The sequence below is a fragment of the Akebia trifoliata genome, chromosome 7, assembly GCF_017979445.1.
Source record: "Akebia trifoliata isolate Shusen 1 chromosome 7, ASM1797944v1, whole genome shotgun sequence".
Taxonomy (NCBI): domain Eukaryota; kingdom Viridiplantae; phylum Streptophyta; class Magnoliopsida; order Ranunculales; family Lardizabalaceae; genus Akebia; species Akebia trifoliata.
Genome location: NC_141381.1, coordinates 1,523,223 through 1,657,856, shown reverse-complemented (window position 1 = coordinate 1,657,856; position 134,634 = coordinate 1,523,223). Strand labels below are relative to the sequence as shown.

General features: G+C 33.8%; 8 protein-coding genes, 1 long non-coding RNA gene and 1 pseudogene across 13 annotated transcripts; 5 read left to right on the top strand and 5 right to left on the bottom strand.

Annotated features, from left to right (window-relative positions):
• Nucleotides 1-4,719: 4,719 nt before the first annotated feature.
• LOC147397910 (Pentatricopeptide repeat (PPR) superfamily protein) lies at nt 4,720-12,310 on the top strand. Of its 3 annotated transcripts, none has more exons than XM_086446984.1 (8): nt 4,720-5,019; nt 6,201-6,310; nt 7,623-7,756; nt 7,846-7,964; nt 9,212-9,391; nt 9,800-9,853; nt 11,978-12,042; nt 12,225-12,310. In XM_086446984.1, the coding sequence occupies exons 3-8, from the start codon at nt 7,625-7,627 to the stop codon at nt 12,266-12,268; spliced, it is 594 nt and encodes a 197-aa protein (XP_086303110.1). In that variant the 5' UTR covers nt 4,720-5,019; nt 6,201-6,310; nt 7,623-7,624; the 3' UTR covers nt 12,269-12,310. The 3 variants fall into 3 exon arrangements, with proteins under 3 accessions (XP_086303110.1, XP_086303109.1, XP_086303111.1); XM_086446983.1 differs by having other exon boundaries at nt 5,803-6,310; XM_086446985.1 differs by lacking the exon at nt 6,201-6,310.
• A 4,744-nt stretch (nt 12,311-17,054) lies between these two features.
• LOC147397909 (large ribosomal subunit protein eL13z) lies at nt 17,055-21,312 on the top strand. The gene is made up of 5 exons (XM_086446982.1): nt 17,055-17,207; nt 18,583-18,698; nt 19,130-19,263; nt 19,992-20,150; nt 20,859-21,312. Exons 2-5 carry the CDS (start codon nt 18,590-18,592, stop codon nt 21,078-21,080), a joined length of 624 nt encoding a protein of 207 aa, XP_086303108.1. The 5' UTR covers nt 17,055-17,207; nt 18,583-18,589; the 3' UTR covers nt 21,081-21,312.
• Nucleotides 21,313-25,507: 4,195 nt separating this feature from the next.
• LOC147397908 (cytokinin dehydrogenase 3-like) lies at nt 25,508-30,156 on the bottom strand. The gene is made up of 5 exons (XM_086446981.1): nt 28,887-30,156; nt 28,630-28,757; nt 28,232-28,498; nt 27,871-28,133; nt 25,508-26,052 (listed from the first exon to the last, which is right to left on the bottom strand). Exons 1-5 carry the CDS (start codon nt 29,470-29,472, stop codon nt 25,545-25,547), a joined length of 1,752 nt encoding a protein of 583 aa, XP_086303107.1. The 5' UTR covers nt 29,473-30,156; the 3' UTR covers nt 25,508-25,544.
• A 27,360-nt stretch (nt 30,157-57,516) lies between these two features.
• LOC147397907 (Pentatricopeptide repeat (PPR-like) superfamily protein) lies at nt 57,517-63,912 on the bottom strand. Of its 2 annotated transcripts, none has more exons than XM_086446979.1 (3): nt 61,330-63,912; nt 58,841-58,961; nt 57,517-57,872 (listed from the first exon to the last, which is right to left on the bottom strand). In XM_086446979.1, the coding sequence occupies exon 1, from the start codon at nt 63,243-63,245 to the stop codon at nt 61,413-61,415; it is 1,833 nt and encodes a 610-aa protein (XP_086303105.1). In that variant the 5' UTR covers nt 63,246-63,912; the 3' UTR covers nt 57,517-57,872; nt 58,841-58,961; nt 61,330-61,412. The 2 variants fall into 2 exon arrangements, with proteins under 2 accessions (XP_086303105.1, XP_086303104.1); XM_086446978.1 differs by having other exon boundaries at nt 58,841-58,981; nt 61,330-63,900.
• Nucleotides 63,913-68,157: 4,245 nt separating this feature from the next.
• On the top strand, nt 68,158-71,665 carry LOC147397906 (small ribosomal subunit protein eS24z-like). Its single transcript, XM_086446977.1, has 5 exons — nt 68,158-68,343; nt 68,450-68,491; nt 68,584-68,754; nt 71,216-71,302; nt 71,430-71,665. The coding sequence occupies exons 1-5, from the start codon at nt 68,269-68,271 to the stop codon at nt 71,469-71,471; spliced, it is 417 nt and encodes a 138-aa protein (XP_086303103.1). The 5' UTR covers nt 68,158-68,268; the 3' UTR covers nt 71,472-71,665.
• Nucleotides 71,666-73,221: 1,556 nt separating this feature from the next.
• LOC147397905 (pentatricopeptide repeat-containing protein At5g66520 pseudogene) lies at nt 73,222-75,307 on the bottom strand (annotated as a pseudogene).
• A 4,793-nt stretch (nt 75,308-80,100) lies between these two features.
• Nucleotides 80,101-81,029, top strand: LOC147397904 (uncharacterized). The gene is made up of 3 exons (XR_015180168.1): nt 80,101-80,202; nt 80,393-80,631; nt 80,767-81,029. It is a non-coding gene; the product is annotated as an uncharacterized LOC147397904 (long non-coding RNA).
• A 4,960-nt stretch (nt 81,030-85,989) lies between these two features.
• LOC147397903 (kinase-interacting family protein-like) lies at nt 85,990-91,002 on the top strand. The gene is made up of 3 exons (XM_086446976.1): nt 85,990-86,137; nt 88,293-88,455; nt 89,860-91,002. The coding sequence occupies exons 2-3, from the start codon at nt 88,344-88,346 to the stop codon at nt 90,828-90,830; spliced, it is 1,083 nt and encodes a 360-aa protein (XP_086303102.1). The 5' UTR covers nt 85,990-86,137; nt 88,293-88,343; the 3' UTR covers nt 90,831-91,002.
• Nucleotides 91,003-92,422: 1,420 nt separating this feature from the next.
• Nucleotides 92,423-106,307, bottom strand: LOC147397902 (uncharacterized). 2 transcript variants are annotated; one of them, XM_086446975.1, is made up of 12 exons: nt 105,671-106,265; nt 99,639-99,755; nt 99,318-99,510; nt 98,982-99,148; nt 98,654-98,828; nt 96,967-97,028; nt 95,358-95,439; nt 94,851-94,908; nt 94,650-94,774; nt 94,060-94,152; nt 93,897-93,967; nt 92,423-92,783 (listed from the first exon to the last, which is right to left on the bottom strand). In XM_086446975.1, the coding sequence occupies exons 1-12, from the start codon at nt 106,123-106,125 to the stop codon at nt 92,648-92,650; spliced, it is 1,734 nt and encodes a 577-aa protein (XP_086303101.1). In that variant the 5' UTR covers nt 106,126-106,265; the 3' UTR covers nt 92,423-92,647. The 2 variants fall into 2 exon arrangements, 1 of the variants encoding a protein (XP_086303101.1); XR_015179672.1 differs by lacking the exon at nt 92,423-92,783 and having other exon boundaries at nt 93,950-93,967; nt 94,618-94,774; nt 105,671-106,307.
• An 11,999-nt stretch (nt 106,308-118,306) lies between these two features.
• Nucleotides 118,307-119,353, bottom strand: LOC147397901 (protein BPS1, chloroplastic-like). The gene has a single exon (XM_086448886.1). The coding sequence runs from the start codon at nt 119,351-119,353 to the stop codon at nt 118,307-118,309; it is 1,047 nt and encodes a 348-aa protein (XP_086305012.1).
• Nucleotides 119,354-134,634: the final 15,281 nt, after the last annotated feature.

Genomic DNA, 134,634 nt, shown 5'->3' with positions numbered 1-134,634 from the left:
ATTATGTAAATAAATGAATTATGAAAAGATCACATAAAAAATTAGATTAATTTCGAGAAAAATAATGATTGGGTTTATAAAAATTATTGAAAAAATTAAATTTTCTCCAAAAGGACCAAAACTACAAAACCCAACATTTTCCAAAACAAAATGGGTTTCCAACTTTTCATGAGAGGTACCTGCAGCCGCACACCGAGAGAAAGAGAAAGAAGACCCGCTAACCACTAGAGTTGAGAACACGCCCGCAATCGCACGTCGAAAGAGAGAAGCTGGTGGTTGCAGGCCTCAGACGTAGAGACGAGAGAGAAAGAAGCCGATGGTTGCAGGCCTTAGTCGTAGAGACGAGAGAGAGAGAGAGAGAGTAGAAGAGGGTTAGTTTTAGAAAAAAATTACATTGTATTTTTAAATAAGATTTTGGTTCGGTTATTTATAAATCCTGAACCGAAAATCAAACCGAACCTATCGGTTCTTATTTTCTTTAATTCGAAATCGAACCGTACTTAATTAAAACTGTATCAACCCAATCCAAAATCCACGGATTGGTTCGGTTCTCGGTTTGAACTAAATTAACTTGCACCCCTAGTTTAAACCAATAGACCATATGAATGTTTGGTTGAGCCTTGTAGATAGGCAAACTAAATTCTTTACTAACGCGTGACATTAGGGTATGGTGCCGTGGAATTTTTTATTTTTGTTTTTGTGGGTAAGCTAGACTTGAACCCACGACCTCGAAAGTACTTAAAGAAGCTAAGAAAGTTGGAGTGCGGGAAGTTGGCATCAACTCCTGAAATGAGATCTATGTTTCAGTTGTCAATGGCAATCGACGTTGGAGTTTGAAACATCACAAGGTATCCAAAGTGGTACAAATGGACACTTCACACTGATTATCTCACCCTTTGTTTTCAAACATACCCTAATATATCTTAAAAAACTTGCTGCATGACACTTTTAGAACATCTCCATAAAAATTTGATAAAGATGTTCATTAACAAGACAAAAAAAAAAGAGGTAATGTAGACACAATTTGGTGAATATTTGAGATACCCCATGTGTTTCTAAATAGACGACATGCCCCTTTTCAGTCTACTTTGTAATACCAATAAAATGATCAAAATACCATTAACTTCAACTGATTGTCGAACTCCTTTTTTTATTGATAAAGGGAAAAAATTACAATGGAAAGGAAAGGTCGAAGTGACCCACCTAAAAAAAAGAAAAGAAAACAACAAACAAAAGAACCGTAATGTTATAATTACTATCCCACCAAATTAAAAAGTCCTTAAAAACATTTCTTTAAACTCTTTAAAGATCTTACATCAAAAAAATAAGAGCTCAAGAATATAAATGATCAACTTTTGAGTTAATTGCGTCTTTCTTCAAAAGTTCTAGCATATATTTTTTCTAAATGGCCCAAGTAATTGCAAACGGAGCTATGCTCCAAATCAACCTCTTAGAATGTCGAAAGCTCATCCTTAATTGAAGTCATTCCCTTAAGACTTCTCTAACTGAGCCCAGAATACAACGTACCACCCCAAACAAGGAACAAACTGAGCTCCTTTGCTGCCTCGCAATGCATATGCACATGATTAGTTGATTCCTCATTTAACATGCACGTGCAACAACCATTCGGGCCACAAAAGCCCCTTCTCCTCAACAGATCGAGTGTTTGAGTAATTTTTTCAGACTGCTGACCAAACAAAAAAAAACAACCTCAGAAGACATCTTTGGACCCCATACAACAACATGGGATACAATTTTTCACCTTAGGTCTTTAAACCTAGAATCTAAGATGGGGTTTTGGGAAGTAAAAGATAATGGATTTATAACCTTGATTTTTCTCCCTCCAAATCATGTATCAAGGGTGCAGTATTTTGCAATGGTTTTCAACCTTATGATCCTAGCTCCCAACTTCAATATTCAAACCTCAACAACAAGATAAGATTCGAGAAAAGTAAAAGTCTATGGATTTTTGGGTAGAAAATTAAATTTTTAAAAGGATTTAAGACAAAGTTAAAAGCCAACTTGATCGTGATTGAAGAGTTTAAAGAGCATTGGTATTTGGAGAAGATTATCAAGGTTTATGCCTTGAGGTTGAAAACAAGGGCATGTAGGTCATTGTACAAAAGTTTTAAAGAGGAGACCGAGACCAAGGGTAGCTTGTCATCATGTCTAATTCCCCACTCCCATTGGAAATATGATATTGCCACATCAACATTTACTAGTAACACCACCATGTGAAAGTGAAAAGTAAAAGAACATATTAGTCGAGGTAAGAATAGCAACTCTACAAAACTCCTATTTTTCCCTCGATGCATTATATCGGTACATTTTTATTTACTTATAACACACAAATTTAAATCTGTCTAAGTCTAACGGTTTATTCTCATGAGAAACACAATGCTGCAACCTCTAGATTTCATGAAAAAACTCATACATTAAAAATAAAAATAAAAATAAAAATAAAAAAAAATTTAAATTTTTTTTTTTTTAGGCTTAATCCAAGGCAATGAAATGGACCGTTACAAAATTTTCATGGAACTCCCAAACTTAAAATTATAAAGTAATTGGGAAAAATAATGTTTTAATTTTTAATTTTTTGAAGTTCATAGAATTTTGTCATCATTTCTTCGGATGCCAGTTTATGAGCTCAACAATCCTTAGTAAGTTAGTAAGGCTAACTTACCATATTTGTGTAGTGGTTGCCGACGTGTAATGTGCATAATACCATTAGTCTTTATAGAGAATGACTCTAAAAGATACTTTATTGAGAATGTGTACTGAATAGCCCCTTTCCATTTAAGTCTCATTTAATAAAATATTAATCTATTAAGAATCTTTGGAATCTTTTATTATTATTTAAAAGACTCGTGAAAAACCCTCCTAAGAATCTTATGAATTGTTTGATCTAAAAATATATAGAGTCAAATAAAGAATTTGACCAATTTATTTAGTTATTAATATTTATGTGAAAAATAAAAAAATAAAAATCTTATTTATTAAAAGTCATTCATGAATTCAATATAATTTTATTTGACTCATTTGTGTCGACTTGCTAATTTTTGAGTTGAATCCATTTGATGGCTATTGGCTGTTAGTTTTTTATTACAAAAACTCCCTTGGAATCGTCAATTCTGACAACTTCAAGGGAAGCTTGATTTATGAAGTTTGTCACTCACCAAACCTCACTTTTCCAATCACTTTACCCAACAATCCTTTTAGTCGGATCCACATCATCATACACTTTTAAATATCCATTTTCACTTTTCTATATCTAACATAAAGTGGCTATTGGCACTCCAACTTTTACTTATTACAATCACATTCTTTAAAAACTTTGTCATACCCCAATTAACTATTAAACAATACCATTCAAAATTACACATTGAAACAAATTTAACATTTGTTTATAATAAGGATCAAGCCCATATAAAATTCTAAATCTACGCTATAAAAGTCCTAAGAAAATATAAAAAAAATTTATTGGCACCCTAACTTTTACTTATTATCAATCATTAAAATTTTATTTTATTTTAATGAGGGTGCATTAAGTAGAATTTGAGTACTCCATTTCAACACACTCAAAATTACACATTGAAATAAATTTAACATTTATTTACAATTAGGATCAAGCCCATATAAATTATAAATCTAAGTTACAGAAGTCCTAAAAATTATAGAAAGCTTCTATTGGCACCCCAACTTTTACTTATTCTCAATCATTGAATTTTTATTTTATTTTAATTGGAGTGTAATAAGTAGAAGTTGGGTACTCTATTTCAACACTAAAACATGAAAGAGAGTCCAAAATCAGAAATTAGAAGTAAACATAAAATTACTTCAAGCCTTCATAAGCATTAATTGTTAAATGTAAACATAGATTTGAACAAAAAATATCATTTTGAAAAACTACATCTTACCTATTCAGTTTTCATTAAAAAAAAAATACATCTTCCCCTATGTGTTTGCACCTTAAAAATACACCTTTACCTTGTATGTCTTTACTCAAAAATATTAAAAAAAAAAAACTTTCTCCTTCTGTTTACCCTCAAAAAGTACAAAACAAAAGACGAATAAATATCCCTAATGAGATAGGAGTTACATCTAATGATTAATGCTTATGAAAGTTAGAAGTAATTTTATTTTACTTCTAATTTCTGATTTTAAACTTCTTTTCATGTCTTATCATTAGTGTTGAAATAGAGTAATAAACTTCTACTTATTGCACCCCAATTAAAATAAAACAAAAATTCATTGATTGAGAATAAGTAAAATTTGAGGTGTCCATATAAGCTCTCTATATTTTCTTAGGACTTCATCCATATTGTAAACAAATGTTAAATTTGTTTCAACGTGTACACATTGTTGGGGTGTTGTATAATAGTTACTTGCAGTGTGATAAAAAATTTAAGAAATGCGGGTGTAATAAGTAAAAGTTGAAGTGCCAATAGCCACTCTTCAGATTCCACGGGGGCGTCAGGAAGAAAGAGAGGTAGATGCTAGATATAGAAAAGTAAGGGTAGAATGTGGGGTGTCCATGGATAGCCGAAATCCGAATTCGAAAAATCGGATATCGGATAGTTTTAAATATCCGATAATCTTTCGGATACGGATTCGGATATCGATGAATTCGATTTAATAATATCCGATCCGAAATCAATAATAAATAAATATTATTTTATTTTAATTTTAAAATTAAAGAAATTTTGTTTTTCTTTAGTTTTTGAAGTTCTAACTTAGAACTTAGAGAAGCTCTGTCGAAGTCGAAAACTCTCGCTCCGTCGTTCTTCTTCAACGATCTCAGGCAGCGGCTCAACTCTTCCTCTTCGTCGCGGCACCGCCTCACGACCTCAACCCCTCGCTGTGAAGATCTCAACCCCTTTACAAAAAGGATTAGTCTGTTATAAATAAGATTTGGTGTGCAAACAAAGGGAGGTGGAAGTAAAAAAGGAGATCGAAAGAGAGGGAACGGGAGCTTAGGAGAGAGGGTGATCTAAGCATGATCAGGGTTTAATCAGAAAGGTAAGTAATCTTACATGACGAGTGGGTTTGGTTTTTGATTCAGGTTTTTAGTAACGCTTTTATTTAAACTTACATCAGGGTTTAATCAGAGAGGTAAGTAAGCCCATTGTTTTCCTAATTTTAGATTTTTAGTAAAATTATTTTTATATATATTTTGTGGTTTAATTGAATCTGGGTTCTTTTAACAGCATAGTAATCTTGAAGGAAATAAGGGTTTTGAAAGGTTTGAATGGTGATTTTGGTTTATTTTTTGAGTGTATCTAAACTTTGCTCTGCAAGTGTTTGTGAAAATACTTCAAAGAGATAAAAATAAATGAAAAGATCATAAATTTTCTTTCTAATGAAGTTTGAATCGGTGTTTTTAAATGTGGTAGAAATGCTAAGCCTAAATGTGATTGTTAAGTGGTTTAAGTTGCTAGTAAAAGTAGTCTCACTTCATATATATTCATGACCAACTGCATAATCCTTAAGAGATTAAAAATCTCCCAGAATTTATGACGGACTTTTGAAAATCTTATATGTGGTTCTTCCAGCACTCTCTCTTGAGTTTACTTTCTGTTGATAATTTTCGGATAGTAAATAATTTTCGAATAAGTTTCGAATAATTTTCGAATAGTAAAAAAGTTTCGGATAGTTTTCGAATCGGATAATATTGGATATCCGATAAGTTATTCGGATACGAATTCGAATTTTAGTTAGTGATATCCGATCGGATTCGGATATCACTAAAAAATTTTGGATTCGGATATACCACTATCCGATCGGATACGTATCCGTTGACAGCCCTAGTAGAATGGACATTTAAAAGTGTATGACGACGTGGATCCTATTAAAAGGTTTGTCGGGTAACGAAATTGAAAAAGTGAGGTTTGGTGAGTAACAAACTTCATAAAGCAAGGCTTCCTGGAGTTGTCGGAACTCCAAGGGAGTTTTTGTAATAAAAAGAAAACAGTGACGTCTGTCCAGTAAATCTCTATATTTTTTAAACCTAAATGAACTTCGTCGTCTTCGCAAGCCAAGAGAGTGAGAGAGGTGGTGTCCAACATCTCTTTCATCTGAAGGTTAGATATACATTCTATTAGGGTTTTTGTGGAAGCTGTTGTCTTGTTATTACAGATAGGTAAACAATAGCTTCCTCAGCATTATTTTTCCAGTTTAACAAACGGTCTCTTACTGTAAAGGTTTCTCAAACCCAAAAAAACTAAAGTGAGAAGCCTGTCATTGCTGCTCTCCAATGAACGTCACCATAGATCCGGCCATCTTCTTCCATTGATTGAAGTCAATCATTGAGGTAAGTTCATTTTTTAACCAAAAACTTGGGGAGAAATTCTCAAGTGGGTCTTATAGCTTGATTTTTGTGTTGCATCAAATGTGTTTGATGAATCGTTTAAGAGAATATTGGATGCAAGGAATCTCTATTTGATTGCACACAACATGAAGTCTAAAACATTTTTGTTTATCGTTTTTAAATGTTGACCACCTTTAGAGATAAAACAAACTTTGATGTTGGAATTTTTTAATTTTCAGGTTAGTGTCTTTTACAATATCTAATTTTAGAACAAAATATTATGTTCTACAGTCCAAAGATAAACCTTAAAAAGTTGTTAATTACTTAATTGTAATTATACTTATGAGTTATGATTGACATTAACTTGTTTGTCTTTCCAACTATTATAAATTATGTTCTTTCAGGTTGATCTCTAATCTATTGTGGTTATAGGATTTGTAACTTGTGGAGGCATCACGTTTACTTGTGTTGGACAATCGATTTGGACCTAATTACTCCTCATAATGAATGTAGATAGTGAATAAATAATTATATAATGCTAAGCTAATCTATTGAGTTATGTAAAAGCTTTATTTTATTCGATTTTAAAATATTTAAAAATCTTTTGCATCAAAGTTTATAAACTACACACTTTGCTGAGAAAATCCCCAATCTTAGTTATAAATCATGTTAGGCATAATTTTACCATTTTTGGTGGGTAAACTGGGAATGAATCCATGGCTGCATGTTTGCAATACAACATTGAAGCTTAACATATGAAAAATGAAAATGTTGGTGTGTAAGACATTGTTTAGTATCATGGTTTTACTTTTCCAATGATATGGTTATAAACATCACTGATAATTTTGTCATTAAAAGGTTGATATGGACTCCCCATTTTTTGCAAGCACATTTCCTTATTTGATGTGGCGTATATAATTGAATTGATTGGCATGGTACTAGTAAAACGTTGGTGTGCGAATACCAGCTCTAACAAACTCTTTCGGATTTTGAGATGCCCCGTGTTTTCAATTGGACGACCTTGTTCTTCTCTGAAAACAAAAAAAAAAAAAATGGCATAAATGCCCTCGTCTTCAACCTCAAGAGAAAATAAATCGTTGCTTTCTCCCTCAATTTTTCTATCATCTCAGATTGCCCTTTTCTATTTCTCTCTCCACTTATGCCTCTTTGGGTCATAATCATTAATCTACTCTTCTTCCGTGCTTTCTCTAAAATCCTAGAATGTGAACCCTAATTTTAGTTCAAAAAATCAGTTGTTAATCCATGAGATATTACAAAGCTAGGGTTTCATTTATTTGACAATTTGGTTTTGAAGGTATGGAGGTTTTGGTGAAGAAATACCAACAAAAATTTAGAAAAGTTAGAGATGAAATGGATCGATGGGACCAACTTCAATCTCGTTTTCTTACTCAGTTTCGAAATGCATCTTCGATCATTGAGAGGTTGCCGGTATTATTCTACCTTTGAATGATTTATTTATTTTATATATTTACTTCAATTCTTGTTATTCTTCTCTGTAATTTTTTTCCCATGATCAGATGCTCCAAGATCCTAAAAATTATGGTCCGTTAAATTGCATTAATGGTATCAAAGAGGCCATCCTTGGGAAGCAGATGATGTCTTTGGAAACAATCCTTCGTTCTATGAAAGAGACAATGTGAGTCATCCTCTTCTTTCTTAAGAAAATAAGTTAAAACTAGGTATCTCATCTCGCCTCCCATTGATACCGAGTTGATTCATTCGAGTCATCTCGTCTCAGACAAGTCAAACCATTTAAATTTATATTTAAATAATATAATAATTATTTTGTTGTATTATATGGTGGATAGTAGATGCTCATTCACAAAATCTATATTTTGCATATGTTACAAACATTTAAGTCAATAAAAAATTAATCAGTTAATATAAAATATAAAGCCCTAGTTGACTCGGCCAAGTTTTCATAAACTTAGTCAAGTCAAATTTGATGTCGGACAAGTCAATGTGATGGAAGATTCACATTGACCATCTTACCCAAGTTATCTAGATCTCAGAACCATGGAGCTTTATTCCTATAAGTAGGGTTGTCAATGTATGGGTTCAAGCAGGCTTGGTTGAGCCCTAACAAATCCCTAAAGAGGCATAGCTTGAACCAGCCCTACACCTCTATCGGGCCTACTAAGTCCAAACCCAGCCCTAACGAGCCCGAGTTAGGCCTCAGGTTGATTTCAGGTTTTATAAAAAAATAAATAAATATTCATTTACTTTTCGATATCATTTGGAGATGTTTGATATTACGGTCCATCAAAATAGGGTCCATCTCCATCATGATTGAAAGGTGGATAGAGATGTTAGTAAACTTGTTATTTTATAATGTGTTTTGGTTATTTTTTGTTGTAAAATCGTATATTTAATTATACATATACACATATAAGAGATACAAGTGGGCCGGGCTGGACTGGGCATTGTTGGGCCTTTCCTGGCCCATATTTAATGGGTTGGAATGAGCCAGTTTAGTTGGCCGATGGCCCAATTGACACCCATACCTACAAGTTGGACTTTTGAAACTAGACTTCATTTAATGTTGTGGAGATAGGGTACATGTCGAGGAAAATCCTATGAGTTTGCAAGTTCTCTTGTGAGAGATCCCCCTGGTGTTCACGAGAGAAATGGGTCACCACCAGTGTTGTTCTATGTGCGCATGGATTATTGAATCAACATTTTGGTAGGCAAAAGAAGTCACATCTTGCAAAGTGTCCCAAAGTTAGGGATGACCCTCTTGCAAGGCGTATGATGGAAGTATGATGCTTGTATTGGGTTTAAAAAATTCATTTCGGTCTGGACCCTTGAGGTTGGCATCATTGTTTGGTCATGGTAGTATGGATTAGTTTATTAATTTCAACTTTTGGTGTATGAAAAATTCAGGAAAGAGTTTTGTGGCATCGTTGCGACTCTTGAGAAGATTCTTCTAGATGGTAGACAACTCTTGAAAGGGGGACCCATGCCACTGACAGAGAATCAAATGCAGCTGCGAATTGGGATTCGACCAAGTATTGCATATTGTGTGGAGGGTATTAGACTTCTTCACGAGATGCATTCCTATGAGTAAGAACATTTTTGAAGGATAGTTCAAAATCTTCTCCTTGTGCAATGGTTTGAATTTTTTAGTGTATGCTTTGAACCACTTGACAAATATAAGATTGTTTTTTGTGTGTGAGAAGGGAGGGGGTGGCCTTTGAAGGTAAATTTGATGCTAGAACAAGGAAAAATACCAACTTAACCAAGAGTTGAAATTTAAAGCTTTTTAGGACTATAAGGATGATGTGCCAACCCATGACATCTTGATCTTTCCCACCTTACTTTCCTTTTCTGCTTATATTTTTGTATGGACTTTTCAAGGGACTGTTTTTATGCTAGAAAGCTGATAAAGAAGGCATTCATTTTCTTGTTTGTGTTAGTTTTTGTACGATGAGATTTAATTTTTAGGGGACTGAATCAAATTTTAATTTTCAGGTACCTTCTCAAAACATCGATAGTTTCATCACTTGTGACAAACAAACCACCCAGGTATGTATAGAGGTTGGCCTTACCCCTCCAACATCTTCCTAGAATATGTGTGGAATGTAATTCTTCAATTATAAATGGGTTGTAAAATTAAAAGTCAGTCTTCTTCATTGTGGAGCTTCAAAAAATCTAACAATTCTTTAAGAAACCATTGATTGATTGAGGGGCTTATTTCTGCCAGATAAAACTGTACAGGAAGTGAAAAGAGAGGATCATATACCTTCTTGGTCAATCTGGACTGATCATCACACTTATCCTTTGATACACTTCCTGAATATTGGTTGCACTTCTTGATACGTTTAATTCTGGAATTATATATCTAGAAATCTGATTCCTCCGTATCAGGCGTTTATGGAGGACAAATTAGCAAGGTGACATTGCTTTTTCAGTGTAAGAAGGGGTAGAGAAAATGCCTTGGGCCAATGTCCGAGTACCAGGCTGATTGTAGTCACATCTTTTCTTTCAAAATCCTTTTTCATTTTTTTCTTACAAAATCCTTTTTCTTTTTTTTCCTTGGGAATCTACCTGCATCAAAGTACACTGGTGTTTCTTCTCATTGTACATGTGCTCAAGATGTTTGGCCTCATGTTCTCTCTCTGTGGAATCTCCACTTGTTTTTGTAGCTTTGTTGTTGCAGTATTTGATGGGTGCCTCGGCTTGGTTTTCCCTTTTCTGCTTCCAAGAGGACTTTATAGATCATAACCCCTTTTCTCATTGGTTGGGGTTTATGAAAGAAAGAAATGATCGATTATTCGAGGGTTGCGAACACCTTATCCAAGATAACTATAATATCTATTCTTGACCCGTTCTTCTGGTTTGAAATTTTCAAGGAGTTCTCTTTGAAGATTTCTGATTTAGATGGGATAGTGTTTGTAACATCAGATATCCTTAGTTAGGATTTAGGTCTTGTTGCAGCCTTATGGGGTAGGGGTACACCTTGGTCCGGTTCAAACCGAGAACCGAACCAAACCGATAGCTTTGGGGTGGTTTGGAACAAGTTGCGGTTTGGTTCCGGGTTATGAAAATGGAGAACCGATCAATTTGGTTTGGTTCTTGGATCAAGCTTTTATAAAACCGAACCAAACCGAGAATCGAACCGTAGTTTATAAATAAATATATATGTATATAATACTTATTTTAGGAGTTATGACATAAATTAGCGATCTTTTATGAATAAACTCACGACTTTTTATGGATAGATTTGTGATTTATTGTATGAAATTTTATGTTTTCTTTTCCATTAAAAAATATTGCTAACAATTTATAGAATATTGGCAATCTGTAGAACTGAATTCGGTTTGGGTTGGTTTGGTTCCAGTGGAATTTGGTTCGGTTCTGATTCTTATTTAGTAGAACCGACTTGTGTCGGTTCGGTTCTAATTTGACCTCAAACTGAACCAAGTTGCAACCACCCCTACTATTATGGAGGTGTGCCTTGTTTTCTTAATTATGCGTACTCTCTCTCAACTAGTTCCCTATGTCATGGGCTGGGCTTGGGCCACATCTTCAATCTACACAATCTGAAGCCTGAAGTTTCCATATTCATGGTTGGGTGTGCTCCAATTGTCCTCCCGACTCCAATATGCTTTCGAAAAGTTGTCTAAGGCCCTTTTTTTTTCATAGGTATCCTGGAAACCATTGGACTTTGAGGTTCATGTTAAAATATTTAAAGTGTAATAGAATGGTCTGAGGAATATAAAATGTATAAAACATTTTTTTTAGGTTGGTGTCAATATATTTTATCCCTGGGGCTAATGCTGTCAATGGATTGGGTTCGGATCAATTGGTACCAAATTTGACCTAGATCTGATCCCGCCCGATCAGACATCATTTTTAAGTCTGAATCCAATCCGATATAATATTCATGGTTCCTGATCTGATCCAAAAAGCAATATTTTTAGATTGGTCCTAATCCAACCCAATTCGATAAAAAAAAATTAGTTATCAGATCGGATTCTTGTCAAATCAAGATCCTTATCGAAACCTAAATCCTTGATCTGTACCAGTAGTCATTGAAATGGAGTGGATTTCGGGTTTGATCCGATCCATTGATAGCACTACCGGTTAGTTTCTTGAGGTTCATAACATTTAAGGCTTCTAAAATCTATAGGATTGTTTATATTGCAGTGCCATTGATTTGGTTGCAATCCAACAACTCTTGGTTGATCAGCCTAATATACCCAGGGAGAAAGGTATGAGAATTTCAAGTTCAATTTCAATTCATGTTGGCTTTTAGTTTATAAATTTCTTGGTTAGTCTAAACAAAGTTGTGAGCAGTGACAGTGGTACTTTCTAACACGACGCTCAGCACTATTGCTATATTAGTAATTAGTCTCTACTTCTCGTATCTGATTGTATAACCTTCTTTGCGCAGTGCAATTAATTTTTGACATTATATTCCCGGAAGAAATCAGTTGACGCTCAAATGCAATCAAATCTCAGTTCTTTGGTCTTTTAAAACAAAGCTTTGAAAGGGGCTGCCGAAATTGCTGCTGGATTGCCTACACCATGGGTAACTTTTCCTTCTGAAAAAAATGGAAAATTGTTGAAAAGAGAGATGTTATTGGCACCACAACTTTTACTTATTACACCCCAATTTTCTTTAAGTATTTGTCACACCCCAATTAAAGATTAAAACACACTCTTCAAACATTACAAGGGTTTGGCTCCAACATTACAAAACACTCGGTCAAACAATTTAGTAGTTGTTTACAATTATGATTTGGCTCATATAAAATCCTAAAACCAAAAAATAGACCCCTCCCCCAACTTTTACTTTTATTCTCATCCATTCACTGATTTTCTTTATTTTTAATTGGGGTGTCAATAGCAGCTCTCAAAAATAAATCTTACTTAATTTACGAGGAAACAAAAATATAATGATGAAAATGACAAGTACGATATTGTCTTGGAGACAATGTTACTACTTGATTTTCACAAATGGTTAAGAGTTATTTTTTTTATTATTATAATCAATTGCAAAAATTACTTTTAAATCATATACCAATGCTTTAAAACACACAAAAAATTAGAATTTTTATGGTTCAAAATCCATCATTAGCAGATAATACTGTTTTGCTTTGCAGGGATTTTGCACCGAAGCATGAAAAAGAGATTCGTGATGCTGTTAATGAGATGGGTTTTTTTTCATCAGCACCAAAGGTCTAGAATGGCACAATGGATGCTGCAATGTTCTTTCTTTTGTTTAGGTGCATTTTCAATTTTACAAGACATAAAATCAAAATGAGGTCAAAGCAAATATGAAGCCTGTAAACCAAAATGAGCTGTGGGATACATAACATCTACAATATAGAATAATTGAGTTGGCCCAGTTGGTTCTAACTTCTTAGCATTGAATTAAGATTAATGCTGGAGTGACCACAGTGGGGGACACACGGGGGGACAGCGTGACGTGGCGCGTGTATACCCGTGTGTTTTCTTCGAGATATGAGTAAAATGCATCTACGGACATGTGCGTGCCACCAGTTCAAGGTGTCCACTGTGTGGCTCCCGCTGAGGTAACTCCAGCATGACTCTTGAATTAATCATGTAGGATGTTCATGAATATTAGATGGAAAATGCTGAACTGACTTCCTTGGACACTGTTGATGTGGCAGTGGGCAGAGAACTGTTGATTTTCTTCCTTGTATCCCGAGGAAAAAAATCTATGCTTCTCTGTATACTGTCACGTTAGCACAGTGTCATGGGAAGTCAGTTAAAAAACAGGGTTACCCAATTTGTTAGTAAAGTTCTGAACTGGTTTGAAGCGAACTAGTTTGTGGTACGATAGGTTGTGGATTCATTCCATGTAGAAAATTATACCAACTCAATTATACATCAATTTTTTTTTTTTTTAAATATCTTCTCACACAATTTGATAGTATTTGAGATATCCCCCAAAATTTTAAATTGATAACGTACACCTTGGACGTTGGGTATTTATTAATAGATTAAAGAAAAATGACAAAAACCCTCATCTTCAATATATTTCAAGGTCTCTTACTATATTTCATTCCTTCACATGCAAAAGAAAGCAACTAATGCATGGTTGGCATAGAGTGCTAATGCATGATTTCAATCCAAGCATTTTCTTGTGGAGTAAGTATTCTTGTGAAGTGGTTATAAAGTTCTTATCTCAAGATTTTCTCACCAATACAGTAGATGAACTTAAATTTTTTTAAAGAAAAAGTGAGATATTGGATTATACCATAAACTATAATGAAATTGGGAACACATGGTTAAATTTTTTTCTTAAATATATCGTGTTGTGCAATGAAGTTAATGCACTGGCAACTATATTTTGGGTAAAAGATAGTCAATGGGAATATAAAAAAAATTATTGTCAATGATACCCTTGGGAAAAGAATGTGCCCTGTCTGTTTGTTTTGTTTAATGGGTTATAATGCATTCATATATTGATGTTGTTAACCACATACCTTGGGAGGACATGTAGTTGTCCTCATCAAGGAATCAAGGAAGGCAGCTCTATACCTGTTATATTTTAGCTTCATGGAGACATTTGTATGCAATAATGTTATATAAACTTGAGAATTATATGAAATAATAACGATGGATTGATATTTAGAAAGAAAATCAAATTTATGTGATGAACAAGGTCATCCTCTTTAAGTTTTTAAAGTCAATATCTTCATCTACATCTATGCTTTGGATAACAATGAATCCAGGTGAAACTCTTTTCTCAAAAACAGATGAAAACAATCTCTTAAATATGGTTATCCCACCTGACAACATGTCACAAGCCTTAATACTGGAAGTGAAATGGGAGGAATAAATGTAGAAATAATTGTTGAATCGGAATTCAGTTACCATGCCAATGATGAGTGTATATGTATAAATTATTAGAGCAAAGTGCAAATAGGAAATATGATCTTGAATATTTTGAGTTTCCCTTCAAAGGTCCCATTCACCAAAAGCCAAGATAGATCATTAGCTCACTTTTAGTGTTAACGAAACCATGGAATCTTTTTGTATTTTTATTAACTTAGGAGTCATTTAACCTTGTTTCCAAGGATTTCATCACCTTAAAATAATTTGCAATTGTACCTTTAAAAAAAATATGCCTTCAACTCAACCAAATAACACAAACCAAAACAAGATGAATAGGGCACATTTAGAAAAACTTGGTTTGTGTTCTTTGGTTGAGTTGAAAGCATATAAAAAATATGCCTTCTATTCTTGCTAACGTGATCTAATGGTCAAGATGAATAAGGCACTCGTTGGTTGTCGAATTTGACCCTTTGTTATATATATATGTGGGGGCGGTTCAGCAGCCCTAAAGTTTGCCAAGTTTTGTGTCAAACATTTTTCAAAATATGGGTTAGAAGCTTTGGAATGAGCTGATTTTTTGTGAGGATGATCTCTATGATGAGATCATCCTCACCACATATCAGCCTATTCCAAAACTTCTAACCCCATCAAAAGTGATTTACAAAAATTAGATGGTCCACGATTCTTCAACTTGTAAACTAGGGTTAGAAGTTTCAAAATGAGTTGATTTTTGGTGAAGATGATCTCTTCATCGTAGAGATCATCCTTACAAAAAATCAGCCTATTTCAAAACTTCTAATTCCATCAAAAGTGATTTACAAAAAATGTTTGGCACAAAACTTGGCAAACTTTAGGGTTGCCGAACTGCTCCCTATATATATATGGGGGCAGATCAAGGGACATATGTAAAAACAATGGTTGTTCAAAATATGAGTTAGAGGTTTTGGATTGAGCTGAATTTTTGTGAGGATGTTCTCTTTGATGAGAAGATCATCCTCACTAAAAATCAGCTCAATCTGAAACTTTTAAGTCCATCAAAAGTGATTTACAAATTATTGGAAAAAAAATAATGGTCTACATTCTAAATCACTTTTGACGGGGTTAGAAGTTTCAGATTGGACTGATTGTTTTACGATGATCTTCTCGTCATAGAGATCATCATAAAAAAATCAGCTCAATCCAAAACCTCTAACCCATATTTTGAATCTGTGTTATAATTACATTGTTTTTAGATATGTCCCTTGATCCTAACCCTATATATATATATATATATATATATATATATATGGGAAATGTTCAGCAACAAACATTTTGGCAAAACATTTTTCAAAACCTCTCAAAAATCAGCCCATTCCAAAACTTCTAACCCCATCAAAAATGGTTTATAAAAAATGGACGGTCCACAATTTTTCAACTTGTAAACTGGGGCTAGAAATTTTGGAATGGGCTGATTTTTGGTGAGGATGATCTCCTCACCGTGGAGATCATCCTCACCAAAAATCAGCCTATTCCAAAACCTCTAACCCATGTTTTGAAAAATGTTTGTCAAAATGTTTGTTGCTGAACGGGACCCATATATATATATATATATAATAATACACAATTTTGTGGGAAATAAAGATGTCTCACTTAGCAAGAATAGAGTGTAGTCTGCACCAACCCATTTTATTATTTTTTTATCTTCACCCCATTCAATTTAATTATCTTTTCTCTTTCGTTTTAATAATATTCCTCTAATTTTATTATATTTCCTCTTACCCCATTTTAATAATACTCTTAATATTTTACTATATTTTTTCTTTTACCTTTTTAATTATAAAGGGGATGGGCAAAGTTTTCTTTATATAAGAGAGTACATTGATTCGCTTCCCCAATGTTTATCCCTAATAAGTAGGTGTTGAAATTTAATCTCCCATGCATCTGAGAGAATTTCAATTTTTTTTTCTTTCTATCCTTCATTTCCAAGAACACCTCTTTAACTTTATTGCATTTTCTATTTTATCACGTTTTTAATAATACCCCCTCTAATTTTATTCTCTTTTTTCTTAAATAATTTTTTTTCAATAATACCCTTATAATTTTATTATTTTTCTTTTTTTACCCCTTAACCTTAAGGGCAAACCTTAGTCTAATGAGATAAGAGTGCTACGTAAATTCAAATTTATCCTAATTAATATTTAAATTACAAAATATATTTGTATGATCTTAAATTACAAACATGATGTAAAAATTAGACTATCTATTTAAAAATTTAAAAATAATTATTCATATTAATTATAGTTTTTTTTTAAATCTTAGATAAATCCTAACATTTGTAACGCATAGGGGTGCAACTCGGTCCGTTTTGATTCGATTCGACGAGTTAGATGACGGAGGAGTCGTACGCCAAAATAGGATATATTCGTAATTACGCCAAAATAGGATATATTCGTAATTCTAAAAATTGAGCACGGTACAAGTGGAATACACCTTCTATAAGTACATTTTTTAACCTAAAAGAACTTCTTCGTCTTCGCAAGCCAGCCAAGAGACTGAGAGAGGCGGCGTCCAACACCTATTTCGTCCGAAGGTTTGATATATATTCTATTAGGGCTTTTTGGTTTGCAGTATTATTTTCCTGAATATATTTTGATGGTTTAGATCTGAATCATATTTGAAAGGGGATTGTTTCCGATTTATTTATTTTAGTGATTTATACTGTTGAAGAGGTGATTGTTTTATCTTGGATAGAATCGGTGTTTTTTATTATTAATTTGAGAATGTATATCTAATTTTTCATTTTTGTGGAAGATTTTTATGTTAGTTTGATTGTGAATATATCTTAAGAATTTCGTTACATTTGTATTTTTTTTTTTTTTTTTTTGGAAATATAAGATTTGAATCACAATTCGATTCGACTCTAGAAACATCGTTAGAATTTTAAAAATAGTAAAAATCTTTGTAGAATCAGGGTTTAGAATAATGTTAGCTCACTGGAAATAATGGAAAATTTTTAATCCCCATTTTATGATTTTTTCTCCTTTGGAAAATAAGATACTGAACCTTCAAATTCAGCAAAAAATTCCTAGGTTTAGGTTTTAGGGGTTTTAACAAACTAAAACGCTCTGCGGCCAACTCTGGCGATTATGGATTGGTACCAAATGATGGGAACCCAACAAATGCACCAAAAATACCTAGTTTGGTGGTGCGGTTGATAAGATTCATATCTCTTTGGGATTTTAACAAAGTAATGTTGTGCCATTATTGGGCTATTTTACTTTCTTAAAAAAAGCCATTACATATTATTTAGGTTCTCTGATAGAAAGAAGTTTTAGGAGTTAAATAGTGATCATTAGATGTTATACACTCTGGTCTGGTACCCTTCTTTTTTGGTCCCTAGGTAGCTTTTTCCTGAGGTCTTAACTTCCGAGGTTTGAATCTTAGTTGTATTGCTAGGTTTAATACTAAAAGATACGAACCCAACCAATACACCGAACATACCTAGGCGTTAATGGTGCGGAAAGTTGAACCCTATATCTTTTTGGGACTGTAACAAAATGACAATATGCTATTATAGGACCATTTTTATTTGATGAAGTATATCCATTATGGTTATTTTGGTGCTTTAATTCTTTTTTCCTTTCTTTTTACAGCTTAAACAGAGACCTTTATCAGGAAAATAATGGGCTTGCTGTTCAATTCTCAGATTTTAAATATAAAATCCAATTTTCATTTTGAAACACATTTTAAAAAAAAAAATTTATTTTTATTTTTTATTATAGCTTTGGGGTTCTTCTTTATGTAATGCAACTCCATTACCATTAATAGTGGAAATATGTGTAATTCCCTCTGGCCATTACAATACTCTATTCTCTAATGTTATTTAAGCCTTGGGTAGGACCTATTTGAATGATATACGGAACTTTGATTTTACTAATTTTGATTTGTTATTTGTCGGCGTTCAGTTGAAGTATGGTGAAGCACAATAATGTTGTTCCTAACGGCCACTTTAAGAAGCATTGGCAGAATTATGTGAAGACATGGTTCAATCAACCTGCACGGAAGACAAGGCGACGTGCTGGTATGGAATTTTCATTTCTATTTCCTTCTTTTGATTGAATTAATTATGTTCTCTGCATTGTGGTCAAAAGAGTTATGTATCAACTAGGCAATAAGCCAAAAAGTAATTTGGCTCGTAATTATAGATTATTAAAAAAGATTGTCGACTATGTAACATCATTGTTACTATCTTTTTGTTTAATCCTTTAAATAGATGTCCACATAAGAAAATTTCATTGTATTTTCTTTCCAATGCTTTAATGCTTAGCCCTTCAGTGCGTAGGTGGCTACTTCGTGTTAGTGGCCTTCTATGGGTTTACTGTTACCTAGGCACTAAGGGTCTTGGCTAGGTAAAGCTCTCTTAGGATAAGCTTTAAAAATTCTGATTCTATGTTACACTATTTGTTACTCATATTGGGTTTTTAATTGAAAACCATATGTTTAAAATTGCAGCTCGACAGAAGAAAGCTGTTAAAATTTTTCCAAGGCCAACAGCAGGACCGCTTCGTCCCGTAGTTCATTGTCAAACTTTGAAATACAACATGAAAGTCAGGGCTGGCAGGGGATTCTCCCTTGAAGAGCTCAAGGTTTGAATTTAAGACTCAAGGCTAAAAAACATTGCTTGTCTTCCTACCTTTCAATTTTATACTTTGAGTTATAGCAGATTGAATTTTTTGAATTCAGTTCTTCCTTGTTTGTTTTTGTATGTTTTTTCTTCTACAATTGCACATTTTTTTGGAGGAAAACCAACTCACGCTCTTTTGCATTGTCTTCCTACCTTTCAATTGCACATTTTTTCCGAGGAAAATCTGCATAAAAAGGATTTTCCGGTATGAACTGGAAAGTATTATCTGATCTAATCCACTGCGAAAGTAATTTTCTGGACAGGGTGGAAATATTGTAATGTTATTATCTCACTATTACCCCCACCCCCAAAGTTTATACCAACTCTCTTTTTGGCATTTTCCTAGACAAATGCAAACACTCGTAAACATTTTTCAAGGAAATCCACTTTCTCGGAACCATTTTCTTTGGAAATTGTTTTTCATGACAAGGTTTTCTCCACAAGGAAGAAAATACAAAGGCTATTATTCCCTTTCTTCTGTTTTTTAATGAGTTAAACAATTGAACTCCATATATGATGTGGTCATTAATTTTTGAAAGAGCTAATTTCCTTACTTCTGTTATGATTGTTAAATTATTAGCTGGCACTTTGTAGTTAATATTTTAAAATTAAACAAATTTATTTTCGAGATTTGGGTTCAATGATTGGTCTGAAAGATATTCATTTTGTTTGTATGTCCTTACGTTACAGGCAGCTGGGATTCCAAAGAAACTAGCTCCTACTATAGGCATTTCAGTGGATCACAGGCGTAGGAACAGATCACTTGAGGGCCTCCAAACCAATGTACAAAGGCTGAAGACATACAAAGCCAAGCTTGTCGTCTTCCCACGACGATCAGGCAAATTCAAGGTAAAAGGTTTTTGAACCTATTTGAAAATTTTCCTCTTTTCTTCCCCTATTCTAAAACCACTATTGGCAAACAATCAGAGAAAATAGATAGGGAAATGGTTTTCCTGAGAAACTGCAATTCACTGGAAAAAAATTTCCCTCTTTTTTTTCTACTTGCAAAGCTGGACTTGAATCCATGCCCGCAATGTTGTTTTGCAATGTGTCAGACCAACTGAGTTATAGGTCTATTAGCCCTTTCCCCTATTTTCTTGTCTTGGTGAGAATACATTCTTTGAGCTGCTCTACATGAAAATGATTCTCTCATCAAAGCGGAAACAATCTAATGTTACTGTCTTAACAATTACTTCCAATTCAAAAACCAAAAACCACCTTTTTTTTATAAAAAGTTTCCTAGATGCAATCAGACACTTGGCAATTAGTTTCCAAGGAAATCCATTTTCAGCTTTATTTCCCTGAAATTCCATAGTTCATAAGGTCTTTAAGGGTATCTTTTTTGAGGACTTTCTTGTAAGGTGGGATAGTCTATAATCTTTGTGAGAATTTAGCTTTTAGTTGGGGTGGTTGTCTGTTTTCCCCTTGTAAGCTCGGTCATCTCAACCACCATTTTTCTTTCTTAATAAAATTATCTCTACTGATAAATAAAAAAAAATTATTTCCCTGAAATAGGAAATTCATCTTTTTTTTTTATTTTTGTTTTTTTAAATACAGAACGGCGATTCTAGTGCTGAGGAGCTGGCATCAGCTACTCAAGTCCAAGGTGAATACATGCCCATCACCCATGAGAAGCCAGTGGTTGAACTTGTTAAGATCACCGATGAGATGAAGTCTTTCAAAGCCTACCAAAAGCTTCGTGTGGAGCGCACGAACAAGCGTCACCTAGGAGTAAGGATGAAGAGAGCAGCTGAGGCAGAAAAGGAAGAGAAGAAATAGAGTAATAGAAGGTAAGAAAAATTTCTAGGGGAAATAGGGAGAGTTGACTTTCATGGACCCTATGAGGAATTCTTGATTTTGCATCTCTTTTTTTGCTTTGATTTGCTATTTCAGTTGACTTTGGTTTCAAGTGATTTTTATCAGTTTATATGGGTAGTAAATAGGCTTGCTTGTGTTTTTTTGAAAACTGATGATATTGTGAGGTTAACATCCATTCTTGTGTTTTGTTTTATTCTTTGGTCCATTTGTTAGAACTTAGAATATGTGCTTGTGATTAACCCTGTTTGTAAACCAAGTCATGTTTGTAAAAGGAGGTAAGGCTGCAACTAGGACAGGTTGGGTTGGATTTCAAGCCTACCCATTCCCGGCCCCCATCATTCCAACCTGTGCCCGGGCTTCCACTACACGTAGTAGTAGGATTGGTTTGATTAAAAAGAGATGGAGATGAATGTTTCTATCCTTAACTGGGTTTTTGGAGAAATTAGAGACACCTAGAAAGAGCTTTCTGCAACACGGACGGGTTGGGTCAGATTAGGAACCTACCCATTTCCTGCCCATGTCACCGAAAACTCGACTAGTGGCAAATCTTGATCAAAGTTGGACATATTGGTTTTGATTAAAGAGAAGTTTCACCTTTTTCACTAGGTTTGGAGTAGCTGACTGCATTTAGAATCTAGGACTACAACTCGGATGGGTTGGGTAAGTTGTTAGACTACCTTTGTTTTCCTGAACTGAACCCAATTCCTCTTTATGTGGAAATCTGTATCAAAGCTTGTCCATTAGATTAAAATGATACGAAGTCGTTAGGTCGGGAAAACTTGGGGAACAATTATTAGAATTAGTAAGAGCTTGAAAAGATTGAGAAGGCTAGGGTTTCTTCTTAATCAAAAATTTTAAAATAGAAGCCTTTTTATTTTTTTATTTATTGAGGAGGCACAAAGTAGTATATACATGGTAATAAGAGTGTTTTAGACATGTGGTAATAAGAGTGTTTTAGACATGTAGTGGAGGGTAGATAGTACTACTATACATGGTGCATGGAGATGTATGGATGGTCTGGATTTTTCCACGTCAGCGTCCACGCCATAAGATAACCCAGCATATTAATTCTGTGTCTCGTTAGAGCCTGCATGGAAAAATGTGTATAGTCTCAGTTAATGATTATGATATAAGGAAAATAAAGAAGCTATTGAATCTAGAATTTAAAAGTAAGGAATTAGTTAAATACTTGTGCTTTCAATGGATCGGTTGGATCCAAAATTCCATCTAATACGATCCGATAATAACTTTGGAAATGGATCGAGGATCTGATCCGACAAAGTTCCAAATTACCTAATTTAACCGTGTTCTGATCAAATAAAATGTGACTCAAAGCATATAAATGGAGGACTTGATCTGATTGTTATTTGGATCAGGCTTGGATCCCAATGTCATTATATTGGGTTGACCAGTATCCAAAACCCAGTTCTAGTTGAACCAATATTTGATCTGGAGTGACTTCATTAGGCAAACCAAACCAGTACGACCACCCGATTTTGAAACAGCCATCTATAAAGTCTTTAAACTATTGTTTTAAACTCAAAACAACTTGGCTCGAATCATTTGAGTCTAGTTGGTGACTTCACTTGCGAGTTGATTTAGAAGAGTGAAAGTAAATTAATTAAAATTATAAATATTTTTAAAATAAATAATAATATCTATTTCTGTTATCCATGAAAATATTTAATATAGCTGCATGACTCTTCAAAATTTCTGGAGTAACTCTATTATTTTATTTTATCTTTTTAAATCTTAGTTGATAGAGTTTGATGAGTTGGGTTGGCAAATTGAGTCCGAGATGGGTCTACTCGATTACATTTAACAATCTCTAAGTTTTATTTTTCTCGTCAAAAACTTCAAAAATGAGTTGTCCTGCATAATCTTGGTAGATGTGAGATTAAAATTGTTTCACAGGAAAATTATCTCCATGATTTTTACTAATATATCTATTATTAAGAAATATTTTTAATCCCTCAACAATATTAAATATACCTTTTTTATAATAAATTCGAGTTTTTTTTCATCTAAATTAGGACTATAACTTGGACAGCTTGAGAGGTAGACCCAAGTTCAACTCCAGGGGCAGAGCCTTCAACCCAAAGCTTTGATTGATTTTCTAAAGGTGGATGGTGCTTGGGTTAGGTTGTTTTGTTTCGGTAAACAAGAAATGATTAAAGATAATTATATCAAATAATGGTTTGAGTTGGGTTATTGGGAATTGGTGTTGATGTCACCAAAATCTGCGTTCATTTACTACTTATAAAAAAAAAAAAATTTATAAAAAAAATATTTTTCAAAAAAGTATTTTTTTTTTTAGAATTTATTAAAAGGAATTAAAATCCACTTTTAAGGGTGATTTTTTTTTTAAAATTAAAAAATTAAAATTTCGGCCACTGAATTTTTCTTTTTTAATTTTAAATTACTGATCTGATTGCACAGGATTATAGATGATAAAATGTTAAAAAATTTGAAAAAAAAAATTACTTTTCACTATTTGAATTTTAGTTTTAAATTTTGAAGTTCGCTGGCCATCGTTTTTCGATAAGAATGATAAAGCTCAAAAAAAATTGTTTTTCCAATGTTTTCTTCTGCATGTGAGTTTTTCCATAAAATATGAAAGGCTGTTGTGTTGGATTTCTAATTTAATAATCCATGTGGGCCCAACATTCATTAGTAAGATTTTAAATCTTACTAAGTTAGTCACGCTAGACTAATTCATAAAGTAACCTCAAATTTTCGGCGTTTTTTATGACACTTTATATTAGGCTAGCGTGACTATCTTAGTCAGATTTAAAATCTTACTAAGGGATATTGGGCCGATATGGATTATCAAATTAGAAATCCAACGCCCCAGCCTTGCACATTTCATGGAAAAACTCATATGCAGAAGAAAACATTGAAAAAAAAAAATTGTTTTGAGCTTGATCATACTTATTGAAAGTCGATGGCTACCGAACTTCAAAATTTAAAACTAAAATTCAATGGTGAAAAATATTTTTTTTTTTCAAAGTTTTTAACATTTTGTCATCTATAATCCTGTGCAATCAGATCATGTTTTTGGATGCCCAAAATTGATGTATTAGAATCCATTCCAACATATGTTCGATAACAAATTCAAAACTCTATGGGCATTTTTGCAATGCAAATACAACATGTGTCTATAAAAAATATAAAAGTTCAATCCTTAAAGGGTCAAAATTTTAATTTTTTAGTTAGGAAAGAAAATCAGCCCTTAAAATATCGTTTTTGATTTATTTTGATAAATTCTAAAAAATTATTACTTTTTAAAAAATATTTTTTTAATAGATTTTTTAAAATATAATTTTCTCTTTATTTATTTTTTATGATACGTATCCGAACATACCTGACTGGTGGGACCAGAAGAGTTCGAGCCCCGCACATCACACGCATCAAAGGATGCACCCTCATGGGTGGCCCTGAGGAATTATTGTTGATATTGGGTATCAAACTCACAACGTACGGACTTTCACCTTTTGAAATTGCCATTGAGCCAATCCCTCAGGATTATTGTTGTGCCCATCTAATCTTTCGATGAAAATAAACAAATAAATTCGAGAGAAAGAATAATTGTATATAGCTCGAAATTGTCGAACAATTTGGGTTTTCCAAAAGTTCACTTATGGTATAGAGGAATGGGATTTCTAAATGTCAACCAAAATATTACATCGAAAACATTGGATCTAGGAGTTTATGTTTTAAAATAATATTTTGTCCAGAACCACCCTTTGAAAGATGGTTCGAGTTATTTTTTACCCCAAATTGAGGGGATAAGGCTTTGACGACAATAATGTGAAAAAATTCAGTAATAAGTTTTAATTCAAGCAATCTATGGTTATAATTTGATAATTGGACCAATTGCAACATGGTTTTGAAACTCATTTCAGACTGAGACGACTCATGTCGGATCAGTTCTGGATCAAGTATATATTGATTCAAGAGGGATCAAATGTGATAAAGTATATAAATTCTATTATATATTTTATTTTTTATATATAAATAAATTTCTTTAGATTTTGTATATAGAATCAGAATTGATCCGATCTAGAGCTTGGTTGAATTATTATTGGATTAGATATGGATCTTACTTTTGAGATTCTATTAAAATCGGATCCAATTAGAGTCTGATCTGATCCTTACTGGATGGGTTCCAGTCTGATTCTTATAAGATTGGTACCAAACCGAACACCATTCCATTCCAGACTCAGTCCATTGGTAGCTCTAGTTAATGGATCAAGAAGGCCCAATGGTCTTTTAGGACCATATTGTAAAGGCTAGTGGGTCCGGCCCATTAATACTCATCCAAAACATATAAACATGAAGAAAAAAAAATTTTAAAACAATATTTTTTTTTTTCTATAAAAGGGTAAAACTAGAAATCTAGTGCAGGGAAGTTTGATTTTACATTTAATTGCTAATAATCTGTCCAAAGTAATAAAATATTATGTGAAGATGATCTAAGAGACCCTTCAAGTAGAGAAACAAAGACAAGAAAATCTTCTCTCTTTGAGTTTGAGAAGAAATCACAGTAGTGAGAGTAGTCATACCCAGTGTAGATTGCTGATTCGTACTGCCACTCCTGAAATATTTCCTTTTAAATATTTTCTGACCTGGAGCCAATATGTTTAGAGGATCAAATTCCATTTTTCGCGCCAAAAACCTCTTCCATTTCCCACCAAAATGTTCCTCCCATTGTTCTTCTTGTGTGTAATGTGGTAAGTATAGTTTCCCGCCAATTCCTTTGATTGGGTCAGTCGCTGTTGCCGTGATCTGACGGTTTTGCCGGAGAAAATGTTGGAGACATTCGGATGAACAGCTTGTTGGGTTTGCCGATCGGAGCATCCCCACTAGGTATATTACGTTTTCGTCGGATCCGTCAGATCCCGGCAGTACGGTCGATGAGTTTGGATTCCACCTGTCGAGATCGAGTGAGAGATTAATTAAAATTACCAAACAGACCTTATTTATGAGAGCAGCTATTAAAAGAGCTACTATTGCCACACTAACTTTTGCTAATGCCACACCAACTTGTTTACAATTCTTTGATAATTTACATAGGAATTGGTGTGGCAATAACATCCACCATACTTAAACATCAAAGATATTTGAGGTTTTTAATTTATTTATTTTTACCATTTTGTGGCTTTATAACAGTAGAGAACATGAACTCAATTGGGCCATCTAATCCACTTATTCAATAAATAAGGGTTAGGGTCTTGAGCTAACAAAGGAAGGGTCGGCTTCAAAAAATTTCAACCCGATTAAATCTAGGTCTGACTAAAATCTTTATATGTGTATTTTGCATGATCTCGTAATTAAAAATAAAATTTAAATAATAAATTTACTCTCATATCAACTCATTTTTCCAATTAAGATAAAGATTGGATCCCTATTTTAGTATAAATCAAATATTACATGGATTTGAATTATTTTGAAAAGAGTCATGATTTTTTGACTCCACCCTCTGTTATACTCTCTTAAGGTAGCATGTAGTAGAATTGTAGATCTCGAGGAAGAAAATCTATGATTCTATCACATACAACGTTGGGAGAGTATGTCAAAGGAGGGAGTTGGAAAATTATTATTTTTTGAAAAATATATGAATTAATTATTTATACAAAATTCAAAAATCAAGATTAGGTTGATTAGAGCATGTTAACATCTTATTTGGCGTTTGTGGACGTAAATCCAAAACCCTAACTTGAACCCGGCCATTAACAACCCTAATTTGTAGGTTTGTTGTTTTATTAAAATTGAAAATTACCAAAACTAAATACCTAGGAAGTCCAAAACATTTGACCCATCAAATAAAATATGAGAATTCAAAAGACAAAATTACCCTTGTTGCAAATAAGGGAACATTGAGTGAATATTGTATTTGATAGGTTAAATTTGTATTTTCACAAAGAGAGGACCTCACACGTCACATTCTAACATAAACGACAAAACGGTCAGGAAAACAGGGAAAGAGAATCCTACGTATGTTGCGATCCTGGGAACAGCCAAAAGCCTGAGTTTTTTTTTTTTTTTTTTTTTGAGAGGTGGGGGTGAAATAATAATGATCAGAGATTTCATCTATCAGAAATCGACCTCGAGATACTAAATTTATACGCTATATGGCAGAAGTTTACTGCCAGGTAACTCGTTCATATTAACAGACTCCAGACACCTCGACATTTATGCATTCTAAGGTACATATTACGACCCAAAATGACTGATTTCGACCGGGCAATTTTGGCTCATGTGCTTGAAAGTGGCCTCAAATAAAAACAATAATAAAAACTGGCCTGGAAATATCAATAAATTGGACATCATGTATAAAATAACTATTGCCACCCCTAACTTTTTAAATTATTTATCACACCCTAATTAATTATTAAAACACATCATTCATGCAAAACATGACAAAAGTTTAGTTGAAGTTATTACTCAACATTCAAACTACTTCAAAAATTGTTTTTATAATTAGGATTAGACTTGTATAAAATCCTAAATCTAACGTATAGAAATCTAAATAAAACAAAAAAAGAGAGTTATTAATGGCACTCCAACTTTTACTTATTCTCTCAATTATTGATTTATTCTTTTATTTTAATTGGAGTGTAAAAAGTAAAAGTTGGAGTGCCAATAACAGCTCTTTTAAGAGATTTAATGGTCCTGGACAAAAAAAAAAAAAAACCTGAAAATATCACTGCATGTATAGAGGAGAGAGAGAGAGAGAGTTGTGTCTTACTTGTCTCTTAGAATGGGATATATGAGAATAGGGCCTTGAAATGTTCTTGGAGAGATGGTATCAAACATCAAATCCCTGAATTTAGCAATCCCAGACTCTGGCACAAACATGTTTAGCCATGGATGTGTAACATCCCACAAACCTCTCTCTCTTAAATTCATTTCCTCCATTCTCACCCTATTGAGAAAATCAAAGTAAGAAACCTCCACACTAAACACAAGTGAGGGCATGAAACTCATTTTCTTTGTTATCTCCTCCACAACCTGAAAAATACCAAACAAATCCCATCCATCATTCTTATATTACCACACCAACCTTTTGATTATCACAACCCAATTTTATAAAACTACATGTAACTTACTTGGTTTATATTGATGTTCTTGTCAGAATGATCATTGATTGCAAACTCGACACAGTAGTAGAAATGAGAAGTGTTTGCTGGGAAGAGTTTGGGGATGATCGAGGTGAAATTTGCTGGATAAGCAATGGATGAACTAAGGAGTGAACCCTCATTTAGAATAGTAAACCCTTCAACATAATCAACCAAATCTCCCATTTCAAGAACTAATAGCTCTTGATCCTTTGTGAATTTTTCAAAATCATCATAAAAGGCTCTAACCCATTTCACCTATATCACACATTTTATTAAAAAAAAAAAAAATTATTAAATTAGATTTGGAAAAAAGAAACCCAACATATAAAAAGATAAAAGAATCAATGAAAGAAGAACAGAAATGGAAAAAAAAAATGACTCCATACTTTGTGTGGAGCTTCTTGAAGCAAGATTCTAGCACTTGTTATGATACCAAACTGGCCTAGACCACCTAAAACTGCATGAAATAGATCAGAATTTTTTGAGGGCGAACATGTCACAAGCTCTCCTGTCCCTGCAAAAATAGAAAAAAATTAAAACCCATTAAAAATCTATCTCATTTTTTGATATATATATATATATATATATATATATATAGAGAGAGAGAGAGAGAGAGAGAGAGAGAGAGAGAGAGAGGGTTCACCTGTTACAACATCAAGTTGGAGGACATTATTGATTTGAGGGCCATATTTAAAAGTCTGACCACTAATTCCACCATTAGAGAGAGTCCCACCAATAGTAAGATAGAGATAATCAGTCCATGATCTTGGTGCAAGCCCTTGTTTTAATGTTTCTTTCAAGAGGTCTACCCAAAGAGTACCACCACTTACATCAACATAAGGATGAGGAGTACCCTCCTCCCCATTTTCTCTTTTGTGTATTTTGATTGAATGAGGGAGTGTATCCATCTCAATAACAATGCCATTGAGGGCTTGTGCTTGACCATTAATGGAGTGACCAGCACCTCTTGCTGCCACTGTAATTTTGCTTGATGAAGAAGTAGAGAGGATGTTGAGAAGTAGAGAGATTTCTTTTGGAGATTTAGGCCTTAGTACTGCTGAGGGTGTGTTGAAATAAATCCTTCCAAAGTCTAGAGATGCTGATTTGGTGGTTTGGAGGAGATTTAAAGGACCAAAATCCATTGGACTTTGAATGAATTTACAAGGAGATGAGATTGCTAAAAGAAAAACAAGAAAATTGATTCTTGTGCAGAACATAGCAAACCCCATGATGAAAAGAGAGATTAAAAACTTCAATAAAAGATCAAACCAAGATGGGATTTTTTTTTTTTAATGAGATTGTATTGTTTGTAAAAGGGATGGAAGAAAAATTAGATCTTTTAACTCTTTTTAATGTAATAAAGTTGCAAAAACAAACAAATCACTAAAGAAGAAGAAGAAAAACAAGAAGAAGCTTTCACCAAGAAAGTTCTTAGATGAGTTATTGGATAATCCCAAACCAAGAATCAAGACAAACCCAAGATGGGTTCTTGAGAGAGAAAGAGAGAGAGAGAGAGAACAAATAAAGGAGCTTAAGAAGAGATACAGGAGAAATAAAGAAGCCAAATCCAAAATACAGTACTTGAAATCTAAGGGGATGAAAACAAAGTATTGCAGATGCAAATGTAAGAAACTAGAGAGATAAGAGAACAAGTTGGAGAGAGAGAGAGAGAGAGAGAGAGAGAGAGAGAGAGAGAGAGAGAGAGTATAAACTCAGAGCTGGTGTCAACAAATTAATGAGTTAAAAGTGGAAAAAAAGGGAGAAATTAATAGTCCAAAAAGAGAAGCTGTCACATAGAAAAAGCACCCATGTGAGCCCCTTCTGGCCTCTGCTTCACTATCTCTGTTAGATATGCTCTGTTTGTACCAAACAACAAACCCAATACTCTCTCTACCACACACTATTTCTCTCTCTAGATCTCATTCTCTGGTGTTTCTCTTGTACTGTGTGGTATTTATAAGAGGATTTCACCAAGATAGAATAAGTTCTCCTCACCTTCTCCTCTATCACCATTTACTCAAAGCAATTGTTCAAATGTCGACAAGGACTCTTATTCTAATTCTAACAAAGTACTACCAATATCCCATTTTTATTTATTTGCTTATTTTCTTTAAGATAATGAATAATTTAAAAAAAAAAAGAGCTATTATATTAGCACACCAGTTTTTTACTTATAAGGGTAAACAACCATTCAATTTCAAAAGGATTGGTGTGTAGTAAGCAAAATTTAGTGTTCCAATAGAATCTTTCTTAAAATATACGATAGTTCTGGACCACATGAAGATCACGTTGGACAATGATGTGTTGAATTATCTTATAAAAATGATAAAAAAGTTAAAAATTATTTTTAAATTTTCATGTGTTGTCTATAGATATGTTTATTAACTTTTACATTAGATTCGAGATAAAAGTTGGCTATCATGATGGACCACCTAAGTACATTGCAATTAGTAGGGGACCAAGAGGTAAGGACCTATCCATATTTTTCGTCGAACCTCATAATAGAAATTGCATAGTCCCATGTTTTAAGCTCGACACTAGAATCCAAATAAGAATTGCTAATGTTGTATGATGCAAGAAACACATATCTATGAAAATTTATAACTAAGGGTGAAATAGGATTTGTAACATATTTAATCTATCGATTTTGAGTTTGAATTCTTATTTGGATTGTCTTTATATGTAATCCCCAACACTCCATTCGAGAAAAGTGCAAAGTTATCCCACCCAAATTTGAAGTTGGCCAGGGAATTGAAGAGTTGTCGATGCAATTTTTTTATTTATTTTTGGCTTCAACATTAACAAAATATACAAATTTGTCTTTGCAATATTAATTAATTGGATAATCCAGATTTTTCAACTTGAAATCAACTTTTCATGAGGATAGGAGTATTAGAATCAGAGTTTCATTGCGATGCTGGTCTACATTGTATGAATAAATCGTTGTGGTATGATTGTCCAACATAATATACATGAGTCCCAATATCGAGTGTAAGACATTAATGAAGGAAAATTTGAAAATCCAATTTATCTCGAAAAGAAATATTTAAATCTTAACTTATTTTTTAGGAAAATTACTTAAAGTAAAGGGATTTATTTCTAAATAGTCCCTAAGTTTTTCATGGTAGCTTGATAGGACATTTAGTAAACTTTTTATTTCTTAATGGTCCTTCATTATTGGCAAACTCACCTCTTTTTTTTTTACTTACTATTGAGTTCATCACTTTTTATTTATTGTTGAGTTTACTGGTAAAACACACCCATTTTCAAATTTCGAGTTTTTTCGGATAAAATACAAGGAAAGATCAACTAAAAACTTGAGATAAAGACTTATTTAGATGATTTCAACCCAAAAGAACAATTCTTTACCGATTTTCATCGAAAAACTATGAAAAAAAGTAAAAAAAAATCATAATTTTTTTACATGCATTTTCAGAATATTTGAAAATGACTTCTTTTTTCCTTCTTCAATCATTTCCAACGGAATGGAGTCTTTGAGACTCGATTGAGATGTCAACGATGAGTTCAAACATTTAGAACATTCAATTGTGAGAGATGAGGTCCAAAGGCCGTTAACAAAAAGAAAAGTTTACTAAATGGACTATTAACAGACCATCCAAAACTTAGGGACTATTTAGAAATAATTCCTTCGTCAGGGTCCTTTAAATAATTTTCCAATTTTTTGTATAAGATATTATTTTTGTTCTTTATTACAAGGAAGAAAGGAAACAAAATTGCTCTCGATATTTGGTATTACCACACATACATCTCACTGAGGTACTGTTAGAGAATAAGATTCATTGTATTAAGGTGCATGAGATACACTGTAACATTGTTAGTGTATCTCATCACAAATGGAAGGTTGATATGGAGGATATTCTAGAATATCCTAATTGATATATTATAAAAATTATAAAATATTCTTTACCACAACCTTTCATTTGTGATGAGATACACTAACAATGTTACAATATATCTCATGCACTTAATAAAGGAAAATGTGGAAGTAACATTAAAATTGACATTGATTCTCACATTATTAATATGGATGGACGTATGTACAGAACCATAGATTCTTTTCATTGAGATGAGAGTGAAAAGCATCTATGGCTATGTGTGCACCTCCACATCAGCAATACGAGAATCGATGTCAATTTTAATGTTACTCCAGCACGACTCCTTAACAAATGAAATAAAAAAAATGATTTAGACTTCACTCATGCATATTACCTTGTTAATACAAGTTTTCTTGCATGTGAAATGTTGAGAACCCTTTTGTTGTCTAAAGGAACCGTAACAAAACTTTGATTATTTTAGAGTCATAATAATCTGATGCCCCCGTCTGACATATGCCCCGATCACAAAATCATAGATCATTTGCCTTGGGATACACGAGAAAAAGATTTAGGTGATGGGGGTGCATGTTAGAGGAGGCGTCACAAAATCATTATTCATTATTTTATAGGGACAATATTCCCAAAGAGTTTACTTATAGAATGTGAGGTTGATATAAAAACCATAAACACATTCTTCACTCTCATGTGCACCGTCTCCGAACTAATTCTACATGTAATTAAATTGCAACAAAAAAAATTATTTTGCCGACCTCAAATTATTTAAATTAAAAATTAAAAAGTAATAATAATTATCAAATCATTGTCAATTCCAAATTCTTGGAAAATCAAAAACTATAACAAGGTCAACTTAGATATCACACTTTCACCATTTTTTAATAACAAGTCAATGGATATTGTAAAGTCAACACCCAAGTACATTGTACTCAGATGTTCAACTATCAATTTTGTGTTGGAGACCGCACAAATTTTTATTTAGTAAGGTTCTATGAAAGTCGATATGAACACACTTTCAATAACAGAAGATGTGATTGACGACATATTAGAGATAAGTTTTGCCGATCCTAAGTCTTCCGTAATAAGACTTCAATGATGATCATGAATACTTTACAAACCAATGATTCGTATGTACATTAATTAAATTGGTGGAATCAATTTACATTTATTACAAAATGTTAAAATATGTGTAATTTTATCTAAATTATTTTCTTTTATTTTCATATAAAAAAAAACATGAATTATGAAGTTTTTATAATAAAAGTATTTTCTCGTTAAATTAAAATATATGATCTTTCCCAAATCTTATTTTTTAGAAGATTTTTATAAAAAAAAAAAATTTGTATTTTAAAATGGTTCATAGAAATTGATCGTTTTTCAGAAAACGATGATTCTATTTGAATTGGATAGACTTTATTCACAAACGGGATCAAACCACTAGTTTGACCTGAACTTTTTAAATGAAAGATCAAAATTCATTTATTCTACCTCAAATCTTTGGGATAAGGTTTCCATGATTTTGTTATTAGAGACCCCAATAAGAATGGCTTAAGATGGTTGAGACTTAGTTCTTATAATTTTGGTCAACGGTAGAGAATCTTCTAAGAACACGTTATATATAATTAAGTCAGCTTTCTTAATCAACAACATTGTCAGGTTTATCGATATTGTCCCAAGGTTGCAAAGCTAACAACCATGCCTCCCTGGGTTCATGCATGACTTGTTAGAAATAAAAATAAAAAATGAGAAGAATCGAGGGTGTACAGAGGGGGTCGTGTTGACTTTGATACTTTCGATTTCTCCATCAAAATTCTAAAAATCTAGCAATGCAGTCATAAGAAATTAACTATGGTTACTCCTCGAAATTTGTGTTTAATATCCTTATAGGTAGGCAAATAACTCTTAGGCCTTCCTAATTATTGGATTCTTGCGCTTGCAACCTTGGCACTTCTTTTCTTGGCTTGCTTGCTTAGCCAAATAATAATAATAATAATAATAATAATAATAATTTCCTTAGTCAATCTTTTGGAATCAAAATATTGGGTATTCGAGCTTTGTTTTGGCTCAAGCTTTTTAAATCTTGATTGATAATCTTGCCGAACCCATATTTTGATTTACATTTTCTTTTGTAAAAATGATTTAATTATATTTTCCTAAATCATATTTTTGATGTAGAACTTACAAAAGATCCTATAAAATAAGAAGACCAGAAAAGATATAAGTCGGGCAACTAAAGAATGTGGTATTATAATTGTGTATTCGAATGACTAGTATAACATCTATTGAACTCTTATATCTAGGGCTGGCAATGGGTTGGGTCGGGTTGGATTGAGATAAGGGCATTTATCCAACTCAAACTTGAACCGTTTAATAATTGTGTAAAAAACTTAAATTCAAATCACACATTTATTAAATAGATAACCTAACTCAAACTATGTAATTCATTTAATAAAATTCTAATCTTAAGTGAAAAAAATAAGTTTCATTTTCACAAAAAAAAAATAATAATAAATAAATAAAATCGAACATTCTTAGAAGAGTTGTGTTGGGGTGACACAAGGGAGGATAAAGGGTGACACAATGATGTGGTGGCACAATCATAGCTGTAGATGCTTTTCCGCGAGATACGAGTAAAAAGCATTTACGGCTATGTGTGTGCCACCACATCATATGTGTCACCCTTGTGTCTCCGCTTGTGTCATTCCAACATTAGTCTTCTTAGAATTTCATTTTTTACACCCTTGTTTCCAAACAAAAAACTTAAGCCTTAATCATTTAAAAGTGTTTTAGAACACTTTTTATATTTTATAGAATTAGGAAAAGAAAAAAAAAATGTATTATGAAAAAATTCTAAAAAGTCCTAGTAAAAAAATGAATAATTTTGAAAATCCTTAATTAATTATTGATATTTGAGATGCCTCCTATGTTTCATGATTTAAAATGACAAATTAATGACACAATAATTAAACATGTCCAAATGACCTAATGTTCTTAATTTAGACACGACTCATTTAATAATCGTATTAGATGAGTTAACACTATTATCACCAAATCCAATTAGGGTTGACTTAAACCCACAAATTTCATGTCGTGTTGGTGGGTCATATTAAGATTACCACCCCTACTTACGTCAAAATCTATTCAACTGGTTTATGATCACAAAAAAAAAATAAAAAATAAAAATTGTTGTTTCAAGACTAAGAGCACCTTCTTTTTTTATTTTTTATTTTTTATTTTTTATTTTTTTTATTTATTTATATTTTTTGTAAGTCCCATTTTAGCATATTTTGGGTCCAAATTTATTTTAGAAGATTGTTATTTATTATTTAAGATTAGTAGAGGGGTTAAGTCAATTCGAATTTTATAATTTTTACCAGTATAGAAAATTTAGGATTTATAATCTATAAATAAGCATTGTAACAACATTTAAAAGTCAAAATTGGATACAATTAAGTCTTTTTAAATCTATTTTTCCCCCTTTTGAATGCTCTATCGGCTATGTCAATTTTAAAACACAACTGATTCAAACAAGAGTACAAAAACGAGGAAAGCCTTTTGTTTACTCAACCAATGAGGGCACGGAACTAGTTCCAATGTTTAATATCAAAAAAAGTTTGGTTAATCTTGAATTTGACTAAGATGTTTAATATCAAAAAAAGTTTGGCTAATCTTGAATTTGACTAAGTCTGGGTCTTGACCCTAAAAATTTGAAGTTTTCAATCAGATTTGTGTAACTTTGGCTTCTTTCATTTTTAATGAATTTTAAACCTTGATTTTACGTTCTGTCTTGTCCGAGATGAACAAGAAGAAGAAATTAAATCCCGATCAAAAATAGTTTGACTCACTATCAAAATAACTTTTCGTGCACGAACGAATTTTAAAATTATGGTGACAAGTGACATAATACATATTCACTAAAACAAAAATGGATAAAAAATAGTTTTGCTGGATTAAGGTTTTGTCTATTTTCCTTGAGGACAAGCTGAAAGATAATTGAATCAAAACTAAATCTACCTTTTTTTTAAGATCTAACATTAAAAATATGGATTAAAATGATGAAATGGGCCATATCATTTCTCTTTTTTGGATGTATATTATATTTATTTAAAGCTCTAGTTGGTCTATCTCATCCATTATTAATATTATTTATAAATATCCACTTTTTAGAAAAAGTTACTTTATTATCCCCAACAAGCAACAACAACCATACTTTTAGTGGCAATTGTTTCTGCCATTCAAGGGGCGTTCTTGTATTTTAAGAATCCAAATTTTTTTACTAGTGGATTCCATCTAAAAGATCTAATAGATCAAATTTAATATGAATTTATTTGACTCATATATCTTGAGTCAACTTTTGAGTTTTCCAAGTTTACTCGACTCAACTTTTGATTATGAACGCGAAGGTAATCGTGAAAATCTTAGGTGGACGAGACAAATAACTTTGTTTTTGTCTAAGCTAAGTTAATTTTCTTTTGATTATCGTTGGAATATGGGTGAAGAGGGAGGATTTAGAGCTAGGACAAGGAGTTGTGTAGAAATAAATAAATAAAACATGAGAATATGTATTTTGATCTTTTCTCATGGAATAATGATTTTTTGACGCCCTTATCTGACATACACCCCCATTACGGAAGTGTAGATCATTTGTCTTGGGATACATAGAACTATAAAACTTTTTCTTGTGTATCCCAAGGCAAATGATATATGATTCTGTGATGTGGGTGTTAGATTATCACGACTATTTCTTATGATATAAGCTCTCATATTTGTGGGGAAAAATGGGTGAAATGACTAGAATACCCAATGATAAGAACAGTCATAATACATCCAAGATGAATACTCATCATCTTGATATTTTATTAATAAAATTGAATATAGGTAAGAAACTACAAATATGTTGAATCTCAAGGACAGGTGGGAAAAACAAGTCCCACCACCATAAAGGGATTTAATTATTGGCCTTCTCATAAAAATATTCCAACTTCAAGGACATGGTAAATAAAATTAGATTAGGGTGTCATGTTAGCACATAAATGATTGTGCAATTTGTGAAAGATGATGACTACATACGACCACCAAAGATCAATGGAAGTATTATCAGTATCATTTGTTCACCAGAAGATAAATAAAATGAGATTAGGGTGTCATGTTAGCACGTAAATGATTGTGTAATTTGTGAAAGATGATGACTACATACGACCACCAAAGATCAATGGAAGTGTTATGAGTATCATTTGTTCACCGGAAGATTGAAAAAGGTGGATTAGGTTTTATGCACATGGAGAGATTCAGAGTTGACTGAAATCCAATGTTTGCTAGAATAGATGCGTGATTGTATGAACATTATTTTGTTGAGGGAAAGACAAGGCCAGATTGATGAAGCTTGAACCAGAAGAATGAGGTCAAGTAGTAAAGAAGGGGAATGAGATGGCTACAAGAAATGAGGGGATCAAAGAATATTTGAAGAAAGTTGGGACTCTTAAGTTTTTGTGAACTAATGTCCCATTTGAGGGACCACTGGACTTATATAGAGAGTTTTCCCTCGTTTTCTCCCATTGTTTGAAACAATGGGTGCCAATTAAGGTGACAAATAGTCGGTAAGAGGTGTTATTGTCCCAGTCTGACTTCCTTCTTGTCTTTGTCAGCAAGGAGGTCAACCTAGGATAACTACGTCAACTTATAAGCCCACTAAGGGTTAGCGAAGCTAGCACTTCCAATTCGTGAAGCAATAGCCCACCATGCATTTCATGCCTATCTTCCTACTAACTTCAGATCTGTCACTTAAGAAAAAAAAATACTTAATGGTCCTTGACAGAAGGTTTTCTTTCTAATTAGTCCCTGGCTTTTAGGGATTAGCTAAATAGTCTATTTAGTAAATCCCTTTTTTTTCTAATTAGTCCCTGAACCCCACTCTAGACTTCTCATGATTAAAATATCGAAATTACCGTAATCATTCAAACTCACCATTTTCGTCCAAAAAGATTGGATTTTCGACATCCTGATCGAGTTTTGGAGACTTCATTGCGATGAAAAGGATTTGAGAAGGAAGAAGAAGCCATTTTCAAGGTTTTTCAAACATTTTGAAAATGCATGTAATAAACTAGGATTTTTAGCGTCAAGGTTGATATATATTTTTTTAATTCAATATTTTTATTGTCAAGTTTTACATTTTTTTTAAAAATTGTCAAGCTCATCAATAATTATTTTTGACCTCACAAATTTTATTTATTATCGAGCTCGACAATATTTATTGTTGAATCCGACAATTTTAAAAAAAATATCAAACTCAACAATAAAATATTGAACTCAAAAATAAAAAATGCTTGAATAAATATTGAACTCAAAAAATTGTCGACCTCGGTGCTGTAAAACTCGTTCTTTTTCATTTTTTTTTTCAATTTTTTCAACTAAAATATATGGAAAGATCGACTTAAAACTTGACATAACGACTTGTGTAGATAATTTTAAACTAAAAACACCATCATTGATCAATTTTCATTAAAAAAAAAAACGAAGCAAAAGAATTGAAAAACCCTAATTTTTTTACACGTATATTCAAAATGCTTGAAAAAATTTTGAAATTGGTTTCTTCTTCCTTCTCAAATCCATTTTTTTTTTATCAGATTGGAGTATCCAAAACACAACATGGATGCCGAAAATCCAATTTTTTTTGAATGAAAATATTGAATTTGAATGGTTAGGGCGATTTTGACATTTCAATCGTGAGAAATGTCTAGAGTGGAATTCAAGGACTAATTAGAAAGAAAATCTTTCGCCAGGGACCATTAAGTATTTTTTCCTTCACTTAAAGCCTATCAAACCCTAACTTTGTACTGGTTCCCATGGTTGGATCAATCTTGTGGCACCACCACACATACCATTCACTCAGTAATTGGAGTTCATCGGCGTTGGTGCTTTTCCATCGCACCATTCACAACTAAAACATTAAGTTGCCATGATGATCAGTTAGGTGCCATTGACATAATATAATTGGCAACGCAGCCTCATGGTTTGACGTATGCCCTGCTTGCATCCACATGTTCAGGTTGACGCTCTCGTGACACATGCTAGTTTAGATTCAAAAAACCCCCATCAATATCATTTTAATGGAAAGAAAAGGGAAATGAAACTTTTTACAAATTATGTGTTGAATCTATAAAATTGGTCAAATTTAATTTATTAGATCATGAACTTTATCATTAGACCTTCTTTGCTAGGTATTGAATTAATACTTGAAGATAGATCTCAAATTGTGTCGAAATGAAGGATTTAAATCATTCCCTGAGGTATGGTTGAATGTGAACTCTTTTCTAAATTACCATAAGCTAAAAAAAAACAATTACAATTAGGAAATATAGTTATTTAAGTCCTCTTGGATATATTCATTTTTTTCAAGATTATATATATATGGGTGGTGTTCAAAGGTCCTAAAGAGCGTCAAACATTTTTCAATGTATGGGTTAGGAGTTTCGGAATGGGCTGATTTTTGGTGAGGATGATTTTTTTATCATAGAGATCATCCTCACAAAAAATCAGCTAATTTTGAAACTTGTAATCTATACATTAAAAAAATATTTGGCACAATATTCAACTCTTTTTAGGGTGGATGATCTTTTTATCATAGAGATCATCCTTACAAAAAATCAGCTAATTCTGAAACTTGTAATCTATACATTAAAAAAATATTTGGCACAATATTCAATTCTTTTTAGGGTGGATGATCTTTTTATCATAGAGATCATCCTCACAAAAAATCAGCTAATTCTGAAACTTGTAATCTATACATTAAAAAAATATTTGACACAATATTAGACTCTTTTTAGGGTTTTCTAACGCTTCCTAACATCTGAATGCCACCCACATATGTATTAAATCCAAAGGAAATTAAGTTTGGTAGACCAAAATAGAAAGTCATATGTCAAGTATAAAGTGAGACGTGATGAGGATACACGTGGACAGTGCAGGGGGATGGGATGGGATTGGTAGTGTGGGGTTGCCTCTGTCATGAGAAGCAGTCGAACTGTGAAGATTCGAATCTATGGAGTGAAAGATTTCTGTGTGTGTGGTGTGTGTGTGTGTGTGTGTGTGTGGGTGTGGTGAGAGGGTGCACCGTGCGCCAGACCAGACCAGACCAGATATGAAACCCTGCCACTGCCACTGCCACTGCCATGGCCACCATCATGACGGCATCATTTCAGAAAAGAATAAACATAACTACATAAGCACCACGTCATAATCGTCAGCTTTTTTTATTTTATTGGATCCAACCGAAACTGATAGGATCGGAGTCTTATCAGATCGGATTTGTCGCTAATCTCAATGTTACAAGTCAATCCGATCCAATAACAAATGGATCAACTCCGAATTAGGTCAAACCTGATTTAATATACAAAATTAAAATAAACTTTATACATTTATAACCGTCTATTAATGCCACCTATGTCTCAATCACTCATCCTAATTGTATCTCTAAACTAATATTTGAAAAGTGTAAAGCAGATATTTTAATTTGAAATTTTTTGGCACTAAGACTATGTTTGGATTGAGAGAAATAGAGATAAGAGAAACTCATTAAGAGAAGAAAAAAAAATTATATTTGTCTCCACTGTATTTGGATTGACAAGAGAGAATTTGAGATAATTTTAAAATTTTAAAATACCTTAAAGAGAGATCTAAGTGCAGAATTAGAATTATAAAATATTTTTAAATGATTTTTTTTCATTTCTCCATTTTTTGAGAGAAAGAAAACTCACATTTTTTTCTCTCCCCACTTAACAATCCAAACAAGAGATATGGAGAGAAAAATAGCTTGATGGTGTGTTTCAAATTATTTTCGCTTTCTCTTGAAACCCACGTAAAACGCATCCAAAAAAATGGGCCAAACATCATTTATAACAATAATGTAATTTAAGACAATATATTTTCTATTAACACTTTTTCTTATGATAACAACTTTAAGAAAGAACATTGTTTAAAATAATGGTTGCTAAAAATGTTAATCATGTAGAGTTTGTATGATTGTAAGAAAAATGAAAATGAAGGGAATTCTATGTTTGATTGCACTTATGAAAATGAAAAAAAAGAAATAGATGTTTTGTGTGTGTGTGTGTTATTTTATTTTTTAATCTATTTTTTTCAAACCTCCATTATTCAAATCGGTATTGGTGTTTTGTATATTTAGATATTTGAAGTTATCAATACTATTATTCTGAGAGAAGGTTGAATATTGTTGGCTACAATTCACATTAAATATATATTTTTTAATTATGAATATACCCTTGTATAGATAAATTAATTATTTAAAATAATTAATCTTTTACAATATAAAATAATATTTTTTATCTTTTAAAATTTTCTTAACAAGCAACAACATATACAACAAAAAGATCCACAATCATCATTTTTATGAAGGCACTTTTAAAATTTAAAAAATCATTTTGGACAACCCTGAACTCATAATATGTTTTGCGTTTTAACCAGTCTCCAACACTCTCCCTCCAATGATTCAAGTCACTTTTGGCAAATTCATTAAATCCGTGAACTTAGATTAATCCGACAATTGAAGCAATTACGATAACTTTATTGACTCCATGCATGTGAATCAAGGTATTTTATTTCTCCGTTCATTTTATCTTTATTTAGATTTATCGATTTTAACCTTCTTAGAAACTAGTTCTCCAAACAATTGAATTTTCTTACATTTGATTGAAACATTAATAGATTTTATTGTTCATAGTTGGAATCATTGTACTATATTAGAAATCATTTGGTCTCCCAATTTGAAATGTTTATATAAAAATTTTCCTTAAACACATTTAGTGTTTGTTAAAATATCTCAACGATCGAATGTGCGACTACATGTTAATTTTTGTTTTTTTTTTGTGTAACCAACTTAAATATTAATTGATTTTAAATCGTTCTTAGTTGGAAACCTTGTATTGTTATTGGAAATCATTTTTTTTTTCTTTTTCAACATTTGAAGTATTTATATAAAAAATTTCCTAAATCATATCAAGTATTCACTAAATCCCACTTGCCACTACATGTTGATTTTAGTTATTTTTTGGATGCAACAAACTTAAATCCCAAATGTTAATTGTATATTTTTATTTTTGAAGAAATATGTCAATTTTCTCAACAAATTTAAAAAATGTAGTCTCTGGTGCTTTGTTGTCATCTAGAGTGGATCAACACCATCATATGATGTCTAAATCCCGAAGTAACTTTGATGATAAATATTTATTTATTTTCAATGTAGTAAGTAATGATTTAACTTTTGTTTAATTTTTTACTTGATATAATCTGTGTGTAGAGATAAAGCTTTATAGTTGCTCAAAGAATTGTTTCATATGGCCCGAAACAAAATCATTAGACGTTGATGAAGGAAGAATGAGAAATGTCTAATCTCCTACACCCAAAGCATAGGTCACCTACTCTATCAGAAATTTATCTCAACGAGAACGATGTAAATCGAGAAAATATAAGAATACCATGGATGGAGATAATAACGATGATGACAATAGTGATGATGAAATTTAGTTTAAACTTACATTGCTTCATGAATGCTTTTTGAAAATCATTTCATATGAGTCTGAAACAAAATTATTTGTCATTGATGAAAAGAGAACGAGAAACGTACAAGCTCTTACACTCAGAGCATAGGTCACCTACTTTGTCAGAAATTGATCCCAACAAGAACAATGTAGACCGAGAAGATATAAGAATGCTATAAATGAAGACCATAGTGATGATAATGTACATTATTTCATAGATGATTTTTGAGATAATATAAGAATGCTTGTATAACTTTAATGGTTGATTTATTTTGCCATTGTAATTTGATTTACTGATAAATATATACATTACTATTTTTTACATTCAATTTGTGGTGATTAATTAATGTTAATTTAATTAATTTTGACTAATTGATTGAATTTTCATTTCTATAGGTGTTAGAGATTTAGAATATGAGAAAAAGACTAAAAACAATTTTTGGTTAAGAAAATATGCAAAATGGTGGAGAGGTAATTATGAGACAAATTAAAAGAATGGTTAAAAAAAGGTTTTCAAAAAGTGAAAATCTCTACACACTTCTCACGTACCACAAAAAATCTCTCATTCTGTATTGTCTTATTCTAAAAGATCACATACATCTCTCATATATCTTCTTCTCTTTATTTCACTCCCACTTTCCTCCACATGTAAATTATCTCTCATTTCATATCTCTCACTTTCTATTCTAATTCGTTTCTGTTTTATTTATTCTCTCACCATTATTTATTTTATCTAGACCTTATTGTTTATTCTTTTTCTTGCTCCCAAATCTTTCCCCCTCTTTGGTTTTCACTTTAATTTTTTTTTTACTTTATTATTTTAGATTTTTTATACAATAATTTTGATGGACACGTCTATGGATGTTGTTGGCTAGCTAAAATCCTAGTTAGGACTAAGGGTGAAACTTGAAATTTCTAATTTATTTTCGATCAACAATAGTTGATTAACTTATATTGTTTTTTGGATTGACCTAAGGTGAGTTAATTATTTTTTTAATTTCATATCGATAAATTATTTTTGAGTTTTTATTTATGATCATCACCTTGAATGCTTAAAAAATTTTCTTAATTAATTACAAATAAATGTTACACTAACTACTTAGAGAATCTCGATGGTGCGTGAATGTGCTACGTGACAACCTTTGATGTTCTATTATTATTATTTTTTAATTATTTTATAATCCGATTAGGAAGAATCATTATTCAAAACTAACTACGAAAATAAGTTAAATGGAATAAAATTATGATCTTTGAGTGGATCACCGATGCTTTAGCATTTTTTATATTTTTGTTTTAAATCTTTTAATTTTTACTCCATACAAAAGTGTGAAAAATCATTCATTTTCATAGTTTAGGTTAATTTTCTTTCACTCATATATACATATTTTGATTCACTTACACAATCTTCGTGGATCGATCTGAGACTCCTAATATTTTATTATTTCGCTATAACCATGCACTTGAGGTATTTAATCTACATCATTTTAGTTGTAGCATTTACTTGTGATTTAATGACTTTGTGGATTATGTTACAATGGATATCTTTTGTATATATGTATGTAATTTTTTTATTCTCACTTAAAAATGCTAATGATTTGTATGTATCCCTCAAAGAATAACTCATCTTGTTGAGAGGGTGCAGCCGAGTCATGTCAAAAGGATCCATATGATATGCACAAGTCCATATCGAGAGTTTCCATCTGACATGAATTATGCCTAAAATATAACACTATGTGTTGAGAGGGCCTATCTGACACAAATTATAGCTAAAATATAACCCTTTGTGTCAACATGGCCCATCCGACGTGCATAAGGCTATGTCGAGAGGGTCCATACGACATGCACAAAATCTTGTTGAAAAGGTCCATCCGACACCAATTATGCCTAAAATATGTTCGGAGATACCATCCGACATGTATAAGGTCATCTCATTTGAATGCATTGAGTTTCTAAGTATCAAACACTCTAGCATTGCATCATATTTAATAAATGAACAAATGTATAACATTTGATTGCATCCATGTAGTGTTTGCATATATTTTTTTTCAAAAAAATTAAAGTAAAAAATGTGTTGCATCCAACTCGTTTCAATGCATTGCATTTTTAATCATCAAACACTAGCATTGCATTTTTAATCATCAAACAACATTGCATCTATTAAGGATAAGAAGTATGGCTTAAACAAAATTTAAAAAAAATTATTTAAAAATTATTACTGGATTTTAAGGATTTACCTTTGAGATTTCATCGATATTTTTCTATCTCTAAAAAAATATAGAATTTTTCCGTGAGATTCCAGTTACTGGTGGTATTCCGATTATCGATGTTGTAGCTTGGACTTTCCAATATATTGATTCACCAAAGAAGACAACAAAGGTATAGATGAAGGAGAAGGACTGTAAAGAAGGTGTTAAGGTTGTGGTGGTACCCTTAGAAATAAGATTTTATTTTTATTTTTTACACTTTGACCTGCCTGTAAAAATTAATGGCGTGTCAATATAGCTAACTTTTCCTAAATTCTTAAATTGGTGTGTTATAAATAAAAAGATTGGTGTCAATAAAAAATAAAAGGTGCACTTTTTTTTTTCTCTCCTCATCATTACACTTTTTTAACAATTGAAAAGGAAGGAGACAAACACCTGTGTAATTGGGCCCAAAAAGATTTGGAAATTCAAAGCTAAGGACCCATCATATCTATCAACTAGTAAGTACCATGGTGGTCCATGGAGACCAAGAGACTTCAAATTGCAGGAGGACTGTTGCTGTACCCATCATTAACCATCCCTACCAACCATCACACAATTGGATCATTATTTCCATGATTTTGTTAGATTTTCCTAACATATTCTCTGTTTGTATTCTATTATTAAGGAATGAGAGTGTTTGGAAAGTGTTTCTCGAGCTTTTCGTGAGCAAAAGCATTTTTGGGTTCCCATTAACGATCATAGAAAATTGATTCTTGCCAAACATAGAAGCTAAAAATAGGTAGAATGGAAAAGCTGTCTAAATGATTTTTTTTGCTTCCAACATTTACAAGAATCTAGTGGAACATAAATTTACAACTTTTCAAATAACGCGTCTATATATATATATATATATTTTTATTGAAAAAGGTGTGTCTATAGATAGGGTTGGCAATCGGTCAAATAATATCCGCTTACTTGACTCATCCGACCTGTGTTATTCGAATATATGTTACTTGTTTTCTTCTGATTAAGAGTTCGGATAAAATTATCCATAATTATTTCATTTGACTTTTTTTTTAGGGTCGAATATGGATATGCGTCATATCTGATCCAAGTATCTATTTATCTGAGTTTAATATGATAAATTCACAATAATATATACGTACATAACCCAAAATTAAGATTCTTCCATCATCTTCACAATGAAATATATATACATTTGGGTTGGACATTCGTTTGAAATTTAAGTACAAGTTGGATACAGATATCCTTTTAAAAAATTGGATAAATAGTTAGATATGAACATCTTTAGAAAAATGGATAAAAAATCGGATATGGATATCTAGATAAGGATAAATACATGTCAAGCCACACATGACTCATTGCCAGCCCAATCTATAGATTGTGAATTGCATTGTGATCACAAACAAGACCTATATATTTGTAGGTAGAATGTTAAAATTTTATAAAAAAATTCCCAAATTTCCACTTGATACACTTTGGGTCCACTAAACTAACCCTAAGATTCTTTGGCCCTGTTCTTATGGTAGAACACACCCAAAAGGACAAAAACAAAATAAAATGTCTCATATATTATTTTTATTCATTTGATTTGAAAAAATTTCAAGTGGTCAAGGAAAGATCTAGAAATCACCGAACAATCTTATACTATATTGATGGGTCCATGAGAAGCTAAACAAAACATTCATAATGTCAGTTGGATGGCAAGATTGTGACACATATCATTTCGTGATGTCTTTATCAAAATCTTAATAAATATAGTAATGAGATGTGAAGACAATGTGTCCTATGAGTTGGCTTGCAATGATAGATACCCTTACAGCCCATGGACAAGAACACCTTTGGAACAATCCTTGTTTGATTTGTTCATCATAGCTAAGATCTTGGGTTGATTGGTTGGCCTCCACCACCTCATCGCTTTCCTTCCTTCCTTCCTTCTATTATTTCAAGACATGAAAGGTTTTTTTTTTTCTTTTAGATGCTTTTGAATGATAAAGGGATGACTACTGGACCCACACAAAAAAAACATCAATAGTATGTGTGTGTGTGTGTGTGCGCGCTTTTTCTAGAGAAACATGTACTATGTTTCGCTCCCATCAATGGTGTAAGCAAAAGTTTATTTATTTTTTGAAAATTATCTCAACCCCAAAGGTTTGTTAGATCATGCACCCTCATTATGCTTTATTAAGATAAGAATGATTTTCTTTTTTTATTATATATTAGCTGCCTTCCTCTACTCCCAATCCCCCAAAAATAAGCTTACTTTATCAACAAGTTGCCTTGTATTAATCCTAGTGGCCCCATGTATTTCATATACATATAAACATACATATACTTTGTGAGAGAGATTGTGTTTCATGAACCTAGACCGCGGAAAAAAAAAGAAAAAAAAGATAATTTTTTTTATCTTAGTCTTGTATATTGAATTTAGGGTTTAATGACAGTTCATTTTCAAAGCCTTTGATCATGCAAAAAAATGCCAATTTCTTTAAATCAAATATAAACCATGAACTCTAGACAACAAAGGTCTTAAAAAAGCTTTTGATCCTTCAAAAAAAAAATTGTTTGTCCCTAAAACCTCTTCTTTTTTTTTTTTTTTTAATTTTGTCGCGTATTATTAACAACTCATACAATTATTATGGCATGATAATTTTTCAAGAAAACGCTGCATAATTAATATGGAACCCACTATAGAAGCCTTCTCTAGTCCTTGCTATGATGCTCACTTCACTCCATCCACCCATGCCTTCAGTTATTCATGTTTGGATTGATTCCCCCGTGTTGGGGATACTTTGATCATCTCCTACCTCCTAATAGGATTTGGGGATTTGATACGATGGAGTAAATGATGGAAGAATCAATCTTCATTAATTAGGAAAAAAAATTCACATCTAGGTTGATTCCCATTAGGAATATTTTGGTTGACTTTTCTTCACCCGCTCCTTCCCTACTTTTGAACTAGAGGATAAAATGAAAAATATTTTTAAGAGTAAATATGACAAGTACATATTTGTGGGGGTTGCTAACATCATATTGAAATCTTGGTAATAAACATTTTCCATATTCAAATAATCAACATAAAAAATCAAAAAAAAAAAAAAATCACATATGATCCCAATTGTGGATCTTCTGATTTTTCTTTGTTTTCCATTTGATAATTATTGCTTTTTCTGTAAAGCTATCAACGCAATTCCACAAGATCGTTCACATCTCTTATGAGCATTGCTTGGGTTATTTCAAAATCCATGTTGCCTCTTTTCTGAAGTTGGAGTTTAATTATCTTTTTCACGCAATAAATTTCGTAGGACCTCTTTCCTTTCAAAAATTGCTAGAGAACTTGAAATGAGGGGATGGATGGATCTTCGAAGAGTAGTTGAGGATTTTCTTTTGATACTATCATTAATATTTCATAACTCTTACGTTTTTGGTGCAAGATGTTCAAGGAGTTCTGGAATTTCTTTTTGAGGATTTTATGTTTAGGTAGTATTCTGCTATTAGTTAAGAAGTTTTGTCCTTTCTTTAAGGTTCCATTTTCAAGTTTTGTTATCTTATTTGTCTTTAGTTTCAGTTTCATTAGGGTGGTCACCTTGACCTTTCACGTCTCTTTTTCTTTATTTCTTTAAGAAAATATCTTTACCTATCAAAAATAAATAAATAAATAAATAAACAAAAAACCCTCACATGTTGTTGTGTAAATGTCTAGTATTCTATTGCGCAACGCAGAGCTGCAAGAGTGCAGGGGGTAGCACCCCCTTCAACGGAACCCCCGGCCAGAAGTTTTTAAGGGGTACGAAAATGGCAATCGTGTAATATTTTCTTAAGGATTTTTTATTTTGAGGGTTTTTGTTTTGGAAAATTTTACATGTTTCTGTCACTCTCAATTATATAAATAAAGATCTCTAAGATTGGTGAGAAAATAGTGATTGTTCTTGTTCTATTATGTGAACATATATACACAACCATACCATGTAAATCCTTGTGTTTTGTGCGATTGTGTAATCTTGCTAATTTTTTTTTTTTTTCACTCATGTAATTCGACCGAGCTTAAATTAAATGTGAATTTTCAAATCGACTAGACACCATGTAATTTTGAAGCCTATCAAGGGTGGATTATGGATCACTTATAAAATTGAGATTTAAAAGGCAATTATGTTTTAGGATGGAACACTTTAGGCTTTTAAACTTTTTCCCCATATATTGAGGACTATGTTGGCTTTTCTTGTATTATTCCATCATTCTAAATCTAACCTTTTTTTGGCTTACTAAATCTTACCAACAATTAAAAAGGTCTACCTAGAATTTCTTTTAAGGTTATTAATGTTTCTTTAGATTAGTTTAATCCACAGTTTATCAGCTTATCACTATGATGATCATCTACATTGAATCATCAAAATGATATTGATATGGGCCCACAAAGCGAGTTTACAAATAGGGCGTGCATATAGGGGTAAGGTAGCATTTTGGAATGCTTTTGGACACTATTCCATGCACTTTGTCTGCCTAAAAGTGCTTTAGGGTTTGAAATTGTGGTTTGGTATCAATTTCACACTTCCAATTAAATGTAGAAGTTGAAAATCTGGATCAACTTTTCACTTTCAACATTTGTGAGAATCTGACGGAACTTAAGCTTATAAATTTTTTGGTTGATAATGTTCTTTTTGTCTATGATTAAAATACCCTTTAGAATATTTTTTAGATACTTAAATTAATAATGAAAATTGAAGCTTTTACATGATTCAAAGGTAAGTATATCTATAGAAGCACTTTCGCTGTTCAGTTCCCAAACGAGACTTAAATCTCTATATAATTGGTACGAAGAGCTACCCCATATAATTATAATGTTGACGTGGTCCCCAACCATATTTCCAAATGTTTTCTACACAATAAAATATTTATTTTAGGTGGCAAAAACTATTTGATCTCCACGTGGCAAAACCTAAGACACCTTTTGGTGTCCATGGAAAAGCAGAATACAGCTAAATATCTTATATTTGATACTCTACTCCTGGGAGTTACATTGCAAAAATAATTCTCTCTTATTTCAGTGCCGCGTGGCATTTTTTTTGAGATGTCAATGGATCAGATAAAACTCGAAAACCAATCTGACAACTTCGGATCTAGATGGAGGATTTGGGTTCTGATAAGGATCTGATTTGATAACCTATTGGATCGGTTCTACATAACCGCGTCTTTATGCTAAAGGGTCCCAATCCAATTGGCCCCAAATTCGTAAACTGTGAGAACATGTAATGTAAATCATATTACATATTTCTTTTAAATATATAAAAATCACAGATATATTATATATCAAATCGGATTTGGATCCAAAATATTGAGATCTAAAAAACCCTGATCCGACATGGATTCTGATTCTAATTCAAATCTTATCAGATCGGGTCTTGGCCCGATCCATCCCTTGTCGGATTGGCTAACATTTGCTTACCCACATGGGAAAATATTTTCTTTAAAAAATAAATTTTCCACAAAAATGGCAATCAAAGATGTGGTACATTTTTAAATTCTAAGTTCAGTTTGTCTGATCCCTTATACGTATTTGCTGGCTTAGTCATGCTTTCCGGCCACTAGAACTAATAAATATTTGATTTCTTATTAGAAAATAAATTGCCTACGTTTTCTACTTGGATCTATGAATCTCTTATCTCACTTAAAAAATTATCCCAGAACCTTTGATTTCAAATGTGGGTTCTAGTCCTAGTTTATTTTTAATTTAGGATCTTACCAACCTAGGATAAAACACGATTAAGGATTAAATTATTCCACAAAAGTCAATTTGAACAAAATATGTAAATCTACATATGTATGCATGTATGTATGTAATGGGAACATCGCATCGAAATGTACACGCAACAAATATTTTTGCATGTTTTGAACGAAATGGGTGAGTATTTTTCTGAAATTATCATTTTTAAAGTACTTATCAAAAAGGGTATATATATATATATATATATCCTTTCTGGTATTTATTCATTTTTCCCAAATTAAGTACTTGATGTATGATCTTAATTCTCAACTGAATTTATCTTTGTACCCATATTATGAACCTCAAATAAAATATCATTTACATGAAATTTAAAATTAGGTATAAAGTAAATTTAGTAAAGAGTCGTGATACTCTGATGCCCCCCTCTAACATATGCCCCCATCACAGAATCATAGATCAATTGCCTCGAGATACACAAGAAATGATTTATAGTATTACGTATCCAAAGCCAAATGATCTACGATTCTGTGATGGGGGCGTATGTTCAGAAGGGGGTGTCAAAAAATCATTATTCTTTAGTAAACTTTGTTCCTCCATTCGGGGTGTTCGTATTAGGAGTCCATGGACAAAGTCATAATCCTCAAAGTGTTATCCCAAAGATTTGGAATTAGCTAAGCAAATTTTGTTCCTCCAGTCCACAAATACAAGTCAATAATATATTTTAAATCAAAAATATCTAAAAATACATTAAATATAACATACTAAAATTAAAGAAGATCACTTTAGATATAACTATATCAAGCTACCAAGTCTTTTTTATTTTATTGGTAAGCAAGATTTTTAATGAGATCAATTATTCGTTGACGACGGGAATTGAACCCAACATTTTTAGTTTTATTTTAACAAATGTTTGCATTGAAAATTTGATGATTTTGCCTTTACAACTTGTTGAATGTTGGTTCATAAGAAGGGTAAATAAGTAAATGACAAATGTGGGGTTTGATAAAAATAAATAATTATGAAATTGGGTATATGGCTGTTTTGGTAAAACAACCCTAAAATAAATGGTCCTTCATTCAAGGCTGATTAAGTCTTCATAGACCAACGTATATCTTACTTCAAACTAGATTCTGATACAAAACAGATCCAATTGGATTTGCTTCATAAAAATCAAAAGTATGTGTCATTATTCAAATCTATTTCATTCTTGACTCATCATCTTTAGAAGATTTGGGTCCAAAATTGGACTAATAATTGTAAACCTCATGACAATAATTAGATTTGATATCAGATTAGGTATTAGTCGTCATCGCGACTCTATCTTTTTCGTTCTATTGTAGAAAAAACAACTTTAATATTGGTTAATTAAGAGCTCTCTTTCTCATGACAATGTTTAATCAAGTTGGCTTATGTTGTTTGGTCTTACGTAGACAAAGATTAATAATAAAAGTAATCACTGTCCTTATTCATGAGGTTGCATAGATCTTGTTGTGGTTTGAAGATTTCTTAACATCACTCTATCTCTAGTAAAACATAAAAAATAATTTTTTTGAGAATTCTATTTTTTTAATTTATTTTAAAAATAATAATACTATTGGAATTATTTTTAAATTCTACTCCGAATCATGAACAGTGAAGAGTTAGAACTTCAAGGCTCGATCAAGATTGATCTCTTTTAGATAATTATTCTTTCCTTCTGGATTGAATCGCAAATACACAAAGAAAAATCACCTTCAATAATCCATATTAAACACATGTCCTACTTTACTCACTCTTATTAGTTCTCTCACATTCTCACTTGTGAGCAATCTGAGATTAAATCATTTTTATTAAAATTCTCAAATTTTCAACTTAAGAGAACCAATACCAAAATCAAAAACTCTCTATATATTTTGAAAAAGAATCGTGATTTTCTAACACCCCCTCTAACTTACACTCCCAAGATACACAACTGCACATCCGCATAAATATGTGTAGTTGTGTTTCTCGAGGAAAAACATCTATGAGTCTAGCATGTTCCACGTCATGAGGTGTATGGGATCATATATCAGAGGAGGGTATCAGAAAATCATTATTTTTTGAAAAATTCTAACATAAAGGACTTCGATCCTCGGTCCTCAGTCATTTATGTCAATGTGGTAATCTACTATCCACATGACTTAAATGAGGACCTCAATTCAGACTCTTCATGATCTTTCGATCCATATAATTTTTTTTCTTTCTATAATATAATATGGATTAAGATCTATCTAATTTATTGGTGGAAATGATGAAATGGTCTATTAAGCATAGTTATTACAATCACATCAAACTAGTTGTAGTTGATAACAGTTACTTAGAGAAGGAAAATAAGAGAAATATTTTAAATTATTATAGAGCTTGACTGACTTCTCATTTTAATACAATGGCCCTACATTTCGATTTAGAAATTTGGTTTCATGAATCTCCACTACATCAACAAGATTCGAACTTGACTCGTCATAATCAATTGATTGAGAAAATCTCCCCTAAATCCTTGAGCATATATCATCCTTGGGAATGGTTGTTAATTACTGTTTGCCAACCATAAACGCCACCCAATTTCAATATGAGAGACAGCGACTCATCACTAATTTAGAGGTTTTCTATTGTTACACCAACTTTTGCTAAGAGCATCCCCATTCATATGAAATCATCAATGAATTAGCATAGATCTTGGGGTGCTCTTAGTAAAAGTGAGTGTGGCAATAGAAGCACTCTAAGTTTGTTTTACTTCATTAATATTGTCACAACAACTCTCTCTTTTTTTTTTTTTTTTGAGTCATGATTTTCTCACGCCCCCTACGACACGCCCTTGACGTGGCATGGGTTAAAGTCATAGATTTTTTCCCCTTAGGATACAACACTGTACACACCCATAAATATGTACAGTTGGGTATCACATGCTACGTCAGAAGACGTATGGGGGCATGTGTCAGACGGGGTGTTAGAAAATCATTATTCTTTTTTTTTTTTTTTTGAATAATGATTTTCTAATTAGAAAGTCTTCACTTGGTCAATACTCGGCTCACATGGCATGGATATAGAACCATAGATCTATTTTCTCGAGATACAGAATTGTAGTTGTGTATCCAGAGAAAATAGATCTATGGCTCTGTGTCCGTGACACATCAGAGCGAAGACTTTCTAATTAGAAAATCAGCACTCTTTTTTTTATATTTTATATAGCACATTGAACCATGAAATTATAATATTGGGTATAGATAGTTATTTTATTTTTTTAATTATTGCACCCCATTTTCATTTCTTCTTCCATATCAAGCTGAGATAATGAGAAAAATACTTCAATTATTGAGGTTGAAACCAAAGTTTGGCTCCTATTGGATTAGTGTCTCAATTGTTCCCTTTGTTTTCTTTTTCTTTTCTGACTTTTGTTTGAGAATCTCTCTTTTCTCTTTTCTCTTTTCTCTTTTCTCTTTTTTTTTGTTCTTTTTTTTTTTTTTGGCTGCTTTTATCCTTATTTAGTATGTTATCATATAAGTTCTGGGATTAATGGATTCATGAAAAATGGCTCAAATAAAAACAACTAACCTCAACCATTAAAATACAAAATCCAATTATTATTGCGGCGCATCTGACTTCACATTTTAATACAATGTCAATACATATCGATTCGAGAATTTGGTTTCATGGATCTCCATTACATCAATAAGATTTGAACTTAATGCGGCCCAATCGATTGATTGAGAAAATCTTCACATAATCTTTGACCATCTATTATCCTTAGGAGTGGTTGTTATTAAGGGTTGGCCAATCATAAATACCCCACTTCAACAAACAAGAGACCGATGGAGTACTAGTTAGTAGTCTTTTTTTTTTTACAAGTTCTACTGGCAAACCAACTTTTACTAATAACACATCAATCATTATAAATACCCCACTTCAACAAGAGACCGATGGAGTACTAGTTAGTAGTCTTTTTTTTTTTACAAGTTCTACTGGCAAACCAACTTTTACTAACAACACATCAATCATTATCTATTTTTTTGGTGTGTTGTAAGTAAAAATTGATGTATTAATAGAATCTCTCTTTTTATTTGGTACATAATTTATATTATCACACCAACTCTTTTATAAGATAGCAAACAATGAAATTAAGGTGTAAATAATCATTTTCTTACTTTTTAATAAAATGATCATCTATCTATCTTTTTGGTGTGTTGTAAGTAAAAATTGGTATATTAATAGAATCTCTCTTTTTATTTGGTACATAATTTATATTATCACACCAACTCTTTTATAAGATAGCAAACAATGAAATTAAGGTGTAAATAATCATTTTCTTACTTTTTAATAAAATGATCATCTATCTATCTTTTTGGTGTGTTGTAAGTAAAAATTGGTATATTAATAGAATCTCTCTTTTTATTTGGTACATGGTTTATATTGTGACACCAACTCTTTTATAAGATATCAAACAATGAAATTAAGGTGTAAATAATCATTTTTACTCTTTACTAACTGCACCCCAGTTTCTCCTACAGTTCAAGTTCTAAAAGGGACTGCTTGTGAGGGTGAGAGAGTTTATTTGAGGTAGAAACAAAAGGTTGGTTGTTGTAGGATTACTATTCTTTTTTTTATTTTTGTTTCAAAAAATTTCATTTTTTTGTCCTTATCTTTACTTGGTGTGTTACATATAAAGTTTGAGATCACAATCCCAACTGTTAAAATTCAAAATCGAACTATTATTATAGAGCTCTACTGACTCCCCATTTTAAAATAAAGTCAATCGATATGTTTTAGGAATTTGGTTTCATGGATCTCCGTTACATCGATAAGATTTGAATTTGACCATGTCACAATCCATTGAATCAGAAAATCTATGCATAATTCTCAACTATAGATTATCTTTGAGAATGGGTTTTTTCTTTTTTATTTATGTTCTTATCCTCATTGTGTATTATACACATCTATATAAATTGGTGTGGTATAAAAAAATTGGTGGGTTTTCTAATAAAAACTCATTAATCAGTAAATTATTTAAGATATTTTTTTATTTTTGTATCAGCAACCCTTATTGACCCAGTAAGATCTTCCATTGTCTTATTATATTACTCCAAATAACAAGTGGATACTATCAAGATAATGAAGGAAAATTTTGTTTATAAAGATTTAATCATAAATCAAATGATATTTACTTATTTTTCGAGATGAATTGTCGGATGATGTATTTTTGTGACATATTTCAACCCAATTATATGCAAAAATCTATTTTTTTTTCAAAGTAGATTCCTGAAAACTTGGAGCCAATTGAACAAATCCCATTTCCCCATTCAATTCTGACTAAAATCTTTTCTTCTATGAAAAATTATCAAAAAAAAAACGTTAAAGTCTTAGTTAATTACCAAAACAACTTAAATCGCTGGACTGTCCAGTGTTTTAGTTATTCGTTGGACAGTTCAACGTGTTAGGTCATTTTATGAAATTGAATGATGAAAATGCCCATTAAAGGCCTTAATAAGTTAGGGACATTTTCGATGATCTAGTACAAAATACAATATAAAATGTTGAACTGTCTAACGAGTTACTCTAATGCTTTAAGTCATTTATTATTTATTACTTCAAGGTGGGCTCGAATCTCTTCGAGCCTATATTTAAAAAAAGTAGTGATGAATGTTGTCGACAATAAATTTCAACAGATCTACCTCAAGATTCGTAAAATATGATCGCAAATGATTATTATTGATTTTTTATGAAAATAAGATATAGATCTCAGTGTTTCCTCTTATTAGTGACGTATACAGCTTTTCTTCTCTCCAAGCTTCACACTTTATAGACTAAAAAAGTTGCTTGGACGGTGGCTTTGTTTGTACTTGATATTCTATAGAGGTTTCTATAGATTTTCTTCTTTTCAAACTTCACACTTTATCGGTTAAGAATGTTTTCTTAAATTTCGGAGAAGGGTTTTATACTTAATATTTTCTTTAGTCGGAGTCTGGATTTCTAAGAAACTTTTATTTGTTTATGGAGGAGTGCTTGAGAGCTTCTTCTTTTCTAGAGTGAGAGCTTCTGTCTTCTAAGAAAAAGTGATCCCGATCCCCCCTAACTGAGGGAGGCTCTTGTATTTATAGACTAAAAGATAATTTAGCTTTCTTATTATACCCTAACTTAAAGAGATTTGATTGGTTTATTTAAATGTTAAACTTGTCTAAATCCAATTTTAATGATTATATGGATTATTATTGGGCTAAACTCATTTATTTGGGTATAAGGCCCAATATTTAATATGAATCACTTGGATTTGTTGGGTTATGGGTTTTATCTGCAAAACCCAAACCTCAACCATACGAGATCTGTCACAATTAATGGACCTCCAATTTGGATGCGAAGCCCATTTATATCTTTAAGGACTTTATTTTTTATTTATAAAATTTGTAAAAACCTCCTCAAAATTTAGGTGCCTACAAATGCATGTGGTAAATTATACGTAGTTGATGTGGCAAGGTCACAAAACCATAGATCTTTCTCTTCAAGATGCACAAAGAAAAAGATCTGTGGCTCTGTGCACTTGACACATCAGCCACATACAGACATCTTATTGTTTAGCACGTGCATTCACCATTGTTTGTTAGAAATCACCCCGAAGAAACATTGGCAATTTTCAAGTTGTTATTATGGTTCAAAATCCCATTATGTTTAAGGTTGTTTTGGCAGAACATTCCAATTCCGACCGAGACCTAAATGAAACTTTGATTCCGAACATTCAATGTTTCTAGAATGTTTCTTACAGTCTCAAAATGCTTTAGGTCGAAATGTCTCAATTTTTAGTCATGACCCGAACATTCCCTGGGGATAATATTTTAAACCTTGATTATTATAATCAAAACGAGTCCTGCTCCTCAGTTTAATTCTATCTAAAGCCATTCTTTTGTTGGTTCAAGATTGGCCAGAGTTACGATCATGATTCAAAATTCCATTCCACTTAGGAATGTTTCTACAAAACTTTGATTCCAAGCATTCAATGTTTCAGGAATATTTCAAAGTATCTTAAAATATTTCGATTAAGACAATCTCAATTTTTCTCCTGATCAAAACATTTACTTCTTTGACAACGAGATTTTAGAAGTTAGTTATGAAAAATATGGTATAGAAGGAACATAAATCATCAACTAGTTGCTTAAACAACAATCATAACAGGGCTCAATCACTGTGGCACGGGCGCATGGGACCAGCGATGTTCCTCCAACCAGTAGTCTTAATTACAATGCACTCTATGGTGGTCCATCATTTTCAACAAATTATAAAGACGAGTGTATCCTGCATAGAAATTAACACAAATTAATGAAGTCAAATAAACTAAAGGATTATAACAATATCAGTAAATTTACAACTTTTTACAAAAAAACACACTATGGGCTGGGCTTAGAGTGTGGCTTTCTCTGTGGTGACCCCAGGTGTGAATCTCATCCCATTTTACTTAAATGGGCCACACCAAAGCTTTGTATGTAGTTTTTTCAGCTTCAAAAAAAATTTAAAATTAAAAATCTCAAGATGGATCATGTAGATTTGACGTTCAGTTATTTAACCCCAAATCTTTGGGATAAGACTTTGTTGTTGTTGTCCTCGTCTTTTTTCAAGCAATTTTGGGTTAAGAGCTTGAGATCCCAGATGCCACAAGTAACACTTCTGATGATGTATCAGATCCAGTCGACTCCTTGGTTCAGTCTGCTTCGGGGTTCTCATGTTCTCATCAAAGCCGAGACTGTCAAACAACTCACACTCAACTTAGGTGGGTCACAATGTGGCACTCGATACCCTAAAACCTTATTTTTCTAGCTTGCTAAGTATGTTAAAGGTGGGTCTATGTGGACTCTAGAAAGTTGTTTTACGGATCAAGTTGTTTCATGATGTCATGAAATAAATGCATCAATACAAAATTGGAAAAAAACCGACATGGATGCGCATTCGATGCATTATGAAAGACAAACATATAGGTTGTATAGACAGAAATTTCAATCACAAATGATATCAAATTGTACCAAGGTTAATATATAATAGCACTAAACATGACATAAAAACTGGTCTACAAAATTAATTCCGAAAATTTACAAACTCAAAGTTAAAATGATTTTAAAAGAAATTCACAATAGTAGAAGAATGATGCACTGAAAAGTTCAATATCATATACATTATTCGTAGATGGAATGCATGATCAAAATAATAAACTCGAACAACTTTGTTGAATTAGAAAAGGATGCAGTACACAAAGTCCAAATTCTGTTTACCTCGATTGGTCTTTCATCAACCACCAGTTCTGAAAGTCCTGTATTATCCAAACCAAGATAGCTCTTCCCCAAAATCTCTTCACTTGTTTTGGAAAAGTTTTAAGCAGCTTTCAGTCTGGATCTTCTTCGTCGGAAAAGATTCTAAATGTCATGATACAATTCAGAGAAAAAATAAGATGACAATTTTTTCTTTAATGGTAAGAGAATTGTACTAATGAATGAGAGTGCAAAAATAATAATATATTCTGATGTGCAAGGACATGCCAAACACATATTAGCTAACAACTCTGCTTCTTCATTAGCACCTCCATAAGAATGATGTTTATACAAAATTTAGGTCTACAAACAAGTACCAAATCTGAACAACAATGTTAAAGTGTTTTCATTCAAAATAGAATATGAAAAAGAAGAAAAAAAAAATCTGAGGTTTTATTGTTGGATTAAACATTCCAATTCAAGGAGATTAAATTCAAGGGGAATACAGTTTAAAACATTACGATCAACCACGGACTTTTCTTATGATCACATAGCAGTCAAATAGACAACCAAGAATTATGCTTGGGTTGAGCAACTTGACATAAAAAATGACATTGACCACCAACCCCTCTTTCATCATTAAGAATTTTTCCTATGGATAGAGATCACAAGATTTATCAATTTGCAATATCAATTCATAGTTGCATGCTGCTGTAAGAAGATAACAGGACAGATCATTTTGGATCCAACTGGGTTTCCAAAAGAATGACGAAAAAAAGTATTCATTTACCAGCCTGAAGCTCTTCAGAACAACTCTCCTCAAGAAGCTGACATGTCATTTGCATATAAAATAAGTGAAGTTCACCATGACAATGTGATACCACATTTCATTACTTGTTCTGTTAAGTATAACTATCCTCTTACCACTTGTTTTATGTCCTCTGTGTTGCTATCTTAGTACATTCAATTTCTGTTTCATGACCACCCTTTATACATTGTCGTTCTTCTGAATATGTGCTACTGCTAGCTCTTTTTGAATTCATGGCATGCCATGTGCATAGCTGCTGATAGATAAGTCCCCATTGTAGGCTTGACATCCTTCACTCTCACCTCAAGGGTAAGATCATTTTGCACCTTCCTTCACCCTCACTTTGAGAGTAAGGCCATTTTCTCCCTCCTTAATACAACTTTAACAGAAAGACCATTTTGTTCTCCCTCCCTCAAAGAAATGAATGTTCCTAAGCTATTTTGTGCGTCAGCTCTCTTATTGAACCCAAATTTATGGGATAAGGCCTTGTGATGATAACAACTATCAATAAATAAATAAATTGATAATGCTTATGATGATGATGAACTTCATTGAAAAAACTGGCAAAGCCCAAGAAGAATGCAAGATGAAAGAAGCAAGAAAAGAGGATGTGTGAGAGAGCCATTTGGTACATGCAAAATTACACATAATACAGCTCATGCTCAAAAGGATGGATGTCCATTGGGTTGAGGCTTTAATGATGATGATTCAACAATAATGAAAGACCAATAGAAGATCAAGGCCCTTAAAACCCTAGTGTGAAGAGAATTGAAATTTTGAAATATGGTTCAAATTTTTATAGAGCCTTACAAAGCATGGCTGAGGCATCTTGATTTTGGCCAACTCTGGGAAAAAAAAACATTGATTCCCAATCGAGACAATGCCTCGAGAAAAGACTATAAACCTTGCATAGAAATGCTTTGTTTTATTACATTTTCTTGAATAGTTGATGGATAACATAAAGGTGTTTGTTAGGGACGGGGGCGGTTATAATCCATAACCACTGTTGCAAAGCACACCATTATGAAGAATAGAGCCAATTTCATAAGATATAATACTATTTTAGTGTCTCATTGTTCTCCGCATGCCCCCTTAACAAAGGAATGCCAACTGCATGGTGTGAGGAACAAGAAGATCCTAAAGGTTCCTCCACTCATCTTTGTCTATTCACCTATAGTCCTATTGTGGTTTATGGTTGCTCCATCGTATAATCTCAATGACCAGCCTAAGCACATTCAGCATCGTTTGTTGATTCCTGATAATTGTATAATTGTGGATCCCACTCCCTATGCCCTAAAAGTGGCTTATGTCTGACTTGGCTTTTCCACAAGGACCCAAGAAGATTCTAAAGGTTCTACCACTCATCTTTGTAAATTCACCTATAGTCCTATTGTGGTTTATGGTTGTTCCATCATATAATCTCAATGACCAGCCTAAGTATATTTTGTATTGTTTGTTGATTCCTGATGATTGTATAATTGTGGATCCCACTCCCTATGCCCTAAAAAGCGGCTTATGTCTGACTTGGCTTTTCCACAAGGACCTAGCACTAGTGACCATGCTTGTGTTATGCATTCAAATATCTCTTACTCCCTAAAATTTAGTGAAGGCACTGCAAGACCAGCTAGAATCTAGTAGTTATAAGCATGAATCTTGCTAATTTGCAATCTATTATCACATTATAAAAAATGGGCTAGGAAACTACCTGAATTAGACAAGTATGCAAACTCCGGGCAAGACCAGAGAATGAAGGAAAAGGCGCTTCTGAAGGGATTTCTATAAATTTTATTATAATCCACTGTGAAGATGCCCATCTATGTCAGGAACAAAACCCCTTTCCACCATTTCCTCCCTGATTGTCTCATAAGTTATCCGATTTGGGATCAAGCCCTTCTCCAACATCTCATTAAGAAGCCCATTTGATTCTTCTAACTTACCCTTTTGACAAAGGCCCTTGATCAACACATTATACGTGACAACATTTGCCCGTCTGCCTTCCTTCTCCATTCGCCTCCTCACAGTTAAAGCAGCCCGGAGGTTTCCTTCCCGACAAAACCCATCTATCAAAGTATTATATGTCACATGGCTTGGGTTCAGACCCATATCAAACATCTCATTCAAGAGCCTAAATCCCTTTTTCGACATCCCTTCCCTGCACAATGCACCTATCAGAATGTTATAAGTCACGATATCAGCTCTCACACCCTTGTCTCCCATCTCATCCAAAAGCTTACTGGCCCTCTCCATGTTTCCGCCTCTGCAAAAACCCAAAATCAAGCAATTATAAGTTGAGACATCAACGGAGCAGACACGTCTCTCTGCCATCAAACAATGCAACTCAATCGCTTCCTCCATTTTTCCGGCCTTACAATATGCATCAATCAAAGTATTATACGTTATAGTGTTCGAAACCAGACCTCGTTCTTCAATATCATCAAATAACATCTGTGCTTCCTTCAACATCCCCTTCTTGCAAAACCCATTAACAAGTGCATTATACGTAATGACATTAGGCTTCAAATCTTTAGCAAACATCTCGTCTCGCAAACTAAGTGCATCATCAAGCTTGCCATGGTTACAAAGCCCATTTATCAGACAATTATATGTGATCACACTAGGCTTCAAGTCTTTTCGACTCTTAAGCTCCTCAAACAACTTCATAGCTGCGGGAATATTTTCATCCTTGCAATACCCATCAATGAGAATGTTGAAAGTAACCTCATTTGGATTGATTTTCTTTGACACCATTTCCTTAAGAAAGGCATCAGCTTTGTACATCTTCCCAACCCTACCCATCTTGCAATATCCATCAATTAGGGTATTGTAAGTGATTACCGATGGCAAAATTCCCCAAGCTTTCATGTCCTCGATCAGATCCCCAGCTTTGTGCAACCTCCCAAACTTACACAAACCATTAATTACAGTATTAAAAGTAATCAAATTAGGGCTAATTCTCCTCCTAATCGTCTCCTTATACACAGTCTCCACATTTGCAATCTCACTTCTCTTAACCAAAGCATTCAACAACGGATTAATCGATAGAAGAGATAACTTAAATCCATAATCTCTGGCCCTTTCGAAACATTCCACAGCGGAATCAATCTTTGAATTCTTCACATAAGCTAGAACTAACATATCTACGATAATCGAATTAACAACCCTTGACGAAGGAGAAATCGACGTAATTGTGTGGATAACAGAAGAATTTGAATGGATTCCACACTTAACAAGGATATCAAGTTGTGCCCTAATTTCTCCATATTTCCTAGAATTTGCCAACAAATACAAGAGTCTGCAAGTGAACTCAAGATCATAAGAGATCTTAAATTCCTTCTCTGACCATCTGAAATACCTAAGAATGGTCTCTGAATCGATTTCTTCCGATTCAAATAAAAGTTGCAGAAATCTATTAGGGTTTGTTTCTTTAACTATGTTTCTCAAATCACGCCAATGTTGTTTGCTTACCAGCTCAGAAACCCTAGACTTATCAAACAGATCTGTATCCGAATCAAGAGTTGAAACCCTAATCGAAGAAGATGAATCTAGAGTTGAAAATCGAGCTTTTCTGCAAAAAACACTCGCTCTACGTTTCAGAGATCCGAGACGAGACTGTCCGTACATCTTCTTCTTCTACTGCCCTTTCATGGCTTGGTTAATACTTCTACACTTCTGTACACATGCCCCCTTGACTTGGCTTTTGTCCAAAAGACTAAGCTAAACTGACCTAAACGCCCTTGTCTTCAACCTCTAGACAAAGACCCGTGTCGTATGCACCCCATTTATTAATTAAGGAACCCCCAACAAATTGTTTTGAGGATCAGGGCAGCCCAGTTGATCTAAGCAAACTTTTTTTTAATTTTTTTCAGTCGACATGTTCATGTCATCATTGACCAAGTAATGTCAACATGAACATGTCGACATGGCCAAAAAATCTTTTGGAGGCATGCCGACGTGCCTCCTTTAATGTCAATATAGATGGGATGCTTTAATCATGGTAAAACTTAAGTAAAAAACTTACGTTTTCAATAGTTTGTGGGCTTCTTTATTAATACGGTGGGCGCCCTAACCACAGCCCTAGGCAAATACCCCTTGGTTTCTTTCCCCAAATTTTTTTGATCATCAAGTTGTTATTTCTTGAATTATCCAAAGAGTCCAATTCGCCTTACTAAGAAAGGATTTCACCCTCACTAAGGGGCCTTAGGCTCAACTTGTGGCATCCATAATCATGATCCGATGCTTCATGGTTGCTAGAGGACAAAGTTCTATGAACTTTGAAGAAAAAAAATTCAAAAAAAAAAATAATTTTCACTGTTGAATTTTAATCTTAATCTTGGGAGTTATGTGGAAGTTTTCAAAACCTAGATCAAGTCCAAAGGAAACTATTTATTTATTTTTTCTAAGTTTTTCCACGAAAATTTGAGGGTTGTGGTGTTGGACTACACGTGTCAGAGCAAACACAATCATTAGTAAGACTTAAAATCTTTACTAAGTTACTAAGGAAATCTTTACTCACGCACACACGCACACAAATTTTTTATTTTTATTTTTGAGTTTTTTTATCTCGATTTTTCGATGAAATATAGAGACATGTGGTCTTGGATTGCTAATGTTGTAATCCATTTGAGTAAAACGATCATCAATAAGGCTTAAAATCTTTACTAAGTTACTAAGGAAAATGTGTTCTCATAGTATGTCAGGTATTTTAAGTATAATTAAAAAAAAGTTTGTATTAGATATTTATTCTACAATGCTTCAATTTTATTAATTCAGATAAATTTGTGAAATTTTATATATATATATATATATATATATATAGGGGCCGGTTCGTGGGACGTCTCATAAACCAGCTGAGAAACAAATGTGTGGGAGTCGTTGGATATGGGAAAAATAATGGTCTAGATCGCAAGAGACGTCAAGTCATTTAGTTTATAATAAATGTAATGAATTCCGAATACCTCCCTCTAATTTGTTTTAATTGTTTTTTTTTTAATAAAAGAAATAAACTCTCTTCTCTCTCACAGTCACTGTCTCACACAAATGAAAGAAACTCTCATTCCTTATTCTCTTCTCTACTGATCTCATAAGACTCTCGATCCCTCTCTCTCTCGATCTCACAAGACTCCATCATGATACTCTCTCTCTTTATCCAGATCGGTTCAAAGAACGGCCCTTTATAAAATTCCCATCTTCTTCGATTTCTATTGAAACCCATCAAAGTTATATTGTCTCTAACTATCCACTGCGAATGTCATGTCCCTCACCAATTTCTTACATTCTCATTTGATATATTGTTCAACTCATATGGATGTATGGACATAGGTTCTTGAACTTGTAAACCTTCATCTTGATCTCTTGCAACAGACTCGACATTGACCTGTCCATGGGATGATTGGGGAATATATGAATCACTTTCTACCATTTGATTATCCTGATGTTGTGCGGATTTGGTACCAAGTTATTTATTCTGGGCTTCATGTTGTTGACTTTCAATGTTATCACCTGTCATCAGTGGTTAATTATTAACATTTGACTCAGGACCATCTAATTGTGGGTTCTAATTGTGGGTTCTCCTGTGGTATTGAGTTCTCTAACGACCTCTGAATGGGAGAACTGTTGGCAGCATACACATTAGGCAGTTGAGATATGAACTGTTCCTCTATTGCCTGTGCAATGGCAAAAGCTTGATCACTTGCCTGAGGTAAACCATCATTAGTCCACCGACAATCACCTGGCCCTCTCTGCCCCACCAAATTCAAGGGATCCATGCCTGATGAAAAATCAATCAAAGGTGGTGGCGCTGCAGCAACCAAACGGTCACCAAAGAGAGAAGCCAATGCATGTCCAAATGGAAAAATAGGATCATCAAACATATGTAAGTGACTTGCATCAAAATTTCCAACGAGTAGAGCTTCCAAATCTCTGGATGAGTTTCCAGTTGAGGACCACATTGAAACAACTAGATCCCCATATTGGGAGGGTCTTTGGAAGAGTGGATGCTGAAAACCACTTCCATCTAGACTAGATCGCTTAAAAAAAGTCCTATTAGCAGTTTGACGGCGTTGTTCAACTGAAGGCCTTCGAAAATGAAATATTTCATCCCCATTTATCCCCTGAAAGAGATCTGCTGCAACATCAACGAGACCACCTGCAGTTCCCGGTCGTCCAAGAGTCTTGTGAGATCAGTAGAGAAGAGAATGAGGAATGAGAGAGTTGCGTTGATTTGTGTGAGACAGTGACAGTGAGAGAGAGAAGAGAGTTTATTTCTTTTATTAAAAAAAAAAAACAATTAAAACAAATTAGTGGGGGGTATTTGGAATTAATTACCTTTGTTATAAACGAAATGACTTGACGTCTCTTGCGATCTAGACCATTCTTTTTCCCGTATCCAACAACTCCCACGCTTCTGTTTCTTAGCTGGTTTATGAGACGTCTTACGAACTGCCCCCCATATATATATATATATATATATATATATATATAGAACAGCGTTCCTAAGACTCATATTGGGACTCACATTGCGACACACCGTTTTGTCTTATATGGGCAAAAATATTTGGACTGGGCTGATTTTTTGTGAGGATGATCTCTATGGTGAGGAGATCATCCTTGCCAAAAATCAGCTCATTATGAAACTTCTAGACCGTCCAATTTTTGTTGAAAAATTATAGACCGTCCAATATTTGTAAATCAATTTTGATGGGGTTAGAAGTTTTGGAATGGGATGATTTTTTGCCAGGATGATCCCCTCATCATAGAGATCATCCTCACAAAAAATCAGCTCATTCCAAACATTTTTGCCCATATAAGACAAAACGGTGTGTCGCAATGTGAGTCTCAATATGAGTCTTAGGAACGTGACCCATATATATATATATATATATTTAAGAACACACTAATAACCCTATTTTGTTCTTGAGATTTGAATGTTGAAAAATAAATAAATTAAGGAGGTACAAAGTAAAAATGCTATCATTGTCCACAATTAATGATAAATCCTCCATTAATTCATCAAATCTTCAATATGATAAGATCCCTTATTAATTTTATGATTTTTTGAGAAATTTGGAGAACTTTGTCACATGTTTTTTAAGGGACAAGGGTAAGGGATGACATTTTCAAAAATTATTTTGTCAAAGTGATCTCCTCAACCTTAGGGGTAATTTAGAAAGAAGTCCTCCATAGGGATCATTAAATAATTTTTCCTTTTTATAATTTTACAATTCACGTGGCAACAAAATTAGTTTAAAAAGGGATATCAATGGGTCAGTGCCGGTTCGATTCCTAAGGAAGAACCATAACCATTATATCTAATTTGATTCCGATTCTTGTCTATTTCAATTTTGATTCCAAAATAAATGAAATCGAAATCAAAACCATTAAAAAACATGGGTACCTATCTGTTCTGATTCTCAAGTATCAAATGAGAAAAAATATATTTCAAATCATTATAAAAAAAATTATTTCAAAAAATTAACATATTATCTACAAAATTATTAATTTGGTTATAATTTGTTATACAAAAAATATAAGTTAATGATTTTTTTTTTCAAAAATAAAAATTCATCTTATTTAAAAGTAATAAATTTTTAGAAGAGATAGGTCATTTTAAATTCCAATCGATAATTTATATGAAAAATTGAAGAACTTTATACAACATGTATTGATTTTGAAATAAAATAATACCTTAAACCGTCTATTGTATAAAAAATGATAAAATAAGTTGGTTCTAGGTACTCGCTAGATAGAACCTAATAATTGTTTTAGTTCCTATCGGTTTGGTTCCATTTTAGATCCGACTCTAATTGGTTCCAATAAAAAGGCAACTGGATCTGAGGTTTTTTATTCAGATTTCGAATTTCGACTAAATGGGTGCCCATTGACACCACTAAATTGGAGTCCGTACTAGGTAGGATTGTCAACGGATGCTTATCAGTTCGGATACAGTAATATCTGAATCCAAATCCGATTTTTTTTTTTTTTCTGATATCCAAATTCGAATTCGAATCCGACGGATTTTCTAAAACTCTATCCGAATTCAAATCCGATTATCTTATCGGATATCGGATAATATCCCATAAGAATTCGAATAATTTGTATATTAAAAAAAAACATTATTTTTCCTTCTCCAAATGATTTTTAATTATTACAAAAAACTTATTATATAATTTATTATTTATATAATAAATAAATAAAATAAATAATATATATTATATTATTTATATAAAAATTAATAAAATAAAATAATATATATTATATATTATTTTGAATCGGATTTGAAATGTTAATATCTGAATCTGTATCCGAGAAGGATTCGAATTTATAAAACTATTCAAATTCGAGGATATCCAAAATTTTCGGATAATATCCGATTTTTTGAATTCGAATTCGAATCGGGTTCGAATTTTCGGCTATCCGTTGAACTAGGGTGACAATCCTGGCAAACTCACAATACCTCACACGGATTTGGGCCCACAACCTTGTTGGCCCTAAGACCATACAGCCCATTAGGGTTTTTATTTGTAGGTTTTGATTCCGCTACGTTTACTCTTCATTCTCTGCTATTTTTTCTGTTCTTGCGAGAGAGCTTTATTTCGTCTTCGAAGCAACAACTGTTTCCGCGGACTTAGGGCTTGAGAATCAAACAATGGCGGAGAGCAAAGCCGTAACAATCCGAACCAGAAAGTTCATGACTAATAGGCTTCTCTCCAGGAAGCAATTCGTGAGTACTTCTTCGATGTTCGATCTTCTTAAGTGATCAGATCAAAACAAAACCTATTTTTTGTTTCTAATTGAATAATAAAAAACTCTAATTTTTTTCTCTTTAGGTCATCGATGTTCTTCATCCCGGAAGACCAAATGTTTCCAAGGTATATTATGTCCCAGATCTGTTCTGCACTTTATTTTTATCTTATTTTTTGGATTTATATCTTATTATTTGCAATTTTAACTTGTTTTCAAGGCGGAGTTGAAGGAGAAACTCTCGAAGATGTATGAGGTGAAAGATTCTAATTCGATCTTTGTGTTTAAGTTTCGGACGCACTTCGGTGGTGGAAAATCTACAGGTTTCGGTTTGATTTACGACTCTGTTGACAACGCCAAGAAGTATGAGCCCAAGTATAGGCTCATTAGGGTAACAAATCTTATCTCCCATCTACATTGTTTTACAGTACTTTAATCTGTGTTTCCTGGTGTTTATTATTATTATTATTTTGCTTCTTATGATAAATTATAATAATTTACAAGAATTATTAATGTGTTGGAGGAAAATATGGATTTAGTTATAAAAAAAATTATGTTGTTTTTGCACTTAATTGGATTTGCTTGTTGCTGGAATTTTTTTTTCAATTCTCACTGAAGGGGGATTTGAATATTATGGTTTGAACATTTTATCTTACACTTTGAGTTCTAGTTTGAAGCTTTAGCTGGATTATGACATGGAACCTTACAAGTTACAGAAAGATCGTTACTAAATAGCATAGACAACAAAGTTTTACATCATCAGTAGGGTAACTATGGTTATAAATATGTTAGCTGGTTTGTTAGTTCGCTCAGTTCGAATTTGGGTTTGTATCTCGGCGTTCACAAATCTAGAAGGAACCTGGTTCGTAGAGGTAGTTTCATAAAGGGTATTTAGGTCATTTGCATTACTTAGAGAAGATGACCTAGGTCAAGGGTTTCTCTAAATTTGATAAAGGTTGGAGGGAGTTATTATTTTCCAAATAGGTATCTCTAATAGTGACGAAAAAAATAGGTTCTAATAGTGACCAAATGAGAGGGGAGGGGTTATCTCTAATATTAACCAAAATATAGGGGTACATTTGTTCCCTGCTTTCACGAACTACGAGCGAGTTAAACTGCAAACCAGTTCAGAGTTCAGCATGTTTAGGGGAACCAAATTCAGCATTTTTTTCCTCCAATTTTTTTGGAACAATTTGTTGGACAAGGGACCAGGCAATTAAATTGGTGAATCGACACTCTATATATAAGGGTTTGTGTGTTTAATAGTTTTCTGAATTCTTCTATGTTTATTATTATTATATTTTCTGAAAACCTCCCAACTCTGAACGCCATGTCTCACCTACCTACCCTAATATTTTTTTACATCGTTTATTGGTCTTTTTTTTTGCAACTTTGATTCTTTCCCGAGATTCCTTTGTCTTTTTTTCTTTTTCTTCTTCTTCTTCTGCAACTTTGAAATAAACGGTCTTTCATTTTACATTTACAAAATAAGAACCAGGTTTTTTCCCCCTAAAAACCCATTGTCTTGAACCTCCAAAGCAAAACTTTTTGACCTCAAGAGTCTATCTTCCTCAACTTTCAAGTCTCAAGAACAAGATTAGAGTTTTAGGAGGTTGAATATGACGCGTTTTTGGTATCATGATTCAAATTTGGTTTCGTGCCAAGGGGATTAACATCACGATGCATGGCTGTCTTAATTTGGGTATGTGATTTGGAGATGAGTATGCTTCAAGGGCATGAGAGTTGGTATAGGTAATCCTACGTTAGGGGGGTGTCAATGGGCACCCAATCAACTGATAAGTGATGAACTTGGACCTATTATTCCAGTCTGGAGCCTACTTATTTCAGTACTGACACCACTTATATGTGATATGGATTAAAATATTGTAGCATTTTGGAATATAATGCTTGATACATAATTTTTTTTTTTAATATTGCGATATAAAACATACCTGAAATCAAAATTTCAATGAATGTTTTCATTTTGTCTCCAAATGTTTCAGTTATTGGATTGTTTCAGACTATGTTAGAACATGATAAAATCAAATCAGAAATAAAGAACACGTTAGAAATGGCAATTATTTCTAAGGGAACCATAGCCATATAATGGATCCCTATCTTTTCAAACTGATGATATGCCCCTTGAACTTTGACTTATTTAAGAGATTAATCAAAATGACATAAATTTCCCATCTTCAACCTCTAGCTAAAAACCCTTGACTTATTTAGTAAAATTTTCTACTCTCATCTTTAACCTTGAGATTCCATCTCTTTCAACCTCCTTTTTTTTTTATTTTTTTTGGATAAGCTATCCCTTTTGGCCTTCAATCCCTAACAACAAGATAGGATCTGGGGACAAAAATTACAGATTTGTAGATTCCGAGTGATATGTTTGACAAGACAGTTTGATGGGGATATTTCATCTTCTTACCTTACCGTCCTGCATCACAGTTGTGTCATTTTATAACCTAAAATATATTTTGTTTGCAATATTTATCCCTAAAATGTTGATTTTTAAGAATGTTTGGGCATGTTTTGAAAAATTCTCGGGATCTTTCAGATTGTTTCTTCCTTTTTCAGTGAATGTTTTTTCCGTTACATAATTCCAAACCTTGGATATAAGTACAAGATTGAACTATGTATCTGCATTTAAGAAGTCTTTTCAAAAGTTCAATTTTGTTAGTGTCAATTGCTTCATGTGCTTTGGGTGTACTGAGAAAGAGTGAAGACCTTTTGTGTCATATGTATTACTATGTTACAAAACATGGGCTTCTTTTCTGGTTGATCAAGTTGTTCCCTTTTCATCCATGTGATTTGGGTACTGAAATAATCAAATATTGTGGTTTTGGCAGAATGGACTTGATACCAAGGTGGAGAAGTCAAGAAAGCAAATGAAGGAAAGGAAGAATAGGGCTAAGAAGATCCGTGGAGTAAAGAAGGTGGGCTGAGGACCAGTTTATTTTCCTTTGTTTTTGTTCTCTCACCCTCTTATGTAATGCTTTTATTTCAAATGAAAAAAAAAATTGAAAATTTAGGATATTCCCTGACCCATTTCTTTTTGTGCAGACAAAGGCTGGAGATGCTGCCAAGGCTGGGAAGAAGAAATGAGAGATAAGTGGTGCTCTCGTTCCTGTGTTTTCTTGTCTTTGTTTTTATGTTTGTTCGTTTTTGTTTTTGTTTTTTCTTTTGGTTTTCTAGCTTTGTTTTGTTCTTAGTAGGGTGAGAGGGAGGAATGCTATAATTTTTGAGTTATGAACATATTTTGAGCTTATTTATAGTCACTAGTTTATAACTTGTTCCAATCTTTGAGTTACAAGCTTGACATATGAGTGTTTCACGACCTAATCGAAGAAGACTTGAAGCAAATTTAAGAAAGGGAAATTTTATTGACACGCCAATAAAGTCTTAGGGTCCCTCGTATTTTCAGGTGCACCTCTAAAAATTAAGAAACTGTTTTGGGTACTACCATGTTTTTATCGGCACACCTCCCATCCTTTACAATTCCAACAACTTAGGTGAGGAGGGAAGGATGAGAGAGAGTGGATGGTGTTGTGCGTGTGATTCACCAGAGGAGAACGAAGGAAGCGGTGCCCTTAAAAACGAAGTTTTATTTTTCAATAAAATTTGGTCCACTCTTATGTTATGCTCATCTGCAATGCTTGTCGGATTGAGTCTGGATTTAAAAATGGCAGATTCGGTCAGATCCAGATTACGTTTGGATCTAATAAATTGCTTGCCAGATTGGTACAAATTCAGTCTGAACCCGATCCATCACAGCCCTACATAGGGGCAGTACCAAAACGTTATGCCCATCAAACAATAAATGAGAGAGCATCTCCGACAAGTCTCTGAGATTGGAGAAATCCCACCTCTCTTAAGTCACTATTTATGTTTTTTTACATCCTTTCTTTTTTCTCTCTTTTTCTGTGAATATCATTTTTGACCTCTTTTCATAGAACATGTTTTAAAGAACGAATAATATTTTCCAAAAGGGATCTTCCCATACTAATAGAAACTATTGTGTGATGGTTAAACGGAGTAAGATGAATACATCAACAGTAACTATGAAAATCACCACTAATTTTTTTTTTCTTGATTTGTAGAAGATTTTCATCGTAACGTCAGATGTAACAGATGGAATGGCTTTTGTAACTCTTATTTGCTACTGCAAATAAACAAATGCGAATGTGACACCAACTTTTGCTAATGCCACCCCAATTCATATGTAAATCACCAAAGAGGGAGCACGCATCTTTGGGTGGCGATAGAAGCTCTCATAATTTACCACCTTATGAATACAAAATCATTAATATGAGGCCTTTAAATCCAATCAGACTGAAAGACCAACAATAGATCAAAAGCCGAGATCTTTGTAAAGAACACGACAAATAGTGGATCCGAAAAATCTCTAAAGAACGTGACCACGAGTTTTAAATGCTTCAGAGAGTAACTCAAGAAAAGTTCAATGCCACTCATGGGGATGATCCAGTCACTCCCATCATGTGAAATGGGTTCTACATCCAATTGTGAAATCCTTGAACGATGCCGATGAATTTTCAAAAACTAGATGCGACTGTATTACCTAAGTTTTCATTATATAATTATCATTGATTTGAAAGAATCAGAAACTATCTCCAGCCCCGCCATCCCATCTCTTCTCCTATACATTCAAAAAACAAATTAGATGGTACGGCATATTCTTCCTATTCCCACTTTGATGCATGAGTGTTCTTTCTTTCTATCTTTTTTCTTTAATTTAACACCCGTATCTTAGATTTCTTTATAACAATTTTTAAAAAAACAACATAAATAACTCTAAGTTGTATAACTAGGCTACTTCTCTCTAAATTAGTGTTAATTTTGTAGGTCAAGCATCCCACGGGCTTCGTGTTGTGCGGAAGTGTAGCAAGAGCAAAAATAAAGAAGAAAACAAACACACAAAGAACACAAGTTTTATGTGGTTCGGCAAATTGCCTACATCCACAGAAGAGAGGGAGAAAAATCTACTATCAACAATAAAAATTACTCTCTCTGACTTCTCTCAGTCGCAACGAACCTCACAAAACAAAAAAACATCAAAACCCTACCGCAAATATACATATATATGCCCAAAAAAATTCACCTCAGAGGCACTGCCCCAAACCCACTCTACTTTGGAAAAGGTCCTCTTTGTTACTATTTTGCCTCTTGAGGCCCATGCCCAATAAGAATACTGGACATCTCACAGGCACTCCAACCACAACATAATTGGCTTCAAGAGAAACTCCTTCCCCATGAGAATTAACAATGGAGCACCACCCCTCTGTTACGAGGAGATTTGCTCAGTAACTATATCATCATCAAAGCCAAACGACTTTGATTGCTTGTCAATCACAAGCAATACCAACATAATGTCTTCCATAAGATAATGTGATCTATCTCCAGCAACAAATTCACAAACCATACCATCGACTTCGATCAAGCTACAACCAGGTACTTTCCTTACCTTCTTGTTTTCCATCTCCTTCCTCACCTTCGCCACATCATCCCATCTGTTATCTGTGGCAAACAAGTTCGAAAGAAGAACATGAACCCCACCATGATCAAGACTCCGCTCCACAAAGCTCTCAACCGTTTCTTTACCCAATTCAACATCCCCATGCATTCTACATGCATTGAGCAATGCGCCCAAAACATACGAGTCGGGTTCCATTGGCATCTCTCTCACCACTCTCTTCGCCTCTTCGAGCATCCCCGCTCGCCCCAATAGATCCACCAAGCAACCATAGTGCTCGACCCCCGGATCAATCCCGTAAACTCCACTCATACTTTTGAAGAATCTCAACCCTTCTTCTACCAACCCCATTCGACTACACGCACTTAGGACACATATAAATGTGACCTCATTCGGTTTAACACCTTCTTCTTGCATCTTAACGAACAACTCGATCGCACTTCCACTCCGACCATGATTCGCTAGTCCTGAAATCATAGAAGTAAAAGCAAATAAATCTCTCTCGGGCATCTCATGAAATACTTGAAGAGCCGTTTCTATGCTTCCACATTTCGAATACATGTCTATAAGCGCGGTACCCAATATTCTATCCAATTCGATTCCATTCTTATCGACATAAGCATGAATCCATCTTCCTTGATCAAGAGCCCCAAGAAACCCACACGCAGAGAGTGCCCCAACAATGCCGGCATGATTAGGTTGGATTCCGGAAATTTGCATCTCATTAAAAAGCTCTAGAGTGACTTTGAACATACCCACTTGGGCATAACCAGTGATCATGGCACTCCAAGAAACTGCATTTTTTTCAGGCATTTGATCAAATAGTTGCCGGGCAACTTCAATTTCACCAAATTTTACATACCCATTAACCATCGCAGTCCACGAAATCACGTCAAGGTTTGAACTTACGTCGAACAGTTTACGAGCTAAAGCAACACAATTGCAATTTGCATACATATGTATCAAACCATTTTGAACAAAATCGTACGATTCCCACCCAAGTTTGATGATTTGTGAATGTAATTCTCCGCCACACGAACCATCATTGAGATTGGTACAAGCTTTGAGGACAAATGAGAAGGTGTAATTGTTGGGGGAAAGACCATTTTCGAGCATTTTTTGGTAGAGAGAGATGGCTTTAATGGGTTGTTTTTTCTCAGCGAAAGCTCGCATCATTGTGTTCCAAATGAAGGTAGAGGGATTGGGCAGATGGAGAAAGAGTTGATGAGCATAATTGAGATCGCCGCGATTGGAAATCGCGCAGAAAGCTATGATCTTTGCGGCGGCGAAAGGGTCTGAAATTGTTCCAGAGACGATGAGATGGTTTTGAATTTGTTTGATTTCTCTCATGGTGATGCATTGTTGATCTAAGAGGGAAAGTGTTCTCTTGTTTGATTTCAAATGTTTGGCCAACAAGGGAAGCAACATTAGCCGTTGAGGGGTTCTAGGGTTTAAGTTGCTGGGGTTTATAAGCGCGGCAGCTGACGTGGCTAAACAAGTGGGATCTACTTTGGGCTGTCTTGTCAGTTGGGCCTCTAAAGCGAGTCTGGCCCATTTCAAATAACAAGGTTTAGGGTCTTGATCTTGATCCAGCAAAGGCAGATTAAAGTTCAAAAAAATTGGTCGCATCAAACCTGAATCAGTTATATATGGGGAATGCTAACGTCCAAGACCTTGTGGGAACATTAACAATCTCTATCACTTTTTTTTCCCCCAATAATAATTTTCTCTATTTTGTTTTTTAGTGAAAAAAAACAAGGATATGTTAGTCTTTTACATAATACATTCGTTTTTATATTCGCATTGGTTGCAAAAATATTTACTATAAAAAATAAGATATTTAAATCAAAAGACTAAAATGCCTTTCATATTTATTATCTAAACAAACATTTATTTTATAAAAAATCAACAGACCTTTTGTCTTTTTTATTAAAAGATAAAATGAGAAGAGGTATTATTGAAAAGTAAATTTGATGGATAATGCAACGTCCAACATCCCCATGAAGTCTTCGATGTTAGTATATCCTTTGTATAAAATTGAATATATAATTTTATAATTAAAAAAAAAAAGATATTATAAAATAACAAATTTACTTTTATCTCTGATAGCTCTTCAATTAAGATAGAGATTGTTCTCCTATTCTGATATAAATTTACATCAAGTGAATCTAAATGAGTTTGGAAGGTTCTTTTTATAAAATCGAAATCTTATTTAACCAAATCAATGTACTATAATCAAAACAAGATTACAAAAGTTAGTAAGCTCAAGACTGATTAACTAAACCCGATTCAACGATCTAACAATGCCTCGATTCCGCACATCTTTTGTATTTTCACAATCCCAATCTACGAATTGTAATTATAGTCAACAAACAATTTGATACCCATGAACCAACAACAAACACTCGATTCCATAAGGAAAATCGAATAGACTTTTCATTTGTGGTTGATTGAATTGGTTTCTCAAACATTCATAGATTTGAAATATAATTTGGAGGTTCGAGAGATTGCTTGGGTTTCCAGAACTCAAAAGTTAATGACTTTAGTATTTTTCGTGTTCTTGAAAATCTAATAGGTTTGATGTCCTTTTATAAGAAATAAAAATCCAGAGTTAAAAAAAAAAAAATTGAAATTCTGAGTTCTAATAGACCGAATAATCTAGTTTAACCGATAGAATTTTAGGCTAACTTGATCCATTCGAGTTGCTCGTCTATCAATTGGATCAGGGCAGATTTCAATCTATTTGAAATGATACATATAGTGGGTAAAAAAGTTGTAATGCATCTGAACCCTATACACCCTATACGTATTTAGATATGGGCAGAGAAACAATACTAAGTAGAGCAGTCTTACTTTGCTTAGTGGTACTTAAGTAAGTTCAACCCAGATGGGCAGGGATAAAGTACCTACCATGCTCTGTATATAGATAGTAGAGCAAAGTAGGGTTACATATAAGCACCAAATCTCTTAGACCTTTTGATTTTGGGGGATATCCCAAGGATCTTGGAGGAGGATGACGTGATTAGTATGGAGTCCTCCTAGATTGGATAACTCCCTCAAAAAGTAAGGGATTCCTAAATGAAGACCAGGGATCATGTAAAGACTTTTATTCTAGGAAGATCTCAGGAGAACATAATAAATAGAGGAGGAGACCTAAGGGAAAGGTGTCGGCCATTTTTTGAGAGATTGAGAGTTCATTACTATTTTCTAAGAGCTAATTTGATTTTCAGAGGATTTTGGCCAGTACCACATTGGTGCCACCATTCGTCCGGAGGAACAAATAGCATTTAATGGAATGACGAAGTTAATCACCCCTATAATACAAAATATAGTAAATGTAACCCCCGAGGGGTCCCTATTGGCACTAGAATCCAGAGATCAAACATCTCTACCGAATCCACAAGTAGTTCCAGTGGAGTTCCAACCCAAAGTGGAACCTTCACAACAGCTCCCCATAACAGGATCCGATATTACTTTTTGAATATTCATCTTTTAAAAAAAAAATTAAAAAAAAAAATTCTTTTATTAAACAAGGATGGGTACATCAAATTCTCGATTAATATTCCCAACAAGCATAACAACTTAAGCCCGGTTGGGGATGACGATGGGTGGAAAATAGAATTTTAAGGAAATTCTGCAATCATACATCCGAAAATTGAATTTTTTTATTTAAAAAAAAAATATTCATTTTATCATGTTGAATAGTTATGAAATCTCGAGGAATCTATGGCATTCGAAATCAATATGATAAGATCAAATAGAGCCTAACCACTTATATGTCATGATTGATTTTCAACCATTCGATTTCCACGTAATTTTGGTGAATAGGTTGGAAGGTGAGAGTTAGGTCAGATCACACATACATAGATATATATATAGGGGGCGGTTCGCGGGACGTCTTGCAAAACGGTTAGAAAACTGATGTAACTCAACCGTTAGATCTAGAGTAGTTGACGGTTGAGATTTAATTTTTAACTCAGAAAATTACTTTACAGCTGTAAAGGTTTTAACATAAATTCTCTGATTTTTACAAACACCTCCTCAATAAAAAAAAATTATTTATTTAAAAAGACATCATTCTCCATTTAAAAAAAAAACTGACTTCACAGATGAAAAGTTTTTTTATTGAGTCCGGCTAGCCCACGCTTGTTCGTGGGAGAGAAGTGTGCGAACGAGCATGTCAGCCGTTGGATGAAAATGAATCTCGATGATGCATTGTAGGGAAAAAATAGATTTTTTTTCTCAAAACCCATCCCCAAACCCATCGTCTTAGGCGTATGAGGGCATGAAATGTGGAGGATTTTATTGCAGGGTTGCAAATGTAGATCAAACCAAAGGGTTTCATCTTGCATCCTGAACATGAAGCCAAGTTTAGATGTATGGATTGTAGTTCAACTCCCCTCTTTCTCATTTGAAGTTCATTCCCTAGAAAGCACAATGGATTTTTTTTGCCTTGTAACTCTCCCCCTATTTCGTCATCTACGGCATGACTAGTTTCAACCTAAGATTCTCTCCTAAGATGAGATTAGGGTGAACAACTTGATACACTGGTTTTTGTAGATGATTGTTTTGTGGGTAGAAGTTGTAGTCTTGTAGATGAGTTCTTTAGGTAATTGTAGAAAAGTATTTCAGAGGAGATTGTGGTCAAGGGAGGTGTGCCCACAGTTTTTCTCTAATGTTTATCCATGATCTTAATGTATGTAGAAGTCGATAGAGAGATGTGGTCTGGTTCGTTGTAGAAGCCGATGGAGAGAGAGAGAGAGAGCTGGTCTGGTTCTCTGTAGAAGCTGATAGAGAGAGAGATGGCCGGATTCAATAAAAAAAAATTTCACCTGTCAAATCAGTTTTTTTTTTTTAATATGAAGAATGACGTCTTTTTAAATAAATAATTTTTTTTTATTGAGGAGGTGTTTGTAAAAACTAGAGAATTTATGTTGAAATCCTTACAGCTGTAAAGTAATTTTCGAGTTAAAAATTTAAATCTCAGCCATCAATCACTCTAAATCTAACGGTTGAGCTGCATCGGTTTTCTAACCGTTTTGCAAGACGTCCCGCGAACCGCCCCCATATATATATATATGGGTCCCGTTCGGCACCCTAAGTTTTACCACACACTTTAACAAACGCGTTTTGTCCTATATGGGTTAGAAGTTTCGGAATGGGCTGATTTTTGGTGAGGATGATCTCTATGGTGAGGAGATCATCCTCACCAAAAATCAGCTCATTCCAAAACTTCTAACCCCATCAAAAATGATTTACAAAAAATGGACGGTCCACAATTTTTCAACTTGTAAACATGGGGCTAAACATTTCGGAATGGGCTGATTTTTGGGGAGGATGATCTTCTAATCATAGAGATCATCCTCACCAAAAATCAACCCATTCCAAAACTTCTAACCCATGTAAGACAAAAAACGTTTGTTAAAGTGTGTGGTAAAACTTAGGGTGCTGAACATTTCCCTATATATATATATATATATATATATATATATATATGGGTCAGGTTCAAGGGCCATATGAGAAAACATATAAGAAAACTTTCGTTTTTCAAAATAAGGGTTAGAAGTTTTGGATTGAGCTGATTTTTTGCAAGGATGGTCACTATGATGAGAAGATCATCCTCACAAAAAATCAGCTCAATCAGAAACTTCTAAATCCATCAAAAGTGATTTACAAATTAGTGATAAAAATTGGTAAAAAATCAACGGTCCACATTCTAAATCACTTTTAATGGGGTTAGAAGTTTTAGATTGGGCTGATTTTTTTTTTTTTTTGGATGATCTTCCCATCATAGAGATCATCCTCACAAAAAATCAGCTCAATCCAAAATTTCTAACCCATATTTTAAAATTTTATTTACCGTCGAAAGTTTTCTTATATGTTTTCTCGTATGGCCCTTGAACTTGGCCATATATATATATATATATATATATATATATATATATAGGGTCCCGTTCGGCACAAAACATTTTGACAAACATTTTGGCAAACATTTAGGGACCTTTGGATAAAAACCAAATCGGCTGTTGAGATTCAAAACATCAGTCGATCGGTTTAAGTGAGGGATTATGCGATTATTTACAACGCCATCCCTCAAAAATCTATAATTAGTGTGTCCTCCTTGTCTCTTTAAAACTGAAGCAAAAAAACAGTCACTCTCACAGAACCCTCCTCTCTCTCTCACTCGAGCTCTCTAGACTCTCTCTCTCTCGTTCGAGCTCTCGCTCTCCCCTGAAACCCTCTCTCTCGCTCTCGCTCTCGCACGAAACACGAACTGCTGACCTCTCTGCTGCAACTTCATCGACGAAACACGACCGACGAAGACTCCATCTCCCTCGCAGACAGGTACTCTCTCTCTCTCACTGTATTAATTTGAGTTTCGATTTGACAAAGACAAAAAATCCGAAATTATTTAGGGTTTTTTTATTCTGATTTGAGAATATTTCATTTGTGAAATATTTCACATAAAAAATTCCGATTAGTTGTTGTGTTTTTTGATTTTAAAAGTTCCTTCCATCTTTTTCTTTATTAATAGATTTTGCATCAATGAATGAATTTTTTTGGGAGCAACGAGATTTGTTCAGCATTTACCCCCAAATTTTTGGAACAAAGGCTTTGATGATGGAATGACATTTCAAGTTATGGAATTATTTGTGCAACATCGCTCTTAAGATGGGTTAGAGAGCCGTTTAGCTGTTGTGCTACCAGATGATACTGTAGAGAAGCTTACAGTGAATGGCAAGGGACATTTGGATATTGAACACGATATTTGAGGTACAATCTTCAGGTGACTTTAGCATTATTCTTTTTTACTTCCTTTCTACTTATCTTTGTGTATATGTTTTGCTTAAATGTGCTGGGGAAAATCATGTATATGTTTGCTTACTTGATCTGCTTGGTTCATTTCAGGTGGTTGTGGGTAGTTTTATTGCTGATGGGCGCAAAGAGTCAGAGTTAAACCAATCAGAACCTTCTTATGCAATGCCAAAGCATGGATCGGGTGGTGGTGGAATGGTGGGGTCTGGTAGTACACCATCATGAGGGACCATGAGTGAGTCATCTGGTGGTCCTGGCAGCCCCCTCAACTAAAGCATGGGAGCCTTCAATAACAACAACCAACAAGGCATGGCTAACATGCCGTGGAAATAAATTGTTCCCTCGTAATTTGTGTATTAGGCATGGATTTAGTCCATCAATTTTGAAGTTGTAGTGTCAGCTTTTCATTTTGGGTTTTTGTATAAGCTTATATTATTAGGTGCACCCAGGTAGGATTGTTAGTTAGTTATTTTCAACCCGGCTTTCTGGGAAGTAAATTTCAAACTAGTAACCACTCTCAACCAGGTGTTTTGGAATTTCAGATTTCTTGATGTCGTGTGGTATCTCTATCACTCTATGATGTGAAATAATTGTCCTCAATTTCATTGAGATGTTATGTTATAAAGGATCATTGTTTGGCATCAACGCTTATTGCATTTGTATGTATTTGAAAGGTTGTTTCACCAAGTGTGACAGTTTGAGTTATGATGTAAATGTTGTTGTGATTGCATTTATCTAATCTTACAGTTCAAGACTTGACCTCCTTGTGTTTATTTTTTAGATAATTAAAACTGCATTGGCTTTAATCTCCATTAGTAGTCAAGTTGGTGATACTTTGTTGTCAGCTTGCCTTCTTTAGCAGATTTGCTTCTCAATAAAATAACGTTCTTCTAATGGGCTCCACTTCATCCTGGTTAAACTTTCAGTTCTGTGTCCACAGTGGCTCGCCTCTAGCAATCTCTTTGGTCCTATGTTACATAGATACTTCACAGTGGGTGCAATATCCGATACCCATATACGTTCATCGAATTGATATGATGTGGATATGGTATTTGCACCTAAATAGATCTATCTGATACGGTAAAGCGCCCATCTTGAATTATCCAGATAAATTCTATTAGCATGGATTTCATTTGCATAATAGAAGTAATCATAGTATTGGTGCAACCCTTAAGTTCCTGCACAAGTTATCTCCCCTAAATCATTAAGTTCCTGCAACCCTTTCATTCCACAATTTTATGACACAAGAAAAACATGGATCATCCAACAAACAAATCTTCAATCCAATGCCAAGTTCATCAAGCAGTCCAACAGAGAACCACAACATATTACCAAAACATCAAAACCGCATTATCACACTAGGCCTCTATAGTTCGTCGTTGTGATGACAAGGGGACATGTGAATCCTATCTCCATTGTCTCAAACTCTTGACATGTAGTGTGCCATAGAAATAGTATGGCAGGTCCCTTCATGGTAAGGGTAATGAACCCACATGACTCAACGTGTTGAAATGCAAATTAGCTGGTCTCAAACAAACAAGGGTGGTGTTGAGGTTGGGCTAAAGGCAATGAATAATTATATGCAAGGTAGTGTTTGCTGAAAGCCTTCCGAAGAGCATTTTGGAATTTAGAGAAGCTGAATATTTTGATCATTAAAGTAACACTTTAGAAACAAACACTAAGGCTGTTTTAGTCCTTGAATAAAAGATGTGAGGACATTATCTTCCAAAAGAATATCCACATAATCTAGAAACTAAAATCGGATCTGTACTTTTGTAGGAACTAATTTTAATATTTATCAAACAAAGCACTTTTGTTCATGTCCTTCACAACAAAATCATCATCATCATCAAATTGAAAAAGAAAAAAAAAAAACAAACAAACACAGACCTGGTACAGGATGTACAATAAAGAAACCAAAAAAAAAAGAATAAAAGGATACAATTAGCGTCCTCTCCAATCAGAGAGGTTCCTCAACTACCTAATGCCAAATGAGATACTACAAAGAATACAATATCAAATCTTACATAAGAAAAGCATAAAATTAATGAACTTTTGTTCCTCTCTCTTTGCACAGCATATGCCACTCCTGCAGCACTACAGCCTGAAGTGCAAGGTGCTCAGCTTCCTCTGCAGTCAGCTTCGATAGGGTTGAAGGCCCCTTGGGCTTTCCATCATCTTCACCATTTTCCTTCTTTTTCTTCTTTCCATCACCACCTTCCTCTTCTTCCATTTTATCTTCATCTACGTCTTCTTCTGATTCTTCATCAAGTTTAGGAGATTGGGGTGGAGGTTGGGCCGCTTTAAGCAATGCAACACGTTCCATTAAGGTCCTTAGCCTCTCAGCTGCTGCCAACTTTACTTCATTTTCTGGCATGTATTTCACACCCCCATCTGTAATGTCGTCACACCACCCTTGTAAAACTGATTCTATCTCCTCTATGATTGATGCATCTGAAGCTCGAACCTCAAATTTGCACATAATAGTATGGATTCATTCAACCGATCCCCCACTCTTCCCTACAAACCATAGTATCTAATTATTTCCAAAAAGAACAGCATACCTTAGAGCTCCATTGCACTGAATTTACATCCATGTCATGGGCCTTTTCCTTTTTCAGAAGCAACTTATAGGATGGTCCATCAACCTGCAGAATTGAGAATAATTTTTTTTTGTAACTTGATAAAAATTTCGTGAAGACATCAACTAAAAAATGAGAGGGGAGGAAATGGAGCTGCCACTGTATCTGCTACTCCATAACATGTTAAGGGAGGTCAAACCACCAACAAGAGTCCATAATTTCCAAGAGTTGCTGAATAGAAACACCATCTCTTTTTGCAGTTCAAGACTTCACAAGTTTGTGTTGTAGATCAAAAGCTTAAGATCTTCAGACCATACAAAACTTATAAATTTATGAAAAAAGTGGATTATGTGCAAGGTGTGTGGTAGAGTCCATGAAGCATGCTAGACTTCAGGTTCATCATCTACATTCCATATTGAATTCCCGATATTTGGTTAGGTTCTCCTTTTTGTGTAGATCATAACACTAGTTCTTTAGTTCTAATAATACCTCAAAGGGATATAACAGCATCCCAAAGATGAACAGGTAGCTCAATTCTCAACATTTTTATTGGGTGTCTTTCCCGAATTTATTAGTTGGGGGAGCATAATGTACCATCCTAAGGTAGCATTTCAATTGTCGATACAACTATTGTACTGCTTGATGAGAAACTAAGGCATAGTGAAAATAAGAGTTACTATTTCCACACCAACTGTGTGCAATTATTTGGTGATTTACAAATTGGAATTGGTGTGGCAATATCAGCTCTCAAAAATAATCTAGTTGAGCAGGTGACCATTGGGTTCTCTGTCTCTTGTCAAGCTTATGTGATTGAGTCAAGCAATTCACTGTTGATTTGCAAAAATAAAGAGTAATTACAGACTAACAGTCAGCAGACAGAAAGAAGGATATGAGGATTACCAAATCGTCTTCGTTCTTAACGAAAAGACGTATAGTATCATCAACTGCTCCACTAGCAATAATGCCCTCCCTGTTATATTCACAAATGAATCACAATAAAGTCCTCATAAAATATGCGCTTAAATCATCTATAGATTAGATAAGAATGGGTTTTGTGCCAAATGGCAAAGATGGATAAAGGCATGTTTCTAGCTACATCAAGGTGATCTCCTCTCTGCTTTCCTCTTCAGAGAAAAAAAGAAAAAACCCATTGCAAGAAATCAAATCTGTATTTTCATTTGGGTAAGATTACATTAGAACCACATCAAGAAATCGAAACCCATCGCAAGAAATCGAAACCCACCGCGAGAGAGAAAAGAGTGCTTACCTGCCGTTGAGCTTTCCTTAGGGTTCATGGCTGGAAAATCACGAAGAGGTCGAGTTGAAAACCATTCGTGCGAGGTAGTTGCAGTGAGGAAATCCGAACAGCAAGAGCGTGAGATAGATGGAGTTGCAGCAAGGTCGAAGTTGAAGGCGTTTGTGTTTCTTCGATGAAGTTGCAGCAGCGAGGTCAACAGTTCTTGTTTCGTGCGAGAGAGAATGCGAGAGCAAGAGCGAGAGAGAGGGTTTCAGGCGACAGAGAGAGAGAGAGGGAGAGCGAGACAGAGAGGAGGGTTCTGTCGACTCTGTTTTTTTGCTTCGGTTTTAAAGAGACAGGGATGACGTACTAATTTACAGATTTTTGAGGGATGGCGCTGTAAAATCCCTTACTTAAATCCGATCACCCGTTTTTTGAATCTTGACCGCCCATTTTGTTGTTATCCAACGCACGAAAAATGTTTGCCAAAATGTTTGTCAAAATGTTTGTTGCTGAACATTTCCCATATATATATATATATATTCCGAAATGTTTAGCCCCATGTTTACAAGTTGAAAAATCGTGGACCGTCCATTTTTTGTAAATCATTTTTGATGGGGTTAGAAGTTTTGGAATGAGCTGATTTTTGGTGAGGATGATCTCCTCACCATAGAGATCATCCTCACCAAAAATCAGCCCATTCCAAAACTTCTAACCCATGTAGGACAAAACGCGTTTGTTAAAGTGTGTGGTAAAACTTAGGGTGCTGAACATTTCCCTATATATATATAGGGAAATGTTCAGCACCCTAAGTTTTACCACACACTTTAACAAACGTTTTTTGTCCTACATGGGTTAGAAGTTTTGGAATGAGCTGATTTTTGGTGAGGATGATCTCTATGATTGGAAGATCATCCTCCCCAAAAATCAGCCCATTCCGAAATGTTTAGCCCCATGTTTACAAGTTGAAAAATCGTGGACCGTCCATTTTTTGTAAATCAATTTTGATGGGGTTAGAAGATTTGGAATGAGCTGATTTTTGGTGAGGATGATCTCCTCACCATAGAGATCATCCTCACCAAAAATCAGCTCATTCCGAAACTTCTAACCCATGTAAGACAAAACGCGTTTGTTAAAGTGTGTGGTAAAACTAAGGGTGGCGAACGGGACCCATATATATATATATATATGATGGCAATGAAGTAAATAAAGTTAAATAAATGGCTATTAACACATCGCTATCGCCGTTTCTCGAAGAAAGCGCCCGTGCAAATTTGAATGGAAGGTGATACTATCAACCAGGACAAACTGTCCTCTCTTCCTCCAATCTATTGGATTTCCTCGAGATTGAAAAATATATATTACAAACAGTCGGTGATGAGAGACGACTGTACTCCCGAGCTGACCAAAGTACCGTAATTTCAAATTCAGAAGAGTAGACAGCTAACGTGTCAATTTATGATTTGCCAATCAGAAACATGTACGGTTCAAGCACGTACAATATTAAAGGACGAACTGTGAAGGCTCGCTCTCGTTACGTTCGCATTTTGAACGCTAAGTTCCGGCGATTCAGATGTTCTCCGGCGACATTACGACAAGTTTCACTATCGTGTAGACGAGAACGTCAGATCTTGTTGCCTCTTTGGTATGCCTTTTTCTCACTTTATTGATCATTTTTGCATAAATTCCGGTTAGTGTAAGAATTTTTCCGGTTCTGCTGTCATTTCCGGCGATACTTCCATCGTTTGTTTTATAAACGAAAGTCGCCGAAATCTGACACTATTTTCGAACTAAGTTTGATTTTTTCCAATTCTGACGAAATATCGTCGGAAATTCTTTCTAGATTTTCTCTCTTAACTTAACTCTGCAAAGAAATAGATCGATTCGCAGGGTTTTTACGAATTTTTTTAATTTTTTTAAAAACTTTGCTAAGGTGTAACGGCTGAGATGAAAAAAAAATCATCGGGATCCGTTTTGTAGAGCTGTTCGTCTAGATACTGAAAATTTTCTTCTATTTAACTTGCTAATTTGTCAAAAGTTTGGGGAGGTTTCTGTGAAATTGGTCCAAAATAGCTCACATAAGGTCTGAGAAGAAGATCTGAGGTATCTGTATTTTTTATGACTAAAATACCCTCCTTTCAGTTTCCCATGTGTTGGACAGTTTTGCTGTAGCTACAGTCCAGCATTCTTCTTCAGTGCAGCAGAATCATCTTTATAGGTGTCAGTGATTTTCGGATCCCTACGGATTCGATCTGCATCACATGCCACGTGTCATATTAAGCCAAAACGAAAACTTTATCACTCATGCAAATTTGATTCCATAAAGTTTGACCAGAAACTATCCACGTGGCAAAACGTGTGGTCCCTATTTCAGTGATTAGACACGTCAGATCCACGTACATCTAATTCCACATTACAATGAATAGCTCTGTGAGATGTGGGGTTTAGTTCTGAACCGTTGGATCGTTCTATGGTACGAATACCGAGGACCATCTGTGACCTAGATTAGAGTGAAGACGTGTCCTCTTGATGTGGACAATAAGAATTGGTTTATTATTTTTTATTAATGTAGCGGTGAAATGTAAATCTCGGGATTCGTTATCGCTGTTTAGTCGCCCAATATTCAGAAAATACAAAAGACTGATTTGATTTCAAAGAATTTTATGCGTGTTCCTCGATATCTGCATTTAATAGTCTGTTTCAGGTATTTTGAAAAATTTTAGTGGCAAATGACTTTGGATACCCCTGTGCCTCGTTTAATCTATGGATTTTGTTTACATGTGCCAGTGCACACGTTTAGCTGCAATAAATACACTTTGAAATTTTGATTTTGTACCCAAAATGCCCTCAGATTCAAATTTTCAAAGTGTATTTATTGCACTTAAACATGTGCCCTAATTATAAAAAACGTTTTTTTTTTTTTAAAACCATTTTTTTCCTTTTTTTCGAATTATTACATAACCACACTCCAAAAAGAGAGAGCTGCCATTGGCACCCCAACTTTTACTAATTAGTTCCAATTAAAAATAAAAGAGCGAATAGTAAGTAAAAGTTCGGGTGCCAATAGTAACTCCCTAATCCTAATTGTAAGAACCTACTACTGAATTTTTTTGAATAATTAATGTTTTGTATAGTTGTTAATAATTTCGGCCAAATGTTTGAGTTGGTGTATTTTGATATTTAATTGGGGTGTGATAGTTACAGTTGGGGTGCCAATAACAGTTCTAAAAAAGTATGTATAAATCACTAAACCCTATAAGATCCCAAAGCAATTTTATGCGATTTTGTGTGCGGAGCATCCATTGGTTCTTGGGTGTGCTTTTAAAACTATTGTTTTATGGGTCTTTTTAACGAGTGCCGTAAGGGCACACGTTAAATCGCAATAAATACACTTTTGGAAATTGGTTTTTGTACCGAAAATACCCTAAAAAAATTAAGTTTTTACCAAAATATCCTCAGATTCCAATTTGTCAAAAGTGTATTTATTGCTCTTTTATTCATATTTGTATGGTTTGGTAATATTCACATTTTTTAAATGGAGCGGCTATTTTTGCCCAGTTTTGTACCGAAATACCCTCAGATTCCAATTGTCAAAAGTGTATTTATTGCACTATAACAGAACCCTTTTTTTAATTCAAATTTTTATGGTTTTGGTAATATTCACATTTTTAAAACGGTACAGCTATTTTTGGCAGGATGACCTTTTTGGTAATTTCACATATAAAAAGGTTGAACTGGTTCCGTATAACTTTAGGTTTGATTTCTAGTATATATTTTTACTTGATGTACGTAACTGACAGACAGAGAAGAGAAGGGTGAGAGCAGAGGAAGAAAAGGAGAAGAAAGAAGCGATGAGGACGACTGTGTTTGAAGGTGTTAGTGGGTCTGGTTCTGCTCAATCTTGTCGAACCTCCTACAGTTGTAATACTAGTAGGCCTTCCTGGCTTCAGGCTACCCTTGCAGGTTCTCTCTCTCTCTCTCTCAGCTCTCTCTTGTTTAAAATATATTAAATTGCAGAACCCTCCCCTTCCCCAAAGAGAAACATTTTCCTTACTTAGTAAAGATTTGAAGTCTTACTAAGGTTCGTTTTGCTCAAAATTACCACCACATCAGCAAAATCCAACACCACAACCATGAACCATCCTAAGTTTCTATGAAAAACTTAGATCCAACAAACAAAATTTCAAAAAACAATTTCTTTTGAGCTTTATCCATGGTTTTGAAAATGGATGTCTACCAAACTTCCACATAACTCATAAACTTAAAATTTAAATTCAATGCTGAAAAATAATTTTCTTTTTGGGAAATTTTTTTCTTTCGAAGTACATAGAATGATGCCCTCTACAACCATGAAGCATCGGATCCCTTGGTAAGGGTGAAATCCTTACGAACTTAGTAAGGCTAATCGGACTTTTTGTTTTTTTGTGGGTAATTAAGGGTTGTTGAGATGTGGTGTTTGATTTTTACCAATTTCGTAATCCATCTGAGCTCAAGTAAGATATGAAATCTTAACAAGTTAGGAAAGAAAGTCTTTTTCTTTTTGGTATGGTTACATGTTATATTCAGGATTAAACCTATGACATACATTAGTTGACCTTGGTCTACGAGTAGATACTAAATGCAATGGCCAAAATACCCTTACCTCTATCACCAACCCAAAAAAGAAAAGGGTTCAATACTTTAACCTGATTTATTTGACCGGGAAGAAGGGCATTTTGGTCATTTTATAGTCTCTCACAGATTATTCTTTTCCAAAGTGTATTTATTGCAATTTAACAAGACCCAATTTTATTTTACCATTTTAGTCCTTCCACATATCTGTAAAATTGTGTGGTAGTTCGACACTTTTGATGGATAAATCCGTCTCTTTCCCCATTTTGTACAATAAAAATATGCTTGGGGATATGAGATCTGGTCACGGTTAAGTTGTCTTTGTCATAACCTCCACTTAAATGCGAGTTTATTACCTCGGGATTTACAATGTTTGAATCTCGACAATCCATCTGCATCTGGTTGTGGTATACGTTGTGCCACATCATTCTTTTGGGCCTACTTATAATGGATCCACACATCAAAATCATCATTGGTTCATTTTGATCGGGCCCACCAGGTAAATATGATTACAACTACTTCTGACTGTTTGCATAATTGAGACAATGACACGTGTAGGGCCACAAACGACAGTTTAGTGTTTTATGGTCTAGATCGTTTTTATTAGTGGGTCAGATGTGTTGGACTGCACATGGGTCCATTTGATAATAATTAATGGGCCTGGGATCCATGAGATCGCAAATAATTCAAAATCTCCCGCTTTTTTCAAATTTATCTAATTATTCAGGGCTATTTTTGTCATTTTACCACTCGCAGATCTCGATGAGAAGATGAAAACTCTGGCACTTAACCTGCAAGAAGAAGACGATTCTGACTCTTTCGCTGAACGAGCTGAAAATTACTACCGAAAACGCCCTCTACTTCTCAATCTCCTCCAAGACCTCTATAACGGCTATCTTTGTTTAGCCGACCGTTACTGCCAAACCCTAATCAAACATTCCCACAACTCATCTTCAATCTCCGCCGTCCATTTCGAAATTGATGATGATGAAGTGTTTCAAGATCCTCACCACAATCGTCACCATAGCGAATCCGATGCAGACAGTTGTCTCTCCTACCAACAACTCCTCCCAGCACAACCAGATCAAACCCTACTACTGGACTCCGATACCCTTGTTGCACAACTAGTGATCAAGACCGTCGATTACGAAATCCTTGTTAACGAATTGGGTATTGTAGGCCGTAGTACCACCGAATCATCGAGAAAAATGGAGTTACAGAAGAGCTTATTAGATGTTTTGGAATCAGAGAGATTGATACTTTTGAATGAGAACGCGAGATTAGGGTATCGAGTGACGACATTGGCGGAGGAGAACAAAGGGTTGGTTTCTGAATCGGTGATGATGAAGAGAAAAGCAAGTGAGTTGGCTCGGTGCGTGTTGAAGATGAGAGAGGATCATAGGGTTTGTTTACTGAGTCGTAAAATTGAGGATCTTCAAGGACAGATATACGGATTGGAGAAGAGGAACAAAGAGTATTACAAGCAGTTGGTGGAAAGGAGAGATGAGGACGAGAAGGAGAAGAGAGAAGTTGTTGGTTTGGATGTTTGTTTAGAGGTTGAGATGCTGAAGCTGGAGAATCAGAAGCTGAAGGAAGAAGCTGTTGTGGTGAAGAAGGCAAGAGAGAGTTGGAGGGTTTCGAGTTCTAGGTTTTGGGACCGAGTTAAGAATTTTGATTTGTTTTCTACTTGTGTGCCCAATTATAATCCGAGATCTGTTTCTTGCTAGATCAGATAGACAAGAATTGTTGATCTTTAAGCTTAGTAGATTTTTTCCTTTTTGTTTTTTTTTTTGGTGATCTATGTAATTTTGTGTCTACTAATCGAACGGCTCTAAGGGTAAGATGTAATTCTGGTTGCATTCTACAGTTGAAATTATATATCAAATGAGCTTCGTTTCATGACTTGGAAGTATAATCTCTACATTATCAAATATAGCTCTTCTATTGACACCCCAACTCTTATCCTCAACTATTCACTTATTCTCTTTAGGGGGTTTCCCGAAACATGTTTTCCTGCTGAATTTGTCGGTTTTATAATGAACGAATTCACGAATAAATTATTGGTGATCTTGACATGGACATGGAAAAATTGCTGCATAAATTATTGGTGATCTTGACATGGACATGGAAAAATTGCTGCAAAGTGACGAATTCACTGGAAAAACATGTTTGGGGAATTAAAATGAACAGTGTACTAAATTCAAAATTATCATGTTCCCTCATCTTTATTTGTAATAAGTAAAGGTTGGGTGCTAATAGCAACCCTCATAAAAAAAACAGATAGGTGCAATTGGTAGAAATAAAGATTTAATGATTGTGACATGGTTGTAAAACTCGGTTTTGTGTTTCGTCTTATCCAGGACCGATGTCTCACATGAGGAGTTTTTCAATATGTTGGAAACGACTAGTTCAAAAAATCAAAAAATTGAGTACGAGTCTTAAATCTCAGTAAAAAAATGACGTTGTTCAATTCTGATACCTAGTTAACTAGGGCGATATGTCTCGGCCTTGGACGAGTTTTAAAACCATGGATCGTGGAGCAACCAGCAACTTTTGATCAGCAACTAGTTGCTCCTGTATAATATTTTGAAGATTAAAATGAAGTTTTGTTTTAGATTCTGGAAATCTGAATTGTTTATCCCTGTGATTATAAAGTCTATTATCGCAGAATAAGAATGAAAATCGACTAAAATCAGAAAAATAAAATATAGAATCTCTTTCTTGCACGTTTAGAATCTCTTTCTGCATTCTTTTTTGTCAGAATGCAACATGAGAATCCTAATTCTAAATTCTGAATTTCAAAATCAAAATCTGGGAATCAAACCAATGATAGATACATAAACTCAAAAACCTGAACCTATGGTATGTAACCAATTTCAGTTCCAAATGGTTCTAGTTGCAATAATTTACCCAAAACTAGGATAATGTTGTTCCAGTTCTGGAAAGACTCATGTCCTTATCATATAGAATGTAAGAGAGAATATAAATTATATTATATATATTTTTTAAAAACATATGAAGGTTATTTAGATTTTGTAATCAAATCTCATTTGATCCAATTATCATTGGTTCGGACATGGAGCCTAATTTATTGAGATCAAATAAAAGAAAAACCCCAAACGACAAAAATCAGATCCAATGCTTATTGGATCAATTCTGGGTCAGATCCAATCCCTTATCGAATTGATCCCTGATCAACCCGGTCCATTGACAGCCCTTGTCAGAATCACAAAGATCTGAGAAAACACACACGCGCACACACACACACACACACACACACGCGCACACACACACACACACACACAAGAAGTAATGAGCATGATAGAAAAGATGTTCTTTATTCAACCTTCTCACCTGCTCTGGGTTTCAAAATTGCAATGTTTCTGCTTAAACTAACTACAACTGTACAACCTTTTGATATAGATACTCGCCTGAAGCCCAAACTGCTTTTCTGCAAGAGCTTGCCATCAGTCTCAGAATCTCTATGGATCGGCAGATCCTGTAAACTGTAGGCCTTAGATGATGGGATGTCAGTGGAAATTGATCAACTGTTGCCCTGATTCTGAACCGTTGGTTGCGATGGGGCTCCATCCTCGGTGGCTTGAGGGGTCGAGATCTTCTGAAGGGAGCGGTATTGTAAGCGAACACTCTCTCCACTTCCAAGAATCTTGAGGAGGTACCTAGAAAAGACCATAGTAAATTGGTTAGCTTACGAGTGACCGTCAGTATTGGAGGTTCAACTAAACTAATTATTGTTACAACCCATACATTCAAGTTAATGTCCTAGCTTTATCTTAAAATAAGACGCTAATTAATGAAATATGTTAACACAAAAAAAAAAGTTATCAGCAAAAAGGAGGAAGAATGGAGGAGCTGACAATCCGACAGAAGCCAACCTTATATTTCTTCCTCAGTCACTCTCACAAACAGTGACTTTGGAATTTGAATGGTTTTCTTACCTGAGTAGAAACCTAACCATGGGATGATAAGAAAGAGAAAGTTTGTGGTCTTTGAAAAAATGGAATGGTTATTGTATCTCTTATCTGAAGTTCTCCACCCCAAACAGAATAGGTAATTTCATTGTTTTGTTTTGTGTGTGACGAAAACGATGGTGTGGCATGATATGCTCTCTAAAATAAAATGAAGTGAAATAAGAATTTAAAAAAAAAAAAGGGAGAGAGAGAGAGAGAATCACCATGTAACTTAATGAGAATAAGTACAAGTTGCTTAAACAAGAATGAGACCATCCTAACCATTGGAGCAAATCCATATAATTCGTCTCACGGTCATTTAGGGGCAAAACCAACTCAACCAATCCCATAGGAAACAAAGCCAAATAAATTTAAAAAAAAAAATTTGGGAGCTATTTCCATTATCATGTAAACTTATTACACCCCAATTTCTTAAATTATTTATCACACCCTAATTAAAGATTCAAACATTATAAAAGCTTGTTCAAGTTATTACGAAGGATTGTACGACATTCAAACAACTTCAACAGTAGTGTACAACTAAAATTAGGCACATCTAGAGTCCTAAATTTAACAAATAGAAATCTAAACAAAGAGAGAGAGAGAGAGAGAGAGAGAGAGAGAGAGAGAGAGAGAGAGAGAGAGTTTCTATAAGCACCCCAACTTTTACTTGTTCTCAGCCATTGACTTATTTATTTTATTTTAATTGGGGTGTAAGAAGTAAAAGTTTGGGTGCCAATAGCTTTTTTAAAAACATCTACAAAAGGAACAAGGAAAATCTGAAAGTTTAGGTCATTAGGAGCAGGAAGATGATAAACTCACCAACCATTGAGGCACTGGGATGTGATGATTGCTTCCCTTCCGACAAATTTATCTGCAGTCCTTCTGTTTCCCTGCACAATTCAATCCTCCTTCAACTTCTATATTGATTTTAAGTAGGTTCAGCGCAATAGTTTATTGTGAAAATGCTAGTGACATAACTCACCTTAATCACCACTTTTTCATTAACCGAAAAAGGATATTGCACCAACCTCTGTTGCAGTTGGCCATCACCATTAACAGCCATCTCTCCATGGTCCTGAAAATAATTCAATGTCTTAACTACATCAAATTTAATTAATGATCTCTTACTACTTGTAAGCAAGTTTAGTTCAAGTCCAAGAGGAATATGAGAAAAAATTCCAAAGTAATAGGGGTTGATTACAGCTATAGCTCACTTGCCATTTTAGTTTTTCAACATCTTGAAATGGCCTTTAAATAAGTAGATATACGATGTAAGTTAAACATTTTATTAAAGTGTAACTTGTGAAATACTATGGTAACCGTTTCAAAATTGAAAGAAAACATTGTTATCGGCCCAAGCCAAAATCACTTAAAAAGCAGCGGGCCTATAGCTCAAATTGTGCCAACTGCATTTTGGGAGACAATGCATTAGGACAGCGCCCATTTTGTTCGATACAAGTGTTTGTGTGTGTGTGTGTGTGTGTGCGCACACGTGCGTGCCTGTGTGTGAATTAGATCTCTCATACATAGTGAAACAAACCAGTGACTCTTTCAGGCACTTTGAAGTAATACCCTGTTCAGCCTCTTCACAGTATCCATGTTTTCACACACTTCTTTCCGGCGCTTCCGAAGAGATGCACTATGGAAGAGTCTTCGGTTATCCTCGTGCCTTACGGCTGCAGCCGCAGCTCTCAAAGCTGAGGAGACTACCAGTTTCAGGGGCCATAGAAAAACTCAAGGAATTAAAGAACAAAAGACAGAATTGGTGTGTACCATAATTAGGGATCAAAGATCTGCTATCGATTTCTGCATTGCAGAGGGAACATCTAGACTGCACCGCAAACAAAAAAACATTAACTTCGATTTCTCATTCCTATTCTTTTTCATCTCAAGCATTAATTTCTCCAATTGAAATAAGTAGACGGGGTACAATGGATAGATTACATAGCAATGATTTTCACAAAGCAAAGTTAAGTGGGCATATGCTGTCTTGTGGTTTTAATTAATTATTGTCATCAAGCTTGTTTTATAACTTGCTATAATATTAGATTGCGACCTGATTTGGCAATAATACTATGAACTCTAAATTGTGAATATTTACAAAACCACTTCATGTTGAAATAAATTTCCTCGAAATAACTTTGATTTTTTTAATTGAATAGAAAAAGTCGAAGTTTTAACACGTTATTGCCAAATGAAATTAAATTGAAATTTTCTAAAGCAGAAAAAATTGGACATTGGCTCACTTGCAGGAAAAAGATGGGAAGTAATTCTGCTCACCGTTTCAATGACCTTCCTCAACATGAGGCCACCAAATGAATGTCCACATGAAAAAGCCATAGCATCTTCGAGAAATGCACCACTATAGCATCAATAAAATAGTAACACATAAAATTGACGTAAGCTTATAGTATCATTTTTATCTACCATGATAAAATAGAAAATTAGCAGTAATGTCGATATAAACTGCAAGTCAAAAGCAAATGGTATTCATATCCTAGAATCATTGATTGATAAATAAAACTTAATAAGCAAAATACATAAATAAAATGAATGAGATTTCCCATGGAACATAAACAAGAGGCACACAAGAAATACAAATGGATATCAACACACCACTGATTAAGAGCCTCCTAATCCTTCATTAATCGAAGACCCTAATTAGGAACGAAATCTCCCAGTTTAACCACTTCAAATTCAGCTAAAATAGAAAACCACCACATAAACAGATTACCACTCTATGAGGATTAGGAAACCATTTGTTACTAGCTTCATCAAAATCAATTACGAAGAGTATTAGGAAACCATTTCCTTTTATTAAGGAGATAGCTTGCCTTAATAAATATGTTAATCACGAAATTCTAGCTCGACCAATTTCCACTTGAAGGACATTCTATTTAAGTCACCCGTTGCAGCAACCCATTGGAAACCGTCGGAAATTGTATACAATATACTTAACCAAAAGATGACCACCATATAAACTACACTACTTACAACTAACTCACATTAGACCATATTTCTTTTAGAACCCATACTAGACTACAGTTGGGAGGTCTCCAACAGAGAATTTAAATAGATGTTAAGAGCAACCGGAAAAAAACAATGATGCCTATCATCCAATATGACATTTTTATTATCATTTAAGCATTGGACTATATTTTCCCATATGTGCATGTCAACGAGTTTGGTGAATGGCCTTTTTTCTTTGGTGAGATTATCTTCCATACATGAACATACATAGATTTTAATAATATTTTGTTCAAGAGAAGGTTCAAAAGGACCATCCCATTCCATCTGTCAAATTAAAAACACCTGGGCATAGATCAGAGTACAAGATGACACAGGTCACCTGTGTGTCAACTTATGGCCTTTTATTTCATATTGTTCTTATAAGCTCTTTTCAACTTGTATAGATGTGGTGAAAGAGTAAGTTTTAGTTGTCACCTTGTGGCTCAATTTTCCCTGATTATTTCCCCTTCTTAACATTTTCAACTGATACATGTGCTTTTATTCACACAAATGGGTCACAATATTGTGGGCTGACACCATGCAAATGAAAAACTAAATGCTAATTCATCTGACAAGTTATGACTTGGTATAAAAAGATGTTTTTACAAGTCTAAAATGGATCTTAATAATTAGAAGTTTCCTAATTTTGTCACTATAACTTCCACTAAAAATCAAATATCTCCCAGACTATTCCTACGTAGTCACCATCTTTATATCAGGATATAGAGCGCACAAAATTCATTTGCATAATCTAACCGTAGAAACTCACAAAAGGACTAGAATAAACCAACCAGAAAGTAAGAGACACATGAAGCAAGTAAATTTCAACTTACGATAAGGGATCTGAGAGTACACATGAAGCAAGTAAATTTCAACTTACGATAAGGGATCTGAGAGAACAATTCTCAATGATGGTTCCTCATTCAAATTATTTCGAGCTTCCTGTGGAACAAATTCATATGCATTGTTACCAAATTGATATGAGATAACTACATACCAAATAAATAAAAAATTAACTGCCAAAATGCGCAAAAAAGAATTGTTTAAAACATAGCCAAGGAAACAAAAAGATATAAGAGAAGGAACAGACTCCACAGGCACATTGACATCAGAGACGGCTTTGGAAGGAAAAGCATCAAACAATTGCAATGGGAATTCGAATTTCTAAACCATGTGTAGTATGATGGGACTCGAAGAATCCTGCCACATTCTCCTCACAAAATGTGTATCTTTAGGAGATCATCAGTTAGTATCAGATAATTGAAGTGCAAACATTACAGAATCATAATCCAAATAGTCTTGGAGCCAGAAATGGCTTTTATCACCATCTCTTGTTTAATATTAAATTTGTACAAAGCCCAACATGTTCTCCAATGGCTTTCTTAAAATCCCACGCTCAATATCCTAACCTGCTTTGGCATATTATTTAAAATTCCTCAAAATGGAGTTGGGGGTGTGGGGGAGAGGACTTCTAAACTTTTAATGTCTAAAAACACATAGTTTGATGAACCAAAAGGTGGTGTTTACGAACTAATGTGGCTATAGGTAAAATTTGAGTGCTACTTGGAGCAATGTTCTTTTGTAGTTCCCCTAGTATATGGGTGTTTTTGTATGGAGGCCTGCCCACAATAAAGTTTTAACATTTGAACTGTTCGATAGGGAGGGAGATCATCACCAGCATCTGTTTCATGCTAAAGTACATTGGTCTTCTCTACTTCGGTTTACTAGCAAATGTAATCTAATAACTGTTTCATTAATGCTCTTAGTATGTGGTTTTCTTTTTTGGGTTCATCGTGAAGAGAATTTTCAGCTTTCCAAAGGCTGGTTCTCAGAGGCCTTTAGCTCTTTTCGTCGCAATCTTTGAAGATTGCTTCCTTTTTCGACTAGTTGGGTCATGTGGATAAAAGAGGGGAAAACAAACCATTTCCATGACAATATCAGGGAGTTTAATTCAGCTGTTCAGAAGATAAAAACAGCGATCTACTATTGGACCTAAACACTGTTCAAAGGCCCGCATTCATTTACTAAGACCCATATAGATTAGGTATGGATGAATTTCAAGCTTAAAAAAGTTAGGGTTCAGAATTTGCAAGCTGTGTTGAAAAGGGCATGGGAAAGAGTTCAATGAAAGGCTTTCCCATCATTTTCTAAGGAGATTAAGAATCAACTATGTTCAAGCTTTGTAATCCATTCTGTCTCAATAAGGCACTGACTATCATCATATGTTGATCTAGCATATAAGGCCTTGCACAGACCACTGGGTCAACTTAAGCGCCATATTCTGACAAAAATTCCAGATACTTAAGAATCTTGGATGGAACTTTGCAATTGGATACATGTGAATACAACATGATTAAAGTAGGACATTCATTTAAGCATGCAACATTTTTCAAAGTGGTCTACACAAAAAATTTAAGAGAAATTCAAGTTCACCCTTAAAAAGGAATTGACATCCCAATCATGAAAAAAAAAAAAAAAAAGGATGCAAGTTCAGCTACCTTTGAAGGAGAGAAATCTAAGCAGATAAGACACGTAAATATACATAGAGTGTGTGTGGAGAAACTTACATAAGAATTATTAGAACGGTTGCACACCACAACTTCCTCAGCAGAAAGGTCATCCATGAACTGGCTCACAGAGATTGGTACATAGCTTTGGGGAATTACATGACCAGCTGCCGCAATTGGAGAACAGTCTAATATAGCATTACCTTGCGGCATGAGCCTAAATGCCAAAGATGTCCTAAAGCACAAATTCACATGCAAGCATATAGGTCTCATTAATTGTAGGGAATCTTTGGAAATACAATTACAACAATTGAACAAATTTGCTTCAACTCTATGTAGACCACATGTATCATGATAACTCTGTCAAAAATAAAAATAGTAATTAAACCTTCCACTGCGAATGGTGCCTGAAGAGTGATCAGGGGAAGCCCTGTATGAGGCAGCAGGGCGAAGGCCGGCAGTAACATGGCTGAGCGCCCTCCCTGTAAGCAACAAAAGATCCCCAGGACCCGATCCACAATCTGCTAGGTACCAATGATTATTGGGGTCACAAACCTATGCAGGAAACAACTCAAAAGCATGATTTAGGGATCACAATAAACCAAATATCTAAAATTAATTATGGTACATATCCATATATTATATATATATGTACTAAATATCTCTTTATAGAAAAATTTCTGCACGTTAAAATAACAAAGTTGTTCAACTAAAAGCAAGATACCTGAAGACCAGGATGGTCTGAGGCAATTAATGTCAATAATCCCTTCTCGACTTCACTGTTCATTGATGGCTTCCCTCCCCCTATAGCTCCTATCCTGTTTTGTGAGGATGCGTGAGAATAGGCTGCGACCAGGACTGATGAAGATGCCTCATTGGCAGGCAATGGGGTGTCATCAAGTAAATGGTTGAAAATACTGCATATTAAACATTTTACAGAAGGAAATAATTAGAAACCAAAATAACCGGGAAGGATTACAGATTGTGTAAATTAGATGAGATAGTTCATGAATTAAACATAAACATCCACCGACAGCTTACTTACTCGCTGCGCAAACGAAGATGCCTAGCTATCGCACAAATGGCAGCACGAGCAGCCTTTCCCATACATCTAAAAGCATCTGCCATGCATGGGGGAGAAGAGTCCCCATCTTCCAAAGCCCTGTGATGAGATGAATAAAAAATCAAATAAATTGTAACACTTTGTCAAAAGCCTATTTTGCAATTAAAATAAATTTAGTTATTATTAGATTTAGCATTTAAGAAATGATATAAAAGATTTTGATCTTGATTAGGATTGTTAAATTTGATTGATCTTACCTTCAAAAGTAGTTATAAAAGGAAGTAAGGATTTAGGTTTGGAAAAGAAGAAGTATTTAGGGAGAAATCCTTTAGGAGCCCCCCCCCCCCCCCCTCCAGTGAAGTGGGCATATCAATAAAATATATTATATTTTTTAGGTTCAAAACAATTGGTATCAGAACACTTTCTCGGGCCAATGGTTGTTGGACTAAAGGAGGATCAGAATATTATGGAGGCAAAAGGATGGAGGAAAACCACTCAAAGTGCTTATTGGGAAGAAGACAACCTCGAATTGATCACCCTTGCATTTGTGATTATTCTGAATCACACTGCATTCACGTGAAGATACAAATATGGAAAAATACAAATAATTGTGATAGGAAAATTTGATCATCTACGAATTACATTGGTTCACATGATGATATGAATATGGAAAATAATTGAAGAATAAATTGTGATGGGAAGATTTTTTCATAATTTTAACCTCAAGGACAAGCTTTCTCCAAGGGGTAGTGTGGGATGTTAGAGCCCTATTTCTTTACTATTATAATGAGAGAAGGTGAGTATTGTCGATGCAAACCCACAATAGTTGATTTTTAAAATCACAAAAATACCCTTGCATTGCATTTATTTTTTTTACTATTATTATGAGAGAAGGGTGATGTTTGTCAGCACAAACCCACATTAGTTAATTTTTTAAATTATAAAAAATGCCCTTGCATTATATTTAATAACATGTTATTGAGCTAGACTATCTATTTGAAATTTCTAAAACGATCTCTTAAATTAAACATTGCATTAAATGACACATGTTATAAAGTTGGACTATCTATTTGAAATTTCTAAGATGGTCCCTTAAATTAAATATAAAGAAAATTCAAACCTTACATAAATATTAATTTTTCTACCTCGTGCCGACACACATGCCACCCACTAGTAGTAATTAAAATAAGTATAATAATTATTAGATTTATCATTTAGTATATAACTAAAAGGATTTGATTATGTATAATTAGGATTCTTAAAGATTTGATTGAAGATGTGATTGATTAGGTTAGCTTCACTTTCTTGTCTTACCCTTACGAAGTAGGTTATAAATAAGGGCTTCGGGATTTAAGTTTGGAGAAGAAATCACATAAAAATCCTTTAGAAGGTTTTGTCTGTCAAAGAAGGAACGTGTATGAAGGTCCCCCCCCCCCCCCCCCCCCCCCCCAAAAAAAAAAAAAAAAAAGAGTTATTTTTCTTTTTTTAGGTTCGTAATGCAACTTCCAGTGGAAAAGAATTGTTGTGAAGATGGCAACAAGAGATGAAACCAATAGCCACAATTTTAGGGTTTGTTTCATTCAGAAACAAAATATAAATGTCTTGCCCTTTGTTGCATTAACATTTACACTAAAAATATCAGCATCTTTCCTTACAATATCAGCTTTTTTGTGTTGTTGAATCATTAAAACAGAAACATCCTAAATTTTGTTGCATTAACATTTACATTAGGAACAAATGAAAGCAGAGAAAAGGAATAAAATAATCTGAAAGTTCCAACTTTCATTTGTGAAAATCTATAATCTTTACCTTCGAGAAAAGTAATATCAGCTAAAGTGACAGTTTTGTTCCACAAAATATCAACATCATCTATAGTTTTGCAAAGAATAATATCATAAATAGTATTAAAATACTACCCACTTCTGAGAAGGGTTTAAGAATAAACAACTCAAACCCATCTAAAAGACTATCTGCCTCCCCAATCTCTCTCACTCATTATTTATGTACAATGGACATTCCATTCTTGAGAAAGCTAGTTTTGTTACCACCCAAGTGATGGAGCAGTGGTTCAGCAACTTGGTTGTGCTCCCCATGGTCATGAGATTGAGGCTCCCCATCCATAACTAAACACAAAACGACTATTTGTGGTAGCACGGTGTATCCGTAGGGATTAGTCCTACTTCCAAAGAGGGTGGGAGCACCTTTTTGCATTAAAAATAAATAAATTATTTTTTGTTTCGTATCTTAATCTTTGTTCCATTTTTTTCCCCCATAATTGCATGGTGCCACTCATTAGTTTGATGCCCCAATAAATGGTGAAACCTTGTGAGTTTCATTTGTTCTTATATATGGGTACACCATAGTAACAAAGTTCAGATTTAGCATTTATTCAGTAGGGCATCTGTTCGGTCTAATTCATGTAATAAATCCAGAAAATTTTATTGGGGATTATACAAATGTAGCTTTTGACTTTCCCAAAAGCCCACCAGCTTCAACCTCGCTAAAAAACCTCACTTGAGATTTGAATTTTAAAGAAGATAGGATCTTGAGGGGTGGGGAGGTGTGCTGAATTACATTATAGTGATTGGTACTAAGGTACTTTTTTACACTAGACAGGAATCTTCTTAAGCATCAAAATATCATCGAACAACTTATTTAGCTAGGAAAGTCCAATACTTCCCATGCATTTCCAGACTTGGTCCTAAAGCCTTGCATGTTTATATACCAAAAATATCTCCATTAATCACCATAACTAGTGATTCAGCAATTACCAATCACCATTGAAACTTGATGAACTAGATACCTAATTTTTCAACGACAGACCCTCTCCCATCTACTTGCAAAATCATCAAAGAAAATACCCCTAAACTCCTTAAAGATTTCACACCAAAAAAATAAAAGACTAAGAATCGAAAGAATAATGCCTTCAGAGTCCTATTCCTTTCCATCGAACACACAACTATTCTTTTTCTTCCAGATTCCTCAACAGATTGCAAAGTGGGTGATACTCCAAATCACCCTCTTTGACTCAGAGAAAGCATAACCAATGGAAAACCAGGATTCAAACAGACCACATATAGAGCGAGGAAGGTAGCCCAATAACCCAAATTTGCACATAAAGTGAGACCAGATCTCATAGGACACTTTACAATGGAGCATAATGTGGTCAATCGACTCACCATCCCTCCTACACATCAAACAATAATTAGGCCACCCTATGGATCAACTGGTCCAAGGTTAGAGTTCTCCCCAATACTATTGTCCGAATAAAAAAGGATACCTTAGTGGGGACTTTTGGCCCCCAAATGGCCCCTTCAGGAAAAGACTTTGCCCCTTCATCTACAAGAGCACGATTGAGGGAGCTAGCTGAGAAGTGTATGTCCTTGATCTCCTTCCAAAGACGTTCGTCCTCCAACTCCAATCTCAACGGAATGGAGTTGATACAAGATAGCAAGCTACCAATAACAGGAATTTCCCCTCAAAGGTTGTGGATTCAATGGAGGAAGGCCATATCATGAAGGCTAAACGATGGAGGAAAACCCCTCAAAGCAGTTATTTATGCTTTTGAGACATTCCACATTGCATTGCATTCACATGAAGAGATGAAGATGATGAATACAAAGAAAGAAATCGTGATCAAGGAAAATTTAAAGATTTTTTTTGGGGGTATAGGGTTAATGGTTAGCATATGAAGTTGGGTTCAAGGGGGCTTGAACCTAGGACAAGGAAAATAATTATAAGCATAGTCCTTAGAAAAACACTACTTTTTGTAACTCGTGCAAATGCACATTCCACCCATAGTAATTAAAATAAGGATAGTAATTAACAAATTTAAAATATATATAACAAAAAGGATTTGATTGAGGATGTGATAGATTAGATTAGCTTCACTTTCCAATCTTATTTTTATTAAGAAGCAAGTTTTAAATAAGGGCTTAGGGATTTAGGTTTGGAGAAGAAGTAATTAGGTAAAAATCTTTTCAGAGGTCCAGCCCTCTCGAAGAAGCAACGTATGTGGTTCCAAATTTTCTTGCCAATCATCATCAAAGCCTTATCCCAAAATTTTGGCATAACCATCTTATTCATTAAAGGAGCAATAACACGATTAGTGGCTTTAGATGGTTTCATGGATGCATATAATTTTTCCCTTCTTGAAGTTTTCGATTAAATCACAGCTTCAAGTATACTAATGTTTTTTTTCTTTTTTCCTTTTTTTTTTTTTTTTTGATAGGTTTCGAGGATGCTAACGTTAGTCATCAAACCTTAAAAATTGTCGAGTACCTTACAAGGCTTTGTGAAATTATACGAAAGCTCATGATTACTTGCAACCAAAGTTCAAATTTTGTTTCATCTTGGAATTTGAACATTATGAGATGAAGCATTCATGGAAGAATGAATCAGACTTCAAAGGAATGTTTAGTTCCATCTCAAGATGTTTTGACCTAAATATTTCAACACAAAACAAGAAAATCGACTTTTCTGTGATTTTTGTGTTGATTATTGAAAAGAAATTAAAAGACAAAAAATACAATAAAATGTGTTTACACAACATTGAAAATCCAAAATAAAATAAATAAATAAATAAATAAAATATCCTATGAACATCTGCTTTTTTCTAGAGAAAACCTCTATTTAACCAAACTTTTTCACGTCAAATACAAAGAAAAGAGGAAAAAATTAGCGAGAGGAAGAGAGAAAGTAAGTCGAAGTTTATTGTTTACTAAGCACGTGGTGATGCCTAAGAGATGTCAGGATAACTCCATTCATGCTTCCCTAGACTAATCACACAAAGAGAGAAAGGTAGGTTTCTTAATCTCTTCAGTCAAAAAATATTTGATTTTGTACTTCAGGGAGGTTTGGTAACTAAAACTACTTTAGGTTGTTTTGCACTCATATGATTCATTAAAACTCATTGACCAATGAATAGTTGGTCAACCTCGAGGACACCAAACTTGTCATGATATGTGATTTTTAACCGTTGGACATAAGCATTTTTCATTGTGGGCTTTGTGACAAGCATCTTAACCTAATAAAGGTAGGCCCAATCCATCTTAGGGTAACCCAACAAGTGGCTGGGCTGACCAGGCTATGCTCAAGACTCAGGCTATGACCATCGAGTCATGCCTAATCCTAGCCTAGGCCGAACAGGATATGCCCAAGTGTTTTCATTGGTCCAAACATTACCTCAAGATAAAGTTTTTAACTTGGCTCATATAATGTCGTTGGTCGAAACATTATCAAGATTTTCATTGGTTGAAACATTAGCTCAAGATGAAGTTTTTCTTAAAATGACTGCTAACCACTAGATGAGACGATGTGTGTTTAAAGAAAGAATTTAACTATTGCACACAGATTCCCCCCTAAAAACAAAATCTTCAAAAAATACACTTTAAGCTCTCAAAAGAGTTTACTCAAAAAAAAAAAAAAAAAAACCCAGAAACGCTCAATATGATCTCCTGAAAAGAGGCTTCCACTCCTTGGAAGACCCCCCTAAAACCATGGGTTGCATTGAGATCCCCATTAGCAATAGAACTTATCTTAAAGCCCTGACTCCATGCATACCTTACTCAAATTGCAATTCATATATTGCCTAGATACTCATTTTAAGAAAATTACCTAGGCTTCCCGAATGGTCCTTGACACCCGCTAGCCATAGCAGCAAATTTGGGAAAGTTTCAGAGAAAAAAATAAGGAAATTTTTGGGTATTATAAAAATGATATTTTTGGGATTCTTCCCCAAAACCCATCAACTTCAACCTCTCCCTAGATATCTTATCTTGTTCTTGACATTTGAAAATTGAAGAAGTTATAATCTTGAGGTTGATTAATTGGCAATTAGCCGAATTTTGTGACAGTGCTGCCTACCACCCAATGCCTTGAAACAAAATTAACAATAATTTACTCCAGAGTTAATGATTCAATTATTCGTAATAAAATGCTTTCATGTGAACAATTATAGCTTCAAGCCCAGAATTTAAAACAACAACAAGGGATTCAGATTATTGAGGTCCTACCTTCCTGCCCTGTACAAGTAAATCCCTCTGTTGCTTCCATTCGGCCCTTTTGCCCGGAAATAAAACCTGGCTGACTCCAACGCACATCGAATCAATGCTGTATCCTCGTTGCCCAACTGAATCACCACCGCATTATACCTCATTAGAGACCCAGACAACGCTTCCACTGACCTAATATAAGTCCCTCCAGGTGCTCCATCACAAGCCACGATGTCCGAAAGCCGAACCCTAGCAAGTGGGACCATTGGAATCGAATGCTCCCCAGACGGATGTGCGGCTGCGATTGGTTCTGGCTCAATTACATGTTGTTGATGATGAAGATGATGATAGTGAGGTTGGTGGAGTCCGAGAGAGAGAGAAGATGTGAGAGGCGAAGGAGAGGAGTTGTTGTTGTTGGAGGCAGAGAAAGGAGTTGTTAATGGAATCGAAGAAGCCATGGCAGAAGAACTCTGCATCACAATTAGCAGAACAACGACAAGAAGAAGAAGAGATCATCTTAGGGTTAGGGTTAGGGTTAGGGTTTCTACTTCTGCCACTGTAACTGAAATTGGAGCATTTGGAGCTCTTTTTCTGATACTAGAGAGAGAAATTAAAATTTTAAAATTCTGAAATTTTAAAACAATGATCCTATACTTCGAGAGTTAGTTATCATTTTCTAACTACATACCTATTTCCTTGCCACATAAACTTTTTTTAAAAATGGGCTTGAAGTCCATTAAATCTTGTGCTTGGATTTTGATGTGTAGGGAAGCATCAAAGACAAGGGTACGTATTTGTGGGGGCAGTGAAGAAGAGAAAATATGACACGTGGCAAAAAAACATGGAGTTGGTAACTTAAGTTAAACACTGGAGTAGAGAACAGCACTTTTTTTACAACTGTAGAAGTACTCTTACGTTTGGAGAAGATGGGCTCATACTTGAGAAGGTAACGTTACGGAATCTAGATCGTGTAGTTCGGACAGATGGGTAACTGGGCAACCAACGTTTTCTTTGCGTGCCACGTGGTGTACCCTGCACACAAAAAACAAACTGTTAGGTGATTTTAACCTGTCCTTCTTTAATATTTTTGGCTTGGTAATCATTTTAAGCCGTTGAAATTTTAATCATACATTAGTGGGCCCAAGCCCATGATGTGTAGGGCTGAAATGAATTGGGTCTGGATCGGATCAAATCCAATTTCACATATTAATATAAATAAACTTCAAATATTAATTTAGATTCTTATCAAAACCCAAATCCTTGATACAGAACTGAAGTTATCAAAATGGATCGAATTTTGGGGTCTGATCCGATCTATTGGTAGCCCTAAGTTCACTGAGTAGGTCCAACCAAGGTGGGCCAAATATTTATGGGTCAATGGGTCCCAAAGATTCCTACGTGGTTCACAGAGCTCCTCTACTCCCATAGTACTGAATCCTTTGTCCCAGTGATCAATGTGTTGTGTCATGTCACGATACAATGTTTAAAACTATATACACAAAATTACTAAAATAGCTATTCATTTGGAAAAAATTACTTATGCACTCTATTTTAAATATTTTACTAAAACCAACATTTACCAATTTCGTAATTTTCTTTTTTGAATCTGACTATAATTACTATAATAGTGAGGAAAAAAAACCTTGCTAAACCTCATCCACCATCGAAAGACCTCGAGATGCTTAAAACAAGTCCTTAAGATTTGTTTAAAGTCTTTTGATGGTGGATAAGACTTCGCAAGGCCTTTTTTCCTCACTATCATAGTAAGGAAAGGGTTTCTTTTTGTTAGATTTTTTACAAATGCCTACTTTTGTAAAGTAATTACGAAATAACCTTATGTTTTACTTTTACAAATAATGTTTAATGATGATGATGATGACAACTAAGATAATAATGAAGATGATGTTGACGATGAAAATTATGGCGATGATGAAAATGATGGTAATAACAACAACGTGGCAATGATTATGATAACAATAATATTAATGATGACAATGATGAATGTCTATCACATGTAACATATTACTATATTAGTAGTATTTTTTCTTAGAGTTGACAAAAAAATTTTACTCAGTTTATACCTGGTAAAGGCATATAATCATTGATCTTTTTTTTTTTTCGGGATACACAAAACAAAAAAAAAATCAACGGTTCTATGCCCTTACCACATCAGTTGAGTATAGACTGAGTGAATTTTTTTATTTAGAAAATCATTAGCGTTTTGTTTATGATTGTATTTTTTGTGATTTCTTAAAAAAATATGATCTTTTAATTTAGATATTGAAGAAGTTTATAAAAATAATTACACAAAGTGGTAAAACACCATCAAAACTAAAAAAACTTTTATTGCCACACCAACTTTTGTAAGAGCACACCAAATATGTGCTAATTCTTAAAAATGATTTCATATGAATTGGTGTGCTCTTAGCAAAGTTGGTGTGACAATAGAATCTCTCTAAAACTAATCCTCACATTGTGTACACAAAATCCAAAGTTGAAGAATATTTATCCAATGTGGTTGGATAAACTAAATTATTCCAAATAAATAAATAAATCTAAAAGTCAAGGTCAACCTAGCGGTTACCATCACCATCACCATCTTAATTACAATTACTAGCATTACCATCATCATTACTCATACCTCTTAATTACCATTATCATCACTGTTGCAAGCATGATCAAGATCATTATAATCACAACCACCTAAAACCTTTTTTTAAGCCCGACTTTGATGTAAAGGTTGTTAAAAGCATTGAGTGGCCCGAAGCGGGGCCCAAGTTGGACTTAAGTGACAAAAAAATTTAATGTTTCAATTTTTTATATATAGTAAAGACCATGCAAATAAGAGCAAAAAATAATATAAATACCATTATTAAGATAATACTAAGTTACCAACTATTAAGCAAACTTGTATGTTAACACAACTAATATGTAAGAAAAATGCAAATAATGTAACTGTAAATATTGAAGTAATTTAATGTCCCTCATATTTATTGTTATAATAAGATAAGGTTGAATAGGTGTTTGTTGACACTAAAATTTGGAAGACAAAAAATTCTCCCAACTTTACATCTAAGTTATTATTATCATGGTCAACTTTGTCAAAATGAATATATTTACGATCCTACAACCCTATAACCACATTTGATAGTTTTTATTTTATTTTTAATAATAGAAATATCATTTTATTATATTATCTTTAAAATAATCTTAATTAATATTTTAAATTACGACAAAGACCTTTACAATATATTAAATAATAAAAGATGAAAATATAAGATTATCTATTTAAAAGTTAAAAAATATATATATATATATTATTCTTTTTAAAGAAATTTTAATCATTCATAAATTCTGAAATTTGCAATTTATGTATGTTTGCACATACCACCTACTAGTTTTTTTTTTTTTAAAGCTGTGACATCTCACAAATTAGCTAAACATTTGAGACATTATTCATATTTAAAATTGTTTAAATAATCTTTCAAACACAATTTATACAAAATTATTTCATAAAATTATCATTTTAACCTTGGTTTTTGAACCCTCACTTTAAGTGGGTAAGGCCTAGGCACTTGGGTGGTCTAAGCGGGTGGGGCCTAGGCGGAGCATAGGAGCCAGCTTTTGAGAACAGAGAATTGCGGATCGATCACTTCAAAATATTGGAAAAATCATCTTTTTTACATGACATGTTGATCTTATGTTTTCAAGAAGATGAATACCCTTCCATGGTTTGGTGAACATTTGAGAATTGAGATATTATGTTTTCAACGTAATGGCATACTTTTGGCCTTCGTCTTCCTTCTTAATGACCTATGAAAAATGACACCATCATCATCATCATCATCGTTACCACCACCAATCCACCATTGTCAACATTACCATCTGCATTGTGTCATCATCTTATGAAAGAGGTCAAAGATGACTTTTTTTTTATGGAAGAAACCAAAAAAGTAAGGATTTGAAAAGAAAAATCAAGAGATTTTTAAGTCATTTATCATTAGTTTATAAGAGAAGAACAAGGTCATCAATTTGAAAGCAATAAAGATATGAGTTATCAGAATCAGACGCCCCCTATGGTTCACAAAACCGTAGATCATTTACCTTGAGATACACAAGAAAAAGATTTGTGATTCTAGATATCCCGAGGCAAATGATCTACGATTTTGTGATGAGGATGTAAGAGGGTCATCAAAAAATCTTTATTGTAAAGATATATCTCAAATAGTCTCCAAAACTTTAAAAAAACAAAATCCTTCCTTGATTTACATGGCGTCACCATGTATCACCATCCATTACATTTCCCACCACCATCATCATCATCATCAATCAATTAATGGCAAGCAAAATCAGAAATCATGGATCATGGTGAGGTAGTGATGATGTTAGTGGAGGATATGATGATGGTGAGTACCCATGACAATGATAATTTCTATATATAATAAAAAGGGTGCAAGTTGTAGGTTTAATTACGGATTTGTCACCCCCACATTATCTATTCGGTTCAGATCAGGTGACTCATGTACTAAAATATGAAATCTTATCATCTAGGATAAAACATGTATCATGTGCATGAATCACTATTTATTATTATTATTATTTTTTTTGATAATCAAGATATCCCTATAGATAGTGGACCGGGGCGTATCTGGGCTTTGTCCAATCTATAAATCATGGTCTTGTCCAAGGATTAGTCTCGGGGGCATGTGCAATACTTGCACATCACACATACCAGTAAGTGAGGGTCCAACCTCCTGTGTGACCCTTGAGGAATTAATGCTCATACTGGTTATCGAATTCACGACCTACGAGCATTAATCTCTTATTAGTCTAAAATTGCCATTGAGCCAATCCCTCAGGGTTATGTATCAGGAAGATAAATCTTCATAATTAGATTTTATGTTTGAATATAGGAATTTTGTATATTTTTTTTTCCATGAAAGAACTCAACCCTTATCTATATTATATTATTCATATATAAAAAAGTATTTTAAGAACTATTTATCTTTAATTGGGATATTTCGAAAAAAGTTCAAGATTATAAATTAACTCAAGATAATTGTAAAAGAAAAGAAAAGAAAAGAAAATGTAAATATTTTTGGAAAAAAATTGGAAGAAATCAAATGATTTAGAAAAGAAAAAAACGAAGATGACTAATAGTCGAGGTATGTTATAGTTGACATTGTCTTTAAACATTAATTGCTCATTCCGCTATAATTTACGAAATAGAAATGGATTGCTAGCAAACATGTTTACTATAGATAAGATCCAGTCTTTTTTGTTACAACTTACAATTTCCCCACTAACACAAAGATTCGAACACACTTGACAAAGCATTCATGGACAAATCACTCAGATTTTAGAGGAATGTTTCGAAACATCTTGGAATGTTTTCAACATAAATGTTCACACATGAAATAAGAAAAAATAGATTTTTTTTTTTTTGGGAGTAATTTTTGCCTAGGATTAATCTTGAAAGAAAAAATAAGAAGACAAAATATGGAATCAAATATGTAACACACACATTGAAAAGCACAAAAAGAATAGAATCGCGATAATCTAATGCCCCCCTATGCCTTAATCACAGAACCGTATATCATTTGTCTCGAGATACATAAGAAAAAGATTTATGATTCTATGTATTGCAAGGCAAATGATCTACGGCTCTGTGATGGGGGTGTATGTCAAAGGGGGGTGTCAGAAAATCATTATTAAAAAGAATAATACTTTATAAATAAAATATTTGAATCTCTACGTTAAAAAAAAAAAAAAAAAAAAAAACCATATGTTTTATGGATGATAAAGCAAAGAGTGAAAGGAAGGCATCTTACTCTCTTCCATCATTATATTTAAAATATTAATTAAGGGGATTTTAAAATAACATAACAAAATAATAATTATAAAAAATTAACCAACCTGATTATATTTTATAGGATAGTGGCATTGTAAAATTATGGCTTTTTTTTTTTCTAACAAAAATGAACCTAACAATATTAAGGTTAAATATAAAGGCAGATCCATTTTTTATCTTCCAAATTTTGGTGTAAACGAATACTTATTTGACCTTCTCTATATAAAATAATAGTTTAAAAATATATATTTTATTTTGTACTTCGGAGAGTTTTATAACTAAATAAATTTCGGTTTATTTTGCATCCATATAAGTCATTAATAGACTCATCAACTAATAAATATTTGGATAACCTCGATGACATCAAATTGTCAAGATCTGTGATTTTCAATAGTATATGAATTTTTCATCGTCGGCTTCATGACAAGCATATTACATAAGTAAAGTAGGCCCAATATAGATGAGGTTGGCTCATATAATGACCTTGAGAAACTAAACAATTTTTTGGTACATTTAGCTAGGGGTGCAACTCGGTTTGGTTTGTGACTAAATCAGAACATAATCAATATAAGTCGATTACACTTAATAAAAATAAAAAACAAACCAAATTAAGGTCAGTTTGGTCCTGTAGGGGTCCATGGGTTGCCAATATCCTATAACATTAGTTGGAAATAACATATTTTTAATAAAATAAATAAATAATAAACAAAAAAAAAATTGTATAATAAATCATTAATCTATTCATTAAAAAATCATTAATTTATCCATAAAGAAGTCATTAATCTTTGTCCAAACTCCTAAAATAGTTCATGTACCTGAATAAACTTATTTATTTATCATATAAGGTTTGGTTCGGTTCTATACAAGCATCGAATTGGAACCGAACCAAATTGATGGTTCTCCATTTTCTAAATCCAAAACTGAACTGCAACTTATTCCAAACCTAAACAACCCAACCCAAAGCTATTAGTTTGATTCGGTTATCGGTTTGAATCAGACCAAGTTGCACCCCCTACATTTAGCTTGATTTATTCTCAAAAAAACAACGTATACTAGAAGTCCATATCAACATGAGAAAGGGTGAACAATATTTACCACTAAAATACATGTTTTGATGAATATTTTGATCTGAACCGAAAACTGTTTTGATTTTTTTTTTTTTTTTCCGGATATTGGGGGTGTCTGGATGTAAGTTTGACTAGGGGGACCGGATGAGCCATGGCCGAAACCAAAGCATATGGGACCCTCCCCCGGGCATGTGCAATGCCTGCACATCACACATGCCAAGTAAGTGAGAGAATGCCCTCGTGGGTGGCCCCGAGGAAATATTGCTCATACTGGGCATCGAACACACAACCTACAGACTCTCACCGCTTATTGGATTCAAAATTGCCATTGCTCATGATCGTGTTCCACATCAGTTTTACAACAAATTGTTGTTAAATGTTTCAGCATTTTGCGTACCCTTGAATTATTAACATGTCTATACAGTATTACATGATATATCTGTATTAAAGTGCAGGGCACGCTTGATATCAATGTATCAATTCTTCCTTTCTGTGTGCCCACATCAATGACACAACATATCCATCAATCCCTTGGAAGACGATGAATTTTAGAAGGAAAAAAAAAAAAACTGATTTATAAATATTTTTAATACAATATTAAAAGATATTTTTTATCGTCCACAAAAATGTTGTATATAGCCAAATAACTCAATCGATTTCTGATCCTATTTGGTACATTTTTTAATTAAGTCATCCAAGTTAAGGAGTCGACTCGATGATTTGTGAACTTGACTCAACAAATTGGTTCATCAAGTTTTAGGGATGAGTCACCTTAAAAACCATTCCAGTTAAGTAAACTTTGACAAGTTTTAAAACTATGGATGGAATTGGATCCAGGGCTGTCAATAGACAATTCATAATCGGGCCTCAAAAATCCCAGCTTAAATCTGGCCCGTCTAGTGATCAGGCCAGGCTTTACTATGAAAATATTTAGGTCCAAGCCTGGCCTGCCTGTATTCGGGCGGGCCATTAATGGACCAGACTACCCCAAAAATTCCATATATAAATATGAGTCGTGATTTGCTGACGCCCCCTCTAAAACACACACCCTAACATAGCATGGGCTAGAACCATATATTCTTTCCTTGGGATACACAGTTGTGTATCCCGAGGGGAAAATCTATGGTTCTGGCACATGCCACGACAAGAGGCATTTGGGGGCGTGCGTTTCAAAGGGGACGTCAGAAAATCGTTATATATATATATATGGAAATGTTTGGCAGTCAAAATTTTGCCCTATATAGATTTGAAGTTTCATAATGGACTGATTTTTTATGAGAATGGTACCCATATTTATATTATATAATATGTATAAGTTATTGGGATGAAGAACCACCCAACACAGGCCTTGATCTCAAGCCCAAGCCCATCTCTTAACATGGATATCCCAACTTGCCATGGAAAATAATGTGAACAAACAACAATATACCATGGATTTCGTTAACTTTCATATTCGTATTATATTTGTTTGCTTGGCCTCATAGGAACTCCCCTTCAAGAAAAAAACATTCAGTTTTTGGAACTTGTATAGTTGCACCCATCAAATAATAATATGTGAGCAATCCTCATATTGATAAGAAAGTTGTTAATTATTTTCTTTTAGTGGCAAGCTACGAAAGCATGAGATACGTACACGATTTTGTTGAACTAGTCTTAACTTCTCTTCTATTACTACTAGGGCTAAAAATTGGTTAGACTCAGGCCAAATTTTTTGTCTGGATCTGAATTTGACTCGGATCTTACTAGCTAAAACAATATATCAAAATCATTCCATTTTCACTTAAACTAGATCTGATAGACTCGAATCACAGAATTGATTGATTTAGGTTGGGTCGAGTAATTCCATACCGTTTAACATTTTTCTTTACTTCTTTGCTATTTGTTATATAGTTCTACTTTATCCTTATATTCCTTTTATTTTATAAAAAATCATGTTATATTAAAGTTGTAGAAACAAATATTTTTTTGAAAAAACTAAAACTATAATTTTTCTAAGCAATATATCATTAAGATCTTGGTGGATATAGAGATGGATCTGTATACGACCTATAATTGACTTTGATCAAGGGACATCAAATCATATTTGACCTATTTTTTTTATTTGGATCTACTCCAAAGATCCAAATCTACTAAATTGAAGTTACAGATAAAATCTCACCCATTTTATGCCCTAGTTACTACATTCCTCACATCATATTATCTTATCATTGAGAGAGGGGAAGCATGACTTGTACACATTTTTATTTTTATCGATAGAGTTCTATAATAACAAGTATTAATGAAAATTATAGTAAGAAAGATTAAATGGATTGGTAAAATGACTATACCTTGGATATGTCTTGGGTAACATTGAAAACTCATGAAAGCTCAAGCATGTTGGCTAATAACAAAGGATAATGTTGAAGTAACATTGTAGGGGGACATTTTTGACGTGGATGTATCATAACAATAGATGTTTTTCATCGAGATACAAGATCTCAATGAAAAGCATCTATGGTTATGACATCCAACATAGTGATCAACTCCCTCAGTCATAGGAAACATGGTGAATACCCCCTATCTTCTTCATTCATGGATGGATTTTAATAAGAATAATGTTGAAGTTACCTCAAGATTGTACCTCTGTATAGGAATCATAGATGCTTTTTATCAAGAAACAAGGCAAAAAGCATATATGGTTCCTACATACTTTCACATCAGGATGTGCGATATGGGGTACAATCTCAAGGTCACTCCTGTACAACTCTTTTAGTAATGTTAATTGAATAATTAGTCATAATGCGTTAGTTGATTGTATCATTAACCATCTCTTTATTTTTTGTATTTCGAATCCTCATGTAGTCATTTTCACTTCAGAAGGGTTCATGGACGATGAAAGGAAAGAGGTTGTACTTACTTTGGAGGCATTGATTTGTATTTTATTTTTTATCCCATCACATTATTGAGTGTCATATGCACAAGAAGGACCAAGAGCTCTTCTTTATAAGAAGTTAAATATGATCAAAGAAGATATGAAGATTGCTTATAATTCCAAGATGGTGTAGCGGCCGCCACTCCCTCCATTTGTGGTATGGAGTTCATGGAATTGTAAAAAACCTTAGGCTATGTTTGGATTGAGAGAAGTGGGGAGAAGATAAACTCATTAACATTTTTGGATTTAGAAGAGAAACTCATTTTTCCTCCTCTATGTTTGGATTGACATGAGAGAATTTGGGACAACTTTGAAATTTTAAAGTATCTTAATAGAGATCTAGGGGCAGAGTTGGAATTATAAAATATTTTAAAAGGGCTTCTCTCTATTTCTCTCATCTTCTCTCCACTTTTGGAGAGAGAGAAAACTCACCTTTTTTTTATCTCTCTAATTTTCTCCCCACTTAACAATTCAAACAAGAGAAATGAAGAGAAATTTGTTTATTTTCTCTTCTCTTCTTTCAATCCAAAAACAATGCTAGGCATGTTGATTGCACATGGAAAATAGGGTGGAAGATTAGTTTCCATTGAAAATGGCATTTTTCAAGTGTTTGATTGCATTTTTACATGAATTATTTTTTTCCACAATCCTCCGAAAGTCCCACAAAACTTGGATTTCATTTTTCCACTTATACCAATGAGGAAATAGAATACACCCCTATTTTTCATCCCCAAATCAAAATCCTAACTTTATCTCTTCTTCTTCCCCACAATCACCACCACCATAGTCACCATCAAATTCATCATGTCCATCGGTATTGTAGTCTCTCTCTTTCTTTCTTCTTCTTATTATTCTTCTTTTGTCCACCTCCCTCCGCCCCAACCCTCCCTATCTCCCTCTCCTCTTCTTCTTCTTACACATTTTCCCTTTGCCCCAACCTTCTCATCTTCCCCTTTTTTTCTTCTTCTTTTTTCCTTTTCTTTTTGTTCTTCCCTTTTTTCTTTCTCCTCCGGCATTCGCCCCAACCCTCTCTGTTTCCTCTCTTTCTCCTCCTCTTCTTCCTCTTCGTTTTCTTCTTCTTACTCATCCTCTTCCCTTTGTCCCTACCTCTTATTCTTGTTTTCCCCTCTCCATCTCTCCTCTATATCTTTTACCTTCCTCATGATTTTGTTTGGATGAAATCAAACAATAAAATTTGATTTTCCAACCCCACCCAGTTTCATCATTATTTTTTCATGGATTTCAAATTTCATGGAATGTCACTTTCCATGTAATCAAACCTACCATTAATATCATTGGAAGTTGCTCATGCCACTTTAAAGGGTAGACATATATTGTTCAATTAGAATTCGTAGCAAAACTTCGTTAATAGATTTGGTTATTTGATCTCCCTTTGGATGGTAAGGAGTGAATTTCATGAGCTTCATCTCATATTCAAGTAATACCTGTTGTATATAATGGCTCATGAATGACAAATGCCTTTCCATTTTTTCAAATTATCTATTTTAGCATACCAAAATGACATCTCATGTATTTTATAGGTAAAAAGGATTGCCTCATCCCCAGACTCAAATCCCGATGAAATCTCCTTTTGATTCATGCAAAAAAATATTTCAGATCTAGGGGAATTTCCTAGATCAAGAGTCTCTAACCATCAAGTTTGCAAAAAATTAGAGTCTTAAGTTAGAGAATAGGTCCAGAAGTCTCTTACCTATGAGGCAATTCTTTTATTTATAGTCTTTTGAGAGTCCTTCCTTTGGCGACCATACCCATGTAATGATTTTTCTATTCATAAACTCTGAGAGTCCCTTTTCCTTTTTAGCAATCGTCCTAGCGAAGATCCAATCAATCCTTCCTTAATTTTAGTCTCTTTTGTTGTTAGGGAAGCACCTAATTTTATTTTTTGCCATTTTTGTGTTAATTTAGAATTCTTTCTAATATTGATCTCATTATAATTTGACTCAAGAACATAACTATAGTTAGAATCCTAAAGATTCTTGAAGATCTTCTGCTAGGATCCACATAAATTCTTTTTTATTTTCATGTTTAGCTACACGAAAGATGTTCGATCGAGTGCTGTACTTTATCCATATGTCACGTTGGCTGAGTCCCCTTCAGGGCTTAAAGGAATTGCCACACAGGGGTATTGCCTCACACTATTCTAGAAAAAATGAGTAATTTAAAATATTTTTAAATAATTATTGATGTATTTGAAATTACAAACATATAAAAAAAAATTAAGCGGATTGCCGACCAAAATGCATACCCAACCCATTTAATGAACGTTATAGATGAATTGACACTATTATGATCCAAATCCAATTAGACTTGACCAAAACGTGTCGTTCGGAGCCGTGTTGAAATTGCCACCCCTAACTCCTAACTACAAGAGTCCTATGCGACAAATATGGTATAACATTTATTCAAATTTCAACAACAATTTTGCATAAAAAAACTTTTATTTAATAAATTTTTTTAAACAATAAATCAACTTCTAAGTCCTAATATTTTGAAAACCAAAAACATAGTTATTAAGAGAAATATACACATTATAATAGGTAAAGTATTTATAGGAAGAAAAATAAGCCAAGAATGAAGAAAATAATTTGATTAGTTATATAAATAAATGAATCATTTACTAAGGTTAGCAACCAAACTCCATTAGAAAGTAATTTAAAATTTCCAAATTTCCATTTACATCCATTAACCCACGTAAATATTTCTATTTCGCAAGCCATACAAGTACATAGTTTTACTTTCAACACTTGTAGATCCCTTTTCCTGTAATTTTCTGTAAATGTTTTCCAATTTTTTCCTCTTTTTTAAGATCATTTGATTCGTTTCGTCTGTGGGCCCACCCTGAAATTCTCAAGCAAACCATTTCTCGTACACAAAACCGAATGAAAAAATCCATTAACGCCGTTAAACAAACGGTCCAAACCGTCAGAAAACGTCCCCGTTACCTTCTCTAACTCCTTAACGGCCGTCTCCAACCTCTCAATCTCTCTCTCACCACCACCATCAACCCCTCCTAACACGCCGTCAATAACGTCACACACGCTTCTCGCACGTCCCTCCACGTCATCCAGATCATCGATTAACCGCTTCTTCTCGCCAGAAAAACGCCTGTTGATCTCTCTGGAAACCGCCGATTCGAGATCGTTGAACGTGCCAGCCCATAAGAACTCGCTTGAGACTCTGACTTGAGTCATCTCGGGTGACTCGGTCAACGCCGCCACCACAACACCGGTTACGAAAACAGTCATAGCTCCAACCGCGTAGATCGTGCGGTGTATGATCTTTCCTACAGCTGAGATCTTGCCACGTGGTGGATTATCGATGGCATGAGCAAGATCTCGGATTAAAGTCAACGGATCCTGTAGATTTCCTCTCTTAATAACTGGCGATCGGTTTTTCCAGCCCGAGATCGAATCCCTCGCCCGACGGAGTTTCTCCGGTGACGGAATCTTACGATCTTCGCCGGAAAAACTGAGGAGATGTAAAACAAACTGGATCAAAAGCCGACCTTGACGTAGCCTTTCGATCTCTGCGGAGATCGAATTACATACGTCCAAGATCTTAACGCTTTCGTCCAAATACCAAACAAGAGAATCTTCACAACTAGATGAAGATCTAAGATCAGAAATTAGGGTTTCGGAATCTACGAGAGTGGATGAGAGGAGATCAACGGCTAGAAAGAGCCAAGACAGACTGATCGACGGCTGATCTTCGCTTGAAATCAGAAGTTTGAGACGACGTATTAGATTTTCTTCGAAAGATCGGATGATCCGATCGAGATCCGTGGACGGAGAACGTTTCCGGCCGAAGCCGAAGGTAGGGAATGAACGGAAGTTAGATGGTTCTGTTAGATACATCGTCAAATTATTGAGATTTCTAACGAAATACAACATTTTCCGATATTATATATACATGGATAGAGATTAGAGAGAGAGAGAGAGAGGAAGCTGCGTGAAAAGTCGTATCAGATTCGAGAACGCGTTCTTTACCTAAAATGCCCTTGTTTACAATTTGAAATTACAGAATTACCGAAAATATCCTTGATCAATTATTGGTTAATGTGAAATTACCAAATGCTCCCCAGTTACATTGGACTTTTTCGTTTCAAAAAGTTGGTGGAATCCAGCTATGATATTTCGAAAGGGGGGGTAAGAATATATGCTACCTAGGCAATCGGTTGCTTTATTTCTTTTCGTCTTTAATTTTTCTAGAAAGTAAAACTGATTCTTTAGGTATCCCCCCCCCCCCCGGTTTTTTTTTTAGTTCTCACATGTCGCTGTCTGATTAGAAAACTGGTCCCTAGAAAATTCGGAGGCATCAAATAAACGAAGTCACGCCACATGATTTGATTAAGATAATATTTTCAACGGCCGTTTTATTCAACAACCCAATTTTTTATACACAGTGCACCCACCCACCACTTGTCGGCTCCACTCAAAAACGTGTTTAAGTGGGTGCAAGTAGAATTGTTCCTTTCTCCAAATCTCATCATCCGGTGGAAACTTTTTTGGATTTCAAGCTACTTACATGGTCCCAATTTAAACACTGTCCTCCACTTTAATATCGATGGATTGGATCGGGTTGAACCTAAATTCCAATAGGAAGAATCAATAACCAAGATTTGTGATTGATTTTAAATTTTAAATATTTATTTTATATATAAATAACACTTTGCCGATCAAGAATATAAAAAAAAAAGATATTGATCAAAGATGTTGGGATTTTTTTAATTTTATTTTTATGGGAGAGCTCTTGGAATTAAGAGAACCATCCCTTTGGACATCAAGGGCAGAGCCAAGCTTTTATCAATGTGGGTGTAATTAAAAGTGAAAAATATATATTTGTAGAGGCAACTAAGAGTGGAATTTTTTTATGGGGATAATAATAATGAATTTTTTATCTGTCACAATAACTCATTAATCCATAGATTTTTAAAATTCTTGTGGGGAAAAATGCTCCACATCCCCTAAGTATAAATTTGTCATTGTGGGGAGGCATCCTCTCTTCTTTGAGAGGGACAATAGGACCTTTAGAAATGTCTTGGTTAGGACATATCATGTGACAAGTTTGTTGTTTGGTGAAATTAGCAAATTGGTCACTTTCGAAAATGACAAGTTTATTATTGAATAAATCTTTTTAAAATAACCAAAATGCATAAAGTATCTTGGAAAAAAATAGACATATGAATCAAGGGTTGGGATCGGTTGACTCCTAAGAATGACTCATGAAAAAAAAAACACACGATCCCAACCCTTTAAACACAAAATCCAATGGTTGAGATTTACGAGTATCTTGATAACACAAATCTCGGAGATACTTATTCTAAGGATAAATCTCAATGATTAGATTTTGCATTTGAAGGTTTGGGATCATGTATTTTTTTTACATGAGTCATTATTAGGAGTCGAGGGATCCTGATCCTTGAATCAATCGTTCATCTAAATTTTTAAAATTTTCTTTGTTCATCATTCACCTCAAAAACCCTTCCCAATTGATAAAAAAAAAAAAATTCAGATCTCAAAAATTACTAGTATATCATTTTCTATTTCTATATATAAGAATGAATCGCAAAAGTCATTTAAAACTCAAGTAACGCCAGGTAAAAGTGGAGAAAAAAACATTTTCGTTATTTTAAAATTTATCTTGAGGTAGAGGATATTTAATAAAAGGAGATTTTACTAGGTTATTAAATTAGGATAAAAACATTTAATGAAATATTAAAAAAGAAATCCATATCTTAGGATGCATTAAATAGTTTTTCAACAAAATCATCATCACCTCACGTGTGAACTATTAGATTATAAATATACAAAATCTTATTTACATAACTGTTATTGTATAATTCCCAAAGATCAAGAATCATTCTTATAACTCAAGAACCTATTTATGTTTTTAAGAATCAAAGTTCCGTACTTATCTTGTGCCATAAGTCAATCGTTGATTCAAGATATATGTTAGAGGTATGCCTTTCGCAATCAACATGCCAATGAATCCAAGTGCACAAATCCCCAATCAAGTTCTTCAATTTTCAGACTCGCATTCTCTCTTCTCTCTATTTGGATCAGGATCATTGCATTCAAAACCCTATGAGTGTTGTGTGTCTCTTTCTCTTATTCTTCTTCTTTTCTTACTATTATGAGGTTGCTTATCCACTTAAATAGATGAAGATAGAGGGCCTGGATATCCTCCTTTAGTAAGATTTATATCCATCAAGGTTTCCTATTAAAATTTAAAAAGTGTATTTTTAATTCTAATTAAATTGAAAATCAACATTTATTATTGATGTTTTTAACATATAAAATCTTTGTCCAAATAACTTACCAAAAAATGTAAGTCAATGGGTCACATGAAATTTGGTTATAATATGAACAATTAGATGCATTGAATATTGAGAGATTTATGGGACAAACTTATACAAAAACTCCCTTGTTTTTATTAAGCTTGTTACTTGAACAAACCTTACTTTATTAATCATGCTACCACGACTAAATTAGAAAGATTGAATCTTACCAAAGGTCGTTGAGCCCTCATGGATTATCAAATTAGCAATCCACCAATATATCCTTCTAGGTTTCATAAAAAATCTTATATTAAAAAAAAAGAAAAAAATAGTATTAAATTTGATAGTAAGTGTTGAAAATGGATGACTACCAAACTCTCAGATTTAAAATAAAAATAAAATGATGAAAAATAACTTTTTTTTTTTAAAAAAATAATCTTAGAATTTTATCCTTTATAATACTCTGACAACAGATAATGCTTTTGGATGTCACAAATTAATGCAGTTAGAATCCACTCCAAGTATGTTAAGAAACAAATTAACAAACTTGATAAAATGAGGTCTGATGGGTAATAAATTTCATAAAATAAGGTTCTCTTGGAATTGACAGAACTCGAAGGGAGTTTTGTAAGAAAAATGCAAGGTTCTTTTGCTTTGGGGCCTAGAAAGCACAGAATGGATGGGCCCACAACTCTGTTCTTCAAAGTTTGTCGCAGTTTGCAAGTTGGAGATTTTTTGTTTTTTGTCAGGCGTCTTGTACGGAGATAATTAAGATGGCAAAACGAAAATATTTTGAAAGATAAGGGCATTTACGGTAGATTATGTTCCGGACACGGAAAGTAGAGATTGGTCAGAATCACTTGGTGGTCTTGACACGGTACGTGGACGTGTAGACACGGATTCAGTTACGTAGGTTTTAAGACACTTCGGCACAACTTACCGAGTCGATTCGAATTGGCTACTCTATTTTTGGATTTCGAGGTAACTCGACTAGTTAACCCCACATATAAATGAAACCAATTGATCGAAGCAACTCGGTAAATCATCCAGTCAACTCAACAACTCGACAGATTTGATTAGTCTTGATGGATATTCGAGTCTGACTTATGTTACCTGATTTGTGGGTTTGCTCAGTTCGAATTCGGTATCTTGATTTGTGATTCGCCACTTGAGAATAAATCTGATTTAGAGGAATAAATTGAGAAAAGGGCATTTGAAAATTGAAACGTTGAGCAGGATAAAAAATAGATTGAAGATGGCAGATTCTGAAAATAAAAGATCAAGTTCTTTTATTTTAATTTTTTATTTATATGTTGAAGATGAGGGCATATGATCATTTTTTATAAGTCTATTAATAAATACCAAGGTCAAGAGGACATGTTATCAATTTGAAATTTTAGATGAATATCTCAACTATTATTAAAATGTGTGGGAGGATTTAAAAAGATTAAGGTAAATAGAGTTTGTTTGAATAGCTACATTTCACAAACCCACGGCTAATTGTACTACGAACTAGTTTGGTTCGAACGGGGGATTTGGTAATTTAGTAATGATAAATTAGGTTACCTTGAGTTTGACTGCTTGAGTTGAGTTTTAGATTTATGGACTTGCTATCTAGGATGCTTAAATTACAAATTTGAGAAGTGTAATTTGGTATAACTCGACCTATTTGACTCAATTTGGATTTTGAGGTGAAGATAATTTAGAAGAATAAAAATAATTTTCTAATGTTCCCCTTTGACATACACTCCATGACATGGCATGTGTTAGAACCATAGTTTTCCTCGGGGATGGGCTAGAACCCATGCCACGTCGGGGACCATATGTAAGAGGGGGATGTGAGAAAATCACAACTCAATTTAAAAATCGTCCAGTCAACTCATCAACTTGACCATTTGATTAATAAGAGTAAGTGAACCTCTTAGATAACTATAAAGGAGGTAAGTGTAATTATCAAAATGTTAAGAGGTCAAAATAGAATTATGCCAAACTACAAGAGATCAAAGTATAATTTATTCTTATTTTTTGTTGGTAAGCTGGAATTGAATCCACGACCTCAAAGTTACTTTTCAATCTGTCAAACCAACTAGCTATAGGTCTAACTTACAACTCTCGTTCTCGTTAGTTGTAAGGGGTTGTTTGAATAGTCAGACATTTAGTGAGAAAAATGAATTTTCTATGGTCAAAGAATACTTAAAAAATATGTTTACATGTTTATGGATTCGATTCTCTTCTTGGATTTTTCTCATGATTTAACTAGGGGACCATGGCGGTGGGTTGTTGTGGTAATCCTCCCTAAGATTAGTCGTAGTGCGCACAAGCTGGCCCAGACACTCGATTAGCGAAAAAGAAAAATGAAGATCTAAACAAACCCTAAATATATAGGTAATAGAACTTCCTTTCCATACTAGACATGGATTGCCAATTTCTCATTCATAAATGTTAGGAGTAGGAGTGTTTGAATAGTCTTTTACAAAATCTGTATCCAATGTGGTTGGGGCCCACACTTTATGGTAAGCAAGATACCCTGTAAACGCAAGATACCCTGTAAACCACAAGATACCTGCTTACATAATATACTAGTACGTGAGATATGCAAGGGAGCCATAAATGCAAGACCTAAGTTATCATATTTTGTGAGGATGATTTCGATTATTCATCCACCTCGAGATACACAACAATATTAATCTTTTCTAGATACTTTGTTTTGAGCATCGATGTGGTATTATCAAAGAAACTCCGATGCCAAAGTCATACTTATCATCTTCTATAAATCATAAAGAGATTTATCCGACAGACCTAACTGTTGTATTTTTATTACAAAAACTCTCTTGGAGTTTTGACAACTCCAAAGGAATCATACTTTACAACGTTTGTTACCCACCAGACCTTACTTTATTAAGTTTGTTACTTTATTAACGTAGTAAAATTCAAATTGATAGGGGTTAATTTATTACTTAACATACATTGGAGTAGATCCTAATCACATTAATTATTGATTTCCAAACCATGATATGATGCGACAGGATTATAAAGGACAAAATTATATGAACTATGAAAAAAACAAAATAAAAAAAAAGTTAATTTTCACTATTGAATTTTTTTATTTTAAATTTGGGAGTTTGGTAGCAATTCATTTTCAACATATATAAATCTCAAAATGGATTCTTCTTGAATTTTGACCTTTTGAATATTAGTTTTTCCATGAAATCCAAAAGACTCTGGTGTTGGAGTGCCAATTTGATAATCCATATAGGCCCAACAAAACTTAATAAGATTTTAAATCTTACTAAGTTAGTCGTGCTAACCTAAACCCCATAAAGTAAGGTTTGTTGAACTAACAAACTTGATAAAGTAAGGGAGTTTTTGTAATAAAATTGTAACAGATATGTCTACCCGATAAATCTCTCTAAATTGTAATCATAAGCAGAGTTGCCTCAATATAATTTGAGGGCTAAGGCAAAAATTCTAAATGAAACTTCTTTTGGAGAGGAACAGTGGACGATGTCTTAAGTCGCCTCATTCTTCGAGAGAGTAACATAAATTTCCTAAACACTCTCATCCTCGACAAAACTCTTGATTTTTCTCCCCAAAATCCATCATCTTCAAGATTTTCAACCTCTATGGTTTGTACCTATTCATCCTCAACTTGAATCCATAGGTTACAACCTCACCTTAACCTCTTGATTTTTCTACTTCAAATTTCATCATCATCCACTTCTCAAGAAACTTATCTCGTTATTCAGATTTGCAAGTTGAACTACTTAGATGACTGATTTTGGGAACATCTAACCTTATACTCCAAAATTCCTATCTAGTTCTCGAGGTTTGAAGGCTGAAGAGGATAAATTAATAAAGTTGAAGAATTCTAAAAACTTAGTTGAAGATAACTGATTTTGGGTAGAAAATCAAGGGATCTTCAGAGAATATGAGAGTATTTAGGTCATTTATGTAACTTTCTTTGAAAAGGCATAGGTCCAAGGGCATGACATGTCATTAGTTTTAAAATATAGGGGTATTTTTAGGTTGATCAAAATTTGGAGGGACGTGTTTACATCATATTTTAATCTGAGGGGCACTTCCATTATGAGAACATTTAAAGTCTTATGACTTTTATTTTATATTGTTTTTTGCTTGAGAGGTTTGTTTTGGAAGACTTTCCAAGATCCCTATGTTAATGGTAATTGTATTTGAGGGATCTCCTCACAACGTGGGAGTCATGGGTTTTAGTTTGAGAAACACTTCTCTTACAAATTTAGTAAGATTTCAAATCTCACTAAGGGTCGTTGAGCTAAATTGGCAATCCAATACCACAGGCCTCTAGATTTCATATTAAAATTCAGTTAAAAAAAATTAATAAAGAAGAAGAAGAAGAAGAAGAAGAAATGTTTGGGCTTGATCCCAGGTTTTAAAAATTGTTGAGTTTAGTCGACACAAATTGTCTTGTATCTTTTCTTATAAGTTCTTGGGCCTCTCCACTCATAGTTAATTGATTTTGAGTTGAACCCCCAAATTTATCATGGTATCAGAGTGAGTCTTTCTCTCCTCCACATCATCCAACTCATATCTCCACGTGTTTCGGATGTTGAGTTTAGTCTCATATAGGACACTCATTGCCTTGTCTCTCTTTTTCTATAAACTCTTGGGTCTCTTCACTCATTGTTAATTGATTTTGATACCATGATAACTTTGGGGGTCCAACTCAAAATCATTGGCAATGAATGGAAAGGCCTAGGAGCTTATAAGGAGAGAGATTATGCAATTTGTGTCTAATGTGGAATTGAACTCAACACTTGGGCGGACTTGGTCAAAACACGTGGAGATGTCAACTGGATGATATGGAGAAGAGAAAGACCCGTTTTGATACCATGATAACTTTGGGATTCAACTCGAAACCAATTGGCAATGAGTAGAGAGGTCCAGGAGTTTATATAAGGAGAGAGACAAGGCAATTTGTGTCCAATGTGGGATTAAATTCAACAAAAATGGACAGCTACTTAACTCCCACCTAAGTCCCAAATTTATAATTAAAATTTAGCAGTAAAAATAATAATTTTAAAGATTTTTTTTCGTTTCAAGTTCATAGAATTTTTTCCTTTACATGCTTATGACACCGAATCATATTTTTAGACGCCACAAAGTGAGGTCAACAACCATCGACAAGATTTGAAATCTTACTAAGTTAATAAGTCTAGACTTATTGTTTTACTTCTGGGGTCTAGTTTTTTGGGAGGGATTTTCTCAACACGCGAGCTAGGTAAGAGTTTTAATTGTGGGGGCCGTCTATCAACCAGGGTCATAAGTACTTTTTTTATATTATATATATATTAAATTTCAAGAGAAATTTTGGAATGGAGTTTCTCACACGTGAGGGAGAGTTTTAATTTTGGGAGCCTTAGGCGGTTGCCTAAGTGGCCTAATGGTTGAGCCGGCTCTAGTCATATGAGAGAAATTATTTTTGTTATGAAAACATAAAAAACATCTAATCTTTGATTTGGGGTAGAAATAATTGAAGAGAACAAACAAGAAAATAATAAACAAAAAAACATCAACACAACATAAGATTTCCATGGAAAACTCTAAGTCAAGAAGAAAACCAGGGAGTTTCACTGATCCACTATACTCAAGGCCAAAAAGAAATTACAATCTTTAACAAATACAATAAGGCTCGACAAACCAAAACCATTTTTTCCCTAAGTATGTGGTGATCACGAGTTTCGTTTCCATGAATATTGCCATAAATTATGGACATGTTAACAAAATGTCTATTCTTCCCTCATGAATCTTGTTCTTATTATATAAGATGTGATACTAAACCTTCCTGTCACAGCTCATACCTATGGAGATAACGATCCAAGAACAATAAACAAAGAAAAGTAAATCAAGATACACGCCACACAAAAACACATAGATTTTTACATGGTTTCCTTAAGATTGAGGTATGTCCACAGATCACGCTAATTTTACTATGAAGAGAAAAAAACGCAATTACAGATAATAACCGTTCACTTAATATATATATATATATATATAACCTCAGAAAAAACTTAACTAGAGTTCTACATAATACCAATGAAATTATGAAAATACCTATGTTAAAAGATGAACAATACTCCTACCTGACCAATACCATCAAACTCCACAAACCACAACAATACCTCTTGAGATGGATATCTATTTCTTTAATTGCAGTAGGGCATATGGGATGTGACCTATAATTAGTAAAAATTTCATTTCCTGGAAGTCAAATTAATGACACACATACAAAATATAATCGTTCAAGTAAAAAACCGCAATGCTAGTGTTTAAAGAGATTATTAAAGAAAAATAATCAGTAGTCTACAATTTAATTATTTGATTTTACTCATTATTTAAATTTTATATTTTATGAATTTTATTCTCTAAAATTTTTGTTTGATCAATTCTATAAGATTTCATTTAGGAGATGAAGAGGAAACAGACTTTCCTTGATTTCATGGTTAGGAAATTTTGTTTGATAGTTTGATGTTCAACAAATCTAAGATTTAAATAAATAAATAATTAAAAACACTGAAAGTTCTTTCTAAACCATTGTATATTTGTGTTTAGTTTAAGATTTTCAAAAATTAGAAGACTTCTATAATTAATTTTTTTTACTAATATTAAATTGATGTATTACACATATAATAATTGAATAACTTATCAAAATAATAAAACCCCAAACAGTTGGCTCAATGGCAATTTTGGACTGTAGTTCGTGAATTCGATATCCAGTATGAACATAATTTCCTTAGGTGCCACCCGCAAGGGTGCACCCTCACTTACCTGGTGCGTGTGATGTGCAGGTGTTGCACGTGTCCTGGGACTTGTCCTTGGACAAGACCATGGTCTATAGATTCGGCAAAGCCCAGATACGAGTTTGGTCCCTGTCTATTGGGATAACCGATCATCCAAAAAAACCATACATTTAAACAAAAAGAAAGTGTTATAAGTAACATGCTCCTATATGATGTTGTTTTGATCAAGCAAAGCCAATTCAAATGTATGGGTTATGTTGTTGGCCGTTGGCTAGAATATCTCGATCGACTTCGAACTCGCACCCATATGTTTTCAGCCAATCAAGTCATTGAAGAGTTGTGCTGAGTGACATTGAATTTGACATCATTTCACACATAAGTGTGTACATAACCACATATACATATACACACATCCACGTCAGCAATGTGTGACGATGTCAATTTCAATGTCACTTCAGCATTTTCCATCAGACCTAGCTTCCGTTAGATGTAACACTACTAATTCAACCAATTGATCATTGAAAATGTGAACGAATTGTTGAATTTGTTTGATCATGTATGACTATCAATATGGGTTATATGACTAGAAAACTATGTGGGGTATATATATATATATATGAGTAGCGTTCAATGGCCAACAGTTTGGCAAACACATTTTTCAAAACATGGGTTAGAGGTCTTGGAATGGGCTGATTTTTGGTGAGGATGATCTCTATGGTGAGGAGATCATCATCACCAAAAATCAGCCCATTCCAAAACTTCTAACCTCATCAAAAATGATTTACAAAAAATGGACGGTTCACGATTTTTCAACTTGTAAAATGGGGCTAGAAGTTTTGGAATGAGCTGATTTTTGGTGAGGATGATCTCCTCACCGTAGAGATCATCCTCACCAAAAATCAGCCCATTCCAAGACCTCTAACCCATGTTTTGAAAAAGTGTTTGCCAAAATGTTTGCCAAACTGTTGGCCACGGATAGGGACCCTATATATATATATATGTTTGCCAAACTGTTGGCCACGGATAGGGACCCTATATATATATATATATATCTCCTTTTCGTCGAGAATCAAGGACCCTTCATTTAATATCATAATATCTCTCTTTAAGGGTTGACAAATTTTACATGGTCTCAACAAGAATATATCGTAATTCATCACATCCTCTTTAAAGTTCTAAAGTTCATATTTTAACATTTATATCGAAAGTCGGGACTTATTACCATGAAACGTGGACTATGAACTATGAGAATGAAATAAGGTTTTGATATCTATATAATAAAATATAACTGAAGGACATACTTTTTTTTTTTTTGTTGTTGTTGTTAGGGGAGGGGGAATTCCAATCCAATAACAATTTTTGTAAAGCCCACTTTATTGTTTTTCATATTCAGTCTCTCTAACTTTATTATATTTCCTCTTAGGTGGTGTTTGTTTGCGTTATTTTTCAGTGCTTATTGCTGAAAAAAATTAAATTCAGCACTTTTGTCAAAATAGCACGTTTGTTTACTCGTGCTTATTGCTGAAAATAAGTGAAAAAAATTCAGCACTATTTTGATGCTGAAAAAAAGTGCTGAAGCGGTAAGCACTTCGTTTTTTTCAACACGGACAAGTATGCCCTTTGTTTTTTTTAACATGGACAAGTATGCCCTTATTCTTAAAAGGATATTACCTCTTATATCCCATGGATAAGTATATAAATACCCCACAAATTAATAAACCCACACCATAGCTAAATTATTTTGTCTTATATGGGTTAAAAGTTTTGGAATGAGTTGATTTTTGGTGAGGATGATCTCTAGAATGAGGAGATCATCTTCACAAAAAATCAACACATCTTGAAACTTCTAACTCTATCAAAATAAGTTCAAGAACCGTAAATTGTCCCTTTTAAAAAAAAAAAAACTATTTTTAACGAGTTAGAAGTTTTAAAATAGACTGATTTTTGGTGAGGATGATCTCTAGACCATATAGACCATCCTCACTAAAAATTTGCTCATTCCAAAAACTTTAACCCATATAAAACAAAACAAAAAATGGCTATAATATGGGTTGTCCTTATTAATTCATAGGGTGCTTTTATAATTACACATCCTTCATTTTCATCGAAAATTATTCATTCAAAATTAAGTTCTTTTAAAATTGATTTCAAATTTTAGTGACTTGTATGACATTATTATTTTTAATTTGAAATTTGTGGGTTTTTATAAATAGAAATTATTATTTATAAATTGAAGATTATTTGAGTATTATTTATTATTTAAAAATAAATTGTATTTTAATTTTATAAGAAATAATATATTTTATTGTGTTTGATAATAAATAAGCATTTGAAACATGTAAACAATGTATAATATGATTGTAAGGGTAACAAAGACAATTTATCAGTTTCAACAATGTGTAATAAACATGATTCAACATCTAAACAAACAACTTTTTCAGCACTTAAATTCAGCGCTTATAAGTTTCAGCGCTTAATGCTATTCAGCACTTATTTTTTTCAGTTTAACAAACAGCACCTTAAATTCACTTAATTACTTTTTATCTTTTATCCTTTAATCTCAAAAAAATTTAATAATACCCCTAATTTTATTTTTTCTCACTTTTAACTCCTGAATTTTTGACAAGATAGGTACAGATGAACTGTATTCTATATAATAAAACACAATTGTGGATCTTACATTTTGTGCCGCACTTAAATAGGAATTACGATTTAATCTTTGATGAATCTCGAAGATAACTTTTTCTTTTTTATTAGTATATTATTTTATAAAAATATTTTTCTAATTTTATTATCTTTTCTCTTTTACCTCATTCAAAGGATACCTCTCCTACTATGTCATATTTTCTCTTTTTCAATAATATCCTTCTAAATATATTACACATCTTCTTTTCTTCACTTTTCCAATAATACCCTTTTAATGTTATTGTTTTTTTTTCTACCCCCTTACCCCAAAGACAATGCCCGTGGTGTAGACACGAGCTTTCTTTGAAATTAAAGAAGAAAGATTTTATTTATTTATTTATTTATTCTTGATTCTTGATTTTTTTAAAGTCTCTCACATGCTTGAGAGTATCCTAATTTGCACCAAAACCCCAAAGTTAGTTTATGAATTGTCAGTCAATTGTTAAGGATTAATAACACTAGATATCCTTGAGATTCGCATCATAAATCTCTAGGTGCATTCAATGGTATCCACCTAAGGATGACATCATGACAGTCCATTAGAGGGGTATGCGACGCTGACCCCCAATAATAATGAAATGCGAGGTTAGGCCAAAATGCTTAGGAGACAAAGGTTCACGGGAAAGAGAATAAGAACACGGGGTGGACACTATCACTCCATCAGCCGACACTCCACCTCCCTTTCATACATACCCCACTAATTATATATTTAACAATAAATAAAGATACTTTACCTAATACTACCCAAAGTTTTATTGAATATCTGAGATACCCTTTTTTATTAAAAATTTCAAACTGTTAGGTGTTGACATCATCCGTTGACTGAAGTCTTCTATGAGAGACCTATAGAGATAGCCCAAGTATTCTCACCTTCATCTTCTAACCAAAAACCTACGGAATGTTTTCCCATAACTAATTATCTTCAAAGTCTGCAACTTATATTTCTTCCCTTTCCAAAAAAAAATCCATATTCTTCAAATTTACCTAAAATCTAGGGTTGTAAATGGGTCGGGGGCCTTGAACCGACCCATGATCTTGGGACTTAAAATCATAATCTAAACCTGGCCCGTCTAATGTTGGGCCGGACCAAGTCAAATAAAACTCACCTATGTCAAGCCCGGCCTGCAAGTATTTGAGTCTAGTGATCAGTTGGGTCGGGCCTTTCAATAAATTTTTCTTTATTTATATATCATATATAGATATTATTATAGCATATTATTAGTATATTGTACCATAAAATTTCGAGCTGGCCTGCCCGATTGATCTAACTAAATTAGGGTCCAATACAAGCCTTATTAATAAATGGGCCTAATAAGATATCCAAACTCAGCCCGTTCACAGTCCTACATAAAGTTGTGTCATGCTCTGGAATTTTAAGGTTGGAGGAGATAAACTCTTGATGTTGAAGACAAGAGTAGTTTTTTTTTACTAGGGGGTATGACATCAGTTCGAAAACAGGGTTATCCCAAGTATTACGAAAATTTAGAGGGGTATATAGTTGAATTATATCAATATTCAATATTATACAATTATTGGAATATTACCTGCTAAGAGTGGGCTGATTTTTTTTGAGTAATCAAATATTAAATCTGTCCTCATTTGCAATTAAAATTTTGTTAGGAGGCCCACAGATTCTGTTATTTAATGGTTATAATATGTGCCACGTGTAAGGTAATGGTACTGTCAAATCAATATCACCTCTTCCCCTATTTGTAAGTCTCTCTCTCTCTCTCTCTACATAAATATACACGTGATTTTGGTAGGCAAGGGGAATCCTTATATGTCTCTTGTGATGCTTAGAGTAACATTATCCTCAAATAAATAAATAAATTGAGCTCCTTCTCCAATTCGAATTGGATTGTGAACCTATGGGCATTTATAAGTTCATCCGAATAAGAGTGATGATGACGTGGCAGTGCATAAAATCATAGATCTTTCGCTAATGAATTTTTTACTCAAAAGTTTTAACTCGAGTACTTGATTAACATGGCAAAGGCACATAACTATTGATCATTCTCTTTGTGTATCCCGATGAAAATGATTTATGATTATGTACCTTTGTCATGTCAGTCAAGTACAAATCGAATTAAAATTTTTGAATCAGAAAATTATGACTCTAGGTCTTTTCTTCGAGATACACAAGGAAAAAAAAATCTATGATTCAATGCACATGCCACGTCAATTTTAATGAGTCAGCTTATAATTAGTAGGTCGAAGTCTCATGTTTTCTTATTTGAAGTCTTTTGTTATTAAGATGTGTTCATTTCCATTTATACTACTTTAATTCACATTCTTTCGTCTTTTGTTTTTTTGGTTTCCCTAGAATTTTAAACTTGCACATTCATCTCAGGAATAGAATTGTTAATGCTATCAATAGACTTTAATCGGCGTCAATTTTATATGAATTTAATTAGTTTCAGGCATGATTGATTTTGTTACATTAAGTATTTTGATCCGATCCGATAAAATATGTTATGTTTATTGAGAAAAATCAGAACAATTGAACTAATAAACGAATCAAAATAAAATATAAATTACGCATAAAAACACAAATTTTTACGTGACTTTCTAAAAATTAGGATACGTCCATAGATCACACTAATTCCACTGTGAAGAGAAAACTCATAGTTATAGATTACAACCTTTCACCAAAACAAGAACTATATATATCCCAAAAAACTTAACTAGGATTCTACATAATATTAATAGAATTACGAAAATACCTTTGAAAAAATTTCTTTTGAGAGTGAAGATCAACAAGACCTATCATGCATTCATGATTGCACGAGACCAATTTATGCATGAAGACGATTGGAGTCGACGATCATTCAAGACAATTTGGATTGATCCTGCCACGACCAATGATGCCAATTATATCCGATCAACATAATTAGATGTGCATGGTCAATGACTCAATGGATCGATCAAACCCAAAATCCGATCCATTCCAATCTGATAACTTCATGCTGGAATTGGATCGAGGATTTGGGTTACCATAAGGATCCGATTCAATAAAGATCAGTTATGTGTTTTTTTATAATTAAATAGTCGGTGCACCGGACCCACTTGTTATTACTTATTCGAGCTAACTCTTGGAAAATTGGTAAATTCTGACCGTACAGAAGAAAAGCAGGAAATCTGTCCACATATTTCACCTGTGAAAATCAGTAAATCAACCTAACAACAAAAATTTGCAGGTGCTCTGTTAACCTCGGCTGACCGTAAAAATATACGATAAATTTAGTATATTGGACTGAATGAAACTTATTGTGAAAATTTAGTAAAGTTTTGCATTAATTTTCGCTAAAATAAACTCACTTAGCTAGGCCAACCCATTTTTTCTTTATAAATAAATAAATAACAAAATTAAATATGCGGTCATGGTGTGGGTAATTAT

Coding starts and splice junctions, on each gene's coding strand:
- LOC147397902 (XM_086446975.1), bottom strand. CDS start 106,125: ATGCAGAGTTCTTCTGCCATGGCTTCTTCGATTCCATTAACAACTCCT. Junction 99,756..105,670: donor TACTTGTACAGGGCAGGAAG/GTAGGACCTCAA, acceptor ATCTCATCACAG/GGCTTTGGAAGATGGGGACT. Junction 94,775..94,850: donor ATCTTTGATCCCTAATTATG/GTACACACCAAT, acceptor TAGTCTCCTCAG/CTTTGAGAGCTGCGGCTGCA.
- LOC147397910 (XM_086446985.1), top strand. CDS start 7,625: ATGGAGGTTTTGGTGAAGAAATACCAACAAAAATTTAGAAAAGTTAGA. Junction 7,965..9,211: donor CGTTCTATGAAAGAGACAAT/GTGAGTCATCCT, acceptor TGAAAAATTCAG/GAAAGAGTTTTGTGGCATCG. Junction 9,854..11,977: donor GTGACAAACAAACCACCCAG/GTATGTATAGAG, acceptor TTTATATTGCAG/TGCCATTGATTTGGTTGCAA.
- LOC147397903 (XM_086446976.1), top strand. CDS start 88,344: ATGAGGACGACTGTGTTTGAAGGTGTTAGTGGGTCTGGTTCTGCTCAA. Junction 88,456..89,859: donor GCTTCAGGCTACCCTTGCAG/GTTCTCTCTCTC, acceptor TACCACTCGCAG/ATCTCGATGAGAAGATGAAA.
- LOC147397907 (XM_086446979.1), bottom strand. CDS start 63,245: ATGTACGGACAGTCTCGTCTCGGATCTCTGAAACGTAGAGCGAGTGTT.
- LOC147397908 (XM_086446981.1), bottom strand. CDS start 29,472: ATGGGGTTTGCTATGTTCTGCACAAGAATCAATTTTCTTGTTTTTCTT. Junction 28,499..28,629: donor TTCAAGAAGCTCCACACAAA/GTATGGAGTCAT, acceptor TGTGTGATATAG/GTGAAATGGGTTAGAGCCTT. Junction 26,053..27,870: donor TATCCCATTCTAAGAGACAA/GTAAGACACAAC, acceptor CGATCTCGACAG/GTGGAATCCAAACTCATCGA.
- LOC147397901 (XM_086448886.1), bottom strand. CDS start 119,353: ATGTATCTAACAGAACCATCTAACTTCCGTTCATTCCCTACCTTCGGC.
- LOC147397909 (XM_086446982.1), top strand. CDS start 18,590: ATGGTGAAGCACAATAATGTTGTTCCTAACGGCCACTTTAAGAAGCAT. Junction 18,699..19,129: donor GAAGACAAGGCGACGTGCTG/GTATGGAATTTT, acceptor TTAAAATTGCAG/CTCGACAGAAGAAAGCTGTT. Junction 19,264..19,991: donor TCTCCCTTGAAGAGCTCAAG/GTTTGAATTTAA, acceptor CTTACGTTACAG/GCAGCTGGGATTCCAAAGAA.
- LOC147397906 (XM_086446977.1), top strand. CDS start 68,269: ATGGCGGAGAGCAAAGCCGTAACAATCCGAACCAGAAAGTTCATGACT. Junction 68,755..71,215: donor CCAAGTATAGGCTCATTAGG/GTAACAAATCTT, acceptor TGGTTTTGGCAG/AATGGACTTGATACCAAGGT. Junction 71,303..71,429: donor AGATCCGTGGAGTAAAGAAG/GTGGGCTGAGGA, acceptor CTTTTTGTGCAG/ACAAAGGCTGGAGATGCTGC.